The sequence below is a fragment of the Rhinichthys klamathensis genome, unplaced genomic scaffold, assembly GCF_029890125.1.
Source record: "Rhinichthys klamathensis goyatoka isolate OS25496 unplaced genomic scaffold, OSU_Roscu_1.1 h1tg000114l_1, whole genome shotgun sequence".
NCBI classification, from domain to species: Eukaryota; Metazoa; Chordata; class Actinopteri; order Cypriniformes; family Leuciscidae; genus Rhinichthys; species Rhinichthys klamathensis.
In genome coordinates this window covers 2,318,435-2,462,613 of record NW_026606651.1, presented here as the reverse complement: position 1 = coordinate 2,462,613, position 144,179 = coordinate 2,318,435, and the positions used below count along the sequence as shown (strand labels likewise).

The 144,179-nt window shown below is 39.3% G+C and overlaps 1 protein-coding gene across 1 annotated transcript; it reads right to left on the bottom strand.

Moving 5' to 3' along the window:
• Nucleotides 1-29,916: 29,916 nt before the first annotated feature.
• rtn4r (reticulon 4 receptor) lies at nucleotides 29,917-134,634 on the bottom strand. The gene is made up of 2 exons (XM_056254773.1): nucleotides 134,152-134,634; nucleotides 29,917-32,028 (listed from the first exon to the last, which is right to left on the bottom strand). The coding sequence occupies exons 1-2, from the start codon at nucleotides 134,171-134,173 to the stop codon at nucleotides 30,614-30,616; spliced, it is 1,437 nt and encodes a 478-aa protein (XP_056110748.1). The 5' UTR covers nucleotides 134,174-134,634; the 3' UTR covers nucleotides 29,917-30,613.
• Between the last annotated feature and the right edge of the window lie 9,545 nt (nucleotides 134,635-144,179).

Here is a 144,179-nt window from a genome sequence, read left to right as displayed (position 1 = left end):
AGCATAATAGATGCCATTTATATAGTATTCAGTTGATGAATGGCTACAGGTGCATGTGCACAATTTGCAGTGGCTTTGAAAGGGGCTTACCTAATAAGATTTAATAGGAACCATTCATTTTATAAATGCATATCATTATCCGGTCCAAGCAGGTTCCACCGGGCAGCACATTGACTGCATGTATGCTGAACATGATGAGACGTTTTAAAGGGAATCCAACTGGCATTTCAGGAGTTTTGTGTACTTCTAAATAACTGATGCCGAGCCACATTCATTGGCATGAGCTGGCGTGTGCTTGATAACCTTCTGGTTTACATGCAGTGTGACAAATATGAACCTAAATATTACATCTGACAGTATTTAAATTAGCATTTTAATGGAACTTTCTCTGTGTACAACAGCCACTGAGGCAGTGTTTCTATTTGGTGTGTACAATTGCACCATGAATAATGTGTTACTCAGTGATGAGATATAAAAAAAGTTGAATATGTAATTGGACACCGTTAATCCAAGTTGTTCTCAGTTTTCTCAGTTTAAAATAGTTCTATTTAATACATAGATCTTTATAGGTTTAGTGATTTTGTGCCTTTTTATTATTTTGTTTCATGTTTCTATTTAGCTTTAATTTATTTTAATTTCATTTTTAGATTTAGTGATTTTAGTCTCCAGCATTTTTTTATTTATTTCAGTTAGTTGTCTAGAAAGCATTTCTAATTCCTGTTTGTTAAGTTTTTAAATAATCTAATTTGTATGTTTTATTTTATTTTATTTCAATTACATTAAATGATTTTAATAGTTTTAGTTTCAGTTCGCAATATCCAAAGGTGTGACTAAGTCATTTACACTCTTACTCTCTATTCATGAATTGAATTCTCATCAGCATTAAACCTTTAACCTTAAACCATTTGCATGCCTCTTGAAGTTGTAAATGCATAAATATGTTTACGTTTGAGCTTATGTCGGTATGTTGATATGGAACTTTTCAGTGTCTAATTGAACAATTCAAAAATGAATACTAATGAGATTAAATTGTTTGGATATATATCGGCTGCATAATCCAGGAACGCTCCATGTCATCCAGGGACACCTTACAATTAGTAAGTGAAGTTTCTACTGTCACATGGCTATGGTTTCATTGCTTTTGTCATCATTTACTTGTAGGTAATGGAGAAACTAATGCTGTAGTTGCCATATGCACGACACTCTCTAATGATTGCTACCAATTACTGGCAGCTGTGTTACTATAATGACAAGGTTTTAAAAGTCAATTGAACTTTCAGATGGCAATACAACTGGAGGATTGAGTCGAGGAATTGTAATACCTGGAGAAAGCCGTCCGTTGGCATTCCCATTCCTTTCCGTGGCAGCCGCTCGACTGGTGAAATGACAAGGCCTGCGTTCTTCCGCCTTTGCTGGAGTTGGTTTTGGAAACTTTGTTGTCAGCCACTCACCAGAGGCCAGTTACACCAACAGTCTTTACGTTACATCTTATCCTAGTACTACTACTGAATATTTTAGAGTTGCACCATTAAAGAAGTTAGGATAAGGCAGTTAAGCTTCTGTCAGGATATTAATGAGCTCATGTTTTCTCTGACAGACTTATGCCTTTAATATAATGACACTGATATTTACAATCCTTTGTGTTTGAGAGAGAGAGAGAGAGAGAGAGAGAGAGAGAGAGAGAGAGAGAGAGAGAGAGAGAGAGAGAGAGAGTGAGTGAATAACGTTTTTTTTTTACCCTGAAACCAAAAAGGTGCACCCACTTTTTTATGCATAACCTGTCACTTATTGCAACAAAAATATAAATGAAAATACATATCAAAGACATTTTATTATTAATGTTTTCTACTTATTAATTATGGAGACAGTTCCAGTCGATGTATTATTTACATATTTGAATATAATTTTTCATATATTTTATGAATATTTATATATTGTATTTCCATAGAAATGTATTTTGCAAGAAATTTCCATAGAAATGTATTTTGTATTTAACAAGGTAAGTGGATATGCATGCACAGCTTTTGATCACTGCAAAAAACATTGAAGGCTGCTTAATGGTAAAATATATTATATTTCTTATATAAATATTGTGATTTAAGCCACTACTAAATTGATGCAAATTGATGAAATAACTTTTCTGTGTAATTTAATACATGCATATTCATATATATATGTGTGTGTGTGTGTGTGTGTGTGTGTGTGTGTGTGTGTGTCTGTCCTGAGTCTGACAATTGATAATTTGTCATATTTTTTATATTGTAATACATAATTTTACATATAAGCTCTAAATTTATGTTGTGTGTGTGTGTGTTCATAATTTCTTTGTATGACAGCCTGGCCAAAAATTATGTCAGCACAATTTGGCATGTTTTCCTTCTGTCTGCTCTTTTCACCCTGTTTTCCTTTGTTTCTCTTCTGTTGTTGTGAGCAGTCAGTCTGAGTGTGGGTCATAACACTTGAAAATGAAACATACCTCTGTTTGTGTTTGAGCCTTTTATGCGTCTTCACTTGTGTGTTTTGTGCTCAGCTCTATTTTTGTAGCAGCATGGTAAGAACATGTCCCGGCGGTCTATGTCCCAAAAATGTTAATCATGCTAAGCCAGCTCATTACTTGTACCCTTTGGTAAAGTACAATCTAGTTAAGAGAAATCCCTCAATCCTGTTGGATATCAGCCCGGCCTAACCTCCAAATCCCAAATCCTGACAACCTTCTTTTTTAAGCTGTAGACATAAGCAGATATGCTTTATATTATTTCCTTACTTGGCCTTTTTTAATTGTTGATTTTATTATTCATCGTTCAAATGCTGCTAGCTTCAGAAAAAAATGTTAAACACACAGAGAGGCTAAATGGACCTGGATGTTGCATTGTATAATCAGGATTATTACATGACTCTCTGGAATACTTGATTCTGATTGGCCGTTCAGAAAATTCTCTGGATAAATATTTTTGTTTAAATTGATCATATTTTGCCCACTCTTTCTTCATTCATAATAAATTAATAAAGACTCAAAACAATATGTCATGTTCATTTATTTATTTAAGTAGCAATGCAGTAAGCGGGATAATGTACGGGTAATGGTAAGCAAAATAAAACCCTACTGACTCGCAGGGATATAGCCTACTGTATGCTGAGAAAGAAGTAGGTTTAGTTAATGCACAAAATATAACCACACTTCATCTTGGATACAAGATAATTCGTCACAATGTCTGCCAGTAATGAAATAATGAGCAATTAATGTACATTAAATTCTGATGTCACTCAGTAACTGGATCTGAAGAGTCGGTCTTAATGCGTCTATATAACTCACTCACTGCGTCTGAAGTGCAGAAACAGAACTGAGATAAATGGAACATTTGTCTGCCTTGACAGAAGACAGCAAATTGGGATTAATAGAAATATATGACAGTGCTAGCAGAGCCAGGTGATCAATTCCAGCCAATTTTCAGTTCTGGCTCACTGTCCTCACCTCTGTCACTGCTGGAAAAACAGTTTTATTTCAAAATACTGTGTCTGTATATTCTACTGTGGTTTGGCCCCCAGTATAGTGTATTTCAGATGACCTAAATATGATATCATAATGCTGTAACCGTGTTAGCATACACAGCTATAATTTATATCAGACATGTTCTGCACTGTAGAGTTATTTGAAATGCAGAAATGAATCATTTATATCATCTGGCTTCTTGTACTCTTACTTTTCTAATTGATCAGTCAGTTTGACTATAAAACAGGTAAGACACGAAACAAAACATTGCATTCTGTATTAGAACCGCCCACTTAAAAATACCATCTGACTAACATATACATGCAACCCGTCACACTTTTAGTTTTTCTGAGCTGTTTTAAGAGGCTGTTATTTATTCGGAATGAGTAATATATAAGTGTTTTCCAGCCCCGACATACAGTAGCAACAAGCTAAACACATTCATAACACCCTACGACTGCATAGAAACCTCTGTCTTGTAGAAAATGTATACATTTTAAGTTAATCTTTTTGATATGTCCAAACGATGAGCGTTGCCTTTTCTTTGGTTCACAGAAAAAAAAAAAAGGCTGTCTAAAAAAATGCTGCTTATTGAGTTGACAGATGGATTCCTTGGTTCTCTCCCCCCACCCCAACCGTACACTCAGTGAAGGTTAATGGCGTTTCATGGCATCATGATCCCTGGGCGTACATTCCTACAGCTCTCTAGGTGTCCGCCGCTGCTCCTCCCTCACGCTCTGTTCCAGTGTTACGAGGTGACATTGATGAACCATCTGTTCAGTGCATGTCACCCCCAGCAGTGTCTGTGATGTGCGGCATAGGACGTGAAGCTTTCTGACACTTGTGAGCTCCTGTACTGCCTGCTCAGCTACTTTAAGCCCCCAAATAATCACCACCGACCAGCAGCAAGTCATCCGTCTGTCCTCAGAAACTCGCAGGAGGATTTGAGTGGAAGCAGAAGACGGGATTCGAATGAGTCTGACTTATGGGAGCAAAGGGTGAATCTCACAAAATCTGCCAAGCACATATTTCCAACCACAATTAATAGGATGATTTAGATTTCTTAGAATTTCATTGCTTCTGCATTATTTTTCCTTATTGATTTTTTAATGGCTCTAAGAGAGGATTATCCTATATATATACACACTCACCTAAAGGATTATTAGGAACACCATACTAATACTGTGTTTGACCCCCTTTCGCCTTCAGAACTGCCTTAATTCTACGTGGCATTGATTCAACAAGATGCTGAAAGCATTCTTTAGAAATGTTGGCCCATATTGATAGGATAGCATCTTGCAGTTGATGGAGATTTGTGGGATGCACATCCAGGACACGAAGCTCCCGTTCCACCACATCCCAAATATGCTCTATTGGGTTGAAATCTGGTGACTGTGGGGGCCATTTTAGTACAGTGAACTCATTGTCATGTTCAAGAAACCAATTTGAAATGATTCGAGCTTTGTGACATGGTGCATTATCCTGCTGGAAGTAGCCATCAGAGGATGGGTACATGGTGGCCATAAAGGGATGGACATGGTCAGAAACAATGCTCAGGTAGACCGTGGCATTTAAACGATGCCCAATTGGCACTAAGGGGCCTAAAGTGTGCCAAGAAAACATCCCCCACACCATTACACCACCACCACCAGCCTGCACATTGGTAACAAGGCATGATGGATCCATGTTCTCATTCTGTTTACGCCAAATTCTGACTCTACCATCTGAATGTCTCAACAGAAATCGAGACTCATCAGACCAGGCAACATTTTTCCAGTCTTCAACTGTCCAATTTTGGTGAGCTCTTGCAAATTGTAGCCTCTTTTTCCTATTTGTAGTGGAGATGAGTGGTACCCGGTGGGGTCTTCTGCTGTTGTAGCCCATCCGCCTCAAGGTTGTGCGTGTTGTGGCTTCACAAATGCTTTGCTGCATACCTCGGTTGTAACGAGTGGTTATTTCAGTCAAAGTTGCTCTTCTATCAGCTTGAATCAGTCGGCCCATTCTCCTCTGACCTCTAGCATCAACAAGGCATTTTCCCCCACAGGACTGCCGCATACTGGATGTTTTTCCCTTTTCACACCATTCTTTGTAAACCCTAGAAATGGTTGTGCGTGAAAATCCCAGTAACTGAGCAGATTGTGAAATACTCAGACCGGCCCGTCTGGCACCAACAACCATGCCACGCTCAAAATTGCTTAAATCACCTTTCTTTCCCATTCTGACATTCAGTTTGGAGTTCACGAGATTGTCTTGACCAGGACCACACCCCTAAATGCATTGAAGCAACTGCCATGTGATTGGTTGATTAGATAATTGCATCAATGAGAAATTGAACAGGTGTTCCTAATAATCCTTTAGGTGAGTGTATATAAAATATTATATATGTGTAACAGAGAGGTCTGAAGAAGATGAAGACGGACGACAGGAAAATAAAATAAACAAGGTTTCTTAAAGTAACAACAGGTAACTTTTCAGCCTTCATAATATATTTCCAAGTCTCTTGTGATGGTACATCGACTTACAATAGGTTGAATGACACGTCTGCCATAGCCTGACGGGGTCTGTAGCGTTTTTAATCGTACTTTTAAACTTCGGGTTTCGGGTAGTAACCGGCGAACAAAGAGAACTACAAAATTCGACTGCTTTACGGCATATACGTCACTTCCACCACCACCCCCACTTCCTTAAAATCGGACTTGCGAGCCAAATGTTATAGTCATGGCCGAAGCAGCACAGAAAAACAAGAAAGCAAAGGTTTTATCGGAGCAAAGCAAAAAGAGAAAAAGAGAAAGTGATCGCGTTAAAGGCAGAACGAGGATCAACATTGCAGAGCTGCCAACTCTCACGCATTGGCCGTGAGACACCCGCATCTAAATTGTCAACCCGGTCGGTCAAATGCCTGAAAGATGAGTTTATCTATAGATCTCTACCTGTTGAGCCACTCGTGATCGACAAGTTATACCGCAAATTAGTTCAAATCTCCCGGAATCTAGAGCAAGCGCGCACGCGAGACAGAGACTGTGCTCCAACGCGCGCGGACGGCAGAGCGAGAAAGCGAGCGAGAGACCTTGCGTGTGCAGGGAGCATCGAACCCCCCCATCGAAAAAAGAATGCCTCTCTCTAACCTCTCTAATTCGCTAGAGTAGTGGCGAATTATCAATCTGGTAGCTAGTAAACGATATTCTAGTTTTTGATGGTTAGCTATCGCTAGTATTCTCGTTCTGATTTGAACTTTGCAATCGATGAAATGCAAATAGCAAATGTTTGACCTAAAAAGTGTAGTCTACTCAACATGTACAAAGAAAGGAGGGAGATTATTAATAAAATCATATTTTAGGATACCTAACATGTCTGTGATATTTGTTTATTTGTCTTGCCTCAAGCTATAATGCAAATCGATTTGTAAAATTTGCAGATTCATTTATGGTAGCTTGATATTATAATATTGACGATATATGGTTATTATCAACCACTCAAACATTGCATTGAAGTATCATATAGATTCAGTAAAACGGTAACCAATAGACTAGGCTACTATAATGACGCTGGCTTGTAAACGCGATCATTTGTCGTTATAAAAAAAAATAAAACACATGAAATTATATTCATATGACATGCTGAAATATATGCCACTGTACCTGGGATGAAGACATTTCACACACGCGGGAACACCTGCATGTGACTCCTACAGTGTTCAGGGCTATCATGGTTGTCAACAAATGCACGTGCACGTAGGATGACAGTTTACGACAGTAGTAGAGGACAATACTGTTTCCCAACTGTAGGGGGAGCCCGAGAGCAAAAAACAACCTGTTGTTACTTTAAACTAGAATGCAGCAGACGTAACAGCATGCACTAACACATATAATAACCGACAACTGAAGAGTGAACAAAGAGGAACTAAGGGGCTGTTTACACGACACCGTTTTTAAATAAAAACGTAAAACTTTTTATGCGTTTTGGCCGTTCGTTTACACGACATTGGCGTTTTGGGTGACTGAAAACGCAAACTTTTGAAAACCGGTTTTAAAATGCAAGTTTTTGAAAACGGTCTCCGTGTAAACGCGAATCTCTGAAAACGATGACGTCATGCACATGCGTATTATGTGTTCAGTGTAAGGAATCTGGGGTTCATAAGCTCTTTAGTCCATTTTGATTTTGGGGATAAATATTCAACAGTTATTAATCTCTGATCAACAAATTATCGAATATAGTTTGAACCGAGTCCTTGCATAGATAAATCACCCAACTAGGGGTTGTACAGCATATACGTCTGTTCAGGGCATGTATACCACAATTAACACAACGAATTATGATTAATTATGAATATACATCCCGCACAGAGGGCTATGACTGATCTTTAAAATTACCACAGCGATTGATATCTCTTTCTAAGCCAGCCCGTCCGCCGCGCTGTTTCGCTAGAGGTTACCAATGGCTGCTGGTCTTATTTTAGCTTAAATTTACTGACAATGTTTTGTGCACTTAACAATTATCAGATTGTAGCTAGGATCTTTATATTAAAGAGGCTTTGTTATGTGATCAACAACAAACACAGAGGCAATAAAGTATAAATGAGGTTTAATGAACTACACTACATGTAAAACAAAGATATGTATATATATGAAACCAAAATGAACTTAAACAATAAGAAAATAAGGTAGAAACACAGGGAAAAACACAATTGCTAGCACAGTTAGGTCCTCAGAGACAGCTTACAGAATACACACTTCAGAGCGTCTAAATTTAGATGGAACAGTTTGCATTCAGACCTGGTTAGAGTGGTGTGGAAGCGAGCTCGTGGCGTCCTGGGAATAGGAGGCGGGCTTCTTTGATTCCTCCAAGCGTGGTTGTCGCGGGAGATTTAAAAGTTCTAACGCAGTTCTGTATGCGTGAAGATAGTCCTTTCGCTGGGATGCTGGAAGACTAACAAAACGCACGTGGGTATCTCGAGGACCGCACTAAGGACAGACTGGCTATGCGCAAAATAAAACGAAGACAAAATAAAACAGGAACAAAATAAAACACGAAGATTACATCGGGATACAGGAACAGGGAACAGAGAACAGAGAACGAATGTCTCTGAGTTTGGGGTTTTAAAGATAAACAGAACACGCCTTGGATAGGTGTGTCGGCCAATGATAATGGCCCATCTTGAAGAGAGCCTACGCCCCCCGAGTGGGTCATTCGGAATCAATTTGCATCTTTATGACTAGCAGGGCCTTAAGCTTACTTTGGAAATGGCATATATAGGTAGATATATATATTTCACGCTATCGATATACAGCTTAATGAATAGATCAGACTTTTAGGGTCACAAACATATCAAACATCACACATCACAGACATCATATTGCAGAGTCACCTCTTAATCCACACTTTCAGGTATTTATAAGTGTCTTACATTCATGAAAACATTCGTAGGACATGTTTGCACATTTATAGTTCTGTTGCAGGTATTTTAATACACCAACTCTGTTTTAATGCCGATTTATAGATAAAAACTTAGGGTTCGTATGTGTGTGTGTGAACATAGGTGTGTGCGTATCTTCATTTGAACATCTGGCACCCCCCTTCTCGCCGGAGAGGGGTGCTAGAGATAACGGTCTTCTTTGATCGTGCCTCGCGAATGAATCGGGCTGGCACGAGGAGGTCTGGGTGTTGTCTCAGGAGGGGGGGATTCGCTGTTTAATGGACATTCAGGACCATTTATCACCATAAATGTTTGAAAGTCCATTTGCTCTCTAGACTTTTAGGCGCCAGTTTGGAAGGTTGGAGACCTTATCACGGGACCACATGGTAATAGGAATGTGGGTTAGTTAGGGTTCTTTGTTAACTTTTCCTGTTGTGAGTTAAGGATTTTACTACAAGAGAATCAATGATTGTCCCTTCAATCCCTACATCAGTCTATAGTGTTTCATCTCCATCTAATGGCCTGGCAGCAGAATACAGCGTTTTTAGTCATTTTCGCGGATCCGTGTGAATGGGGAACTTCTCCGTTTTAAGCATATCGTTGTCGCGTAAACGTACCCTTTAATACACAGTGGTGATGAACTAAATGAGCAGCTGAGAAGAATGACTAGTGTCCTTGGAAACAGATGAGTGGTGGGAAACAAAGACAAAGAACACGTGACTGATGAAAAAAAACTAAATGTTGCAAATTACATGTCATTATTTATTTAACAAAAAAATTTAAACAAAATGGAGAAGCCATGTGTGACATACTAAGTACACCCTATTCAATAGCTTGTAGAACCACCTTTAGCAGGAATAACTTTCTGAATGACTATATCAGTCTCTCACATTGTTCTGGAGGAATTTTTGCCCACTCTTCTTTACAACGTTGCTTCATTACTTTGAGGTTTGCGAGCCTTTGTTTATGCTCAGCTCTCTTAAGGTCCTGCCGCAGAATTTCAGTCGGGTTGAGGTCTGGACTTTGACTGGGCCAGTGCAACTCCTTGATTCTTTTCTTTTTCAGCCATTCTGTTGTAGATTTGCTGGTGTTCTTGGGATCATTGTCCTGTTGCATGACCAATCGGCCAAGCTTTACCTGTCAGACAGATGGCTTCACATTTGACTCTAGAATACTTTGGTATACAGACAGAGGAGTTCATGGTTGACTTAATGACTGCAAGGTGCCCAGGTGGCTGAAAAATAAGCCAAAATCATCACCTCTCCGTCACCGTGATGGACAGTTGGTATGAGGTTGTTGTGCTGATAGGCTGTTTTTAGTTTATGCCAAACTTGGCGCTGTGCATTATGGCCAAACATCTCCAGTTTGCTCTCGTCTGACCAAAGGACATTGTTCCAGAAGTCTTGAGGTTTGTTCAGATGCAACTTTGCAAACCTAAGCCATGCTACCATGTTCTTTATAGAGAGAAGAGGCTTTCTCCTGGCAACCATTCCAAACATGCCATACTTGCCCAGTCTTTTTCTAAATGTAATGTCATGAACTTTAACATTTAACATGCTAACTGAGGCCTGTAGGGTCTAAGGTGTAGTTCTTGGGTCTTTTGCAATTTCTCTGAGCATTGCACGGTCTGACCTTGGGTTGACTTTGCTGGGATGTCCACTCCTGACAAGATTGGCAACTGTCTTGAATGTTTTTACTTGTGAATAACCTTCCTTACTGTAGAATAATGGACTTCAAATTGTTTGGAAATGGTCTTGTAACCCATCCTAGATTGATGGACAGCAACAATTGCTTATCTAAGATGATTGCTGATGTCTTTCCTCCTTGACACACACCTAAATGCTCCAGACCAGCAAAAAGCCAAAACTTCTGCTTTTATAGAGGTGATCACACTTGCTGATGATCAATTAATCAAACACATTTTAATTATCAGCGCCCGACTGCTACTTACGTAATTCCTATGGAAGCAGTAAGAGTGTACTTAGTTTGTCACACATGGCTTCTTTTCATTATTTAAACAAATATGTATAATATTATATTATTGATGTAGATTTTGTGGTAAAATGTGACCCAGACATAATGAGATTCAATAGAGTTTCAGATTCAACAGAGTCAGAGTTATGTGTGTTCAGTTATGCCTTTTAATATTATTTTTATATGCAGGAACAGTTAACAAGCTGTGTGGATGTGAATTTTACATCTAAAAAGAGAAATATGAACCCCTCCAGTTTGAGAGTGGGTGTTCTGGCTTTTTTTTGAAATGCTGAAGTTCAAATGCACAGCTCTTTCAGCTGGCCTACACACTCATGCTGGATGTACGGCTATATCAACTGTTTGGCTGGTATGTAGTTCTGTAGGAGTTGTGCCGTTTTTGATTTTATTTTTGGATCAAATGCAGGAGAGAGGAGGAACAGCTTCAACCTCCACATGCGGGCCTACGGTTTCAGAAGACCATGAACCTTAAGAATTGAGTCATTACTGTTTGCTTTGTACACACACCACTTCCGCATCTCGAGTTTGCACCTTGTTGCGTGTAAGATCACGGAAAATCGAATCAACCTCTTTTAAGAGGTTGCGAATTTAAAGAAGTTCAGTCAAGAAACTTAGGATGAACACTACATGCGTTTTCAACACTACATTTACGATTTCGCTACATGAAATCAAATCAACGGGTGAACTTTAATCTGAATTAAACACAAGCTCCAGGATTAATTCAATCAACAATAAATGTTCTTCCCTATTTACTCACCGTCATATTGTTCCAAAGTTGTATGCTGTTATTTTTTTCTGTAAAACACAGATGTAGATATGAATGAATTGCATAGTGACCAGAGGCTCCACGAAGGTACAAACAGCATCTCTAAAGCTCAATTAAATGGAACTGCATTTTCTGCGGAGGCCATCTTCTGTCTAATTATGTTGGATGAGCTCAATCATGGATGCGGAACTTGTTGACAACACGAACCAGATAACTGATTCAACAGTATAAATAAGGTCAGTTTAAAAATTACTTTTTGGGAGTCTGATAGCATAAGGAGTCTTGATCATACTAGAAATGGAAGGTCAAGTTTAATGCATTGTAGGACATGGTATTTTACACAGTGTGTCAATGTTGTATGCATGTTTTTGCAAATGTAGTTTACATCCGGTTTATGCATACAGAAAACATACTGGTGAAACTCGAAAAATTAGAATATCGTGCCAAAGTTTATTTCAGTAATTCAACTTAAAGGGTGAAACTAATACATTATAGACTCATTACATGCGAAGTGAGATATTTCAAGCCTTTTATTTGTTATAATTTTGATGATTATGGCTTACAGCTATGAAAACCTTTTCACAATATTCTAATTTTGTATTTGGGGTTTTCAAACATTATAAATGTCTTTACTGTCACATTTATTAAATATACTGCATCCTTGATGAATACATTACATAAAAAAAGAAAAACATTTTTAGAACAACACGTTTAAATGGGTGGTATAATGCCCTTTTCACAAGATGTAAAATAAGTATTTGATGTCGCAGGTGTGTGTTTGTGAAGTTTTAGCTCAAAATACCCCACAGATATTTTTGTATAGCATGTTAAAATTGTCACTTTTTGAGGGTGAGCAAAAACGCACCGTTTTTGTGTCTGTCCCTTTAAATGCAAATGAGCTGCTGCCCCCGTCATAGAGGGCGGAGCTACAACACCTTGTGTCCTTTTACCTCACACAGACATGCACTGAAAATGTCTAAAACTTTTAGCCTTTTATGTTCAAACTGGAATCAGACAATGATGGGGAGACTCAAGAAGAAGTGACAACATGTAGAATGCAACTGGACATTTCTGAACGGTTAGTTGAGGAATTTATGTATCTGATGTGGAGTTAACTATCTTCTAGTCATTGATTAGCATATTCTATCATGACAATCTATAAATTGCGTTCCCGGGGGGCGGGGTTTATGTAAATTCTAGGGTTGGTGATGTCACTGACTCGGTGTCATTTGCCAGCCATTTGTTGTAGTCCTTAAAAAACGATTTCTTTAAAAGAAAATATCATCCTTTGCTTTGAACTTTGCATTGTAACTTTGCAGATGTTGTTTATGCTCAAACAGCAACATTACACACTAACTAAAGTTAGAAAAGTGAAATCATAGTCAACCACCCCTTTAAGCAATTATTAGTGAATGAGAGATATTTTCTTTTCTCTCTCTCTATTTTGTTAACAGACATTACATTTTTATTCAATACCCACACGTTCCACTTCTTGGCTCAGCCTCTGTAATCTTTGCAGCTTTGCTGTGCCATTTGGCACAACCATACTGTTGATAAACTAAAGTTCAAATGGCCCTCAATGGTCGTGCTCTCATGGCCGCAGGCTAAAAGCATGTGTAATGTGTGTGCAGTCTTTAGCCAGATGGTTATATTCCTCCCATGCTAAAAGAATTCAGTGCTAATCTGCCGCATGAACATATAAAAACATGAAATTTGTGTTCTTAGTCAAAAGGAATAGATCAATAGTTCAGAAAGGATGCAAAAGCAAAAGGTTCATAAATGTGATCCATAGGCCTATGACCTGTCCAATATTTTTACAAGTCATACAATAGCTTTATTTGAAGAATAAACTGATTCACAGATAATCTTGACATCCAACCCAGCTCTTCTTGCCATGTTCAAGTAGAGATTGTTAGATATGAAAACAAATTGCTATTTTGAATTGGATCTTTTCAGTGAATTGATTGAGCTGGTTCACAAAAATGGGCAGAATGATTTTTTTGGGAGACGAACAAACAAACCAATTTGTCTGTTGGATAAAATGAACTTAAGTAATAATATTTGTCTTAGATATCGATTTTATTTGTTTTCCTTATTTTTTCCTCTCACATTTCGCCATTAAGCCTCTTGTAGCATTTGATTTTGCCTTTAGAAGGTAACATCACTTGATGCCTTCAGAAAAAAAACTGTTATTACTCTAAAAAAAAAACACGTCTTTAAAAGTATTAAACTGCGAGACAGAATGTGCTAAAATCAATTTAAACGAGCATTTTAGAGCCAATGATAGAGTAATTGACATATCAACAACATTTGTATAAATCCCTTGAGTCACATTTTGTGCCTATAATATTGAGATGTTGTGTTGCTGCCAAATAGCCAGTTTGCTGTGGAATGAGTCTGTGGTGCAGATGGGCGGGTGATATAATTAAGCCTAATTTTCTGTTTTCTGTTCTTATGATAACAGGGTATACCGCAGACTCACAACTCAGTCCCAGCATAGCAGAATGTCTTTTCATAGACGTTGAGACTGTTATTTCAGGCAAGTACAAATCGGCAACTCAAATGGTTCCCTTTCGAGGGAACTTAACACTGCGTCGAGAATCGACTCTTTGGGGACGCTCCCTTAGCGTGCGCCTCTGAAGTATGAATGAAACTATTCCAATCCTGATTGGTGTTGCGTCATGACGTAACATGTGACGGCATAACCGGATGCATAAAAGCTACGCCGGAACAAACACAAACTAGCTTTCGCTCTTCAGCAAGCGCTCTGTGTTGAAACTGTGTGTCTTATTTGGTGTTGTTTGTCACATATATTGTATATTATGGCCAGCGAACAATTCAAAGCTTGTGTGCCTCCCTGCCCTCGTTTTATCACGGGTGGGGACACACATGCTTTGTGTGTGAGTTGTTTGGGAGCGCAGCATGCACGGGCAGCTCTCGAGGGAGCTGCTTGTGTAGACTGTGAAGCACTTCCCATTAGAGTGCTGCGCTCCCGGCTGGCGTGCTTTGATGAGCACGGTCAGGCTCGCGTTCCCCATGGTTCTGGTCCCGCGTCCGTTGAGGCGGCGCGGCGATTGAGATCGTGGGGTTCGCAGCGGGATCTTGTGGATGAGATTGAGACTGCTGAGGCACCTTCTCACTCTTCATCCGAGGATCTCGTAGCCTCTGAGAGTGGTGCAGGAGCCCGCATCGCGGCTTCTCCTGCCCATGATCAGGTCCCGATGCTTGAGCTCTCTGCTTCCGAGGAAGTAGATGTGCTCAGCATCGATGCGGATGACCGTGATCTAGGCGCGCCAGTTCACGGCCAAGGTTATGAGGAGCTGGTGGAGGTTGTGACTCGTGCTGTGGCCAGACTTAACATCAGCTGGCCACATGATGAGCAGGGAACGCAAGTGAGAAGCAAGCTTGATGAGCGTTTCCTGCAGCACAGATCGCAACCTCAGCGCCGGGGTTTGCCGTTTTTCCCCGATCTCCACAAAGAGATTTCGAGATCGTGGGATAAACCGCACTCATCCCGTGTCTCCAATCCCAGTATGGTGGATTACAGCAATGTTATGGGGGCACGGGATATGGGTTATGGGAAGATGCCTAAGGTGGAAGAGGCTTTAGCGGGTTATCTTTCTCCTGAGTCGGCATCTTCCCTAAAAACCCCGGCGTTGCCTAGTAAGCCCTGCAGAGATACATCTGCATTAATAGGCAGGGCTTACATGGCGGCAGGTCGGGCTGGTTCATGTCTGCACTCTATGGCACTCTTGCAGGCATACCAGGCCGACCTCCTGAAAGATTTGGATGAGGGGGAGGGGCCAACTCCTGAAGATATTGCGGAGTTAAGGAGAGCCACAGATCTGTCTCTTCGGGCCACAAAAGAGACGGCCCGCGCTATTGGCCGCTCTATGGCAGCTATGGTGGCCACGGAGAGACATCTGTGGCTGAATTTATCTGGCATGAAAGAGAAGGATAGATCCTTTCTGCTGGATGCGCCGCTTTCGCCTTCTGGCCTGTTCGGCGACGCCGTTACATCGGTCGTCGACAGGTTTCAGGAGGCGAAGAAACAATCTGCGGCGTTCCAGCAGTACCTCCCCCGTAAGGCGAAATCCAAATCGAGTAGGGTGGGGCCAAGAGATCAGCCCCAGCCATCAGCCGGCTCCTCACACCGAGCAGAGCAGAGAGAGAGCGTTTCCTCTAGAGCCCCTCCTCCTGGAGCTTGGCAACAGAGGAAACACTCTCAAAAGTCGAAGTCCTCCAGCCAGAAGGGCGACCTGAGGGACGTCATTCAGGCTAGGAGGGCTTCGGGGAAGAGGTCCTAACCGAAGTGGTAGGACCTCTGAGGGCTGTCCCCTCCGCTGTAGGGCAACCGAGGTTGTTCTCACAGCGGAGCCCTCTAGGAAACGATGTATGTTGCCCGCCGTCCACGACGCTTCGGGCCGCATCTCTTTCCAGCGAAAATATTTTAATAAAGAAAAAGCATCAATTATGGTCACAAAAGCCGTATCGACTACACCCTGCCGGTATTCCGCTTCAGGGAGTCGAGAAAGATGCTCGAAAAACACCAGAGGCCAGTCTCGAGAGGCTGGTACCCCTAGTAGATTTTGTAGAGGCATGGTGTCATCTTCCCAACATATCTGCATGGGTCCTGCATATAATAAAATCAGGGTACAGACTGCAGTTCGCGCGCTGCCCCCCCAGGTTTTCAGGGGTAGTGCAGACTACAGTGGTTCCAGAGCAGGCTCAGGTGATGGAACAGGAGGTACAGACTCTGCTGCTAAAGGAAGCCATAGAACGTGTTCTTCCTTTGGACAGGGAGTCCGGGTTTTACAGCCGGTACTTTATAGTTCCAAAGAAGGATGGGGGGTTAAGGCCAATTTTAGATCTCAGGGTTTTGAACCGGTCTCTGAGGAGGTTCAGGTTCAAAATGCTAACCATTCCTGCAATCGTGAGTCAGATCAGGTCCGAGGACTGGTTTGTCACGATAGATCTAAAAGACGCTTATTTTCACATCTCCATCCTTCCATGTCACAGGAGATACCTGAGGTTCGCTTTCGGGGGCGAAGCTTACCAATATCGGGTTCTTCCGTTCGGCCTAGCTCTCTCTCCCCGCACATTTACCAAATGTATGGATGTAGCCCTTGCTCCACTGAGACTTCAAGGCATTCGTATATTGAATTATCTCGACGACTGGCTCATTCTGGCTTAGTCTCGGGAGATGGCAGTTCGGCATCGAGATGTCGTCCTTGGCCACATTCAGAAATTGGGGTTGAGACTCAATACAAAGAAAAGTGTGCTAGAACCATCCCAGTGCACGATGTTTTTGGGAGTCGTGTGGAACTCGATTACGATGCAGGCACGAATGTCTCCCGCACGTATCGAGTCAATTCTGGGGATGGTATCCAGGTTGAAGCTAGGCCAAGCCATCACTGTAAAGCAATTTCAAAGAATGCTGGGCCTCATGGCAGCGGCATCCAACATCATTCCTTTGGGCCTTCTACATATGAGGCCCCTTCAGTGGTGGTTAAAAACCAAGGGGTTTTCTCCCAAGGGAAATCCGTTTCGTATGATCAGAGTAACGCGCAGATGCCTTCGTTCTCTACAAATATGGAAGAAACCTTGGTTTCTGTCCCAAGGGCCAGTGTTGGGAGTGTCTTGTCGCCGGAAAACCGTTTCGACAGACGCCTCCCTCACTGGCTGGGGCGCGGTCATGGACGGCCGCTTTGCCAGGGGTCTGTGGCAGGACCATCATCATTCTTGGCATATAAATTGCCTGGAGATGATGGCTGTGTTCAGGGCTCTGAGGAGCTTCCTCCCAGACATCAAAGGTCACCATGTATTAGTACGATCAGACAATACGTCAGTGGTAGCCTATCTGAACCGACAAGGGGGACTCAGATCGCGCCCTCTGTGCAGACTGGCGCATCAGATTATTCTTTGGTCCCAGGGGAAAATACTGTCTATCAGAGCAATGTATATTCCGGGGGTTCAGAATCAGGGAGCAGACATCCTGTCGAGGCAGGGGCTGAGGCCCGGGGAATGGAGACTTCACCCAGAGGTGGTGAAGTTAATATGGGAGAGGTTTGGACCGATGGAAGTGGACCTGTTTGCGTCTCGAGAGACGTCCCACTGTCCACTTTGGTTCTCCCTCTCACATCCAGCCCCACTGGGGTTGGATGCCATGGTACAGGCCTGGCCGAGGCTTCGCCTGTACGCTTTTCCCCCGATCGCTCTGCTTCCGGGAGTCCTGGAGAGGGTCCGTCAGGAGGGCATCAGTTTACTTCTGGTTGCCCCAAGGTGGCCGACCCGAGTATGGTTTTCAGACATAATATCACTCCTGATAGCTCCGCCATGGCAGATTCCTCTGAGGAGGGATCTGTTGTCTCAAGCGGAGGGCACAGTCTTCCACCCTCACCCAGAGCTGTGGAAGCTGTGGGTCTGGCCTCTGAGGGGGTTCAGTACCTAGATGCTGGTCTATCAGCCGGAGTGGTTGAAACCATACTTAGTTCTAGGGCTCCATCTACTAGGAGATTATATGGCCTCAAGTGGAATGTTTTTTCCGCTTGGTGTAGAGAACAGGAGTTAGATCCAGTTAACTGCCCAGTGGCTTCAGTTCTGGAGTTTCTTCAAAATCGTTTCTCTGCGGGTCTCTCCCCTTCCACACTTAAGGTGTACGTGGCTGCCATTGCGGCTTTCCATGCACCTTTGAGTGAGGGGCCTCTGGGGAGGCACCAGTTGGTCATTCGGTTTCTCCGTGGTACTCGGAGGATGAGACCGACAACCAGGTCCAGGGTTCCTACCTGGGACCTGGCAATAGTTCTTGAAGGGTTATCCCTGGCCCCCTTCGAACCTTTGCAGTCGGCTTCGCCTAAGGACTTGACGCTAAAAGTGGTATTTCTCTTGGCTATTACCTCACTTAAGAGGGTGGGAGATCTCCAAGCCCTGGCAGTGACACCAGCTTGCTTGGAGTTTGCCCCTGGCAGAGTAAAAGCTTTTTTGCACCCGAGTCCGGGCTATGTGCCTAAAGTTCCATCTAGTACGGCTCGGTCTACAGTCCTTCAGGCATTCCATCCTCCACCTCATGTGTCGGCAGAAGAAGAGAAGCTTCATTTGCTCTGCCCCGTCAGAGCTTTGAGCGTGTACCTTGAGAGGTCCTCTTCTTGGAGAAGGTCGGACCAATTATTAGTGTGTTTTGGGTCACCTAAGAAGGGGCTCCCAGCATCCAAGCAGACTATTAGTAATTGGATTGTTCAAGCTATTACTGAGGCTTACAAGGTGCGCAACTTGCCTTCACCTTTAGCCGTGAGGGCTCATTCAACTAGAGGCATGGCTTCCTCTAGGGCCCTTCTTTCGGGAGTACCCCTACAGGAGATCTGTGAGGCAGCCGGTTGGGCTACTCCACATACTTTTATTAGGTTCTACAGTCTCCACCTTCCTAGTACGCCTGGTGCACACGTGCTTAGTCCTCGCTGAGTGCCTAGACAGTTTCACTCCGGGACAGGCCTATTCGGTGCGTGGCCTAGTGGGCACTCGTTCCCCAAAGAGTCGATTCTCGACGCAGTGTTAAGTTCCCTCGAAAGGGAACGTCTCGGGTTATGACTATAACCCTTGTTCCCTGAGAAGGGAACGAGACACTGCGTCGTTCTGCCACGCCCCTTAAGGCCTGAGAGCGGCTTGCTTCATCGCTAGGCTAGTTTGTGTTTGTTCCGGCGTAGCTTTTATGCATCCGGTTATGCCGTCACATGTTACGTCATGACGCAACACCAATCAGGATTGGAATAGTTTCATTCATACTTCAGAGGCGCACGCTAAGGGAGCGTCCCCAAAGAGTCGATTCTCGACGCAGTGTCTCGTTCCCTTCTCAGGGAACAAGGGTTATAGTCATAACCCGAGACGTTGCCTCCAATGCCCAGTGAGTTTATACACTGCAAAACAATTATTTTCTTCCTCAGCATTTTTATTGTTTTTCATTACAGATATCTAAACATTCTTTGAGAAGCAAAATCACCTAAGATATTAAGTCTTGTTTTCTTAAAGGGATAGTTCACTTTGAAATGAATTTTTGATATGTTTTAGCTTACCTCAAGGGCATCCAAGATGTAGGTGTCTTTGTTTCCGCAGTAGTTTCAATTTTGATATTTTTAGGTCAAACCGTTCTTGTCTGTCAGTCATATAATACAGGTCTATGGTCACCACCTCAAAGAGCATGCACAGAGAAGTCAAAATTAAACATGATTTAATGACTCGTAAATGTTAGTACACATTGATGGCCTAAGACACGAAACGAGCAGTTTGTGTGAGAAAACGAACAGTATTTATATCGTTTTTACCTCTTGTAACGCACAGACCGAAGCGCCCGCGCCCTCAGATCACTTGGACGTGGCTGTGGTTACAAGAGGTAAAAACGATATAAATACTGTTTGTTTTCTCACACAAACCGCTCATTTCGTGTCTTAGGCCATCAATGTGTACTTACATTTACGAGTCATTAAATCATGTTTAATTTGGACTTCTCTGTGCATGCTCTTTGAGGTGGTGACCATAGACCTGCATTATATGACTGACAGACAAGAACGGTTTGACCTAAAAATATCAAAATTGAAACTACTGCGGAAACAAAGACACCTACATCCTGGATGCCCTTGAGGTAAGCTAAAACATACCAAAAATTAATTTCAAAGTGAACTATCCCTTTAACTCTAAGTATTTTTGCATACCCCACTGTCAGATTTTCTTTCTTGTTTTAAGCAGAAACTTTCTTCATTTGGATACATTTTTCAGTATACAAGACTTAATACCTTAATTTGTAAGAACGTTTAGATATTTGTACTGGAAAACAAGACAAATGCTGAGGAAGAAAATCACTTTTTGCAGTGTAGAGAAAGGGAAAAATTGAATTTGTTATTTTTTGTTGTCAAACTCTGCAAACCCCAAAACTATGCAGCTACTCCAACTAATGTCTTCTCCATCCCAGTCTCTCACACTCAGAGGATGTTCTCTGGTGTTCCTGAGGGAACTGTTCACTTATTTCCTGTCTCTTGACCTCAGCTGCAGATCACTGTCTTTTAAGCGTTCCTTCAAGCTATTCTGCTTGTGAAGGTTAATCGGAAACAATGGCTAGCTGCTGGGATTTGCAAAGCTGCCGCATTTAATCCCCTCATTCACTGTGAGATAAACTCTGGATTTTCCACAAGATCTTCTCTTAATTTGTGCAGATTATCTACAGTGGATGATTCCCACCAGCAAATATACCGACACAGCTTGTGGTCAATGGCTTAAGCAGGAAGTAGCCGCGTATTTGTGTATATTATAACTGCACAGCGGCATCCAAAAGTCTGAGGTTTTTTCAAACAAGGACAGTGTCGTGCATTTTTTCCTGAATATTAAAGCTACAGTGCCCCTAAAGGGACAAGAAAAAATGCATCCCAGACAGCAACATAGTGTCGGATCACATCCGGCCCACATGTGGGACACGTGGATTCCACACGGCCCAGATGTGGGCCGGATCTGGGCCGACACTATTTTGCTGTCTGGGATTTCAATGCTTTTGTGTTCACTCACCAAATTTCTGCATTCCCCGGAAAATTTTTCATTTGTTCGCAAAAGGTTTGCATTTCCCCCGAGAAACGCTGCGTTTATTTTCGAGAAACGAGATATATTTCAATGCTGCTGCATTCGTTTGCAAACTTAGCATTTTCCTGCCATCTCATATTAAAAAGGTTTGCTAGGTTTGCTGAACATGAAGTTTTTGGGGGAATGCAATTTTTTTGCGATCGAATGCAGAGTTTCCTGAGATGGGAGGAAAAATATATATTTGTGTGTTACCTTGCAAAGCTTTTACGTTCAACGAGAAACATTGCAGTCGCTCGCAAAAGTTTTGCATTCCCTCAAGAACCTTTGCATTCTTTCCAAAAGTACTAGGGTACAACGGGGCTAAAGTCGCACCGGGGTAAAAGGCACATTTGACTTTATTCTCTTTTAAACCACTAGATGGCACAAAAATTCAGCTTAGCACTTTTCTTAAAGGGGTCATATAATGGTACATGCACTTTTTCAAGTTGATTGTACTGAAATGTGTGTTGGCAGTGCCTGTACACAACCATCATATAATGATAGAAATCTATCCAGTGTTTTTGTTTTAATCTCCTAAATATGTTTTTCCCTGTCTCAAATCGAGCCGTTCGACTGTGTGACGTCACACGGTCGGAAGCCCCTCCCACGATTGTTGATTGACAGCAGCGTTTCAACACAGACCCGCCCTGAGCGAGCTGTCATCATACTCCGCTATTGTGGATACGCTGGAGCAGAATGGCGTCTACGCGATTGTGGTGTTCTGTTCGTGGGTGTAATAACGAACACAGCAGTTATTTTGATGTTCCTAAATCCGAACCGCTGAAGACGCAGTGGCTGAGCTTTGTTTTCGAAGGGAATATTCCCCACGAGCAACGTCAATGCTTTCGTGTTTGCGCGATTCGCGAATCTTTTCTCACCAGACTGCTTTATAAACGAGGATCAGTATAAAGCTGTTTTTGCTAAGAAGCTGCTCCTGAAAAAAGAATCGGTACCAACTATTCATGTCCCTGCTGCACCTCCAGAAGAAGTGAGTGTAAAATTGTATTAACCTTTATATTAATCTTTGCAAATCGCTTGCACGCTTCACGATGAATGCGGCTAAGGTTTACACTCAGGGTACATTACAACATGTTTTCTATGTACGACGTTCTCAATATAATTCACAATCCCACGTTTATAATGAACAACGCGTTATGGTTATTGTGTTATTACAAACTGAGTACGTACACATCAGTAAACACATAGCGTTCGAACATCTCACTAAGTTACTCTAACGTTACCCTGCCAGTACATACAAAGTGACATTATGTTACCCAACCATTCAGAAACGTCCTGTTCGAGCCTTAATTGTCGAACTTCTTTGCGGCCGTCATCTTCTTCCGGGTCCGACTCCGGTTCAAACTGATACGATTGCACAGATGTGTCTTCAGAGACTCCCGCTGCCATTCTTATGCCAAAATATACCCTCAACTGTTGTCAAGGCAACACTCCACGTGTGTTGTGTCAAAACGGCCGCAGAACAGAGGGGCGGAGTCAGCAAAGCTCATTATCATTTAAAGGCATATGCACTGAAACGGCGTGCTGAAAACAGAGCTGTTTTTGACCAGGTCAAATGAGTGTTTTCTTACAATACTAATGATAATTTTTTATTAAAGTATATTACAAACTTTTCATTTAGACCCTAAAGAATCAAAATAACTTGTATGAAAATGGCATTATATGACCCCTTTAACAACCGCTTTTGATGATGCTCGTGGGAATTTGGCTAATCCTTGATGCGATCGCGGACGGCAACCCAAACTTGATTCTGCGCTAATTTGATCTAATGTTTTTAAATGTAGTAGAAGATAAGAATCGATAAAATTAATGTCCATATTTCGAGACAAAGGTCTTGTTAATGATTTTCAGTTTTGTTCAAGGTAATTCGGTGCACGTGACATAATTTTAATAATAATAATTTTTTCCAGCTCCGTATGCAAACCATTTTTTGAGACCACACGGATGGTGCGGATGATGCCTTCAAGGCACAATAATTAACATGATATTAAATAGCTGGCTGGTTGACATGACATGGTTAGATTCAGATGGGAAATATCATTTATCAAGTTGTTTACTTTAGAGATAATCACCATATTCAAAATGAAACAATCATATTTAAACGTATTAATCATATAATAAAATATATGTATTTGTTACTACTGTAAAGCTTTATTCAATTATTATAGGATCTCATGCAATGCTTTCAGAATCTTTACTTTTTAAAATAACTTTGTTTCTGTATTTGTAAATATATTTTTTATATATTTTAATGACAGTAGGCTATATTTATTGAACAAAAATGTATTCTTTTATTTATCAAAATGAACCGAAAATTGTGCAAACTCTGCCAGAATGATCGTTTTGAACAAGTATTAACTTAGACATTATTAAAAACATATTATTTTAGCTAAAGGATTTGTATCAATACTTTGTGCCTTTTACCCCATGCTGGTTTTAACCTGTATGTGGGGTAAAAGTCCCCCTCGCCACCTCATACATTTATAAGATTTTTAAACAAAAATAAACCCCTTATATTCATTATTTTCACACAAAATCTGTTGCTCCAACAATGTTCAATGCAAACATATATATTTTTCCTGCCATAATACACTATGGGAGAAGTGATAAGCACATTTTTCTTAGGGTGTGTCTTTAGCCTTGTTGTACCCTGCTCTCCCCAATGAACCATTCGCTCGCAAAAAGCCTTGAAATATAAAATTTCCTCCCACCTCATATTAAAAGTTTTGCTAGCAAACAAAATTTTACGAGTGAACTCAAAAACACTAAATTTGGTCTCATTTTTTTTTTATCACCATGTCTCTTAGGCACTCCTTATAATGCAAATAAATTACAAAAAAAAAAGTTTTTCTTTATGTCTTTAATGCATACGAGTTTTTGGTTACACTTTATTTTAAGGTATTATTCATTGTTACAGTGTAATTATATATTTGACATATTACTGTGTACTATGTAGCCTACTTAGTAATATTAATTGACAACATGTACTTAAAGGATTAGTTCACTTTTAAAAAAACTTTTGCTGATAATTTACTCACCCCCATGTCATCCAAGATGTCCATGTCTTTCTTTCTTCAGTCGAAAAGAAATTAATGTTTTTGATGAAAACATTCCAGGATTTTTCTCCATATAATGGACTTCAATTGTAGCCAAATGGTTCAAGGTCTAAATGACCGTTTCAGTTCAGCTTCAAAGGGCTTTAAACGATACCAGACGATGAATAAGGGTCTTATCTAGAGAAACGATCTGTCATTTCAAAAATAAATAAAAAAGTTAAAGTTTTATAGGCACAAATGCTCGCCTTGCGAACTCTCCTGTTCGAACTCGTTCATCAAAATGAACGAGTCTTTTTTCGAGTCAATGACTCGAAAAAAGACTTGTTCATTTTGATGAACGAGTCAATGACTCGAAAAAAGATTCGTTCATTTTGATGAACGAGTCAATGACTCGAAAAAAGATCCGTTCATTTTGATGAACGAGTTCGAACAGGAGAGTTTGCAAGGCGAGCATTTGTGCCTATAAAACTTTTACTTTTTTATTTATTTTTGAAATGACAGATCGTTTCTCTAGATAAGACCCTTATTCATCGTCTGGTATCGTTTAAAGCCCTTTGAAGCTGAACTGAAACGGTCATTTAGACCTTGAACCGTTTGGCTACAATTGAAGTCCATTATATGGAGAAAAATTCTGGAATGTTTTCATCAAAAACATTAATTTCTTTTCGACTGAAGAAAGAAAGACATGGACATCTTGGATGACATGGGGGTGAGTAAATTATCAGCAAAAGTTTTTTAAAAAGTGAACTACTCCTTTAAGGGTAGGATTAGGATTTGGTTGAGGTTTAGTTGCATGTAATTATGCATATTTACTGTTATTCCCATTGTAAGTAGTACATGTAACATATGTAACAAGCACACTGTAAAATAAAGAATAACTTAGTCTTTTTTATTTTCCCCAGAAAAGACCATAATGATCCCTGTAGTTTAAAGGCTTCATGCACTACAGTGCATGTTGTGTTGAAAGGCGGCTGCAGGTTAACAACAGAAGTTGATTAAAAGACCTTCATTTACATCACAATCCAATCAAAACACATAAAGCACGTCTGATTGTTGGACACTCATCGGCCCACCGCGTGTGTGATTTTCCTGTGGAGATTCGGGATGAGTGATATTGTGCGGCACTAAGAGTGGGTGGCGTAAATAAACTCAATTTCATCCTCTCGCAAGGCTGCGGCAGATGCCCGGGGCAGATGATGTAAATACAGCGGCTCCTCGGCTCGGCGCCCGGAGAGAGTAACACTGATAATTACCACCGCACATTATGACAGAGACACTTTCCCCTCCCCAGTGCCATCACTTCCCACTTTCCTCCTTATTACGACGTGTAGACGGCCCTCATAAAACTCATACACAGTATTCCAGCGGAACGTTTTTCCTGTGCCGATAAAGGTTAAATGTGGGCTTTAATGTCATTTCCGTGGACCCAGAAACCTTGCAGAAGATGTGAATTCTCTGTAGTGACAGTGCAGCCCTTTTTTTTTCCTTTTTCTTTTTTGATAAATGATGGATGGTTTTTACTCTGGGGTTTCATTTAAAGCCACAAGCTATGAAAAACTTTGAATGTCAGTCACCCCGAACAGGTCATTGCAAAACCAGTGACCTTTACTTCGAAAAAGAATAGAGGAAGCACATCAAACAACCGTTCCCCAGACAGCCCTCGCTCAACTCAAGTCAATATGTTTAAAAAAAAAAAAAAAAAAATCTCAAGACTGTATTTTCTGCTTTAACCTGTGGAGTTCATCCCACGAGGTCCTGATGTTGTTCAAAGATCATCCCTTGAATATCTTCGTTTTAGGATTGAATTTTAGATAATGCTGTCTGAGTGGATGCCCCTTGTAGAGTATATCGTGTGGTTCACTTTAAAGAGCCACTATTGCCACACGAACATGACTTGTAGAGAAGATGCTGTTTTCTGTGTTGTGAGAGCAGATCCACTTTGCGTGCACTTTCAAAGGCACTGGAATTAAAGCTATTGTTACTGTTTGTATCGCTGTATCAAGTGCTGAGAATGCCTTCAAAAATTGCAATAGGGTGTGTTCACACTTCGCATGTTTGGTTCGATTAAAATTAACCCAGTAATTGAATAAGTGTGAACGCTGCAATCCGAACCCTGGTGAGCACCAAACAAGCTTCCAAACGAACTCTGGTGCGGTTTGAATGAAATGTGAATGCAACACGGACCAAAGACATGTTAACGGACCAAAAACGAAGATTCAACCCGAAAAAGGACAGAATGCTCAAGCATACCTGTTTTTTGTCGTCTTAGTCATGATGTTGTCCATCACAGTTCGGTACAGGCATCAGAACCGCGTCTCCTCGCAACAGATCTTCATTTGTGTGTGTGTGTGTGTGTGTGTGACGGAGGGATTCCTGCCGCTGTTTTGACTCCTTTACACATTTATAAGCTCTTCACGAGTTCTCAGCTGGTCAAAATACCATCATATGTAGCTACACACATACAACGAGCACATTTATCCCAGCACACAGCATAGTTTTGGAAGTTTGGTAAATTCTGTCGCAATATATGTAATAAAAGCCGACCAATCAGGTTGTGAACGTATCCCTGTGCCTTTAGGTTCAGTGTTAAAATGCCAATGTGAACGCTAAACAGACAAGGAATACATTTTTTTTTTTTTTGGTTTGGTTTGGACCAAACGAACCGAACTGCGAGTGTGAACACACCCTTAGTTTCCGACACCTTCTATAAGCAGTTGACCAATCACAACACATTGGGCCATCTGACCAATCAGAGCAGAGTAGGTTCTCAGAAAGGAGGGGTTTCGATAGACCGGATCCTTTATCAAACTGTTTCAGACTTGTGTGAAAAGATGTGATGCTGCTGCAATGTATATTATGAGGAAATTAAAGTGTTTTTTTTTTCCTTTGATATGTAAACCTATTGTACGAGACCTTCAAAACAAAATTAGGAACCTTTTAAAATAGCATAGTAGGGGCACTTTGATATTTTTTTTTTTTTTTACATTTTATCATTAAATTATTATCTAGCATTCTGCCTTTATTGAGTAGAGCTAAATGTACAGTATTATCATAATAATTAATTTTCCTTTGTACATCCAGGTTCAGTTTATTCCATTTACTTTGAATATGAATGGAATTTTGCTTAGAAATAAATCGTCAGGAGAAGTTAATTATTTTTTGCTATAACCTGGAGAATACATTTCGATTAAACCATCAGAAGTTTGCCTTTACATCTGCACATTAGTGTATTGTTGAACTTCCAGATGAACAAAAATCAAGGAAGGAACTTTATATTCTTTTATCAACGTAAAATCAAAATGGATTTGTTTACATTTTTGAGTCTTATTGTGAACATCGTTGTTATTGTCAACTATAACTATAAAAAATCATTTTAATTAATTGAAATAAAATATAAATATTAGATGGAAATAAAATAAAAAAACTTAAATGATTATTAGAAATGAAATAACTGAAACAAAATAAGTTGAAACTGAAGTACTAAAATACTAAAATACTAAAACTGAAATAAAAATAAATTAAAGCTCAATACAATTAAATTAAATATAATAAAACCAAAAGGCAGAGAATCAATCTTTTAACAAAAAATTAAATGAAAACTGAAAATATAAAAAGCTGGTCAATAATATTATGCATTGTATATAATAGTATAAACAATGCTAAAATTACACTGATTGTGATTGACGTTATTCTATATACAACAACATTCCAATCAACCAATCAGATTTTAGGGACAAGTTTACAGTTTATGTCAAGTTTAGGCTTACAAGGGTTAGGTGCTTCTACATCAGTGTTATTGTCTTATCATTTCCCTCTGATTTTCGGTATAAGTTATGGGTAGGTTTAGGGGTATTTTTCTTCTGCTGATGCTATGCTACTTAAGTTTAAACCAATGAGTTCTAGCTGTGTTTTGGTGGGGCGTCGTCTGTTTCTGTCCTAATATGAAATGCCTATTTGTCTTGAACCAATCAATTCCCAGTGCACACAATGCTGCACAACATTGTTGTCTCAGTAAGTAAAATTGTTTATGAATACTATACTGTTGACCTTTTAAACCTCAAGTGTTTGTCCTCATAATTGCACACCAGTGTGCAACAGCAGCAAGACAATAACACTCCCATTATAACCAACAAAGTATTTTCGTCATTGCACGCCTACTGTATGTTGTAGATTGCTTCATTGATTATAACCTGAGTGTTCTAGGTTTGTCGTGTCACAAACAGTGTAGACGGGGCTTAAGTGAGCTGACAGGAGTGTGTTTAGTATAACATACTACTGTTGGCTAAACCTCTCTTCACTGAAGTGTGCCTCGCTCTCTTATGCCAGACTCCTGCAGAGCACGAGTAGTTGAAGGCATCGGACGTGGACTTGAGCGCCGGCCAGAATTGACAAAGCAATGGGTCATCATCCGCAAACAATCCCAGCACGCTCCGCCATCTGTTTATGGGAGAGGACAGAACATGGATTCCTACAGTGTGATAGTCTATGACCCATACTTGAGCGCTTTTCAGTGCACAACTGATTAGAGGTTGTTCATTCTTCACGTGATATTTCCAGTCCAAATTTGGTATGGTGCAAGGTTTCTCTTTAAATTAATTCATATGTAAGAGTGTTTGGATCCCTGTTGAAGAGGCTACTTCACTAGATGACAAAAAAAGTCTAAACTGCTAGGTGATGTCTTCCTAGTATATCTGTTAGTTATGTTAGAGTAATATGGAATATGAGAAAATGGAGTTCTTGTGTTTTTCAAGTTGAGAGAAACACTAGCATCACTTGATAATAAATGAGTGGATGCACTGTGTATATTAATAATGTGGCATATGGTTCACACATTAACATATTGAACGATTTTGACATCCAATTATTTTTTAAAAAGCATTTAATCTTCATTTAGTGTACTAAATGTATTATCACAATAATTTGTTGTCCTTTGTCCGTCCATTGTCAGTATTTTCTTTAAATACAAATTAAAATGAGTTTTTTTCATTTACTTGATTAATGTGAACGATTGCATATAGTAACTATAAAGGTTTGGGAGAAACCTTTACTCTTTATTCATATTCTAAGTAGTGATCATCAACTTGATGCCAGACGTAGCCAAAGGATGTGATTTTTTTTACTGCTACTGACGTGCAATTTACCATAAATATGTAATCACTATTTCATCACACCATAAGCAAATGCTTCTTAAATGTCATAATATTATTGAAAGTCCTTAATAGTGAATGCCAAGTCGAAGAAACGTGTACTGTGAGGAATCTTCTCAAATTCAGTCAGTGTCACATCCATTAATTTGGTTATGAAAGATGCCTGGTTGTTTTGGCACTCTTCATGTTGTGAATTTCTGAGCTTCACACATGGATGAATCATTAATCATTGTGTTAAAGTTCATTAATGAGCAGCAATATGCGCCTTTGAGGTTTCAATCCTAATGGAATATACACGAAATAGACATTCAGCTCCCCTGGGTTTCATTTAGCATTTGTATTGAAGTGAATTGAATTAAAAACCTTCATGATCTAATGGATCTTTTAATATTCAATTTATTTTATGCTGTTGTTCTTCAGTCACATGAGAAGCCATCTGTAAAAAATGAGATATTTTATTTGTCATATATTTATGCTTGTACACCAGCAAAATAAAATGCATATCTATAATTCCATCGCAATGTCAGTGAACAAATAGACAGCATTCCTTCCCAAGATGCCACCTGCAGTGTGTCATGACGCAAACAGAACATAGCACGTATTTGGGGAGAATTAAACATTTGTCTTTACTGAAATACTTAGAAACATAAAAAACAGCATCAAACAAATGTATCACTTTTAAAAGAAAAAAAATATTGGGAACAAAAAAATAAATGTCAATCCCCTTCGGTTTCATATCAGCAACATTCCTGGGTGCTTTCGGCGATCTGGTTTAGTCATGGTCTAAGGATTTTTCTTCTTTTTTTTAAAAGTGGTTCATCTACAATAGTCACTTTCTGGTCAGCTTTTTTGGAGGTGATGTGGGAATAGGGAGCTCTTCGCAGTGTTGCTTAAACACAGCACATTAAAAGTACATAGAACAAACATTTGGGCACCCAGTTTTATATACATTAGATTTCATGTATTCTGTAAAGGCATCCATTTCTTTTAATGCGTCGTTAGCATTGCAACTTTATTCTCAACCATGCGGAGCAACGTCGTAACCCCCCTTTCAACGTCTTTTGTCTGTCCACTCAGGCTACTGCAGGTATTTTCTGTCATTGTCAAGAGCAAACTGATGGATGAGAGTATGAACTAGGACAAAGCCAGACACAACCAGAACAAGGGGAGAAAGAGAACAGCCAATACTTGAATAGTGGACCCATGACCCTTTAGGCAATACTGGTCTGATTTGGGCTTTTTGGAGCACTTTTTTTTCTTCCTAGATGGCGCTGTAGAAGGTTCCAGGTTGTCCAGCAGCTCTGGGTCGATTTTGTCCAAGGTCTGGTCAAGGTGGTTGGACATGGTTCCCAAAGGACCATCATTGAGACTCTGCTTATTACGGGTGTCGTTTTTCGTTTGATCAACCTCCCGAAACTTGGTCTTGGAGATGTTCTCCTTTTCTTTCAGGGGATTGTTGGTAATCTGCCGGCTGTTGTAGGATGAAGGATCCGGGAGGGACTTACTGGAGATAATGGAGGATTTGTCATTATCCGAAAGACAGCACCTGGGAATGCTTTCGACAAGAGGATCTTCAAGGGAGAGGAACTTTCCAGAGCGTGCCTTGGTGTTGAAGATACTGGTTTGAACCTGCGCCGGAGAGTCCACGCACCCCTCCAAATCGTCGCTTTTCAGTCGTTTCAGGTCCTTCCCAGTCAGAGAGGTGGGAAGGTGGCACTCCAACTCGGAGCTAGACCCTTTGAAGCGTTTGAACCAGTCCCACAACGGTCTGGCTCGACAGTCACAAATCCATTGGTTCCCATTGAGCCTTAGGTACTGGAGGGACACCAGAGGGTTCATGGCCTCCCCTGTCAACATGGTGAGGTTGTTGTAAAAGAGAAACAAGGTTGTCAGCTTGCCCAGATCATTGAAAGCCCGCTGCTGCACGTGTATAATGCGGTTCTGGTGCAGGAGCAAGCGGTCAAGGTTGGTGAGACCACGCAGCATGTGATCGGTCACCACCTTGATCTTGTTGTTGTGTAAGAATAGGTAGGTGAGGTTCGCCAGGTCCAGGAAAGTGTCCTCGTGCAGGGCCAGAAGGTTATTATCCTGCAGGTACAGATACTGGAGTGAGAAGAGTCCTCGGAAAACTCCCACCGGGAGCTCAGACAGCCCGCATCTGTGCAGGTGAAGGGTGTGCAGCTTGGTCAGACCGCGGAACCCGGTGGGACTTATGATGCGAAGGTTGCTGTTGTCGCCGATGTCTAATTCTTCCAGTCTCTCCAGCCCGTAAAAGGCCCCCGCCTCAATATGGCTGATATTATTCGAGTACATCCACAAGACCGTGAGGTTATGCACAGAACTAAAGCTGGTCGATCGGATCACTGTCAGTTTGTTGCTCTGGAGAAATATTCGCTGGCTTCGGACAGGGATCTCAGTGGGAATGGAGAACAGACCCTGCTGCTGACAGGCCACGGTTGGCCTCGGCTCGCTGTAGCACACACACTTCGCAGGGCAGCCGTTCATCACTGGCAGGTTGAGCCATAACACCAGGCAGAGGAGGCGACCACCTGTTGAGAAAGGCAAAAGGTCAGTTCAAAGGTCAAGACAGCAGCTACTTCATTTGGCAGGTGACATCATTTCATCTTTGAACAATTTTACACAAGCTTGAAATAAGAATGTTAAACTGTGATCATGCAACAAATACACTGCCGTTCAAAAGTTTGGAGTCACTAAAACGTTTATTCAGCAAGGATGCGTTCAGTTGATCAAAAGTGACAAAATATTTCTATTTCAAATAAATTATGTTATTTTGGACTTTCTATTCGACCTTCTGACCTTCTATTTGGACTTAAAATATTGATAATAATAAGAAATGTTTCTTAAGCAGCAAATCAGCATACTATCATGATTTCTGAAGGATCATGTGACACTGAATGATGCTGAAAATTCAGCTTTGGTCACAGGAATAAATTACATTTAAAATAGAAACAAATTTGTAATAATATTTCACAATATTACTGTTTTTACTGTATTTCTGATCAAATAAAGACAGCCTTGGTGAGCAAAAGAGATTTCTTTCAAAAACATTTAAAAATCTTACAGCCCCCAAACTTTTGAAAGGTAGTGAAACTTTTGAACTTGCTTTGGAATTATATCTCTTATGGAAAGAAAATGTTAAAATGTATTTATAAATAAATCTAAATGAAACTATAAAAGGTCATAATGGTACATCAAACATTAATATTGGTAGAAAAACAGTAACTTAATACAAAGCAAATATTCAATATATCTGTTCACATTCACACATCACATACATTGTAATCTCTCTCCAAGAAATTACTTAACCTACAAAAAGTAAATATTTAAATATAGCACAAGCCATTTCAAATGAGTTGAGTGAAAACAGCATGCATTTAATTCAGACACAGCTCTTCTATAGATTAAACAGCTCTAAAATGGCTGCCTGCCTGTGAGTGCAGGACCTGTCTGTACTTGCGCCTGCATGTGTGAATGCTACCGGCAAAAATTTGTGCCGCGGGATCCATTCCCATCCATCAGCCAACGCAAGCGAGAAAAGCCGGCCAAATGGGAGAACCGATAAATGAAACATAGGAGGGAGGCTTGAACAAAATTAGCTCCATCATTGCTATTAGCACTAGCTAATCACATTCCAGCATGGTGTAAGGGTTGACATTTAGTCTGTCCAGGGAAGATAAGTGTGCTGTGGGTGTTCGATACGTGGTTGGGTGAGATGGGGCCATGGGGAAGGACTTAGGATGTTGGATCAGTGTCTCATGGGAGTGTAGCGAGTGTGAACATGCTTGAAATGATTCTGGAGTGTTACAGATAAGATGGCCTCTCTCATCTCTGATCTGAAGCCCAGTGGTCTCTGTGTGTGGATGTGGCACAGATGCATCTGAGGGTGGGTTTATCTACGGGAGGCACACAGATAAGAAATGTTGTTTTTATTCAGCCATTCTTCAAGTCAGCCATTATTTAGGAGAGCAGATGAAAAAAAAAAGTGTCTGTCTATGAGATCTCTATCATACACCACTGTGAGATTGATGCAGGGAAACATTCATCTCTGGACAATTAATGCTTCACATGTGAACAATCCACAACATCTGTACAAGCCTCTATCTTGTAGGTGGTGGATATCGGTCTATCTGAATAGATAGATCAACAGACAGTTGGATGGATGGATAGATAGATCAACAAAATGCAAATGGTTGGATGGATGGATGATAGATAGATAGATAGATGGAAAGACCAACATAATGCAGGTGGATAGATAGATAGACTGACTTAATTGCTCTTTCTTCATGACTATCATTGTATTATAGGCTAGCATTAACATCTATCACAATGCCACACTATCATGTGACCGTTCACCAACTCCTCCTTCAACCATGTTTACATAATCAAACCCATGTGAGATATTTTCACGTGCACACGCAGAAGGCAGAGGAGCCTGTAGATCCTCTAGCCCGGCTCCCTGAATTCTTCTCCGTCCCTCAATCTTGCAGCTTGTTAAATGGAGCTTGCTTGAGGCTTGACAGCATCCCTGTGTTACACTTTCCCTCAAATATCCTCCCTCTCCCTCTCCCGCTCCTGTCATCTTCCACCAGTGAGCTGTCAGCCTTCCTCTCTGTCTTTCTGCTTCACAGCGCTTCTCTTTCACCCTCTCTGCCGATAAAAATATTCCATTGCCGCTCTTTGAAACGTTAGGCTTCATGAATCTACCAGACCTTCTGTTTTATCTTCTAGTCATTAGTGGACTATCCCCACCCACACAATGCACGTCGGAGATCCGTTTTCAAAGCTCCTTTTTTTTTTTTTTCACCCATAGCCGACCGTGCTAACCTTGCGCTTCCTCTGTGTCTTTCATCTGTTTAGTGCTGAGTAAAGCTACTCAAAATGTCATACGCCATCCTCCCAATTATTTCGGTGCATTGTCTCGTCCTCTGGACAGTCACATACCCGTGTCCTTTATTGCTGGGCGCCCTTCACTGTAAAGGCCATTTGTCAGACATGGATTACATACTAGCACTCAATATTTTTCTACCTCGTCTCCATCAGTATGCCGGTCATGCCTCTCCTTTCTCTAATCCCAGTAAGGAGCCCCGCTTTGCCTTTTTCATATTACTGTTTTTCTCCTTTTCACTCAAGGGGAAGCCCGTATCCTTTCGTCGTGCCATCGAAAGAACAAGCCTGTTTCATAAAATGTTATTGCATTGCAGACCACAATCTATATAACTGTTTACCGACCTATTAGTTTTGCATTACCTCCGGTATTTTTCTAAACTCAAGAGAATCCCTCATAATAGCAGCACTCCAGTCGACCGCTTACTCATTTCGCAAAGAAGCCAAGCTGCATTCTCCAGATGACGAGCTTATTAGCAGCGGGCCGTTCGACGTGCTGAGGACCACCCTCTTGCAAAACTGACAAGCCGAATGGTGTTTTTGCATAAAATGCACTGATTGCTGCTTGTCTCTCCACTTGTGTGAAAAGCTCTCATCCTGATATAAAAGGCGCCACAGGAGAGCGAATAAACCATTGATAAACAGGGAGGCGAAATCAAGGATACTTCTCTACTGTCTAATTGAATTATTTGTATGGAAAACAAAAGGAGACAGAATACTGAACATGGACTTGAGATAATTGTGCAAAGAGAGAGAGAGAGAGGCAGCAGGGACGAGTGGCAATCTCTGACTTAGCACATTTGCATACAGTATGTCTCCAGCATACGGAAAGCATGTAATGAGATTTACAACATTTTATCTCAACCGTACAAGTGGATATGGAAAGTAATGGCAGCCCTTGTTTTGAGACCAACAGGGGTGTTTTGGACATGCTGTGGATGGATTTGAACAAACTCTCAATTGTAGACATTGGAACATACTGTAGCACATCCTGCATTATTTGCACTGCAGACATGAATGATGCCTCAAATTGTGTGACTTAAAAGTGATCAAAATTTTCCCCTTGCAGACACTGAAAATGGGTGGAAACATCCCACAGACCCATATACTTTTTGGCTTGGTTTCCATTAAAGTCCCTCTGTAGTCAAAAATTGTATCCCTTAAAACTCATCTTTGATCACCAAAACGACACATTTAAACGTTTTTTCATTGAAAAAACTGTCTTCATGCCTTAAAATAGCCTCATTTAGTATACGCGGTTCTATGAATATGCAAATGAGCCCCGCCTCCACTCACTCACACCCGCTCAGAGATCCACTCGTTGATGATCACACGTTGACATGATTGGTTACAAGGTAGTTTGAGATGTCAGAAACAGACGATTTCAAACCATTTTTTTGTCTTTGGTTCACTGCCGTTTTAAGGAGAAAATACTCAGTAATGCTGTCGACTTCTGAATTTGCACATGGTTTGTCTTAAAGCATATTAAAAACACCACATAGACATACTGTATAAACAACATTAAAAGCTTTACTTTCACCACAGGGGAACTTTAAACCCATAATTAAAACAAGATACTTTTGCTTTTTAAGTACATACTGTAGTGTAAGATAATTGAAAATTTTTAATAGTATTGAAAAATATTTTTCTTACCACATTATCAAATTGTTTTGTTTTGATTTAAGCTTAAAACTCACTAAATTTTGTATGGAGCCCTTAAAGGGACATAGTGAAGAAAAAAAAAGGGATGTGTGGAATTTTTTTTTGCGTAGATACATTTCTGTTCGTTTCCCTGAAAAACCTTTGCATTCCCTTGCAAAACGTCTGGGCTCCCCCGAGAAACATCGCATACACTTGCAAAGAACACAAAGGTTTTGCAAGCGAATGTAAAGTTTTTGGAGGGAATGCAAAACATTTGCGAAATGTCATTTTTCCTTCAACCTCATATTTTGTCCATCACCGTGTGATACCACGCTCCAAAATTTCAAAACATATTCTCTGAAAACAAGTCTTAATATTTTATGCAATTTTGCATCATTATGGATGTTTATATATTTTTAATTGAAATCAAGACAAAAATATTACTTATGATTTGCACTGCAAAATAACGACGATTGCACTGATGATGTATTGATGAGTTTTGCACAGGCAAACACACTGACATTCTGTTCAGAATTGATTTGAATATTATGTGAGAATTTTTAAATATTTTGCACATTTGCCCACGAGTAAAGAATGAAAAAATGAATGAAATCATAATCTAGTGGCTTCATACTTCCTGTGATTTTTGAGGGCATCTGAGTTGCCCGCCATTCCCCGTCAGCGCCATTTTCTTCATTACATGAATATAGAGGATTACTCATTTCCGGAGTTGACATTAATTACACTCATTACCACTGAATAAACAAATGAGTGACAGTGCCAACATCTTAATCATGCGGCAGAATATAGAAATAATTCACCACATTTCAAGCCTCTTTAGCACCCACTGGTTCCGCTTCGTTATGAGCTTTCTGAAGGCCAATTAACCACAGAATTAAAGCACCAATTAAAATCCAGTGCCAAGTTTAGATGTAGTTAGAGAAAATAGTGATCGAGACTTCATCTATTTTTGTTTATTAAATTACTAATTTCAGAGACTGGCGTTAACACATGGATTTTTGATTTTACTCCTTAAAAATAGCAATACAGATCAAATATTTCGGACATTGAAAAGATAAAATAATATGACTTATGTCTAAAAAGTCTGAAAAAAAGTCTATGTATTAATCAGGAATATCTTGGAGATTAACCTAAAGGTTATAAAAAGGTTAATGAGGAGACCAGCACACCAGCAACTTATGCTGTAGAAACCAATGTATGAAACATCAGCTTTCTCCTGACTGTGACTGTATGGACCTACTGTAGTTTCTGATCACCCAGCAGGCATTATTGACCTGTACACATGGACCTCCACTCGGTCATGAGTTTGAATGTATCAGGCTCTAGTTCCTGTACATCTGATCATAAGCAGCAGTGGTGTTAGCACGTATGGAGGTAGCGGTTAAAGCCAGTGAGGAACAGTGTGGATGTGGAGGTTAAAGCCAGTGAGGAACAGTGTGGATGTGGAGGTTAAAGCCAGTGAGGAACAGTGTGGATGTGGAGGTTAAAGCCAGTGAGGAACAGTGTGGATGTGGAGGGAGAGGTTAAAGCCAGTGAGGAACAGTGTGGATGTGTGGAGGTAGCGGTTAAAGCCAGTGAGGAACAGTGTGGATGTGGAGGTTAAAGCCAGTGAGGAACAGTGTGGATGTGGAGGTTAAAGCCAGTGAGGAACAGTGTGGATGTGGAGGTTAAAGCCAGTGAGGAACAGTGTGGATGTGGAGGGAGAGGTTAAAGCCAGTGAGGAACAGTGTGGATGTGTGGAGGTAGCGGTTAAAGCCAGTGAGGAACAGTGTGGATGTGGAGGTTAAAGCCAGTGAGGAACAGTGTGGATGTGGAGGTTAAAGCCAGTGAGGAACAGTGTGGATGTGGAGGTTAAAGCCAGTGAGGAACAGTGTGGATGTGGAAGTAGAGGTTAAAGCCAGTGAGGAACAGTGTGGAGGTAGAGGTTAAAGCCAGTGAGGAACAGTGTGGATGTGTGGATGCAGAGGTTAAAGCCAGTGAGGAACAGTGTGGATGTGGAAGTAGAGGTTAAAGCCAGTGAGGAACAGTGTGGATGTGGAGGTTAAAGCCAGTGAGGAACAGTGTGGATGTGGAGGTTAAAGCCAGTGAGGAACAGTGTGGATGTGGAGGTTAAAGCCAGTGAGGAACAGTGTGGAGGTAGAGGTTAAAGCCAGTGAGGAACAGTGTGGATGTGGAGGTAGAGGTTAAAGCCAGTGAGGAACAGTGTGGATGTGGAGGTTAAAGCCAGTGAGGAACAGTGTGGATGTGGAGGTTAAAGCCAGTGAGGAACAGTGTGGAGGTAGAGGTTAAAGCCAGTGAGGAACAGTGTGGATGTGGAGGTTAAAGCCAGTGAGGAACAGTGTGGAGGTAGAGGTTAAAGCCAGTGAGGAACAGTGTGAAAACAGCGCGAATTATGACAGTGCAAACGAATCCGAACTAGCAAGGTTTAGGTTTGGTAAAGTTTCACAAAACTTCAAATCAAGAATGCTGTCGTGTGCAATTTTCACGGGAGCACAACATGCATGTTGGAGTGCAAGAGGAAACATCCCGGCAAAAGAGGAGCCGGTGAGAAGTGAGTGTTCTCCAGCTGGAGCTTACTAACCAGCGGCAAATCTCTCTTTATTAGAGAATGCAATACTACTAATAATAGTAATAATATTATCAATAGTAATATAATTACAGTAATGTGATGACTTATTTTGCATAGAATAAAGCTTGATCGAGCTTAGGAGTCAGGGCTGTTTTTATTATTGTAACACTATTAGTATATTAGGTATTATTATTGTCTTATCACTTGCCTGTATTTTGTTCAATAATCATGAAGACTTACAAAACGAGATGTTATATCCTTCCTATGATATAGGAAGAATATCATGGCAGTTACTTTATCATACTATAAATTAAAAGGTGAATGAGAACGTCTCTGTCAGCTCAATTGTCATGTAAAAAAAGATTGTAATTTTATAATTATAATAATTGTTTGCAGATTAATATTTTACCATTCTTTGTGTCCTGAAGTAAATGTCCCTTTTTCTGTTTCAGTTCTAAGAAAAGCAGTGGGCCTATTAAACAATGCTTAGAGAGCATTTGAGTGTGATTTGAGTTGGACCGAAATCCTTTTAAATACTTTTAAATCCTTTTAAATCCTTTTAAAAAGTATTTAAAAGAAAGCCACGGAGTCTAAGAATGATAATTTTTCCAAGGGGTTTCAATAAATGTTTTTTTTTTTTTTAATGTTTGAACAAGATTAAAAAAAAAAAAAGAAAAACTAAACTAATAGACAGAAAGCGTGCTCATATGACTCCTTTCTCTGCTGAAATAAAATAAGTTTGCTTTCTTTAATAAATCAATTAATAATCAATTAATCTAAAATAAATCACATCTAAACTTGATAAACTGGTTAAAGAAAACAAATTTATTTTATTTCAGCTAGTTGCCAAGGCAACATACCTTATTTTCATTTAGTTGAACTAGATGTACTAACTATTTTCTTCTTATAAAATTTAATGTTATCGTTATCAGCCTGATACGAAAATTTGGCCGATATATTAAAGCCGATGAATAATGGATTATTTCCATACGAGACAGATGCGCACTGTTCTCCATGATGGTTTTGGATCACTTGAAATATGACTGGAATCACTTAAAATAGGAAAATACAGTGCAACATGTGCAGCACTGGTCTGTCATATAGGCTACAATTATAATGAGAACATAAAAAGCCGCGTTTCCACTGTCGGGCCAGTGCGAGCCAGGGCTTTAAACGGGCCGTGCCGGGCTAAAAGCCCCGGGCCTGTAGCACCGAGCCCAAAACACAATGTGTTTCCACTGTCAGGCCAGAAGCTCCACAGAGCTTCACTAAAACACCTCTCTGGAACAACGTCACACAAACCCATCATTTCACCATCAAATGGAAGTTTTATCAGAAGACTAATCAGAAAGAAATCACTGGAAACAGCGTGATGGCAATAAAAACATGAAAAAAGTGACTGTTTGCTGGCATTTTTAGTTGTTTATTGAATATTTAAAAACCAAGAATCGATGTTTACCTCAGGTTTACTATAAAAAGTGCTACATTGATCATAACGAATTAATTTGTGTCAAAATTGCACATTAGTCACACAGAAATAAAGTGGTTTATGCCGTTAGGTCTGTTTCAAAAAAGAAAGAGGACAGACTTACTTAATCAGTCGCGTCTGTTTCTGTTTATTTGGTAGTTACAGGACATATTTACATCACATTTTGAAAGAATAATAATTGCTACAAATATGACACCAAAAATACGACCTGATGAGCTTCATCACTCTCTCCCAGTAGGCTAGTTAAATTTTCAGTCAGAGAAACAGTCAAGCTCCCGAAAAAAACAACTTTATTTTATGATAAAGAGACGAGGCGTAGGCTACTGACAGATACAATAAAACATGATTGTGGTAGCCTTTATGATTTGTCTGATTTCTTCAAGCGTTCATATTTACCATGTTTAGTAATGGTTAGCATGCATAGTCTTTTGCATCGCGTATAAATATTTCTTCCTTATACGGTGATCAGAATTCACATCGGACCACAAAAAAGAAGGCATTCAAACATGAGAGTGAGTTTTGAGGTAAATTATTTTAAGTCTTTAATGCTGCTGATGTTAGCAGAATCATCCGGCGCTGCCGTCTCCAGACTCAGATAAACTCTGCCTCTGTTCTCTTAAAAATGATATACAAATTTGGACATAGATTTATCGGCCAATATATTGGTTATCGGCTTTCAAATATAAAAAATTATCGGTTATCGGCCAATTTTTGTTTTATATCGGTGCATCCTTAATAAATACGCTACCATTTCATCCTTTGTGCCCATCTTCATCATTATCAGACTAGAACGTATACTTACACTCAACAAGGCTGCATTTATTTGATGAAAAATATAATAAATTTTTTTATTTTATTATCCCTGTGAATCAAAGCGGAATTTTCAGCATCATTACTCCAGTCTTCAGTGTCACATGATCCTACAGAAATCATTATAATATGATGATTTGCTGCTTAAAAAACATTTCTTACTATTATCAGTGCTGAAAACAGTTATGGAAACCATCATAAAAAAATCAGGATTCTTTGAAGAATACAAAGTTAAAAAGAACAGCATTTATTTCCAATGCAACAATGTAAAAGTCTTTATTGTCACTTTTAATCAATTTAATGCATCTCCGCTTTAAAAAGTATTTAAAAATGTGTAAATTGTACAAGTTATTCACTTAAGAACTACTAAGCAACTAAAAGTGTTTTCTTTCCCTATAGCCATATCTTATTACACCAGGACAGAATGAAAAAATCCCCTGACCCCTTTTACATGTAAACATACAGTATATTTACCACACGTCCTGTGGACATAAAGGACAAAGACACCAGGAAAAGGTAAAGGGCAGAAGAGAGGGACATTTAGAAGAGATATTGGCTGAGAGTAAAGAGGCAACAGGAAAGGTGACACAGATGAAAGGTGTTGTTGGGACAGAAAGGTAAAGATGGATGCTCAAGGAGAACAGATGCCTGAGGTTTCTGCAGTAACATTGAGTATGAGCTGTGGAATGCAGATGATTTTATTGATGCTGGAGCAAAGCGAAGCAGATCAGGACTTATTTGTGTCTGCCTTCTGTACCACATGCTCAAAGTTTGCCAGATGGTTCATGAATAACAGAGAATCGAGCAGGTTGCGGGAAAAATAAATAAAGGAACGCACACAGACACTTTGGTTTACCACTGAGGCCAGAAACATACTTTATGCAAGTTCACAAATGCAAATAAATGCTGGGCCAAAACATTCCCATAATACAAAAGTAAAAATACTTCTTCTTAAAGCAGCTTAATGTGGATAGAGAACTGTAAGCCAGCCATTTTAGGTTGAATTCTCATTATTTCATATCCAGCTATTTCTACAGCTATTTTTATTTTGTGTCTGTAGGGGGCAGAAATTATTACACACTTCACTTTCTTTATGCAATACCATTATGATAATAAACCTTAAGGAAGGGGGCACTAGTGTTACCATTTGCTATTAAATCAGAAGTGTTGTTTAGGTACCATCTATAAACTCTTAAAGGGGCAATATGTAAGATTTTATTTCTTAATCGCTTTTTTTTTATTGCCAACGTGTGAACAGCTTGTTACAAAACCTAAAAATCGCAACCTTCCATGACTTCCTGTCTCTGTCATTTTTGTTGTGTTTATTTCGTTATTGAGAAGAAAGCATGCATGACAAATCTACATATTCATCTAAATGTCGCTCTCAGCAGCGTGATTGATGTCTGGAAAAATAACTTCGCAGTGAGTATATCGAGGCACTAAATCACGTTCAGTCTCTTGAACATCACGTGAGCACGAGTGCGAGCACGAGCAGTAAGTTGCTGGCTGCAGTTCACTTAACGGCCACCGGTGTCGCCAATAACAAGGGTTTCTGAATTCTAAAGCTCCTTTATAAATTATAGTATTGGCATGGGTCCATGCAGAACCTTAAACATCCATGGAACCTTTTTATCCCACAAAAGGTTCTTGAGAGTGGAAAAACGTTCTTTAGGTTTTTAAAATGTTCACTAAGAAAGAAAAAAAGAGGTTATTTTAGGAACTGTCCACTGAAAGGTTCTTTGGGGAAGCAAAAGTGGTTCTTATATGGCATCACTGTTATTTTTAAGAGTGTATGAATGTTTAAAAGATCTAACTTACTCAACAATATTTTGTTCAATGCTCTACCATCACTGTAGTTATGTATTTTTAATATCTGAAAGAGAAAACTGAATGTACCGTTCAAAATTTTGGGGTCTTAATATCATATAGTAACTTATTTTACTTATCAATATTGACAACAGTTGCGCTGTTTAATATTTTTGTGGAAACATTTAAAAAAAAAAAAAGATCAGGATTCTTTGACTAGAAAATTAAAAAGTACATTATTTTTAAAAAATATTAATCTTTTGAAACATTTTGAATGTCTTCACTGGCACTTTTGCTCAATTTAATGCATCCTTGAGGAATAAAAGTATCATATTCTACAGCATTCTAACACATTTAGGAACCAATAGACATGAAATTGAGCTTAGAGGCTAAAAGCATCTGTTCATGTAAGATTGTACATTGTGTTTCAGGGCTGAGACTGCTGCGTTTAAATTGATGGATTTTCAATAAAGACACCGTAAATACTAAACTTGAAAGTGAGTGGTTAATAAAATAAGAGTTTGGAAGGCACGGTTTCAGGTTCTATACCACTTGACCCAATCTGATTAGTAGCCTACTGTACGTATTTAAAAAAATATATAAATAATTTGGGTACTTCTAATAACACTTTCCAATTCTCTCAAAACTATTTCCATTGCTTAACTCTGAATTTCCCTCCTCCGCCCACCCATGCAATGCACTTCTCTTGCTAACAATTATGATTTCCCAGCCCATTTCTCACAAGCCCACATGCTCCACCTGGATTATGAGCCAAAATAAACACAAACACAAGTATAATCATATTATATTCATAACTATTCCCAAAGCTCCTTCTTAAGTCAGCATAGTCATAAATAATAGTTTTAGTACTCAGAGGCTATGACAGAGCCTATAGCCTATGCAATATGCATCTCACGATTATCTCATGTAATACATCATTCACGAAGTATTACAAATCCCCTGCCGCCTAAAGACCCCTTAACATGTCTTGTTTAATTTTTTTTTTTTTTTTTCAAATACGTGATTCTAAGCATTTGGATAAGATGAGCCATAGAAATTTGGTTAATTTGTTTTTTATTTCAGCCTTATTTCAATGAACTGAAACACACTGTATATGGCTATATATATATATATATATATATATATATATATATATATAGCCATATGAACTGAAATGGTTTCAGTTCATATTCATATATATATATATATATATGTATATGTTTTAGTTAAAGGGATACTCCACTTTTTTGGGAAATAGGCTCATTTTACAACTCCCCCAAAGTTAAACTGTTGAGTTTTACCGTTTTTGATGGATTCAAAAACGGTAAAACTCAACAGTTTAACTCTGGGGGAGTTGTAAAATGAGCCTATTTCCAAAAAAAGTGGAGTATCCCTTTAAGTGTTAATAACAACACTGCACTAGAATATCAATGCTAACATAATGTGCAGTTCTGTTCAACATGTTTAAATCCATTATGCAAAAATCCACAATTTCCTCCTAAAATCAGCACTGAAAATGCTAGACGCGTTTCTGTCTGGACCCGCTCATATGTTTCCATGCTACAGATGATTTTAGGATTCAGTATCTCAAACATCACGCTACATCAGTACATAAACCACACCATACTTTCCAGGTACCTCGGATCCAGCATATTAACTCACTACACAGACACATTTAGTTTCAGATAGCTAACCCTGTGGACAGATCTGTCAAAATAAAAAATAAAGGCTCCTCTACACCTCCGTTCCAATGAAAAAATAAATAAATCCAGCGACGCGCCAAACGCGCTGCTTTCATCACAATGTAAACAATTTATTTTCTGTGAGTCGAGACGTGAGCTGGAAATCCCCCAACTTCACCGAGACTGACAGTGGCATCTTTTAGGTGCCTAACTTAATGAGATCCTGGACTGGCGGATAAACATTCTAATTCAGTTTTGGGAGGCAAAGTGATTCGAAATGCAGTCTAGAGTAGAAACATCTGCGAGTTTAAATAGCTGCACGTTGGAAGCAAATTGAAAATTGGCTTGGCGTATAAAGCGCTGTCATTCATTCAGGCTTTTCTCACCCAATATATAAACACGAACATGTTTGTTGCTGGAACTGTATTTCCACACCTTTCATTACAATTGAAAAATCCTTCAGTGCAACAGAAGTCAACAGTGCTAGAAAGCAGTGTGTTTTCTCTGCGCATTTAATCTTGATTACAGATAACTGTCATCTAAAGAGGGTCATCAACTGGCCATTATCTTGAGTACACAAATAACACTTTTATCCAAATAAACGGCTGAAAGTGGCTCTAGCTGCAACCGGAGGGCAGGACAGAAAAATTAGAATGAATCGCTTGCTTGCTAGTCTCATTTTAATAAATTATCATGTACATTTTATTCTATAGTCAGCATTAATTCCTTTCCTCATCTCTCACGTTGATGTAATCGCTGAGTATTCCTTGTTAGTACATTTATTATGCAATACCGTAACCCATAGTTCATAGTAACAGGCCTTGTGGTGTAGCTTCCACCTAGAGAGCAGTCAAACCTATTTTAAAGGCCCCCTTTAAAACATTTTTATATCTTTAATTCAATTTTTAATGATAGTCAATGTTTCTTTCACCAAACACAGTCAAATCAAGTTTTGCATGATAATTTTTGCCCTTGAAATTAAATATGCCTGTTGCACCTTCAAAGACTCATTATGTAAATGAGCTCTGTTGTGATTGGTGAAACCTTTTGCATGTGAAATGAGCAACAATGTTAACCCCTCCCCTCCAACCACCTGCCATATAGACATGTTACACTCCAATCAATTCCTGATGATAAAAACATGGCCCCATACACTTTTAATTCCTCGTTGAATATCCAATTTCTATTGAAGCTTATATCCACCACAGAATAAAAAATAATAATTGTAACTCGCAATTGCGAGGTATCCAGACTTTTTTTCTCAGAACTTTGAGTTTTTAAAAAGTCGCGATTACCTTTTTTGTATTTTTATTCCACTTTGTGGAAATAAGCTTTGGTATATACTGTTATCACATTGTGAATATAAAATGGGTTGCAAATGTTTACTTTAACGTTGCACCAATATCATGCTTATTTACGAACTATTATTATTATTTTTTTTGCAGCTGTTGGAGGTTCAAATCTCACTTATTAGCCCCTATTAAAACTTTCCATGCTCTTTCATTGGATGCAGCAAAGCTACTCTGCTTGCCCACACATATATAAATTATATTTCACAGCATTACCTTTTTAAACTTCTTTTCAAGCTGTACTGGACCATTAATAACCGCAGTGATAAGATTTCACTCGTTGTATCCACCTGTAGCAGTCAGACTAACACAAGACTCGACAAACTCTCAAATTTCGATGAACTCTGGATAAAAATAGCTGAATGGCACCGTGGAGCTGTCAACTGTCAATATTGAGCTTCTGTGATTAAGTGTTTGAACGGCAGCGTCTCGCTGTCTCGCTCTGTGGTCAGCTGTAGGTCAGATGATATGGCTCAGATTCTTCACAGACACAACACGGTATAGATGTGCAACACAAGCTTTCTTTTGTACGTTTCAGTGAAAATCATCTGTTCTGGAGATACAAGGGTCTCTTCATAACACACTCCTGTGTTTTGGCACTGTAATAAATACTGTTTGTGTGTGCGTCTACCGTCTAGTTATGGCGCTTTAAACCCTGACAGTTTATTTTCTGTCCTTGGGATAAAACAATGGATTTGTCCCTTGTTCTACAATGCTGGAAATCAACCACGCCATGTAAACGTGTGACCAAAGCAGTCCTACATTTCTCTGGGATTTTAAAAATAGCCTGCATCACAGACACGCTAAAATACACAAACAACAAAGGCTTTTCTTAAAGGCATGCTGGCATTTTATCATTCTGTCAGTTTTTAGCTTGGTGCATACATTATGTAACTCATGCGACTAGATAATCCATATTCTGCCAGCGGAGACCCAGTTTCTCTGGTCGCTGTAGGAGGAGGTGGAGTGCATGACTTTTGCATGACTTTGCTCAGAATGACACATCTTGCTGGCATATGTCAAGTGTCACAGCTCAGCCTGTATTTCACAAGAGCAGCTAAATAAATAAAATACAAACACTGGGAATCCAGATTGACATCTACTAGATGATAGTGGTGGTTTGCACTGATAGAAGATGATAGAGCGAGAGAAAATGCAGTGGTATCGAAAAGTAGTCGAAAAATATTTATACGTGCAAATGCGTTAAACCATCCATCCATCCATCCATCCTTCCTTCCTTCCTTACTTCCTTCCTTCCTTCCTTCCTTCCTTCCTTCCTTCCTTCCTTCCTTCCTTCCTTCCTTCCTTCCTTCCTTCCTTTCTTCCTTCCTTCCATCCATCCATCCATCCATCCATCCTTCCTTCCTTCCTTCCTTCCTTCCTTCCTTCCTTCCTACCTTCCTTCCTTCCATCCATCCATCCTTCCTTCCTTCCTTCCTTCCTTCCTTTCTTCCCTCCTTCCTTCCATCCATCCATCCATCCATCCATCCATCCTTCCTTCCTTCCTTCCTTCCTTCCTTTCTTCCCTCCTTCCTTCCATCCATCCATCCATCCTTCCTTCCTTCCTTCCTTCCTTCCTTCCATCCATCCATCCTTCCTTCCTTCCTTCCATCCATCCATCCATCCTTCCTTCCATCCATCCATCCATCCATCCTTCCTTCCTTCCTTCCTTCCTTCCTTTCATCCATCCATCCATCCATCCTTCCTTCCATCCATCCATCCCTCCTTCCTTCCATCCATCCATCCATCCATCCATCCATCCATCCTTCCTTCCATCCTTCCATACTTCCATCCATCCATCCTTCCTTCCTTCCTTCCTTCCATCCATCCATCCATCCATCCATCCATCCATCCATCCATCCATCCATCCATCCATCCATCCATCCATCCATCCATCCATCCATCCTTCCTTCCTTCCTTCCTTCCTTCCTTCCTTCCTTCCTTCCTTCCTTCCTTCCTTCCTTCCTTCCTTCCTTCCTTCCTTCCTTCCTTCCTTCCTTCCTTCCTTCCTTCCTTCAACCCTGCTTTATGAGGACAAAATGTCCCCACAAAGATGGCAATATCTGAAATCCTTGTCGTTGTGGAGAAATGTTTTGGCCCCCACGAGGAAAGCAGCTTATAAATCAGACTAAATGATTTTTTTGAAGATGTAAAAATGCATAAAGTTTTTGTGATGGGTAGGTTTAGGGTTAGGGGATAGATTATACAATTTGTACAGTATAAAAATCACTATATCTATGGAAAGTCCCTGTAAAACATGAAAACACAATGTGTGTGTGTGTGCGTGCGTGCGTGTGTGTAAGATAACACTATAAAACATGCCAAATCATGCAGACATAATTTTTGAACAGGCTGTCATACACAGAAATTAAACAAGAGAGAACCAACAAATTATTAATAACTGATTTTTGCTGCAAGCTTTTTGTTGTTCTCAGCATTTTTATACATAGAGAGAGAGAAAAAAAACATGTAGATGTAGTGTCTTATTTGCCAAAAAAAAAAATTGTCAGATAAATACCTTAACCAACTTTAGTGTTTTGTTTTTCCTACCTATTTTATGTATTTCTGTTCATCAAGCATTAGGCTATGACACAAAATATCTGGAAAAGTCAGAAGAGCATGCAGTAAGTAGAGCCCATTCAATGCATATGCAGCGACTTGAGAGTGAATAAAAGTGCATTCATCGTTATTAACCAGAACTAGAAGAGTTTATTCATCGTGTGTCTCTCAAAATGAGAGTTTGGAAGGCTTAAGACCTGCGGTTGCACACAACTACTAAATATTTCATAGTCAGACATTGACTTGTCAAGAACTGTCTCATCAGTTTAACATTTCGATCCCTTGTGTTGACTCGCTCTGAGGATTTGTAGCTGGCTCTAACTCTGTATTTGCCAGCATTAAGAGTTTTTCATTCAAGATTAAAAGTACTTTGATCATTTAATTAGTTTGTTTGGAGGGTTTCGAATGCAATGATGAATTTACAAGGATCTTTTACAAGAAACTTTTTATCGCATACTACCATACTGTTCTTTCTATTTCTTCAGTGTACTGTACATATACTGTGCACTGTATGCACAGAATGCCATACATTTGCTATAACGTGCATTATACAACAGAACACACTGTAACCTACAATGCAATGCACATGTCTTGACCTTCCACTTCCACTGTAACGAATAAACCATAAGTAACTCTAAACACTTAAGATATACAAAGACAGCACACTCATAATACATGGAAACCTGCAGAAAATTCAACGCGCAATATGCTGGAATAAGTCCCGCCTTCTAAATAAAAGAGCCAATCACTGATTGGTAGTCATCGCGTCACTGCAGCTGCCGTTAGAAGCTCCAGTTGCTATTGGTGGATCTAGCCTGAAAAACTTTTATTCAGAAAATATGCATTAAACTGATCAAAAGTGACAGTACAGACATTTACAGTATAATGTTATAACTTTGTATTCATCAGAAAATGTATCACAGTTTCCACAAAAATATTAAGCATCACAACTGCTTTTAGCATTGATAATGAGGGATATATCTTGAGCAGCAAATCCGCATAAGAATGATTTCTGAAGGATCATGTGACTCTGAAGACTGGAGTAATGGTGCTGAAATTAAATTATACATTTATTTTAAATTAATGTTTAAAATTATTTTCAAATATATTAAAATAATAAAACAGTTATTTTAAATGGTAATAATATTCAATATTACTGTTTCTACTGCATTTTTTGGATCAAATAAATCCAGCCTTGTTGAGCATAAGAGACTTCTTTCATGAACATTTACACATTTTAAGTATTAAACAGTAGTGTATTCAACATTCAAAATCATTTCAAATCCGCATGGTGCTTGGTAAGAATAAACAAAGCCACACAAAAATACGTAAATATGTCAAATATATAAAATATTTAACAATTCTAAGGTGTATAAGCAATGGAAGATTTAAAGATAAAAGTTACCTCAGGGTCATAAAGTCTCATTTGTATGTTTGGGGAAAACCCTACGAATAGCGTCCCCTTTCCACAGTGTCCTTCAAAGACGCAAAAAAAAAGCCACCTGTCTTCCCCCAAAGCCCTTCCTTTGTGTATTCAATCTGATTGAAGGCTCTCTGTGAGATTCTCCCTTAATTATACGGCAAATGAGCCATCACAACGCCATTAAAATGATGCTCTTTTTCCCCTTGCATTGACTAACTGTCTTCCCCCTTTTTCCCAGAGCTTTTATTAGCAATAAAATTCAATTTTGCGTTTCCAGGTTGCCAGCCTAAGGGAGTAAAAATGCATTACCCCAGACTGAGAGAAAGTGGGAGCTAATGATTCAGCTGCATACAATCCAAGAGGCTCTCCATCATCACTGCTGAATTATTAGCCTGATGCTATACAGTTTCGTCCTGTCGGTGGAAGTGCGAGAATGCGCATATATCTGCGAAATGAGAGTGCAAATGACTGAGCAGAACAAGTTAAAGTATGTGTGTCTGTGCTATTTTCAGGACGATTAATTGGTTACCAACAGCAGTAGATCACAAGGGACCGAGTCAAACGTGTGTTTTGTTCTTCTGTTTTGACATTTACAACGAACAGCAAGTTTTGAGCGTGTCTCCTAATCTGAAATGTTACCAGAACACACTTTTGGGTTGTTTTAACGTGCATTTGGGAACGTAACATGCACCAAACATCCTCACATACTTGTAAAGAGAAGCGTTTATCAACAAAATGCAAGCTTTAAAGGTGGAGTTAGTGGTTTCTGAGAAATGCTGTTGAAAGTGGATCAGACCGAGCACCAAAACACTTGTAGCCAATCAGCAGTAAGGGGCGTGTCCACTCATGAGGGGGAGGTGCCTGTACTGCATGTTTGTGAATGTGGGGGCGGGGCTATCAAGATAGGGGGTGTGGTCATTTTGGGTAGGGGTGTGTTTGTTTTGGTGATTTCAAATATAAACAGCTTTTCTCAGAAATCGCTTACTGCACCTTTAAGACCTCCCTGCAGTTTTCTGTCAAAATAAAAGTTCCATGCTTTAAGTTTAGAAAATGAATAAAACAGCCATAATATTAGTATTGTAATTTGACAGTGGTAATGTCAAATATAGAATGTAATATAAAAAGGGCCAAGCCAAAAATAGCAAAATATGAAGTGCTCTTTTTATGGTCTTAACCATTTTAATCACAAATCACTGTTTAGGAAATTAGCAAGAATTGCACAGATACTGTTGTTTTCTTTAAAAGTTCAAGCCGTGTGGGTAAACTTGTTTTTTACAGGAAGAAGAGTCAGCGTTGTTCCACTCAATGTTAATGACTTCAAACAGTTCATGAGTCGTTGAGAAAATGTCTCCCAGTTCGTTTGAGTTTAACATGAGACCAAATATACACTATATGGTTCAAATCTGGACTCTGACCAGGCCAAAACATGAGCCTATTTAGCACTTGTCTTTATCCTTCTTTAGGAAGTTTCTGAATCGATGCAGCCAGTAAACAAAGCCGTTATGGTAATGGTTTGAGCGTGTATAAAGTTAGGACACAAAGTTGTGAAGGAGCTGACACAGTTACTTAAAGGCCTATGCGAAACTGGTATTGAAAATCTATTGCCTTGATTTTAGTTAGCAAACATAAACCACATTGCAGACATTGTGGATTCAGCACAAACATGCCTCCTCATTTTTTGAGCTAGTAGTGCAAGGCTCCCACACTTTTGACCACTGCATTCCATGACCTTTTCAGTCGCAAATTATTAGTGGAAAGGGGCCTTTTGCAAATCATTTTACAGAGCTTGCAGGACAGATTTCCATTATATGCCAGTACCAATCTTTTGAGTTACTAGATTTAGATGATTACACTGATTCATAACTGTCGACCCTCCCGTTTTTCCCGGGATTCTCCCGTGTTTTACCTAGCTATCCCGCTATCATCCCGTTTAAATATTTTCCCGTATCTCTCCCGTATTTTTAATATTTCTATTAAAAATGTAAAAATTCCACTGGGCGCAAACCAGTTAAGCGGAAATCCCGCCCTATAGCTAATTTCATTGGTTAAGGTCACGCTGTGATTCACATGACCAATAAAATCTTTATAATCGGCTGCAGGGCTGAAGTAGTTTGGGGGGGAAATTGCGCAAAGAAGAAGAGTAGCATCCCAAGGAATGGACGAATATGAGAGAGATGGCATTGGAGACTATGTATGTAATGTAGGCAATTAATGTTTATTTAGCCTGCCTACTCCCGTATTTAGGAATCCAAATGTTGACGGTTATGCACTGATTACACTTGTTAGTGTACAAACGTCTGCATCAATGGCCCCGTGACTGACAGACTAAACGCTCTTTTCATGCTGGAGCAAGTGCTCACAAAGACCAATGTCTAGCCGATTCAATATTTTGAAAGCTGAAAAACTGAAAAATTTACATAAAAAATATGGGGGTTGATAATTTTTTTAAATGTTTTTGGAAAAAGAGCTCACCAAGGCTGTATATATTTGATCAAAAATACGGTAAAAACAGTAATATTGTGAAATATTACAATTTAAAAGAACTGTCTTCAATGTCACTTTTGAGCAATTTAAAGCTTTCTTGCTGAATAACAGTACTAATTTAAAACTTTTGAATTCATGCACTACTCACATTTCCTTCAGAAAATGTAACAAATCTAGATTATAGTAGCGTATACTGTACACTGTAAAAAAAAAAAGTTTTTTCACAGAAATATACTGTATTATTTTACAGATATTTTCTGTTTTTTTAACATTACGTGTAAATGTCATTAAAAAACAGAAAAAAACTTTTATTAAAAACATTAACCATAAAATAAAAGTAATAATCTGTAAATTCATATAAGGAGAAATTATAGTTTTTTTACAGGATTATTCTTTTGTTTAATTGGCTTGAATGTTAAATTACATTAAATTATATGTAAAAAGACAAAAAAAATCGCTTATTTAAAATTAAGACAACTATGTGTTTTTTTACTGTGAAACCGTAAATTTAAGGTAAATACATGTAAAAAAAACAATCGTAAAAAAACGGTAAAAAGTCTGGCAGCAAAGTTGCCAAACACTTACCGTCAAATTACAGTAAAAAAACCTTAAGTTATTCTACGGAATAATTCTGTTTTTTAAAATACAGATATTTACTGTAAACATTTTCTGTATTTTTACAGTTCCACTGCTGTAGAATGAAAAGAAAATCTCATTAAAAAAATGTCTATAGAACATTAAACAAATGAATAAATCTGCATATAAACTGGAAATTATTGCAGGAATACCTTACAATTATACAATTAAAGAAGTCTTCTGTTTTTACACAGTATTCTTTGGTAAATTCATAACATTATCAATTACATCCACAAGAACTCCCATCAAAGTACAGATTTTTAGATGTAAAACACGTACTTTTCACATTAATGTATAGGTTTACTTTGAATAAACTTACTTTTATAGTAATTACTATCCAATATATCTACATACTTTTAATTCAAGGAGTTCACTTTATATAAACATTGTTTTATAGTAAATAAAAGCAACTATCCGATATATCTACATTACTTTACCATTAATGTATAGGGTTAGGGTTAGGTTAGCACCTCACACCTATCAAATACAGGGTAAATGTAAAACTTCCAAGTCCCCTGCCACCAATGCAGATATTTTTCAGAAGCAAAGATAAACTTTGCTGGCCACATCAGCTTAAGATTCAACAAGTGCAGATACAAGAGTGATAAATAAAAAATATATACATACAATTAAAATAAAAAAACAGCTATGTAGGCTATACCTTTCATGCAGATATGCTGTAAATAAAAATTGAACATAATAATTACTGTGTGTTATACTACAGAAACAGATCTAAAAATATTGCCTTGAAAGATGGATGAATACAGTAGGAGATATTGTTGCACAGTGTAACTAAATATACAGTTATTGTACATGAAATAATTGCACAGCTTAAGTTTAATATAAAATTAAATCAAGAATAGTCAGTGATTGTTTATGCATCCTATATCCAGTGTTTCTACTGTCAGGTACCACTGACTCAGTGTTTACAATTCTGAAGTGTTCTGTAACAATTTCATAAGTGGCAGAGAAAAAATTGAGTGGCAACATTTTCAGACCCCACCTCGTGCACTGTAGCTGCTGCTGTCTGGTGCTGCAGCCTCAAGTCTCGGATCATCATGCTTTGGGACAGTTTTTCCGCAAGACAACCAGGCTCAAAAATGCTGGACACTAACCTCCTAATGCCTGTTGGTGTGAAAGGACTCTTGAATCTTGTGTGCTGATATGTCCTCTTTTGGCTTGGCTTTTAAGGGTGACATTGTCATTTTTGTCTGTTTGAAATGCTGCCCTGACAGTGATTTTCTGACCATATACTATATTGACACGTATCTCATATGCTTATTTGAGAAGAAAATATGTGATTCAATTTAAAAGTAAAGGCTGTAAATCCACTTTAAAAACGTTGAAGCATTAAGACACAAAGTCAATCTATATTCAACAAAATTCAAGGCCCTCACTGCAGTGAAATCATTAGGCCACTCCACAATTTTCTCGGTTGATGGGAACAAACCGCCACACTATGAATAAAGCTTTACAATGGGGTGCTATATATTTTTAATTTACAATAGGTGAGCAATGTGTGAAAGACAAGGAATTTATTCTGGGGCTCGAGTTCAACCAAGGCTCTTGTAGCATAAACTTGAGCTTTGGTAAACTGGGGGTGAAGGAATTGAAGACATTAAAATGGTTGAAACATTACACAACGTGTAAACAAACATCCTAATTGTTTTTCTAGTCTCTGTGCTTTAGATATCAAGAAAGTGCGCGCAGATTCAAATAATTGAATGTTGTACAATCATTGGACGAATCATACGCCAGTGGCAATCTCGACCAATGATATTGTTTGACTTTGGGGGGGACGTCATAACTTCGCGCGAAGCAGTAGAGAGCCTGGATAAAGTATGGAACATTTCCACGATATCGGCATTCAGCTTTCACTAAAGGTAGATTAATATACCCAGCCGGCACATGACCGACCTTCAACGTTGAAATATGATTGAAATAATGCCAGTCGTTGAAACAACGTTTAATGCTAAATGGTTGAAAAAGGTTAACAAAAACACTTTCTAAATCAACGTAATTTTTTACAAGATCTGTACGTTGAAACAATGTAATGCTTTCTATTGTTAATTTGGTTGTTTCTCCGTTTTACTTTGAGCATGATTGGTTAATCTGTCTGTCTTCCAGGAAACTGTCCAATGAGAATGTGCGCGGCTCTGCGCGCCTATTTTAATTTTGAAAATACGTCCGTTACTCTCGGTTGGTGTGAGCAGCTGCTGTTTGCGTTGTTGGTTACTCGGTCAGACCTGGATTATTTTATATCTGCCTGTTGAATTCTTAAATTCTGAGTGAATTTTAGTTGCTATGTCAATGAAGAACAAAAGCTGGAATATGAACAGAGGAAGGGGTCGTAGCCTACGTGGTCTGTTGGCGATATCAGGTAAGAAAACATTTTTCAGTCCTTAACAGTCTAACGTTTAGGGACACGGGTAATTTAACTGTCATAGGCTTACTGCAACCTCATAAGATGAATAAGTTATCTCTGTGTGTGTTTTTGTACTGCTTCACTATTTACGTAGCGATATTAGCACGTATTTCAATGTGTTAGTACCATCTAACATTGCTGTGTTTTGTTGGTAAGTTAACATGAGAGGTAAAAAAGCGTGTGAATGAGTAAAGTGATAAAACCGTCATTTATTCGTTAGAAGTATGTTTACATAACCTCTTCAAACACTGATAACATATTGAAAAGATATTTGTTTACTTTATTTTTTAGATCAAGCATTGGAATAAGATGTTTATCGGGGGAGAACACCCAACAGAAAGACCCATTCACCAACTAACGTTACAGTAAGTCAATTTTACCCACGTACTGTTCGAAAACCTACACTGGGATAGTATTAAGTGTGATTTTTATACTGTTACTGATGGAAAGTCTGAGTAACTTTCTGTCCTTTTGTCTTTCTTCTGCTGAAGTGGCGCACTGAAAGGGGAGATTCGTGTCACCTTCATCAGTCCTTTCTTTAATCACTGGAAACATTAAGGGAAAGACCCTCAGATGCAGGTAAAATTATTTGATGGGGTTAGGGTTATTTGATTTTGGTGTACCAACTGGCATTTTTTGTGTGTGTGCTTCCCTTTCTATGATACACATTTCTGACGGGATTGCCATGCTTTATGTGTATGTTTACATTTTTAATCATGTAACAACTAACAGTCTCAAAGATGACATTACTCAAAGATAACATTTTTACAAATGAAATAAATTTCATATACATAATATATATATATATATATTTATGTTTCCTCACAAATGTGCTTGTTAAGTGCGGCAGCTTTTATACATTTTACAATTTTAATATGCAAGTTAACATTATGTCGAGTCAGCAGGGCTAACGTTAAAACTCGCCGTTTGTTACATTATGTATTAACCTTATAAAAGTCTGTCTAGCTTTAGCAAATGTAACATTATGCTGGTCCTAATAAAGTTAAACCGTTATTAACGTTAGCCCTGAATGTGAAACATGCATCAGCCATCATAACATTAACGTTAAATACCTTTGGTTGACTAACATTAATTTAATAACGTTAGCTGTTAACTTAACGTTACATCTTACAAGTTACTGTTGCCTCTTGCAAACACGTAACAGTAGGGGTGTGAAGGTTATTATATAACCGTGAGACCGACGGTTATAGTTGAACACCGTCATTAGAACTCTATAACCGCCAAAACCGTTATTCAAATATTTTTTACAAACATTTTTTATCATAGAGAATGTTTAAATACTATTATCAGCTTACGAGGGAATCAGAGGTGTAGAGTTAGTGGTGCTTCGGAGGCTGAGTGCTGGAGATGATTCGGGAGAGGTCTGTGCACCTTTACCGATCAGAGCGCGCGCTGACACGGAGTAAAGCCTAGTTTATACTCAACGCGTCCGTTTCTTTTACTGTCTATGGTCCGCGCGCACCTTGCAAAAATGACGCGTTGGGTGCGCAAGACCCCATTTCGCTTGGCTGTGTGCACAGGGTTTTTTGTAACAGTGCGCACGGCGCCGCATCCGAGGATGAACGACTTCATTGCAAAGTTTTTTTTTGTTAAAGGAGAACTCTGACGCAAAATGAACCTTTGGTCTAATAAAACATTGGTACCTAGTCAACCGTTCTCTGAGATTTGTTTTCATGGTAATCGAATGTAAAGAGTTTTATCTCTAAAAACTGTTTAGCGTATAACGCTAGTAATGGGGGCATTTAATGAGTAAAAAGAAATCGCTAGTTAATACCTCTAACAAGGCTCAAAATAGCCCCACACTAACACAGTAACATAATGAGGGTCCCTACATGCAAAACGAAGCATTGAGAACTTTGTAAGTGTACAGACCGTTTAATAAGAAGATATTTTATGAAGACAGTCCACTTCGTGTATACAGACAGGAGCCATCTTTGGAAAACAGTCTCGACTAGTCAAACCACGAACGACGTGCTAAGTGAGCTGAACTGTATGAATGGCGTTCGTGGTTTGACTAGTTGAGACTGTTTTCCAAAGATGGCTCCTGTCTGTATACACGAAGTGGACTGTCTTTATCTTTATCTTCTTATTAAACGGTCTGTACACTTACAAAGTTCTCAATGCTTCGTTTTGCATGTAGGGACCCTCATTATGTTACTGTGTTAGTGTGGGGCTATTTTGAGCCTTGTTAGTGGTATTAACTGGCAATTTCTTTTTACTTATTAAATGCCCCCATTACTAGCGTTATACGCTAAACAGTTTTTAGAGATAAAACTCTTTACATCGATTATCATGAAAACAAATCTCAGAGAACGGTTGACTAGGTACCAATGTGTTATTAGACCAAAGGTTCATTTTGTGCCGGAGTTCTCCTTTAAGGGTTTGTTTACTGTGTGTGATTTATTTAAAACAAAACGCATTCATTGCAAAGTTTTTTTTTTTCTTAAGGATTTGTTTACTGTGTGTGATTCATTTAATGGAAAGCACATTCGCTTCTAGTCGTCTTGCTGTTAATTTTAAATAAACGTAGAGCAAGTAGCTAATCAGTGTCTGCTCGTTTATTCAAACTAAGTTGTCCTATAACAGACGAACGTCGCAACGCATACAGTTCAATTTTCATTCAAGCTCCAAACTGCAATTATTGTTAAAGGCACACTGTGGAATTTTTGGCCACTAGGGTGCGCTCGCCCTGTAATTTTCACGTCTAGTGCCCCTAGTGGCCACAAGCGCCGCAGCATTGTCGCAAAAGTCAACAGTCAACCGGTCAACCTCCCGTGTCTTCATGTGTGTGCAGACGGCATTTGATTTGTATGTTGGAGAAAGTTAATCGATTCACTATACTGACCAAAATAATAATATAAATATAAGATTAATAATATAAATCCTATAAAGAAAACAAATTGAATAAAAGTAGCATACGCAGAAAACAATGTCTGATCAGGTAAGTCGCATTGACAAGGGTTGCCCAATCCTGCTCCTGCCGATCGTCTGTCCTGCACAGTTCATCTCCAACCCTAATCAAACACACCTGAAGCAAACAATTAACGTCTTCAGGATCTCTTTGCAATGGGTTGGAGATGAAATCGAGTAGTCGGGAAATCGTGTAACAAAACTGATATAACTCACTACATATTTCCGTTATTTGTAGTCTTCAGTATGTTTTTCCTTTTACACAAATACAAACATATATGAGCTGAAAGGAAAAAAAAAACATTTACATTGTATGCGGCAGTATGTTGTGACTTATATCAGTTTTGTTACACAAATTCGCAGTAAATATTACATACACTTTTATGCCGATGTTTATTTTAAACTCTCCCTTTTTCTTTTTTTGGTCTCCTCTGACAAAATCTTAGCTTTCTTCGCTTTCTTCCGAGTAGCTGTTGATTCAGCCATGACGACAACATACAGACGCCGGCAATCAAACGCGAGTTGAGCTCTCACGTTAGAATTTGAGGAAGTTGGGGTGGTGGGGGAAGTGACGTATGCCGTAAAGCGGTCGAATTTTGTAGTTCTTTTTGTGCTCGGGTTCCTACCCGAAACCCGAAGTTACATAGTGCTAGTAAAAGCGATACAGACACCTTCAGGCTTCGGCAGACGTGTCATTCAACCTATTGTAAGTCGAGGTACCATCTCAATGGGTTTTGGTAATATATTATAAAGGTTGAAAAGTTCCACAGTGTGCCTTTAAGGGGCAACCTAATGGCTCTGCTCTGGCGATTTTTACAAGCATGATACATCTTATCTATTTTTCAGGACAATGCCTGGTGAGAGCCACTACAGAGGATCATAGCCATCGTTGGAATTTTTAAAGGACGTGGGTGAATATCAATCTGCCAAATGAACTTTTTTTAGCACATTCACATCTGTATATTAATGCTGATTATATATTAACTTTGTTTGTTACTGGAAAGAACTTAGCTTCTGAACTAAGAACAAAGAACTTTTTGACTGAAGGACTTGACCGTATTTTATGTGCATTTTAGCCTATGTGCATTTTAAAGTAAACCCCATGCCGTAATGGAAAAAGTATGTACATATATTGGACAGTTGCTTGTAATTGCTATCAACTATTGTTTACATAAAATAAACATACGTATTTTTACATATATTGGAGAAATGCTTGTAATTACTGTCTATTAATGTGTATATAAAGTTAACCCATACATTGAGTAAATGTCATGTTGATATATTGGAAAGTTGATTTTAATTAGTATAAAGCAATGTTTATATAAAGTATACCTCATATATTGATGTTAAAAGTATATAGAAGGTAAAGCCCCATACATTAAAGGTACAAATATGTAGAAATATTGGAGAGTTGCCTGTAATTATTGTCAAATAATGTTTATATAAAGTAAACCCCCTTATTTAAATGGTAAATATGTAGAAATATTGGAGAGTTGCTTGTTATTACTGTCAAATAATGTTTATATAAAGTAAACCTGCATACATTAATGGTAAAAGCTTGTAAATTTATTGGAGATGTGTCTGTAATTACTGTCAAATAATGTTTTAATAAAGCAATAACTGTTAAAAATATGTTTCTGAAACTTAATATCACAAGATCTTGTTTTTTTGTACAGGATAAAACCAATATTTAACAGGAATTTACTGTAAATAGTTTGAATAATGACATAAAATAAAAGTTTAAATCGATCAATATACTGGTATTAGGCTTTAAATTAGGGTATCTGAAGGTAATTATACAACATTTTCTGTGTGTTTTACATAGAAAAGTCTTTACTTTGACAAGGAGTTCTTGTAGATGGATTGGATTATCCTAAAAATATACCAAATAATTCTGTATTAAAACAGAAGTCTTTGTTTTAATTATGTAATTTTAAGGTATTTCTGCAATATTTGTAAGTTTTTATACAGATTTATACATTCGTTTAACATTCAACAGACATTTTTTTTATGAGATTTTATTTTTTTTCTACAGCAGTTTGACTGTAAAAATACAGAAAATATTTACGGTAAATATCCGTTTTCAAAAAACCAAAATTTTCTGTAAAATAATTTACGTTTTTTTACTGTAATTTGACGGTAAGTGGTTGGCAACTTTGCTGCCAGACTTTTTACCGTTATTTTACGGAAAATTTTTTTACAGTGTATTGGAGAAAGCAGAAGTTCTCTATAATGCAGTGTGCTGCTGATGAAGCAGACCTGCATCAAATGTGTGTCATCTACAAACAGCTGAGTAATGCTGGCCTCTGCCCTAAAACACTCTAATGAGACGCGGTGAGTGAGAGTGTGCTGCTGTAATGAAGTGTGATCTCAGTAATGAGACAAAGGGAGTGTGTGTAGAGAGATGGAGGGAGAGAGAGAGAGAGAGAGAGAGAGAGAGAGAGAGAGAGAGAGAGAGAGAGAGAGAGAGAGAGAGAGAGAGAGAGAGAGAGAGAGAGAGAGAGAGAGAGAGAGAGAGAGAGAGAGAGAGAGAGAGAGAGAGAGAGAGAGAGGGAGAGAGATAGTGAGTGACAGACACACACACACACAGAGTTTTCTGTGATGGGTAGGTTTAGGGGTAGGGTTAAGGAATAGAATATACACTTTGTACAATATAAAAATCATTATGTCTGAAAGTCCCCATAAAACATGGAAACCTGTGTGTGTGTGTATGTGTGTGTTTGTTTGTGTCCAGGGAATATTAAGGTCAGCCTGCAGAGTCAAGTTCATTTTGGCAGTATGTTTAATCAAATCTTGTTTTCAAGCTTGTACCCTGCCCATATACACAATATTGAAATATTGCTCATAATATTTAATCAAAATCTAATGAAACAACATTAAGACAACATTAAAAAATAAATGGTGTATAATTTACTTTCAGACATTACTTGCGGAGTTAAAATTGTTTCAAAGTAAATTTCACAAATAATTACAAAAAAACCCAGCAAGTAACTCATTGAATATATATATATATATATATATATATATGTACAGAGCCGATCCTCCCTATACGCACACTACGCAAGTTGCGTAGGGCCCTGCAAATAACTCAAGGCCCCGCCTCTCCCTCGTGTCAAAGCGCGTCAATCAAAGTTTACAACATCGATGAGATAATTAAGCGGAACTATCCTTCTGGTCACGAAAAGAGAGACTGAGAAAAACACCATGTGAGTGAATTGAAAGCGCGTATCTATACCACGAATTTAATTTCTCGTGCCATTTATACGCCAAAAATATTTTTTGCGTGCATATGATAGGCCTACGCAGTTTTCGCGTGCATATGATACGCACTTTTTGGCGTGTAATATGCACGCACTCCACACCCCTAATTAGAGTTCTCAACGGGCCTGAAAATTACAACCCGACCCGACCCGGCCCGTGGCTTTTAAAGCCCAGACCCGATGTAACCCGACACATCAACATGAATTATCTGCCCGAACCCGGCCCGCGGCCCGACGCCACCGCGTTCTTTTTTTTTCCCCTCATACACGTTATCATGACCAGCAGACGGCAATTCAAATCAGTTTTGAAACAAAATAGGCCTACAAACATAATCGTATGCTTATAAAGCATCGTGGAGGAACAGTAGTGCGTGCACGGTGGATGGACTGAGGTATGCTCTCCTCTCTTCAATGGTACGGCCAGCCACCCGCGATGCACGTTGCACGCAGCAGCCAGACTTTCTTTACGGTGAACAGCAGCGATTTTTTTTTTTTCACTGAGCGGAAAAGATTAAGCCCGAGGTCCGACCCGACCCGAGTCATTTGCTTATATTTTGAACCGAACCCGCGGGTCCTGTCGGGTTTGTCGGGCCGACCCGACCCGTTGAGAACTCTACCCCTAATCCTACCCAAGAGATTTACAGTGCGTAGCATATGCACGCAAAAAACGTTTTTGGCGTATAAATAGCACGAGAAATTAAATTTGTGGTATAGATATGCACTTTCATGAGATTACGTTTGATAATACAAAGGCCAACGGTGTTTGTTTATAAACCGCAGCTCGGAAAAGATAACCGCGTCGCGCGTTAACATGAATTCATATGCGCGTGCACGAAATGAAACGCGCAGTTTCCAGTAAAACATCTATAGGGACCAGTTACCAGTACAATATGGGCGTGATGGCACTCCTCATTAGGCGCTCATACTTTTATGATTATCTAGTCTCCAAGTCAGTTTAGTTACAACTCTGCAATAAAGCAAGATGGAAAGCAATGTATTAACTATATTGCATTTAAAATGTTGATTGGCTGGACATACTGGTCAATATGGATGCACATCCCTCAGTAAATAATAACCATCTCAATTATTGCTTTTATCATTTAAAACACAGTGGCATGCAATGGCAAGCCATTTAAGCTTTTATTAATTCACAGGATGCATTTTTGATATCAATAATTAAATTTGTACTATTTAAAATGTGAATTATTGATATTAATATAAAATATGTCTATTTCTGATATCAGGAATTACATTTTCATTAGTACTAACTAAACGAGGAAGGATTGTAGTGGGAGAACTGGAGTGTCAGGTGTGACTGTGTGGCTTTGGCAAATGGTTTACATGGCTCATGGGTCAGGAGGGCCCCTTAACAGATTGTTGCTTAGGGCCCCAGGGAGGACAGGATCGGCTCTGTATATAGCCATATTCATAGGGGATGAAAATAATAATCAATAGCGAAAATAATAATCAATAATTTCCCCCTTTTTTTATTGGCCTTAAAAATAGCAAAACCTAATATGTCCACTCAATCTACAGTCCAATTCAATCCTAATGGATAAAATGAAGCTCCACCCTAAATTATTTCCTTCTAAATATTCAAAATATGGCACATTACAGATTAAATGCATTGCCAATGCTTTTTCCTCCTGCCTTTCAAATGTCCTCAACTACAGGAGAATCCAAATTGTGGGTGGTTGATTCATCCCCACAAGCATCCATTAATAACTCTGTTGCAGAAGTAAACATGCCCACACTCAAAAACAACCTTCTGTCCATATGCTTCTCTTGCAGTCATCTCTCCAGAAATTGTTCTGTTCAGTCTAATTTATAACCAATCCTCCTTTGAGGTTTTACACATCAATATGTTTGTTTGGACTGTAGAATAAAGGCCCAGAAGAAAAGGTCTCAAATCTCACTTATATTTGTATACTAGAAAGTGGACTTTCTGCGGAGTGACTTTGGACATTTAACCCAAACACAAATATCTGTTCATGTCTTTGAATATGAACAAATTCAGATGAAAACACACTAAATCTCATTGCTCATGTTGAAATATGATCTAGAGCAGAACTAGACACACACGCCACACAGCTGACTCAGACGCCTTGAGCGGAGCATGTGTTAGAAGTCGTGTTCTCCATCAACACATCTGGTATGAAAAACTCCTTTTTGACTAAAATCTAGATTAAGCTTCCTCCTTCCAATTTGTACACATAATTATGATGAGAAAAAAACATGAGCTACGGCAGAACAGCATGACACACGGCCTTTAGCAACACCTAGACATGCTATCAACTTTCTCATAAATCAAGCCGGAGACTCCTAATTATCATACAGGGAATTCGATTCTGGTTATGGTTTCATTTCACGGTTACTGTATGTTTTAAGTTTCGACATTATCTTTGGAGCAATACAAAATGCAAATAGCACTATGAATTTAACGCATGTGCATAATTGAAATATTGCACCAAAACTTCCATCCGATTTGTTCAAGAAAACAAAATCTTCATAGTTTGTTCAAATAATCTATAATAAAAATGGAAGTTGCTGCAGTCGAGAAAGCCACTGGTGCTCTTTTTTATTGCATTATAAATTACTTGAGCCTTTCATTACAGAATGATCAAACCAACATTTGAGATGCTGTGGTGGTATGAAATTGCATTGCATTATGCACATCTTCTTATTGGAATAAAAAGTTATCCAGCTCAATTGAGTGCATAATGCTTTTTATGCATATTTTTTATGTGATATCCCAAAATTTTGCGTAAAAATAGGTGGATGGAAACATATCTACTGTCATTAGGGATGTGCCCGAAGCCAAATACTCTGTTCATAAAAGGAAATTACACATTTTACGGAGCCCCTAAATAGACATGGTGTTGGAAAAAAATACGAGATGGGAGAAAATATCATTTATATATTGTATATAATTTGTGGGAATCAAGGAGCCACTAAACATTTACAGGACATTGAAATCGCTTTTGAATGCGCGCTCGATGAGAGATGAGATTCTTGAACATCTCTTGTGATTTTTTTTATGTGGCAAAAAAAATAGATTTTCCCATTCTTCAGTTCCTTACCCAGCTGTTTCAACAAAGCAGCCATTTTGACTTGTCAAAACGGCTCAATGGCAGGCTAACTATTCCATCATATCTCACACTCTCATGCTCAAGTTATCCAGGTGACCAAGCAAGCCACGTTTAAAAATAAAGGCACACTGCTCTACAACTACAAAATATAGTTTTAAATCGATCAGATTTCTCAGACTACATCTTATGACAGGAGAGTTTGGCTCAAATATGCTCGGATTCAGAGGAAATTGATATCAATCGAAATTCAACAAAAATAGTTTGATGCGTATTTTCTCCTGGTAGACTGGGTTTTACTCAGCTATTCAGAGGTTTGTTCAAATCTATTCAAATATTCAGATAAAATTAGGGCTGTCAAACGATTAATCGCGATTAATCGCATCCAAAATAAAAGTTTGTCTTTACATAATACAGGTCCTTCTCAAAATATTTGCATATTGTGATAAAGTTCATTATTTTCCATAATGTAATGATAAAAATTTAACTTTCATATATTTTAGATTCATTGCATACCAACTGAAATATTTCAGGTCTTTTATTGTTTTAATACTGATGATTTTGGCATACAGCTCATGAAAACCAAATATTCCTGTCTCAAAAAATTAGCATATCATGAAAAGGGTCTCTAAACAAGCTATTAACCTAATCATCTGAATCAACTAATTAACTCTAAACACCTGCAAAAGATTCCTGAGGCTTTTAAAAACTCCCAGCCTGTTTCATTACTCAAAACCGCAATCATGGGTAAGACTGCCGACCTGACTGCTGTCCAGAAGGCCATCATTGACACCCTCAAGCAAGAGGGTAAGACAGAAAGAAATTTCTGAACAAATAGGCTGTTCCCAGAGTGCTGTATCAAGGCACCTCAGTGGGAAGTCTGTGGGAAGGAAAAAGTGTGGCAAAAAACGCTGCACAACGGGGAGAGGTGACCGGACCCTGAGGAAGATTGTGGAGAAGGACCGATTCCAGACCCTGGGGGACCTGCGGAAGCAGTGGACTGAGTCTGGAGTAGAAACATCCAGAGCCACCGTGCACAGGCGTGTGCAGGAAATGGGCTACAGGTGCCGCATTCCCCAGGTCAAGCCACTTTTGAACCGGAAACAGCGGCAGAAGCGCCTGACCTGGGCTACAGAGAAGCAGCACTGGACTGTTGCTCAGTTTTACATGTCATTCGGAAATCAAGGTGCCAGAGTCTGGAGGAAGACTGGGGAGAAGGAAATGCCAAAATGCCTGAAGTCCAGTGTCAAGTACCCACAGTCAGTGATGGTCTGGGGTGCCATGTCAGCTGCTGGTGTTGGTGCACTGTGATTTATCAAGGGCAGGGTCAATGCAGCTAGCTATCAGGAGATTTTGGAGCACTTCATGCTTCCATCTGCTGAAAAGCTTTATGGAGATGAAGATTTCATTTTTCAGCACGACCTGGCACCTGCTCACAGTGCCAAAACCACTGGTAAATGGTTTACTGACCATGGTATTACTGTGCTCAATTGGCCTGCCAACTCTCCTGACCTGAACCCCATAGAGAATCTGTGGGATATTGTGAAGAGAAAGTTGAGAGACGCAAGACCCAACACTCTGGATGAGCTTAAGGCCGCTATCGAAGCATCCTGGGCCTCCATAACACCTCAGCAGTGCCACAGGCTGATTGCCTCCATGCCACGCCGCATTGAAGCAGTCATTTCTGCAAAAGGATTCCCGACCAAGTATTGACTATTGAGTGCATAACTGAACATAATTATTTCAAGGTTGACTTTTTTTTTTGTATTAAAAACACTTATTTTATTGGTCGGATGAAATATGCACATTTTTTTAGACAGGAATTTTGGGTTTTCATGAGCTGTATGCCAAAATCATCAGTATTAAAACAATAAAAGACCTGAAATATTTCAGTTGGTGTGCAATGAATCTAAAATATATGAAAGTTTAATTTTTATCATTACATTATGGAAAATAATTAACTTTATCACAATATGCTAATTTTTTGAGAAGGACCTGTATATGTGTGTGTACTGTGTATAATTATTTTTAATACATAAATACCCACACATGCATGTGTATTTAAGAAATATTTGCATGTATATAGACTGAATGTAGCCTATATATAATGTATATTTTATATAAACATAAACATTTTATATATAAATAACATATTTTTCTTAAATATATATGTGTGTGCATTTATATACAAAATAATTATACACAGTACACACACATATATTATGTAAACACAAACTTTTATTTTGTATGCGATTAATCGTGATTAATCGTTTGACAGCCCTAGATAAAATGCAACAAAATAAATATAAATGAGGGAGATTCACCATTCTAACAATGTTTTCTAACCTTGCAAAGTGTTTGAGTAGTTTTTCTGCCCTCAGTAAAACAACAACATCAAAGCCAGTCGGAGCAAATGTGATGCTTAAATCAAAACTGAAGTACAGCGTGATTTTGAACCAGTGACATTTGGGGCGGAGCTCCACAGCACAGTGCAACAGAAATAGAAACCGAGTGACCTATAAAACGTGTCTGATTAGAGCAAAAAACTATATCGGCATGCAAGAGATTTATTGCTTGTCACTTTACAGCTTCATGCCTGGCTAGGACAAGGTGTAAGAAAGCTCAACAAGAGACTTGAGAAAAGAATGCGCACAACTCAGAGGCAACAGTTGTGAATCATAGCTAGTAATAATAGTGATATGTGTTAGTATTCAAGAGATCCCCTGGTTGTGCGGTTGAGGATGTTGGATTGCTGACACCGATGCACGGATAAGCCAAACACTGTTATCATCCGTAGATTCTAGCCCAGCCCTCACTGATCTATTTCACTTTACCAGGCGTAAACACCCTGGAGGCAAAATGACCTGAAAAAAGCAAACTCCTTTCATCTCTTCTCAGTTTTCTGCACAGGCTGCAGGGTGCATTAAGTCTAGGCCGTGCTTTTACGCACTGTTTTGCCGCAGTTTCGGTGCCCAAAGTTTGAATCGTTACAATCGGAGCCTTAATGTGTGTGATATTTCAAATCTGTTTGTCTGCGCACTGGATATGGTGTTCACTAAGGCAAAACATTCAAGTTTAAGTATCAAGTCAGGTCAAGTCACCTTTATTTATATCGTGCTTTATTCTAAGCAGATTGTTTCAAAGCAGCTATACAGTGATAACAGGGAAATTATGAATTTTTTTGTTCAGGTGAAGTCAGTTCGGTGTTGATTCAGTTCCGTTGTGAAGATCATCAATTATTACATTCGTTCATTTCATCTCCCGAACCCAAACTCCATCAGGTGACCGAATGGAGAGAAAAAAACCTTGGGAGAAACCCGGCTCAAACTTATGGCAAACCATTTGTGCAACATATGCGATGACGCCTCAAATCACGCAGCTTGTTGAGATGACATCTGATGTTGATTTTTGAAGCAATCAGATTTACGATTTGTGCCTGACAGATGATACAACTGGGACCAGAATTTCATAGAAACATGGCTTTACTTAGGCCAGCAACTAAAAACAGCAACCACCCAGAACATTCTAGCAACATGCTGGCAACCAACAACAATGCAACACCCTAACAACCACAAAGCAATGCCATGGTAACTACTTAGAACAGCATAGAATTGTGATATTCGACAGGCTCAGCTATATTTTTCTTCTTCTTGGTAACACTTTATTTCCTACTTTTCTACTAACTTTAAGTAACTATGCAACTACATACGTACATAAACATAGTTTAACTTCCAGTCATTAGAGTATTAGTAGACTGTCTGCTTAATATCTGCTAACACTTTATTTTGATGCTCCCCCAACAGACATTCGACTAACTTTAAGTAAATTTGCAAGTACATGTCAACTTATTCTACTAATCCTAACCTAACAGTCTAATACTCTAGATAAGAGTAAGTTGACATGTAGTTGAAAAGTTACTTATAGTTGGTTGAATGTAAGTGGACCACACACACACACACAATTATATTACTATAAATGTTTAACAGAGGAAGCTCAGTTCTGCAGGGACACCAAATGTGAGGAAGCAGGGTGGCATCGTTTGTTGGATGACTGTCACTATGATCAATGAAAGGGAAAAAAAGTGGTTGTAAGGGAATGGAGAGAGGGCAGAAAGGGTGGGAACGAGGGTATGACAACGATAAAGAGCTCAAACACCATACAGTGAGAAGGTGAAGGAGAAGGAAGGGAAAACGAGGAAACAACATCGATAAAGAGCTCAAAAGCCATACATTGAGAAGGTGAGGGAGAAGGAGGGAGAAACAAATGGCCGTGTGAAAATACCCTCCTTCCTATGCTGGAATATGTCATGGAGGCAGCAGGCAGGCTTAGAGTCCCAACACTTGAATTCAATCAGCCTGCGTGCTGAATCCCTTCCAGAGAGGGATGTGAGAGGCACAACCATCTGTCTCTGCTCTGATGTTTCTGCCGTCCACGCTGTAAGCCAGCAATTACAAGGCAAAGTGGCAAGCTGGCCTGGACCGACATAGGAGCATGGACGAGCCACCCCCACCCTTCTTCTCTTATCCCTTTAACAGGCCTCTCAACCATTCAGTAGAACACACTTAGAGTTAAGAAATCCTGTCAAGAAAACTTCTGTATTTAACTCAACCTTTTTTGAGGCATCTCTACTATTAAATGTGATCGTTCCAACATTTGGGCTCGGTAAGATTTTTTGTTATTTTTAAAAGTCTCTTATCAAGCTTTAATTTGAACAAAAATACAGTAAAGTAACTGTTTTCCATATGAAATTAAAAAAAAATAAATCAGACTCCAGTCTTCAGTGTCACATGACCCTTCAGAAATCATTCTAATATGCTGATTTGCTGCTCAAGAAACATTTCTTATTATTATCATTGCTGATAACAGTTAATATATGCTTAATATTTTCATGGAAATCATTTATTTCAGGTTCATTTGATGAATAGAAGGTTCAAAAGAACACCTGTACTGCCACTTTTGCTGAATTTAATGCACCCTGGTCCCTTGTTGATTAAAAGTAAGATTTTTTTTTTTTAAATCTTTCAAAAAATCTTAAAACTAAAGAAAACCATTACTGATCAGAAACCTTTAAATGGCAGTGCAGAAGAATACATTTGTCATTTTAGGATGCAATCAGCCATAAACAGGTGGGTTTGTATTTCATGATTTTTTTCAAAGGCAAGCATCAAGCATTATTGTTTGTTTAAGGCATAAATCAAAGAAAAAGTTTTGTGCTTGAAAAAATTAAAAAAATTCAAAGGGATACAAGAAATAATAGGCTTCTAGCTTATAATTCAAGATGTGTTCTTTACAAAAATGGCATTATTTTGGTTATGTAAGCGTATATTGTATAAGGATGTTCGGACTGAAAAAAACAAGACAAAATACTGATTAAGAAAATGCTGAACTTAGGAGTGGATTGCAGTATGAAAGCAATCTAGCAAAGTTAACCGATACTCGCATCTTTGCATGCCTCCAGTCACACATATTATAGGATAATGTATTTCTTATTGCTGTTCGTCTCCAAACAAAATACCTTCTGAGAGCAGCTCACATTCACAACATCTCATGCAACGCATGCTGCAAATGTTGTTCAGTGCAAAGTTCTGGTTGCAAATCCAAAGGGAAAATACTTGAATAACAGTGAAAATGGCGTCTTCTCCTCCTGAGTCGTGACCTAGCTACAGTGGTAAACAGCTGTCGCTAGTTCACATTGGTTCTCACGTTGATGATGCAAAGTACCATGTTTGGACACAAAAGTACAATGTGAAAAAAGTCCTGTGGGGGTAAAGGGAGGAACAGAACTCTCGGGTTCAGACCAAAACAAGTGTGAAAAACAGCAACTTGAGTAGCTGTGTTCCTTTCCTTTCTCCTCGTCAGAGCACAGTCCCATCTCTTGGGATAGTTTTTGTCTTTGAGATAGGCTGTGTTTCTGACTAAACCCTAAGAAAACAAGGACAGAAATTTGCACTTTTTGTAATAAGGGCACTTCAGAGAGTAGAGGCTGAGAGTGTGAACACCTCTGCTAAAAAAGGAAAGAAAAGCATATGCATTATTTACTACCTGCCTGTGTTCCTCTGCTCTTGCTTAGAAAATGCTCAAGGAGCACAACAGAGAATTGAATGTGTTGAGAAAGAGATGAGGCTTGAGCAATGCCCATTCTGACCCCCTTTTCATTCCAACGTCATCTTTAATGCAAATCAGTCAACTTGGCCGCCATCTTGCATGCTATTTTAAAGGGGCTATATGTAGAATTCAGAAACCATTGTTATTAGCGACACCGGTGGCCGTTAAGTGAACTGCAGCCAGCAACTTATTGCATGTCCTCGCACTCGTGCTCACGTAACCAGCGCTTGACATTAACTTTTTTGCTCACTAGCCAATGTGGCTAGTGGTTTTCCAAAATGACTAGCCACGCAGCATTTTTACTAGCCACAGTTTTGTTGTTGTACGTTTTATATGATTAAAATTGACAATGGGGCTGAAAACGTGCTAAAATGAACTAATATTATCATTAGCTCTGATAAGGTTGTTAAGCTCCTTTTTTGATAACATGTTGTCTAAGATACACACATAAAATAGCTTCTTATTGTATATAATAAAAGTGCTGCATTGTTTGTTTGTTTTTTTGTTTTACAGCAGTAAATACTGCAATACAGAGTAGAACAATTATCTGCATTAGAAACAACGAGCAAAGAATAAATAATAATTTTAAAGAAAAAATCCACAATTAAGGCACCAGGATTACAACTTTATATAGGCTATATAGGACTATATAGGACTTTGGATTGTTTTGCATCAGCTTTTCCTCAGAGCTCTGACTTAATAATTATCATCATGAAGCTCTGAGTAACTGGAGATATGTCCACCTGAAACAAGTATAGGCCTACAGGTCTTTATTTTCCAGATTATTCCCACAAGCGCATCTCCTGCTTTCTTTCATGGCATGATTAATTTTATTAAAACATAGAATTAACTCTGGAAAGATAGTTGTGATATGACGTGACATAAGGGCAGCCCTGCTAGTAGTTAGGCCTACACCGTGGCCCTTAATCATGAAGATGATTTTTGCTTTAATACCGGCCATGCACACTCACGAACTGACTGAACGCTGTGTTGATGTGTGTGTGTATGTGACCAGTCGCGTGTGATGATCGTTCGTTTGGCGCGCGCACCCTCGCGCAGCGGCACTGCAGGAGAGCGTGAGACACGCCGGTGGTCTGGATTCTCCTGCTATTAAAAAAAGATCGCTATATCATCACATTAAGTTGATAATTAAGGGCAGACTAAAACAGCCCAGTTCGTCGCACAGTCCGCGAGTTTAATCTCCGCGTGTCTTCTTGTTTGCAGTGTTGTCGTTCAAGAGGATTCACGAATGGACCAATGAGCAAACACTAAACTATGTGCAGGTGGTACTCATGGGAGTGGTAGTGGCATAGTGTCAAATTGCAATTCGTTTGTTATGTCAGATGTCCTTTGACAAGACTACAAATCTTCAACACGCCAAAGTGGCTAGTGAGAGTGACTGTGTTACCCGCCACGGGTGAAATGCACCCGCATTTGGCGGGTTGGCGGGTGTTAATGTCAAGCCCTGCACGTAACGTATAAGAGACCGAACGTGATTGATTCAATGCCCCAATCTACTCACAGTGCAGTTCTTTGCCGTTTTGCTTAGAAGTAAAAATAGCTGGAAAACACCTTTGCAGCCATTTACTGTTAACGAACATCCCAATGTCATCCACACACTGTAAACCCGAATAAGTTGGCAAAACTGAAAACATTTGAGGTAATCAGTTAGAGAAATTTAGTTTGTCATATACATGTCAATTGCTCTTAACTTGAAGTATTTGAGTAAGCTAACTCATACATTTAACTTAAATTATCATGTAATCTCAACTTAAATATTGTAAGTAGTGGAAACATAACTAGCTATAACTAGCTAATTCAGTTAATGCTATCTTGCTAATTGGTAATACAAAGCTTTGATTAGCATAGCAATTGCTCAATGAGTACGAGCACATTTTACATACTATATCTGTTCTTAAACTAACCTCATGCTCCACTCGCCCCCCCCCCCCCCCCCAAAAAAAACAACAGAAAGTCTTCTAAATTTGCAAAGCATTAAACACTACTAAATATCCCACGTAATATTAATCTTTGACAAAAAAAACATTGTCAAACACTTAATTTTAGTATTTACTCCCCTTTCGATTGGCATGGCAAAGCATGCTGGGAAATAGACATCCCAGCCCAGTTTCAGTTAAATTTAAGTTAAAAACAAATTCATTAAACTCAAAACAGTGAAATGATTCTGATTAATTAAAATGTGTCAGTTTCGTAAACTACATTGCCCTACAGTGCACATTTAGATGAATATGTAAATATGTGCTTCAAGCTTTCCTCTCAATAACAAAACAAAAATGACAGTGTTGAGATTTGTCATCGACTTGTCTCAAGTCCTTCTCATAAAAATAAGTCTACAGGTTGTCATAGACATCCTAAGAAGTCAGGGAAGGTCTCGGTTTTTTTTAAAGGTTTAAAAAAAAAAGTTTCGTTACAAGCTGTTCATACATTGGCAATTAAAAAAGTGATTAATACACAAAACCTCTTACATATAGCGCCTTTAAGTCATGCCGGTACAGGTCTTGTGATTAAAAGAACAAAATCGCCCAAAAATTCCTTGAAATTTACACATCAATTGTCATACTTTAGTTTAGGGTCCAATTCTGACTATTAACTAACTATTAACTATGACTTTTGCCTCAATAAACTCTTAATTACTGCTTATTGATAGTTGGTAAGGCAGTTGTTCAGTTTATGTATTATATGATTGAGGGATGTAGAATATGGTCATGCAGAATAACCCATTAAAATGTGCTTTAGAAGTACGAATAAACAGCCAATATCCTAGTAATATGCAGTGTAATAAGCAAATACTACATAGTGAGAATTGGACCATAAACTAAAGTGTTACTGTATCAATATAGATATGTCAGGTCAAATCACCAATAAAAAATTAAAAAATTGACAGCACTTGGAATTCCCACAAGTGACTTCTCAGTACAGAGACTAGCGACATGCAGCGACAAAGTCGTTGGTGGTGTAAACGGGGAGTGAGAACCTTTTTAGATGCAGTTTGCATGACCAACCGTGCCTTTAACAAGAAAGCTCCTTTCACACTGATAGCGAAACAGCAACTTGAAGTCATTCATTTTCAATGAGTTAGACAGGGGGTGTTGGCAACTTGACAAAGTTCCAAGTGTAACTTTATGCAAATAAGAGTGACTTGTCTCACATAATTCGTCTACTGTGAGTCGGAGTGCAGACAAGATGTTAATGTTACTGTAATCAACTTTACTGTTCTATATGATTTGTCTCTGCCCAGTGTAGATACATAATTAAAAAATCATTGTCATTGTGGAGTGACTTAGATTCATGGACTGATAATCATTTGTCTTAATCATGATGTGATACATTATGCACTGCTGCAACTTAACTACAAGCACTTTCCCTTGTAGAATGTTAAAGGGATATTTCAATTCAAGTTAAGCTTAATCGACAGCATCTGTGGCATAATGTTGATTAACACACACACACACACACACACACACATAAATTGGGCTCACTCCGCAAAAATCGAGACTGCAGTGAGAAACTTACAATGGAAGTGAATAGGGAGGATTTTTTTTTTTTTACAAATTTCAGAAATGGTTGCTTTGGATAAAAGCGTATTACCAAATGAATAAAATGTAAGTAATACAATTTAAAGCTTATGATTTTATAATAAGCACTTCAATTCTTCAGTTAAATCTTTTGTATTGTTTGAGCTTTAAAGTAGTTCTTGTCATTCTTTCACATTTTTAACATTTATGATGTTACGCTGTCATGGCAAAAAAAAAAAAAGTGTAAAATTGGTTATAACTTGCACAAAAAACTAAGTGACCCCCCCACTCCCCATACATTAAATATATTATGAGACTATTAGCCTACATTGTAATGTATAGTTTTCATCTTGTGGCTATACTAGCAAAACAGTATTTTAACGTTTACGAATTGGCCCCATTCACTTCCATTACAGTGTGCCTCACTGTAACCCAGAAGTTTTGCTTTATATTTTATAGAAATAAAACAGGAGACAAGTAGAAATAATGTCTTGTGGTAATTGAGCCGAGTGTGCTGTAAATTAAGCTTAACTTGTATTGGACCAGGACTATTCCTTTTACTTTAAACATCAAGAAAACAGATTCCTTGCCAAATTACACGGACACATAATTTGACGATACATCTCATCATGCCAATTGCTTTGCAATTCCTCCCATTAATTCCTCTACGAGTGGCCCATCTCCTCCTCAAAGTGCTGCTGATCTCTCTCCACTCTCCTTCACATCTGTCTCTCGAATCTCCAGCTGAACAATCTCAACTTGTTTCTGAATCTAGTGCCCTTTTCCCAAGCATATTTCCTCCTCCTCCTCTCTCTTTGTCTCTCTTTTTTGCTGATGAAGTGGTCGTCCTCTATCAGTCCTCTCAATGGATCACTCACCCTTTTCTCTTAAAGGTCAAATCTGCAGCGCGGAAAGCTGATAAGCTGTGTGTTTGTGACAGTGAAACAGAGGTGGAGGCAGATGTGCTCTCTGATAGGTCCATGCTGTGAGGGATGAGCACGGTCGAGAGGGACTGCGTTACAGGGGTGGCCATCAGATAAGCGGCACGATACGCTGGCGAGACAGATCGGTAAGGGATATAAACACTTGGGGATGATACCGGCTTGCTTGACTATCTGCACTCTGTCTGTGGCATTTCCGAAAAAAAGAAGTCATCCGGTTATGTGGTACAAATGTTAGCGCATGTGCTGCAGACTTATTTATTATCTGAAGGAAGATTCAGCAATGGTGCATTCAATTGATCAAAAGTGACAGTATAGACATTCATAATGTTACAAAAGCTATTTATATCAAATAAATGCTGTTTTTTTTTTATCGAAGAATCCTGAAAACATGTATCATGGTTTCCACAAAAATATTAAGCAGCACAATTGTTTGCAACACTGTTAGTAACAGGGCTTGACTACCTTTTTTGAAAAATACCATGAGGAAAAACTGACATATAGATATTTTTTATATTAATTTGGTAGCAGGTATATTAGGCTGCTGTCACATTAAGACCTGACGCATGGATCCATTATACGCCTGGTTTTCTTTCTCAACTGTTCACCTAAAGCATAACTGAATGTGTTTACGTGAATACTCACCGAGACCGCCATTTTGACATGATTTTGTGTGTATTTGACTGTTTAAGCGCAATAAGCAGCGAAAAAGAACTCAATTTGGTACTGAGAGTTGGCTTTATGTGCTGCACACTTTGGGTGTGAGCACAGAATCTGCGGGGATGAGTAAAATTATGTGTAATCCTACGCCGAAATTCAAAACCGTAACACCAACAATATTCATCCGGAGCAAATGAAATGAGTGAGTGAAGGGAGGCGGGTTTGTGTGTCACTCACTCGCTATCGGAGAGATGAGAGATGAGAGATGAGAGAGAGAGAGAGAGAGAGAGAGAGAGAGAGTGTGTGTGAGAGAGAGAGAGAGAGAGAGAGGTGTGTGAGAGAGAGAGAGAGAGAGAGAGAGAGAGAGAGAGAGAGAGAGAGAGAGAGAGAGAGAGAGAGAGAGAGAGAGAGAGAGAGAGAGAGAGAGAGAGAGAGAGAGAGAGAGAGAGAGAGAGAAGCTTGTATCATGTATCTGTTCTGTGAAAAATTAGTGTGGGAAGCGTTTCAGATATTTCAGTATCGACGTGTAGAAAAAGCTATATTTTTGACAACACTACATTGCACTTAACTTATTATGTCAGATGCCTTTTTTAAAAGACTACATTTGAAAAATGTATATAGGTACAGATCAAATTTGACACGCCAAAGTGGCAAGTAGGAGTGACTACTCATCAGAATATTCTTATCAGCATTTCTGAAGGATGACAAGACATATGACATATATCCTGCTGCATGTTTTGGTTTCTTAAAGAGATCACCAAAATGTCACCCCCCAAAAAAACAAAAACAAAGTGAAAATCTTTAATAGGAAATAATAAAGATTTTAGAGTTGTACTGTATCATCCTGAAGAGCTTTGTTTAGTGATATTGACCAGGTGACTGCACATTATTCCAATTATTACACCACTATATATGCCAAGAAAATAAATAAATAAATAAATAACATGGACAGGAAAAATTGATTTGAGGTAAAATTATCTTATAATGTGAGAATAACAAGACCAGGAATTGCTATGAGAGTCATACACTCACCTAAAGGATTATTAGGAACACCATACTAATACTGTGTTTGACCCCCTTTCGCCTTCAGAACTGCCTTAATTCTACGTGGCATTGATTCAACAAGGTGCTGAAAGCATTCTTTAGAAAAGTTGGCCCATATTGATAGGATAGCATCTTGCAGTTGATGGAGATTTGTGGGATGCACATCCAGGGCACGAAGCTCCCATTCCACCACATCCCAAAGATGCTCTATTGGGTTGAGATCTGGTGACTGTGGGGGCCATTTTAGTACAGTGAACTCATTGTCATGTTCAAGAAACCAATTTGAAATGATTCGAGCTTTGTGACATGGTGCATTATCCTGCTGGAAGTAGCCATCAGAGGATGGGTACATGGTGGCCATAAAGGGATGGACATGGTCAGAAACAATGCTCAGGTAGGCCATGGCATTTAAACGATGCCCAATTGGCACTAAGGGGCCTAAAATGTGCCAAGAAAACATCCCCCACACCATTACACCACCACCACCAGCCTGCACAGTGGTAACAAGGCATGATGGATCCATGTTCTCATTTTCTTTACGCCAAATTCTGACTCTACCATCTGAATGTCTCAACGGAAATCGAGACTCATCAGACCAGGCAACATTTTTCCAGTCTTCAACTGTCCAATTTTGGTGAGCTCTTGCAAATTGTAGCCTCTTTTTCCTATTTGTAGTGGAGATGAGTGGTACCCGGTGGGGTCTTCTGCTGTTGTAGCCCATCCGCCTCAAGGTTGTGCGTGTTGTGGCTTCACAAATGCTTTGCTGCATACCTCGGTTGTAATGAGTGGTTATTTCAGTCAAAGTTCCTCTTCTATCAGCTTGAATCAGTCGGCCCATTCTCCTCTGACCTCTAGCATCAACAAGGCATTTTCCCCCACAGGACTGCCGCATACTGGATGTTTTTCCCTCTTCACGCCATTCTTTGTAAACCCTAGAAATGGTTGTGCGTGAAAATCCCAGTAACTGAGCAGATTGTGAAATACTCAGACCGGCCCGTCTGGCACCAACAACCATGCCACGCTCAAAATTGCTTAAATCACCTTTCTTTCCCATTCTGACATTCAGTTTGGAGTTCACGAGATTGTCTTGACCAGGACCACACCCCTAAATGCATTGAAGCAACTGCCATGTGATTGGTTGATTAGATAATTGCATTAATGAGAAATTGAACAGGTGTTCCTAATAATCCTTTAGGTGAGTGTATATCTCATAGGTTTAAATTGACTAATGAAACAGAATTTTGTGTGACACTTTATTTTGATGATCCACTTTAGACATTCTAGTAACTTTGCAACTACATGTCAACTAACTCTCATTAGAGTATTATTAGACAGTCTGTTTAATATCTCCTAACACTTTATTTTGATGCTCCCCAACAGACATTCTACTGACACAAATTAAAGTTGCAATTTGTAGTTGCAAAGTTACTTAGTATAATGTCTAAAGTGCAATCCCATCCGTCCAATAAAGAAAAAGAAAAAAAAAAAAGAAAAAAAGGTGAGCAATGCCAAGGTGGATCAACAGTCTGGCTGTCCAGTCATGATTTCAGCTCACCTTACACTGTTTGGCTACACTAGCATGAACTTCAGCTCCCTGCGGCTCAGCATGTACAATCACTCTGCCCTCAGCTGTACTCACAAGTTAAATGTATTTTTATATCCAAAAACAGCTCGTTGTCAGACAGCAGCACCAATTTCAGTTCATCTGAGAGCAGTGAAAAGAAAGCTGAGCATGTCAATGTCTTATTAATATTCATTGCTAATTGAGTATTTACTCAACAAAGCGAGAAAACTATCCTGCTAGCATCCCCATTGCATTTTCACTTCTACATTTTGAATCATTTGCAGAGCAAAGTATTTGCTAGCTAAACAATATTATACAAGGTAAAACAGCCCTATAAAAATGAACCACGGTGATTTTCTCCCAAAACAAATTTTTTTACATCAGTTATGTTTACTACTAAGCCAAAACGCATTTAATACGAGAGGGGGAGTCTCACAAAAACATGCTTGGGGATACATTTTACAGCCAAAAATCTGAATAAAATGAGTGATTTTTTATTTTTGACAAATATAATGAATCCTATTTTTATTGAACATTACGATTTCACTCTGTACATACTTTCACTCTGTCAGTGTGTTCCTTTTCTCACCTTGTCATCCTTCCATGTGTTTCTGCAGTACCTGGTTTGGTAATGACCCACATGACTGAGGGTTTCTGCACTAATGTCTCACTAATGAGTAGCTCAGCCCATGAGAACAACAATCTGCCATGTTTTACCCAGCATCTCCATGTAGTTTCTTCTCTTGGGAAAGGTGTGTGCTCTAAGGTGCAGTGAAACTTATTTTCACAAGCTTATTCTAATAAGCCTGCCGCATCATGGAATTTAACAGACATGCAAATCAGCACTAAAAAGGCAGACTCGCATTAGCATGTGCTGCTCCACTGAGTGCTGTTAGGTGTAGTGTAACTTCTAATAGCAATGAGCATCAGTGGAAAGTGCAGGCTAGGTTTGATTTATGCTAACTAATATGGACGCTTGTTCGACCCAGAATTTGATAGTGGAAACTGCACAGTGCTGACTTGTATAACAGATATGTACAGTATTACAGCCTGATGACAAAGAATAATCTGTGTACTGGTGCTTTTAAAAAATCCACAGAGCAATATTATGATATGAAGCAGTGTTATTGTAGTATCAATGAGATATTGTTATAGTTTTTAATAATGTTTTGAATTAGTTTTTATTTGTATATATATATTATTTTGTTCATTTTCACTGTAGTTCAAGGTTTAGTAATTGTGTTGTGTTATTGTCATTTTTATCAGTTATTTTAGCACATCAAATTAAACTAAATGAAAATGAGAAATTTTACCTTGGCAACTAGCTGAAATAAAATACGTTTTTTTTTCTGAGTAATGATTTTTTTATGGCTCTTGTTTTAGTGAACTAAATAACCCTGAAATAACCCTGAAATGAAGGACCTATGTTACACCAGCATGTTACAAAGAATATTAAGCTACAGTAGATTTACTAGGCAGAGTGAAAAAAGACCTTTGTTAAAGATCTTTGGTCTTTTGCTGAACCTTAAGATTTGATAACCTTTTTTTGAGAGTGTGAATAGAACAAGCCTGTTGTTGAACATACGGTTGGCAAACATTCTCGACCGTGTCTTTAATCGCACCACGCAAGAGCACACACGGTTTTGTTTATTTAGGTTCATTTTCCCCCCTATATACTATTGATTTCTTCAGCCACCCTGTATGTTTTCTCTCTTACACTGTTGATATTGAATATCAGTGTATAATACTCCTAAAGGGATAGTTCACCTATACACTGAAAAAAAAAACAAGTAAAATTTAGGCATATTTTTAAGTAAATTTCACATATGGAATTAAGTAAAATCTACTTAACTTAAGTTAATTATTATCAAAGAAAATAAGTAACTGTAACTTAGCCAGTTAAAGTTTGAGTAATTTTAGATTTACATTGTTAGATAGGTTTCAAGTACATTTTACTCAAACAATTTAACGCTGACTTAAGCCATGCTTGTAAAGTGTATGCTTTATTTAGAACATCTAAGTAAATAATACAGTAGATATAGTGTAGACAACATATCTAGGCTACATGATAGAAGTAATGTGGTAACCGTCCGGACACAGAGACCTCAATACTTGTTACAAAATACACAATAACGGTAAAATCCGTTGGAAAATGTTGGAGTAGAAAATGAACTCCAGATGTCACAAAACAAGAAGTTACTAAACCTAACAACAAAATCAATGATAAAACAGTGTATATATAGCTGGAAAACTGTGAAAAATGCAACCTTATTAATTATCCATGCCCCAGTGCATGATGGGAACACCAGTATCAGAAAGTTGAGTAAGGTATACTTAATTTTATAATGTTAATACTTGCGCCCTAATTTAAAGCTTAAATTGAGAACTAATATACAACTTTGTTTGTTAAATTCTTGCCTGAATTAACTTATTCAGGCAGAAATTACATTTATTTTTTCTGTAGTATCTACTTCACCACATAATCATTTTTATCAGAAAATTTTTCAATCGTTTACTCATCCTCGTGACGTTCCAAACCTTCTTTCGTCCGTGAAACACAAAATGTGAATTTGTGTAATCTTTTCAATATAATGAAAGTGAATGAGACGGTCAAGCTCCAACATGACAAAAAGTGCTGTGAAAACGACATTACCACTCTAAATGTATTTCGTTTCTTCCTGTCATTTAGACCAGCTGGAGTGAAGAGAACCAAGCCACAGCTAAAGACAGCGACAACCAAAGTTTAGATGAAATATTCCATACTGTTATTCATAGGTAAATTAATTCAGAGATTAGTGGAAAAGGTTAGGTAATCGTTTTGTTATTTTGCATTGGGAGCAGTTCCCCGGATCTCTGGAGCCATTAAAATGTAGTCAAGCTTCCCCTGTGCCTCTAATATGGGCGACTCCTGTGACTCTGTTTAATGAACCTGCGTTCAATGCTGTGGAACACTCGGGGTGATTTAATTAGGTGTATTTGCTTTAAAGTTTGCATTTCTCTGCAATTAAATGTGCAATCATACCCAGCCAGGCCAGACTAACCATCTTAGCCAAAATATCACAGTCACAGCACGTTTCATTATCCTGTTAGCAATTTACCTAAACTAAACAACCCACTCTGTAGAGTGAAACAGGATATATATGAGTTAAGGCTGCAATTATTTGATAAAAAAAAACAGAAACATTCGCTCTGGAGATTTATGTCATTTATGAAAATTTTGTTCTCTTGATCACACGGGATGGAAACGCTGCTTTATTTGCTAATGTTCTATGCAATATTCCAATTTTGCACATAAGTTAAATTAGCAACTTTGGGCCCCTTTAGGTTGCTATTTTGAGGCAACTGAAATAGACTGCGCCATTGACCAACAAAACCTGGTCTAAAGGTATTTTTTATTTTGTTATTTAAAGGGCGCATTAGTAATGTGCGCCTATAGGCTTATTACACAAACAGGGAACTTTTAAAGGTAATGGGAGATGAGACTCTGATTGGTTTATTGCACGTTACACCCAAAACACACCCATTACTCATTAAGAGAATAGGGACAACCCTTTAGACCATGAGCCGCGCGCGCCGACCATTTTTCCCATTGTTAAACTAGCAAAGGTGGATTCGGACATGCCTTAAGTGCACTTGCTTTAGACCATGCGCTTAGATCATTAAAATAGGGCCCTTTGTGTGCAAATATAGCTATTGGCTCGACCAATTAGTTTGGGACAGAATCTTTTAGTCTGACCTACAGCAAAAGTGCTTGGGAAACCTGTATGAAAAAAATAATTATTTTTGCAATTCCGACACCAGTGGCATAGAAATGACACACTTAACCTTTAAACAGAGAGTGCAGTAGACAAAGACGGTTGAGGATTTGATCAGAGCCCTGAGCTGACATTGCACATCCAAGATGAATGCAAATGAAATCAGGCAGTGCCAACGCAAACGCAGACCTCTCAGTCAGGCTTCAACCGTCATGCATCTGTAATGCAGCAGGAGGGAGATCCAAGTGGCTTCTCCTGGAGTGCTTCAGCTACACACACAAAGCCAACTGCTGAGAAAGACTACTACTGAGAATACGAGGAAGACCTAAAGAAGCAGAACGCAGAGAGAGGTTATGAATGTGAATCTATTCCAGGTAGAGCCACAAATTAAACAAAGCGAGAGGATGTGAGAGATGTTCTGTAAGTGGCTTTTCCATTTCTTTCTAATTGTGTGCATGAAGCTCAAGTTTGCCCCCTAGTGTTCACGGTATTCCCCAGAGGACTTCAGTTCAAATATAAATGACCCCCCTCCCCCACACTGCAATCTCCTGTAGATCACTCTCCCTCCGCTCAATATGCCTGATCATATGATTTTGTGCCTATGAATTATGTAATACCTTTGAGTTGGTGAGTTAGTGGTTTAATATGCAGTCACTCTATCCATTTACAGAATCTAAGCCACTTAACGCAAAACGTTGCTCGAGGAAAACTTGCTTTTATATGTCTCGCGACACATGGACCAGAGTTATGCAAAGAATGACAAACTCAAACCCGTTCAGCTCATATCTGATTTGTACAATTTGTTTGATTTAATATCTCTTCCTGCTTTTAACACTTATCACACCTTAACCACAGTGGGCCTCATAATACTACAACAAAGAAGTTAAAGCGTTAGGCCTTATGAACTAACAATGAACATTTTTTGACAGAATTTATTAAAAATGCTTCACTGTTAATTCATGTTTGTTCACAATACACAACTTACACACTTAAATGTATTAGTATATATAGAAATGCTGTATATTGTCCACTGTTAGTTCATGTTATAGGCATTGCATTAACTATTTTTCACATTTAGAATCTTATTTTAAACCATTAGCAAATATATATTTATATATATTATGGCACAAATCAAATCGAAACTTGTTGTTGCACACATACACGCTAAAGGTGCAGTATGGGTAATTTGTCACTGAGTTGTAGCAGTACCACTGTGTTGAGCAGCAGGAGCTGGAAGTGGTTAGAAACTCCCATGGATCTGAAGCAAGATGGACTAGATCTCATTAGCAGACCCACATGGAATCTACGGCCACAGAACTCTGAAGATTTCCATCCATTATATATATATATACAGTATATGTATATATAAATAATATTAACATTGTCTATCTGTCTGTCTATCTATCTATCTATTGCATTTGTATTCCCCGACAGAAGACAACCAACAGCACATCCCTCTGCAGATGTAACATTCACATATTCAAGATGTGCTCTGTTCACATCTTGATGCAATTAGATGCAGTGTGAAAATCACACCCATCACAGTTCTGACACATTCTGCAGTGGGAGCTAAAGCTTATGGATCGTATCTGCACTACCTCTGTTTTTCTATTGGCAAGATGGTGTCAAGCGAAGCAAAATGGCCTGCAGGGGATGACGGACCCATTTTTGACTCGCCCATTCCTGCTTATTAGTGACTTCTTCAGCCTGTTGCAAACATTAAAGTTTCTTTTCATAGATATTCTCAATGCTTGTGACAGCCAGTCTAACTAGGGGTATTCTATGCCCTCAGTCCATTCACTGACCGTCTGATGTATTCTGCACACAAAAATGGCACGAACTGGGAGAAAAAGAATCGATAGTTCTTATCTGACTGGTTGGTGGTACACAATTTCTGGGAGTGTGGGTGAACCAATCCACTTAAAAATGAAGTAATTCTTACAAGTTACTGAGTTTGACGAAGAACTATTCACTGGATTTTGCCAAAGTTGACCAGGTTAGTGTTTGAAAATAGTTTTTTTGAGGCACTTAGGCTTCTTTTAGACTGCAAAAATCTGATTTTTTTTGCATATCTAGATTTTATCCATGGGTTTTTGATAGTCTGCACAGCAAAACAACTACAACAAAAACAAATCTGATTCAAAACACAGTTGGAGGTGGTTTGAAATCGGACTCAAATCAGATTTTTGCAGATATAGTCTGGACGCTCTGGCTGCTCAAATTGGATTTGCATCTTTCTTAACGTGGCACACACCGATAACGTCAAAACTGGTGACAGAAATGCAAGAAGTATTCATACAGTGTTCAAATGGTATGTCAAAAGATTCCAGCATATTTCTTTGTCACAGAGGAGTTCTGCACTACGATTTGACAGGGCACTTATTTGGAGAGTGAGATGATGCACCTTCATTTTTCCTGCATCTGTTTTGAAAGCCTCGTCCCATAAGTGTGTACACCTTTGTCATTACCAAAGCAACACATGCAGATAGGTTGGTCATGTCTGGACACACACATCCAATTTGAACACTTGCGATTAAAAGTGCGGAGAGCCTGCCTGAACAGATCATTTGAGACAAAATCCGGTCTGAACATATCCAGCAAGTAACTATATCCATGTGCAGACATAAGTTATGTCTGTGCAACAATTTGTACTACCGTTCAAAAAATTGGGATTGGTAAGAATTTGTAATGTTTTTGCTAGTATCTTATGCTCACACAGACTGCATTTATTTAATACAGTAAAAATGGTAATATTGTAAAATTATTACGATTGAAAAGTATTAATTTCTTTAAAAAAAATAAAAAAAATAATGGTTGAATGGTAGTGTATATAATATCTTCAGACAGACAAAGATTGTGATCAACATTTCCACAAATTAAATTAAAGGGATACTCCACTTTTTTTTTGGAAATAGGCTCATTTTACAACTCCCCCAGAGTTAAACTGTTCAGTTTTACCGTTTTTGAATCCATTCGGCCGATCTCCGGTTCTGGCGTTACCACTTTTAGCATAGCTTAGTATACATCATTGAAGTGGACAAGACCATTAGCATTTAAAAAAAAAGAAAAAAAAAGACCAATGACCAGAAGAGTCAAGTTTTAAATAGGAAAAATATCAAAACTCTTTGGTCATTTTTTTTTTTAGAAATGCTAATGGTCTTGTCCACTTCAATGATGTATGCTAAGCTATGCTAAAAGTGGTAACGCCAGAACCGGACTACCGGAGAGCGTCTGAATGGATTCAAAAACGGTAAAACAGTTAAACTCTGGGGGAGTTGTAAAATGAGCCTATTTCCAAAAAAAGTGGAGTATCCCTTTAAGGTTTCTGTATCTATTCGATTGCAAACCGACGTTGCAGTTTAATTATTTGAATGAGATCATGACCAATTACTGTGCACTCTCAGAAAAAAAGGTTAAAAAACATCTATCACTGGGACGGTATCCTTTCAAAAGGTTCTAATATGTACCATTTAGGTCCTAATATGTACACTATTGGTACCAATATGTACCTTTGAGCAGTGGCGTAGGTTTGATTTTGAAATTGGTGGGGACGGGGACATCAATATTTAATATATTTAAAGTTTTGATCGAAAATATTGCTAGGGATATATCAGTGTCACTGGATATTGGTAGGGACACGTCCCTAGCGTCCCTACTAAATTCTACGCCCCTGCCTTTGAGATACTAATATGCACACTTGAGGTACAAAGATGTCCCATTTGAAAGGGTACCACCCCAGTGACAGCGTTTGTACCTTTTTTTCTGATAGTGTGGCATCAACGTCTAACTAGAAAACGAATTATAATTGGTTGCTTTAAATGTCAGTCAGGTGGTCTTTTCCTGTCTAAGTGATACGCGATGTTGTTAGTCAAAAATGTGGCTATGTGAGACTAAACTAGCAGTCAACTACTCATCAAAAGAGTGATCCAGCAATCCTTGTGCGTAGCGTGAAAACTGCAGCGCCGTTCCTGCTAAGCTAATTATAATGATGAATCCGTATCTATCACAGAGGCTTAACTGAGTCATGCCCTGAGTTACGGTTAAAAAACAAAAGCTTCAAAGCACACTACTCACTGTTTCGCATGCTTTAGGACCAGTCTCCGAGCTGTAGCCATCTAACTAATGAATGGTGTCGTTTTTACCAAGGAGGGCCACGGCAAGCACATCCACTGACTTCCCTCGCCCATTCTTCATTATACCCTGCCACTGGCTTTGATCTAGAGGTAATAAACACCTTCTTTATGGTTTATTCATTGTAGCGAGGCCTCAAGTCCAGGGCAATTTGTGGGTCAGTGGTTGGGCCAGTCAGAAATAGGTGTGCGCAATAGAGAGAAAGTGTCCAGTGTTGCATGTCAGTTGTTTTGTCTGTGCTTAAAGACCCTTAACAACCTAAATCTCACATGCCAATAGGCAAACATGTAAACCCGTCTTGTCTACATAAAAAAAGGCTTTTCTTGACCTTACAAAGTGGTGTCAAGAGATGCTTAACACAATCAATATGCTGAAAAAAAAAAAAAAAATACGATGTGATCAATAATCGCATTTCTCAGAACAATCTGCATGGCCACAAGCGACACAATGTCTTCTCTTTTTTTGCAAATGCACATATAGATTTAGCATTAATTCTGCATAACTAATAAGAAGTTTCACGAAAACCCCACTTTTAGCTTGCTGGACTGAATTTTACCAGGGAATTTCGCTGTGGCTGACTCTTCAAGCTGTCAAAAGTCTTCGTAATAAGGAGATGTATGCAGCTAGCTGTTAATTTACTTTGTGGATCCGTGTATCCTAATATAATAAAGGCATCAAAAGAAAATGCCTCAAATGCAAAGAAAATGAGTTCTATTATACATTTCTGAAGAGATTTATTGGGGGATGAGCACTTGTTTTCAATAATGTGGTTTTGAGCCTCTGCGCTTCAGTGGAGTCGTATATCACCAAGAAAATGTTCTCAGTCAATAATTCATAATTTCTTTGTGAATCAGTCTTGAAAAGCTCAATCCGTTCTATGAATATGAATGTCCCAAATTCTGTCTGTAATTATGCTTTGAATGGTGGGAATGCGGTTGCTTTTTCGCTGGCAGCTTCATCTGTTCCACTATTGTTTTTCCTAAGTGGAGAAACAGATCCACCCAGGGGCGGATCTAGGAAAATATTTATGGGGTGGCAAGAGGGGGGCAGGAATTTTTGAGGGGTGGCAACATGGCAGACGTATATATACTGAATTTAATCACAGTTAACACAGTTTGATGAGAAATCGTATGTGTAACACACTACAAAAGGGCATTATTTGTATCTGTTTTGTGTGTGTGTGGGGGGGGGGGGGTTGGGGGTTGAACTATACTAAAAGTTGAACTATACTCAGTTGAACTATACTCCACAGTGATGAATCCTAAAACAAGCTATAAGCTGCATACCGGTTTTTCCCATGGAAATCTGTGGTGAGTGCAGAGTGCACCTCTGTCCCTCTAGGGGGGTTCGGGGGCATGCTCCCCCGTAAGAAAATTTTGTGCTTTTTAATGTTAAATTCATCAATCTGGTGCACTTTGAGAGTTCAAAATAAAGAGCTCCAACCCATATTCAGTGTGCAAATTGAACAAAAAAAAAACTCAAAACTCTTTTTAGTTGTGATATAGTGTCTGTCTACATTACACTACTATATAATAATAGTTATAATATTAAATAAAATACCCTGTGAACATTCACACGTTTGCTTTATCATAGGCTACAATTTATCTCCATAAATATTAAATAATATTTTCTTAATTCTGCGCATGTATTTTTACTTACTTACATCAATTGCTCGATCAATATTATTATCACATATTTTACATTTATATTTTTAACTGTACACAAACAACTTAATATAGCTAAGTTTGTGTATATTTTACACGTAGTAAAATACTGTAGGCTACTGCTTATAAACACCAGACAGATAATGATATATGAAACAGATGTTCTTTACTCATCTCACTTGCACAAAATAAATGCAGTAATATAAAGCATAGAAACGCACAGGTGAAATACACTGAAAATGATATATGCATTTAAAAATTTGGTCGGGTTGAAAACTTATCTCTCTGGTAATGGAACTCGGTTGCTGTTGTCTCTTGCTCTCGCTGTCTCCCGCTCTCGCGGTCAGATCACCGGAAGTATTTGCCCACACAATAAAGTACGAACGTCAACGGTCGTCATATTATGCACGGAGCGAATTCACTGCAGTGGGACATTGGAGATTCGCGTTCGTAAATTGTCAAATTGGCCATAACTTTTAATTCGTTGCCGCCAACTGGGGTGGCAGCAGGGGTGGCAAGGCTTTCTTTTAGGGTGGCATTTGCCACCCTATGCCACCCCGGTAGATCCGCCCCTGGATCCACCGTCCCTACAGAAAGACACTCAGAACCCCACAAACAGGGCAGGAAAAACTCATAACACGTAATCATCTCCAAAAGTCATTTATGAAGACTTAAAAACATATCACATATTACATTGTCAACCACTTAAAGTCGGTCAGGGCCCTCTAGGCCCACAGAGAATGTCGAAATCTATAAGTCATCCTTCTATCCATCTATCTATCATCCATCCATCCATCCATCTAATGATTATTTGACCCTCAGAAGCACTCAAATGCGCCTGGTTCCCTGCAAACATGATTTATTTGTGCACTTTCTGGAACTATTAAATTCTCCAAGCTGGTCTTTTCCGAACCACTTATTTACCATCGGAGATTCCAGTCCTCATTCTCCCTGATCGTGATGCAAAAAGTGAAAATTCATAACTTTTTTTCCGTGTCTCGAGATGCTCTCTCGGATACTATCAGGGTTAGGTCTATAATTAGATATCAAGGGAAATGCTTGCCAAACTTGGCTGTTTTTGATTCTCCTCCACCAGGAAGTGAGTGATTTTTGATCAGCGGTTATTAATGGGCGCTCAGCCATCGTTCCCCATCTCTAGCCCTCATCTTCTTCTTCTCATTATGATTCAATAAAGCATAGCAAACAAAGGCTGAGATTCTCTTCGTGATACCTAAACCTATTATCTCAGCATCTCTGCCGTGACAAATTGGCTCAGCTGAAAAAGGAGGGGGAAAATATTCCAGAAGTGTAGGAATGACTATCAGATGAAGTGCATCTGGTCAATAAAGCTTTAGCAAACTTCGGTTGAAAATGATTGTGTTATTCAGCGGTTCTTCAATCCGCAGAGATCATGCAAATCACCATTAGTCCCATTTGATAAACTTGAATAGCAAAATCAGAGACTATTGAAAGGCACACTAGTCTTTTCTTTTCCTTTTATGCTAAATGGACGGCGCGCTTCTGCAGAACACTGGCGCTGATCTGAAAAAGCCCTAATACAGTCCATCCCGAAAGAAGCACTTTAATTAATCTCATACATGAAGGCCCAAGCCGCTTTCACACAAGACTTGCCGTCTGTTTGAACGGGAACTAAATCCAGGTCACAAAATGAATGTGATTACCTGCCCTTTCACAGATTTCAGAAGGCCAATTAGGCTATTAGGTCAAGTTACGGTTCACGCCTGAGAGCAACTAGTCCGCTCTAGTGCACACATGCACATCAGGAAAGAGAGGAGCGAACCTGATAATCCAGGAAACAATTGCATGATTTATGTAAGTGCAGCAGGAAGATAAACAGACCTATTTGTTTGCTCCACTGCAGGTGCATGAGTGTGTGCGACAAGGGATTTGCATCATTGTAGTCAATGTTTCTTGCAAAGACACCAGGATCAGAGAGAGATGGATAGAAACAAAATATAGAGAGAAATGTTTCGGGTTGGTAAAAAGTCTCAAATTATGGAGCAAACTAATATATATATATATATATATATATATATATATATATATATATATATATATATATATATATATATATACATACTGATAAAAAATACATGTAATATAATATTATATAATATAATATTTCAGTGAGTAAACATATTTGTATTTATATTAGGGCTGTCAAACGATTAATCGCATCCAAAATAAAAGTTTGGGTTTACATAATATATGTGTGTGTACTGTGTATAATTATTTTTAATACATAAATACCCACACATGCATGTGTATTTAAGAAATATTTGCATGTATATACTGTATATAGACTGAATGTAGCCTATATATAATGTATATTTTATATAAATATAAACATTTTATATATAAATAACATAATTTTCTTAAATATATACATGTGTGCATTTATATACAAAATAATTATACACAGTACACACATATATTATGTAAACACAAACTTTTATTTTGGATGTGATTAATCTTGATTAATCGTTTGACAGCCCTAATTTATATATGCTATACAAAAAAAAATACAATACAATATAATTAATATAATACAATAAAATAAATATAATATAATATTTCAGTGTGTATGAATACAATATTTTTAATTATATACACTAATACAAAAATATATAATATAAAATGATATAATATATAATATAATATTTCAGTGTGTATGAATACAAATATTTGTATTTATATACAATGATACAAAAAATATAATATCATTTTTTCTTTTCTGTGTATAAATAAAAATAATTTTATTTCATATATCTACTGATCAATAATGGATGAAATAGTAGATCCTCTAATTGAAAAAAAAAAATCTTTTTTTAAGTCATTACAGCGCACACATTTAAATATTAAGATACTTATTGAACATTCGGCTAAAAGGGCTAAAATACTGAGATATAATAGTTTTAGCTGTATTGCCCATGCAGCCCTAGTTATTCATCTCTTTCCCTCTGTGTTGTAAACAAGTTGAGGTCCTGTTTGTGTGAGATTTTTAGTAGTCTGTAACATCAGAGCTTTGGGGCAGAACAAACCCTCTTTAATGGTTGAGATGCTATCAGAGGCTAAAACCTCCTTATCATCCCCACCTTAAGAGCAGAAATCAGCCCTCTGAAGACTGAGGGAAGGATGTGTGTTCAGCCCCGTTCTCTGGCGATGCGAAAACGATGAGATGAATTTAACTTTCTGCGAATAATCTCACCTGATCCACCACCAGTCAACTAGCCATATATAAAAGCAGAAATACTTACTACTATATACAGTGGTGTGAATAAGTTATTACCCCCATGCTTAAGGCCCCATCCACACTACTGCGTTTTAGTTTAGAAACGGAGAATTAAAACGAATACGATCTCCGTCCACACCAGCGTTTTAGCTGCGTATTAGAATTGATCTCCGTCCACATTAAAACGACTGAAAACGCGGATCACGTGACCATTCACCAACACTGGGCATGCGCGTGCCGGTGTAAACACAACTTCATTGATAAAATTATCCCACCATGCTCTGGGTTAACCCCAAACCGACGCTCCATGTACGGTCAACGCCGCCGCTGCACACGGGAATTGTCACAGATCGCTCGAATAATAGCTTGACTCCGGCGCATGTAGGCTGTTATAGCGTTGTGAAATGCATAATTTACTTGTACAACAGCTGCTAGCAAAGATATACGCCATGACTGATGACACCCAATCATAGAGCCGAGCGTGAGCCTCTACTACGTCATCGTTTCTAAAGTCCTCCGTCTTGACCCGTCTACACTAAAACGCCTTCCGGAGTTTCAAAACGAAAAACGGATCGGCAGCGTTTCTAAACTTCTCCGTTTTGGGTCTCCGTTTTTGCCGTTTTAGTGTGGACGGGAGGTGCAAACGTAGCAAAAGGTCTCCGTTTTTAAACGAAAACGCAGTAGTGTGGACGGGGCCTAAGTTGCCTAAAAAGAGGAATAAAAAATCACCTTTTGGAAATTGATCTTAATGCCTTAATTAGAAAAATGAGTAAAAATCCAACCTTTAAGGACACCAATTTTCTTTGTGTGTGAATAATGTATCATAAATAAATAAATGTTCTTCCTTAAAATACAGGGTGCATAAGTCAGGCCCCCCCTATGTAAAATTCCCATAGAGTCAGGCAGATTTTTATTTTTAAAGGCCAGTTATTTCATGGATCCAGGATAATAATGCATCCTGATAAAGTTCCCTTGGCCTTTGGAATTAAAATAGACCCACATCATCACATTCCCTTCACCATACCTAGAGATTAAAAATAAGATTAATAATAATAATAAAACAAGAGTGCATAAGGAAGATAATAAGACTTCTAGACATCTAGAATAAAGGAGAAAACAATTCACGTCATTTGTTTTATTAGTTTACTGTCCAGTTGGTGCAAATTTACTAAACAATAGATGACAACATAAAATAATTTCATGTTAATTATTCAGCATATTGGTGTGTCAATGCAATTTAGGGTAATAATGAATGTCTGATTGTGAAAGACATTTTTTTTTTTTTTACAAGTATAGTTCCCCTTCAGTCACTCACGTTCGTAGGGGATCACTTCAGGGAGCCCTATCAACTTCGAGTATCTAAGAACAAGCCAATGAACGTTGGCGTGCGTGAACACGTCACGCGCCCCCGCCCCGCAGCGCGGGTATAAAACAGGAAGCGGGCGCGAGCACCCACCGTCTTTCATTTCGGAGCGCGAGTTTCCTGTGACTGATGTCTAAAGATTCAACGCCTTTGAAGACTTCAAGGAAGATCTCTGTTCCAGTGTTGGTGTGACGGCGCGATCAGCGGTGGCCGCGAGCAGTGCAGCTCTCAACTGCTGTTCTCACAGCACTATTGTTTGTGTGTGTGTGTGTGTGTGTCCACACAGTGGCTACCCCTGGGCGCCTCAGCACTGTGAGAGTAATTCCTTTTTTGTTTTTACTAAAAGAGCAACACAAGCGGACCCTGCGTCTTTTTCAAGATGTCATTCCGCTTGTGCGTTTCTGGATGCAGTCGTTCCCTGGCGCCAGCAGATGGCCACAATAGCTGCATCTCGTGTTTGGGCATTCGGCACGCTGAAGCAGCTTTTGTGGATAGTTCATGTTCCCATTGCGGGAATATGACTATCACAGCACTTAGATCGAGACTCGCTTACCTCAAGGGAGGTGCAGTCCCCTCGCCTATGCCCCGATCTAGTGCTTATTCTGCCCCGCAGAATAGGCCTACTTCGGCGCATGACCAGGGTGATCTGAGGATTACCGTGAGGGCTTCCCCGCCGAGGCAATCTCCGCGGGCCCCTCACGCCTCTCATGTGCTGTTGCCATCGGCGCCCCTTTGCGAACGGCTCGGTCCTTCTCCGGAACGACCAGTCGTTTCCTTTGGGGCACCAGCTGACGATCAGATGTCGATCGCAGCATCGGAGGGGGAGCGGTCATCTGGAGATGACGACTCGGCTGCGTTGCCCCCTTCGGGGTGTGTAGCGTTGTCCGAGCCGGATCCAGAATGGGCCGCTCTGTTATCCCGGGCCGCCGAGAAGGTCGGGCTTGCGTGGAATCCTCCACCACGACCCGAACCTTCTCGGCTGGACGATTGGTTTCTCGGGGCGGGCGTGCTGGTTCTCAGTGCGCCGCCCCGGTACCTTTCTTTCCGGAGATGCATGAGGAGCTTTCTAAGACGTGGAAGGCACCGTATAGTGCCCGAAGCCGTCCTAGTGGCTCCTCTCCCCTCGCCACCCTCGACGGCGGGGCAGCTAAGGGGTATGTGGGGATCCCCCCAGTGGAGCGGGCTGTCGCGATGCAGTTGTGTCCGGCATCCGCCTCCTCCTGGCGGGGTGACCCACGCCTCCCGTCCAAGGCCTGTAAGTTCTCGTCCGGTCTAACGGCGAGGGCTTACAAGGCCTGTGGACAGGCTGCTTCCGCTCTTCATGCCATGGCGCTCTTGCAGGTCCACCAGGCCCAGGCGCTCATGGACATGAACGAGGGTGGTTCTGACAAAGAGCTCCTTCGGGAGCTCCGTGTGGCAACCGACCTCGCCCTCCGGGCGACGAAGGAAACCGCACGTTCAGTCGGTCAGGCGATGTCCACCTTGGTGGTCCAGGAGCGCCACCTTTGGCTCAACCTGGCGGACATGAGGGACACCGATAAGTACCGGTTCCTGGATGCCCCTCTCTCCCAGGTTGGGTTGTTCGGCGACGCGGTCGAGAGCTTTGCCCAGCAGTTCTCGGCCGCACAGAAGCAGACGGAGGCCATCCGACACATCCTGCCCCGGCGGACCGCTGCTGCTCCCACCCGCCCGCCGGCCGCAGCTCCTCCGTCTATTCGTCGCCGAGGTCGGCCTCCTGCGGCGTCCTCCGCTCCCGCTAGGCCCCAGCAGCAGCCATCATCCAGACCTCAGCGTGGAGCAAGCCGCAGGAAGTCGACCCCGCCCGTCCAGGCCGCTGCCAAGCCAGGAGGCAAGCGCCGGTGCAAACATCCCTGAGACGGGCGGCCCAGAGGTGGATCAAGTTGCTCTTCAGCAGATGGCGGACGTGCCACTCCTTCCCCCGGTGGAGGGCCGGGTGGAGAATCCTTTGTTTCCTTTTCTCTTTGTTCCGCCACTGACCCACGGGTCAGTGGTACCCACCTTTTCAAAGAAAGAGCAATTTCTGAAACCTCTGGGCCCCAAGAGGGCGCGCTTGGCAGTCGACGACGCTATGCCTTGTCACTCCCGAGCCCCTCTTCCATCGCCAGCCGGCAGCAGTGGCTGTGTCCTGGACCCACTGTCGCCTCCGCACACTCACTCTGCCCTCCGGCGGAAGCAGGTACGTCTCGCACCACACGTTCAGACCCCACTCCGGGCCGCTATGCCGCCCAAGTCGGGTCCCTGCATTCCGTCACGCTGCCCCACTCCGGGTACGTCTGTGGTGCCGTTGGTCCCGCTTGCTCGGTCTCTGGGAGCTTGGCTAACGCTTCCCAGTCCGTCTCGCTGGCTCATCCGTACTGTCAGACTCGGCTATGCGATTCAGTTCGCCCGGCGCCCCCCTGTTTTCAGGGGCATCCTGTTCACCCGTGTTCTGGCGGACAGTGCCCCTGTTCTCAGAGCGGAGATTGCAGTCCTACTGGCGAAGAACGCAATCGAGCCGGTCCCTCCAGCCGATATGAAGACCGGCTTCTACAGCCCGTACTTCATTGTACCCAAGAAAGGAGGTGGGTTACGGCCAATCTTGGACCTGCGCGTCCTGAATCGGTCCTTTCACAGGCTACCATTCAAGATGCTTACGCAGAAACGCATTTTCAAGTGCATCCGTCCCCAAGATTGGTTTGCAGCGATCGACCTGAAGGACGCGTACTTTCATGTCTCGATTCTCCCTCGACACAGACCGTTTCTTCGCTTTGCGTTCGAGGGACGGGCATATCAGTACAAAGTCTTACCCTTCGGGCTGGCCCTGTCGCCCCGCGTCTTCACGAAAGTTGCGGAGGCGGCCATTGCTCCCATGTGCGAGCGTGGTGTTCGCATTCTCAACTATCTCGACGACTGGCTTATTCTCGCCCAGTCGAGAGAGCAGTTGTGCGAACACAGGGATTTGGTGCTCAGTCACCTCAGCCACCTAGGGCTTCGGGTCAACTGGGAGAAGAGCAAACTCACCCCCGGGCAGAGGATCTCTTTTCTCGGTATGGAGTTGGACTCGATCAACATGACAGCGCGTCTCACCGAGGCCCGTGTCCAGTCAGTGTTGAACTGCGTGAGTACGCTCAGACGCAGAACAGCGGCACCACTGAAACTGTTTCAGAGGCTCCTGGGGCATATGGCATCTGCAGCCGCGGTAACGCCGCTCGGATTGCTTCATATGAGACCGCTCCAACACTGGCTTCACGATCGAGTCCCGAGATGGGCGTGGCAGAGCGGCTCGTGCCGGGTTCCAGTAACCCCGCACTGTCGCCAAACTCTCAGCTTGTGGTCGGACCCTTCGTTCCTGCGGGCAGGTGTTCCCCTAGAACAAGTGTCCAGGCACTCTGTGGTCTCCACGGATGCCTCTATCACCGGCTGGGGGGCCACGTACAACGGGCATGCAGCTTCAGGTCTGTGGACGGGGCCTCAACTGCATTGGCACATCAACTGCCTCGAGTTGTTAGCAGTACATCTTGCGCTGGGCCGCTTCAAAACGTCGCTACAAGGCAAGCATGTACTGGTCCGTACGGACAACACTGCGACTGTTGCGTACATCAACCGTCAGGGTGGTCTACGCTCCCGCTGCATGTCACAACTCGCCCGCCATCTCCTCCTTTGGAGTCAGAAGCATCTGAGGTCGCTTCGTGCCGTTTACATTCCGGGTCTGCTCAACCGTGCAGCCGACGAGCTCTCACTGCAGCAGGTGCTACCGGGAGAATGGCGACTCCATCCCCAGGTGGTCCAGCTGATCTTCAGGCGCTTCGGGACCGCACAGATAGATCTGTTTGCCGCCCCGGACACGTCTCACTGCCAGTTGTTCTATTCCCTGACCGAGGGGACCCTCGGCACGGATGCTCTGGCACACAGCTGGCCCCGGGGTCTTCGCAAGTATGCGTTTCCCCCAGTGAGCCTTCTGGCACAGACCTTGTGCAAAGTCAGGGAGGACGAGGAGCAGGTCTTGTTAGTTGCGCCGTATTGGCCCAACCGGACCTGGTTCCCGGAACTAGTGCTCCTCGCGACAGCCCCTCCCTGGCCCATCCCTCTGAGAGAGGACCTGCTCTCTCAGAGACGGGGCACCCTGTGGCACCCGCGTCCAGACCTCTGGAAGCTTCATGTCTGGTCCCTGGACGGGACGCGGAGGTTCTAGGTGACCTACCCCCAGCGGTAGTTGACACCATCACTTCCGCTAGAGCCCCCTCTACGAGGCGCCTCTATGCATTGAAGTGGAACCTATTCGTTGAATGGTGTTCTTCTCACGAGGAGAACTCCCGATCATGCTCGATCAGAGCCGTGCTTTCCTTCCTGCAAGATGGGTTGGAGCGAAGGCTGTCTCCCTCCACCCTTAAAGTGTACGTGGCCGCTATTGCCGCACATCACGATGCTGTTGATGGTAAGTCCTTGGGGAAGCACGACCTGATCGTTAGGTTCCTGAGGGGAGCGAGGAGACTGAATCCTCCTCGCCCACTCTCTATACCCTCTTGGGATTTGTCTCTGGTCCTTTCGGCTCTTCAGAGACCACCCTTTGAGCCTCTGCAATCAGCTGAGTTAAAAATCTTGTCCTGTAAGACAGTTCTCCTGGTTGCATTGGCCTCTATCAAGAGGGTAGGGGACCTACATGCATTTTCGGTCGACGAATCGTGCCTGGAATTCGGCCCGGATAACTCTCACGTGATCCTGAGACCCCGGCCCGGATACGTGCCCAAGGTTCCTACCACTCCCTTCCGGGACCAGGTGGTGAACCTGCAAGCGCTGCCTTTGGAGGAGGCAGACCCAGCCCTGGCTTTTCTCTGTCCCGTCCGCGCTCTGCGTTTGTACGTGGACAGAAAGCAAAGCCTCAGGACCTCAGATCAGCTCTTCGTCTGTTACGGAGGCCAGCAGAAGGGAAAGGCTCTCTCCAAGCAGAGGATGGCCCACTGGATAGTGGATGCCATCGCCTTGGGCTTCGTGCCTTGTCCGCCCGGGTTGAGAGCCCACTCCACTAGGAGTGTCGCTTCTTCTTGGGCGCTAGCACACGGCGCCTCGCTGACAGATATCTGTAGAGCTGCGGGTTGGGCGACACCTAACACGTTCGCTAGGTTCTATAGCCTACGTGTTGAGCCGGTTTCTTCCTGTGTGCTCGCTTCAACCAGCCGGTAACACCGAAGTTCCCCCTCTAGTGTCGGCTTGCTGCGCCACTCCCCTCTACGGAGCGGATACGTGCGCTCTTTGCTCCAGTCGAGTTCCCCACCCAGGTGAACCCTGTGAGTTCCTCCACACCCCTTCGGCAGTTGGACGTTGCGGAGCGTCCGACGCCAGGCCTACTGCTCGTATGCTTGTGTAACTTGTGCTAGGCCGGGTTCCGTATGTGTGGTCCCTGCGGCGATCCCATATGAGAATTTTCCACGATCAGCTCCCTGCGGTGAGCCCGTGTCTTTCCCTTGGCAGAGCTCGCTCTGCTGTCACTGTCTGGTGTAGCCTCCCCCCTTAGGTGGAGCCACCCCAGTGACATTCCATATGTTGCACTGCCCCAACCGGCCAGTCCATATGTGTATTCTCCACATGGTACCTCCCTTCGGGCAGGATGTGGCTCCGCAGCGTCCCTCTCCCCTGGAGAGGCACGCTTCCCAGTGTTATTCAAGAGTTCACTGCGTGGGTATGTGGAACAGCAGGTTCTCCCTCTACGCAGGTCTTCCGCCCCAGCTTTGGGGGTCTGAGAGTCTTGCGTAGGGCACTGGATGTGGCAGCAACCGATGGCGTTTTCCATGGGGTCCCCTAACGTCGTCACGTCGACGTCACGTCGAACGTGAGCGACTGAAGGGGAACGTCTCGGTTACTGATGTAACCCTCGTTCCCCGAAGGAGGGAACGGGAGACGTGACGTCCCGCCGCCACAGTTGCTGACCATCGCTGTACGGCCGTCATTAAACTTGGCTCCTCAGTGAAAAACGGTGGGTGCTCGCGCCCGCTTCCTATTTTATACCCGCGCTGCGGGGCGGGGGCGCGTGACGCGTTCATGCACGCCAACGTTCATTGGCTTGTTCTTAGATACTCGAAGTTGATAGGGCTCCCTGAAGTGATCCCCTAACGTCGTCACGTCGAAGTCACGTCTCCCGTTCCCTCCTTCGGGGAACGAGGGTTACATCAGTAACCGAGACGTTTTTGCTACTAACCTGAGATTCAAGGAGACATAAGCAACAATAACAGCTGGCGAAGCGACAAAGATGAGATGAATTTAACTTTCTGCAAATAATCTCACCTGATCCACCACCAGTCAACTAGCCATTTAAAATTAGAAATACTTACTACTATAGCAACTAGTAATCAAATCACCGTAAGAGTGAATATTCATAAGGAAATTACTCATTTCTCCATATCTCAATAAATAGGTCAAGTCGGTTCTAATAGGACAGGGGTAACAGTAAAATTGTACACTACCATTTAAGGAAATTAATAATTGTATTCAGCAAGGATAAAAAAATATTTAGATATATGATTTCATGTGAAGTATTCTTCACATATTAGTCAGTTAATGTTGTGTCAATTAAATTTAGGGTATACTGAATATCTGATTGTGAAATACATTTTTCTTCTACCCTGAAGCAAAATTATTTGAGTAAAAAAATCATCTCTGTGGCTTAAAAGCAATTAAATATCCACATCCACTTGCTGCTCTTCAGTTTTCTATGGAGGAAATGTGTGAGCAGACTCCACTGCCTGGGAAGACTCGGGTCATTTAATGTGTGCAGCAGCCTGTTAGAGATGTTATATCGGTTTGAGAGAGCCAGAGTACTTTATATAGTGCAGAGGGAGCAACACTAGCTCAGTTTGAGAATCTGTACAAAGTGATGAAGAAGGCCGGCTGTGTTATCAGACCTCACCTGGGCTCTCCCGAAGCACTGGCACAGAAGATGATGCCGGGGAAATTGGAGTCCATCCTGGAAAATTCTCCACGTCCTATACCCACAACACTCCGTCCTGGAGGACCTTTAGCCACCGGCTTGTTTGACAACAGTGTTATAAAAAAAAAAAAAAAGCACTACTGGGGAACTTTTCTGCCCCTTGCCATCAGACGGTACAACACTTCCTTCTCTCCCAGTTGTGCCCGCCCTCACATTACTTTGAGCTGTCAACCGGGCCTGGAGTAACACTGCACGTGTCTCTTTTATCTCACTCTGTGATGTCTCGCACGAGGAAGACCGAGCTGTGTGTTTTGCATTTGATGTTTCCGCTATTTTGCTCTGAATCTCCCATCAGCAGGGGTGGTAAAAGTACTCAAAAGTTATACTCGAGTAAAAGTATATATACCTAAATAAAAAATTACTCCAGTAAAAGTAGAAAGTCCTCCATTCAAAAATCACTTGAGTAAAAGTACAAAAGTATCTGATTTAAAACATACTCAAGTACCGAAAGTAAAAAGTAAATATTCAAATTAACTGTAAATATCAATAATTATGCAGATCAATTGTTTTGGAAGTGATATGCAATGTTTTATTTGAACAAATGATAAGATTAGATACTGCAATTAAGAATTTGTTAGCTAGCTGTTTACAACGCATGTTTCAATATGAAATCCCCTGGCTAACAATAGTAACATTAAAGCAACACTAAAGAACTTTTCCTCTGCGGTCCCCCTACAGGTTAGAAGCGGCATTGTCCGTTACCGCTGTCGTAAATAATTTAGCCTACCACAGCCTACTGTCGCACGCATGCTCGCTGTTTATCCACTGTTTATCCAGCACCGGCTTTAGAGTGAATAATGTCCAATTGTAACGCTTGCCGTAAAGCAAGTCAAATTTGTAGTTTTCTTACGTCTCATTCAAACTACAGAAACGCGACCCGATCTGGCAAACTTATATAGTGTGGTTCTAGCAGATATAGGACCACAAAGCTAAGGCAGAAGTGCCTTTCACCCTGTTACGACTTGATGAACCACTGAAACGATTTTGGAAACATTATTTTAAGGTAAAAAAACTTCTTTAGTGTTGCTTTAACGTCAACTCACCTCAATATGTTTTCTCAGATTTGAGGGTGAAGTTTTGAATGCTGAAATTTAATTCACCCGTGGCAGGCAAAGAAGACATTTCAGCCGATATTAATCTCCCTTGACTTCAGTGAATTCGAACATATCATTGATATATGGCCATGGGTGATCCCTGTCGGAAATCTTGAGATCATTGCTGGCAGCGAGAGCTGCACCTTCACCGGTTTCTGCGGTCAATGGTGAACTGACTGACTGCTATGTGAGCGTATACTGGCAAAGAGCTTGCGCGCTCTTTTTTTAAAAAGAAAAACAAGTTTTTCATTGGTTTGGAAAGCCAGTGTAATAAATACTTGGAGCGGGCATGGGGAAATGTATTGGAGTAAAAAGTAAACTTTGTCCTTACAATTGTAGTGGAGTAAAAGTGAAAGTAGATGCAAATAAAACATACTCAAGTGAAGTACAGATCCCCGAAAAAAATACTTAAGTAAAGTAACGAAGTATTTTTACTTCATTACTTACCACCCCTGCCCATCAGGGATCAATAATGCACATCCATTTCTTGCAAACTCTTCACACTTTCACAAAAACAAAACAAAAAAAAAAACAGGTTTTCGCAAAGGGAGGGCGGGATAAGACCATCCTAAGACACAGCAAAGTCAGGATGAGTGCAGTACGTGCCCGGAAGCTTTATGGGAACGAATAGAGAGCGACACAAGGAAAAGTCAGTGAGTAATTAAGGTTCTCTAATTGAAGAATTGAAGAAACCACAGAGCAGTGGTTCTCCATAGGCCGACTCTGTCACATTGATCTTGGCCAAAACGAGATTTTTTTTTTTTTTGTCCTAAAGGGAATTAATTTTGGTACTGGAAGAATAGTTTAACTACATTTCGCCTGTTAGAGTGTCCTGCAATACTTTACAGCTTCTCATGAGGGAAAGCTCTTGCATCAACTGATAAAGGATGATGTTAACAAGACTAAAGACTATCATAATATATAATACATGGGTTAACATACTGAATATACATTATTCCTGTGATCAAAGCTGAATTTTCAGCATCATTACTCATTACAGTTTTCAGTGTCACATGATCCTGCAGAAATCATTCCAATATGCTGATTTGCCACTCAATTATTATTTTGGATCAATTGACCGTTCGCAAAGACCCGCCCCCCTTACTGTCGCTATGTCCGACAAGCTACGCTGCTCGCCTCTCACACACACACACACACACACACCATGTTCTCACGCAGTGAAAAATTCATCGCGGACTGACAACACGCTGACAGACAGGACAGACCAGGTTACTTTTCGGTTACTTTTTATATTAAACATATTAAACAAAGTCTCACCTTTCAAATTTGGTCATTTTTTAAAAAGAAATTTAAACAATAAATACCGTTTTGTGGCTCTTTAATGTGTCGTGACAGATCGCTGTAGAGCCTCAGTTAAAGCTGCTCGTGATCCGATCATCTCTTCCTTCTAGTTCATTTATAGCATCAAATAAACATGAATGAACATAAGAAGGAATGTAGTTTTAACCGCAGAAAGGCATCAGTACATTCCGTTTTTCAAGTTCAAATCCTCCCATGTTAATCTACTAACTCTCCTGACTGCTTTGTCGGACAAAATGGCGGATGGCGAAGTATGATTGGTCAGATCACCTGTCAATCAAGCTCTCTGCGAAGGGTCATATTATAATCAATGTTAAAAACATTTTTTGCTGTTTAACATTTTAGTTAGTTAATAGTGAGAATTGGACCCTAAACTAAAGTGTGACTGAGATTTCTTACAAAAAAAAAAAAACATTTTAAAATCTTAATTATTTCAAACTTTTGACCAGTGTATGTTCATTCAAATTCAGCTAATTCATATTCTGAATGCACTGTGTGTTGCAATGGATAAAAGCATAAGCAAAGTGAATAAATCAAACTTACAGATTTACTTCCGACTTCAAAAAATCGTATTACTTTTGATTCTAATAAGAAAAGTTGGAAAGTATATGTTTATTAAACACCTGTATGAAATAAAACTAAAGGTTTACACTATTGCCATGTCCAAGAACATTTCTCTATTTAAACAAACGAGTAGAGAAACTGTATGAGCATGAAGTGTATGAACTATACTTATGATATTCTATACAATATTCAATATTCTATTCTAGCTAAAATAGTCACATATCTGACCGAAAATATAATATGGTATGTTTTTGCATTTAATTTAATTACAGGTGTTTCATTTTATCGGCATGTGCGTTCCCTCCGAATCAAACTCTCCCAGCTCTGGCATTGCTAGCAGCATCAGTTACTGAGATCCTTCATGTCTACCTTGAAATACACACTGTGATCTCCAGCCAGCCAATCTGTTCTTAATCATCAAGCTCTATCCACCACCAGATCATTACCTTCACATTAAACCACCACACGGAAGAAAGACCAGTCCACAACATCACGGCCCTCACAACTCAATTAAAAACACTCACAATTCAATCCGCTGGATTTGATCTCGCAATGGAAGAGATTCAGCCATTATAATGGCGTCAGTGAAGTGCATCAGCCCAAACAGCGAGGAGATAATGGTGAATATCCTGAACTCCTGACGTCTAATGTACTGGGGTGTTTTATTGTAGTAAGCTAAAACGTCAACTCTGCACGCTTTAGTAAGTGAAACTGCTGCCTCTGAACACTTTCGCCTTCTACGAGGATGTTTCCCCCCTTTAATAATTCTGCTGCTTGATGGGTAAACAATGGGTTCTGTGCTCATGCGTTCACAACATTTATTATGCAAGGACACTCTCAAGGAATTTCAAATTAATACGGAGCTGTTTTACAGCTTTAACTGGGATTTTTGCACCGAGGAACAACAAATGAACTCTTAGGAGCCCTAATAAAAGACTTGACTGTGTGTGAACGTGTGTGTGTGCCTGTGATAAATGAATGCTGCATTCTCAGTCGCATGTTCTGTGCATTTAACGGTCCCCTTCAGTGTTACAGGCTAATAGATCAGTAATTAGCCGGAGAGAGGCTTTCTCTACATGTTCGCCGCAGTGGTGCACTGTGAATGTGAACTGTAATGGTGTTTTTTCGACTGCATGGTATCAATAGGTGGATATACGACTTTTAAAGGTGGTGTACAGAAAGAGAGGGAGAGATAAAAGGCAAGTGTTGCATAAAGGAGTGGAACATCAATATTCAGTGGGCTCTGGAGAATCCTCTTTTAAGAATTTCTCCTCTGGACCTGAGCACACACGTAACATAAACACACACACACACACCTGCTCGTCCTCTCTCTCTCTCTCTCTCTCTCTCTCTCTCTCTCTCTCTCTCTCTCTCTCTCTCTCTCTCTCTCTCTCTCTCTCTCTCTCTCTCTCTCTCTCTCTCTCTCTCGTTTCATTACTGTTTACATAATCGTTGTATCTCTCAACCACAAAAAGTAGGTTGCACTTTATTTTACAGTGTGCGCACTTATGTGTACTTACAGTGCACTTACCTAAGTACTGGTTAATATAAGGTAACATGGGTTAAGGTTAGATTTAGGGGAAGGTTCAGGGTTAGTACCTAGTTATTACCCAGTCATTGTAATAACTAAGTACATAGTACATGGGGAACAAGACTGTAAAAAAAGTGCTACCAAAAAGTATTTCTATGGTTTTCTGTGCATTTACCATGATAATATCATGGTATTATATGAAGTGTCTGGGAATAAGAAAGTTATTTTGAAAGTTGCCATAGTAAAATCATAATTTTATTTAAAGTATTAAAACAATGTTATTTTGAAGAGTTACTATAGTATTACCACAGTATTATTTGATGTATTGAAGAATCATGTTTTTTTTTTGGACATTTACCACAATAAATATAAAGTTCCTGTGAATAAGAAGGCTATTTTGACAGTTACCATGGTAAAATCATGATGACTTTACCTTAAAAAATTATTTTGAACATGTACTACAGTAAAACCACAATATTATTTGAAATACCTTAAATTATCATGTCTTTTAATTATTATTTGCACATCTACCAATAATACTTTGGTTTTATTTGAAGTTCATGTGAATAAGAAGGCTAGCTTGACAGTTGCCACAATAAAAAAGCATGATATTTGAAGTAGCCTACCTTAAAAACAATGTTATTGTATTATAGTAAAAGCACAGTATTACCTCGAATAACCCTGTTTTTGGACATTTACCATAATAACACCATGGTGTAATTTGAAGTATCTTGAATAAGAAGATAGCTTGACAGTTACCATGGTAAAATCACGATATTATTGAAAGTACCTTAAAAACAATATTATTTTGAACACTTACTATATTAATACCACAGTATTAATTGAACTACGTTGAAGAATTTTAATATCAGGGTATTATTTGAAGTATGTTGAAGGAGGCTATTTTGACAATTAACGTGATAAAATCATGATATTATTTGAAGTACCTAAAAATGATGACTATGTTTTAAAGTTTAAAGTACTCTGGGGAACAATGTTTTTTGGACATTTACTACTTAATACCATGGTCTTCTTCAAATAATACCATGTTTTTGTATGACATTTACCATGATAATACTATGGTATTTATAGACTTCTATACTATTAATTGTCAGTGTGAACGCTATATCAAAGAACAATTGTATAGCTATCTGATACATCACTTTACCATGGTACTGCCACTATTTTTAAGGTATTTTGAGTATTAATAATTAAGGCACTGCTCTACTCTATTGTCAATCAAGGACATGTGTTTAATTATTTAATTAGACGTGTACATGTATGTAAATCAATGTATGTATGTGTATGTGTACATGTTTGTGCACATGTATGTAAATCAATGTAAAATTCATTTACATACATAATATTTGTAACATTTGAATATATGTCTTCATGTGAAGGCCAATGTCTTTAAAATATAAATGCCAAAAGATGACTAGTATGCAGAGCAAAGTTATACAATAGAAATCCATAGATGTTTACAAGTGCACTATGTATGCACTATGCATATATGCACATGCATGGAATCTCAAAGAAAGAACAATTCAAAGGTCAAAAAAAGTCTAATACAACAGTCTAACTTAAAAGAAAAGCTGCTATAAAATATGAATGCGTGTTTGAAAATGCAAGCCGTCTCTGAGTGCAGCTGGTATTTGGGTTATGTTGTGGCTGTTACACAACCGTGTGCGCACACATAGACTTCACTAAAATAGAATATTATTCTCTCTAAAACACAGTCTACACTGAAAGTTACCAACACGGAAAAACTAGACAGCTCTCATTATAATCAATGTCTACTTAGAATCAATTAGTATCAATCAAGTAAAAGATATCCACTAGTAAAAAGTTAAATAATCTACCAAGAAATTCTGGTTATACACACTTTCTCCAAACAGTTCTGGTCGCGCACATCTATTTAACAAGCTCCAAGTAGAACCTCAAGCAAAACTCTTTCTTTCAAAATGTTTGATATCACAAAACTTTGCCAAATCTAGTAAGGCAGGTTTCAGATGTACTCAAAAATGGAAAATTTCAGCTTGTGCTTGCCAATTGTTTTGGGCAATAGAGCGCAACAGTGATGGCCCACTTTTCCAGCGTCCTTGATATCTCCTCAAAGTATTTCCCCATTTTTCACAAAATATATTGAAGCCAAACCAACCAGTTCTGAGATGAATCACAACATTTCCAAACTGATTTGAAGCAAAAAAGGTATACGAAAAATGAAAAATGTCCAAGGCTGTACTCAACGTCTTTCAGAGGAAATGAAATCATGCCATTCACAATGATTCATGAAAACAGCCCATAAAGCATTGTGAATGGAATATTAAAGTTCCCCTGTGATAAAAAAACTAAAACAAGCTTTTAATGTTGTTTATATGTGGTGTTTTTAATATGCTTTAAAGGGATACTCCACCCAAAAATGAAAATGCTGTCATCATTTACTCACCCTCAAGTTGTTGCAAACCTGTATGAGTTTCTTTCTTCTGCCGAACACAAAGGAAGATATTTTGAAGAACGATTGGAACTGTGGCACCATTGACTTCCATAGTATTTTTTTTCTACTAAGGAAGTCAATGGTGCCAAACAACTGTTTGGTTCCAATCGCTCTTCAAAATATCTTCCTTTGTGTTCAGCAGAAGAAAGAAACTCATACAGGTTTGCAACAACTTGAGGGTGAGCAAATGATGACAGAATTTTCATTTTTGGGTGAAGTATCCCCTTTAAGACAAACCACGTGCAAATTCATAAGTCAACACCATTGCTGAGTATTTTCTCCTTTTGAAATCGTCTGTGTTTCTTACGTCACAAACTGCCTTGTAACCAATCACGTCAACCTGTGATCGTCAACGAGTGGATCTCTGAGCTGGTGTGAGTGAGTGGAGGCGGGGATCATTTGCATATTCATAGCACCACGTATACTAAATGAGGCAAGGGTGTAGAGTTACATTCAAGCTATTTTAAGGCATGAAGACATTTTTTTCAAGGAAACAACTTTTTAAATATGTAATTTTGGTGATCAAAGATGAATATTATCTTTGATCAGCTTTGATCACAGGAATAAATTATATTGGAAAATATATTAAAATAGAAAATAAGATATTTAAAAAAAAATTAGGTAATCAAACAGTTGACTGCAGACATTTACGTATAGTAAAAAAATACAATGGCTACTGTCACCTGTCTGGTAACCAAAAAAAATAATAATTGTGTTCAAAAGTGTCCCTGAAGGAGGGAGCGGAGGACGTAGTCGACGTCAACTAAATGGCTCCCTGGGTGATCCCATTAGGTCGACATTCTCGACTGAAAGGGAACTCATCATACATGTTTGTAACAACATGAGGGTGAGTAAATGATGACAGCATTTTCATTATCAGGTGAACTATCCCTTTAAGGCGTTTTACTTTTCTCTTTCCTGCAGAGTTAAGAACTGAGTCACTCTTGCAATCTGAACTCTTGATGATCATAATCTCCACCCGATCCCGCTAATGCCGAATCCCACATCCCACCTGCTGCTTCCTCTGACTGTGGCTCGGGTCGTAATAAAGCAGACCTCATTACGAGCACGCTTGCTTCCTGTGCACCATGGGCCGCCTGCCCTCGCCCTGTTTTCCCCCTCTCTCTCTTTGTATATTTTTAGTCTTGTTTCAATCTCGCAGTGTTTTAATTTCAGCTGGCATCCTTGAAATTAGAGGAGAGATAAAAGAGACCCGGCGCTATGTTAATATCTCTTTGAAGATGAGTCGAGTTGGCCGTAGAATCCCTGGCTTTTCTCCTCCAGAGCGGAATACCGAATGAGTCGATCCTGCTTCGTCAGCTCCGTCAAGACGCGAACATGAAAACAGTCCCTCTCTCCCTCCATCCATCCATCCATCCATCATGTGGCTATTCTCCTCCTTTATTTATTTACCCTTGTGCTGAATTACCTCGACTTTTTCTACAAAGGCGCCTCTCTTTCTGCCTGCCTGCTTCGATTCGTCGATCTTCCCTGTCCTTGCGTGTCACTCGGGTCGGTGTGCGACGTGATGGTTTACCGTCTTAAGCCCCATTACTTCTTAATGGCCATGAGATATTTGAAAATGAACCCTGGAGGCAGATCTCTGCACTTCTCTGGTAAATAGGCCAACACATACTGGACTTTAACAAGACATGCATGAATATTCACACTGCTACGGTCTTTGATCAGATTCCTGACATCCCGTTCTCCTCCACCCTTTCTTTTTATCAATTTCCTTCTCCGTCTCAAACACACAATCGCTCATTTCTTCTCTCTTTCTCTCCTTCTGACACTCTTGATGTATTCCAAAATTTGCGAGCCGCGTCACTGTCTGCATCCTAACTGAAACGGAACCTCATAAGTGACTGATTTGGAACGCTCTCGACAGCGACTCAGCATGGCACATATAAACTCCTCACGCGATGCCCACAGGAGACTCCGCTCAAAATAGATGTTGGCATGTTACTAAACTAGCAATGTGATTGTCTACTAAGCATAATAATGTAACATTTAAAATACATCCGGGATTCCCAAACTTGTTTGTCAGCCAATCCACTTTATGATTCTAATTTAAAGGGATAGTTCACCTAAAAATGAAAATTCGGTCATCATTTGCTCACCCTCATGTTGTTTCAAACCTGTATGAGTTTATTTCTTCTGCTGAACACAAAAGAAGATATTTTGAAGAATGTTGGTAACCAAACTTTTAACAGTAGCCATTGACTTCCATTGTATTTTTTTTTCCTGCTATGCAAATCAATGGATACTGTCAAAGGTTTGGTTACCAACATTCTTCAAAATATCTTCTTTTGTGTTCAGCAGAAGAAAGAAACGTATACAGGTTTGGAACAACTTGAGGGTGAGTAAATGATGACAACATTTTCATTTTTGGGTGAACTATCCCTTTAATATGTTATCAATTTAACAACACATTCACGTGTTCATAGTTTAAGTCATATCGGTATTTGACATACAGGTGAACAAATGAAATATATAAATTTTTATGTTAACAAATAAAATCTTTATTAAATATTCATTTATATATACAACTTTAAAGTGTTATTATTTTTAAATGAATTATTATTTTTCATCAGCTTGCCGAAATCCTGTTCATAAAGTATACATGCAATAATGTCATAGGGGGTGTTTACACTTCAACATTTTCAACTAAAGTAAAAACGGACAACTTTTTATGCGTTTGGGTCGTTGATTTACACGAGACCAGCACTTACTTTTGAAAAAGGGTTTCAAAGTGCAGGTTTTTGAAAGCAATAACGATAACTACAAAAACGCAAATTTGTGAAAAGGGTGACACATGCACATGCATATTACATGTTCAGTCTATAGGCACATATGACGTCGCCAACTACTGGCCTGGCACGCATAATACAGCGTTATTAGTCGCTTTCGTGAAATCGGGGGACTTTTCGACAACAATGCTGTCGTCAGTACGCAAATGAAAAACGTTTACGTTTTTAGTGCATCGTTGTCGTGTAAATGTACCCCTTAGAATTTGTTGCGTGCCAATTTCAATTCGATTCCCGATTCTGATTTCAATGTGAATATGTGAACTGAAGTATCAAACAGGATGCTCAACTAGAAAAGCAAATTTGCTCAAGATAGATAGATGTTTGAAATTACACCTACAGAACGTATTTATATCTTTGTTTTTCTCATCATATTATATACATTACATCTGCGAAACGGGGTGGAAGAACACTTCATTTCCCAGAATGCATTGCCTGTGTTACATTTATTTGAATTGCAATTCATCTAGCCATTCCAATTCAAATTCGAATTCAACTTTCTGTGGGTGTAACCAATTCACACTCATTTAATGAACAGTCAGATGTCAATTCCTCAATGCAGAATTTTGCCTGTATCTACAGTACCATTCGAAACAGCCTTCATGTCAGAAGTATGCCTAAAAATGCTGTCTAGATAGGCAGTTCTCAACAGTTCCGAAAAGAGCTTCAGTCTGCGTTTACTAATCTTGTCTTGTTTATCGCTGTGCCTCTGTATCGCTCCGTCCTGATGAACAGCCTGACACGAGGAGATCAGCGTGAGACGAGAAACCCCAGAAGAAAACCTCAACGTGTCGGAGCACGGCGTACAGCTCTTTACATTTAACATGACAAAAGCAAGGGCTGCATCAATAATTGACAGACTATTTCAGAGACAAGATATGAATTCAGCCGTCCCTGTGGTTCACACATTCAATTTGACTTATCTAGAGAGTGTCTATAATAAGCCTAAGCATTTTAGACTGGGTGGTATGACCTCAATCACACTATGAGTGACTTTATATTATAGCATATCATGATGATATATTTATTTGTATATATCATGGCATATATCATGATGATATATGTATTTGTGCTGGTAATTTAATAAAGAAAAAGTATTTTTTACTGTATATTAAATAGACCTTTAGCAACGTATATGTTTTTTTTAGATAACTTAGAAATACTCAGAAAGAAATTAAAGATACTCTGTCTTATTTTATATTTTTTTACTTTTAATTTAGAATTGGATGGACATAAGTATGTCTAGTATCGTATGGTCTTTACAGATAGGGACAAGTTAACTTGACTTCATATAAATCAGGATAAAAAGCAAAACCATTCGAACTTTTACTGGTGTAACTCAAATTCAATTTTATGACTTTTGAGAGATATTTTTGAAAAGGCCCCATGAACTGAATGCTACTGTGGCTAGCACCCATTTTACCCGCCTTTTATTACATAATACATATTCGTGAGCCAGATTTTATAATTTTTTATAAATTTTATTTATTTTTACATCCTTGCATGAAGTTGACTTTTTGTTGGTTAAAAACAAGCAATATACAGACGTCTGTAGCCAAGTTTAAATAATGTCTTTTGATTGTTCAGTCTCAAATGAGTTTTGCCAATTAAATGTAATATTTAATTATAGCAGTGTGATGTTTAATTGACAGGTTTTGTGTTTTTTTTGGCTTGCTGTGTCTGATATCTCCCAGCAAAAAGGTTTAAGCAGATTGAATTTGTGCAGCACAGCATAGCGGCATCCCGCTGCATTTTTATAATACTGAGAGACACAAACACATGAGGCCAGTGAACACCTGGCTCACCTCATACAGGTGAACATACACCCGCAGTCTCACACACACACACACACACCTCCCTCTCCCTGGAGACCGAGAAAGAGGGAGAGAGAGAGATACATGTGACTGTGAGTAGAAAATTAGGTGGAAAATATTGTATATGCAAACAAGAACACCTACGACTGTGAAACTCGGATGTTCTTAGCAATCACACATTTCCTTTTTTACAGGCTCCCTTATTCGCTGCAGTTTATTTTTTCGGCTGTTCATCCTCATATGAGCTGTGTAAAAAAAAATCAATAACACCTTTTTTTCTTTATGGTGACCATTTTCTCTAGCATAGATAGATAGATGGATGGATGGATGGATGGATGGAAACACCAAAATTTTTACCAAATTCGTCAGGAAATCATTATTATCAAACCATTTGCATTCTATTTAAGTCGTTATCAATTAGCAGCAGATCAGGCCTTCCTTCATGACTAATTAAAGCAATTAGAGAAATCTTGAACTAATGCGTTTTATACAGATAGCAGCACCAAAGCGACTCGTTTCGCTCACAGGTCAAGAGCAGAGTAATTAACTGACGATTACACCCTCAGCCTAGTGTGCTTCAGAAGAAATGAGGGGGGAGAGAGAGTGTACGTGTGTGTGTGTTCATGCCAACATGCATGCCGCTGGCGTGCGGTGTTTGTGTTTTCATGCATACTCGTGCATTCAGTGTGTGTGTGTGATTCTATCTTGACCTCTGAAGCGAGACATTGTGCTTTTGTAACTTTCCTTGATATTGTGGAAACATAATTTATGGCAAAACATTTCTTACTTTCTGTAAAAACAAAATCTGTTGTTTTTTTTACGAAATAAAACTGGCAGCTGTGGTTGCCAGATTAATTCTGTAAAAAAATATACAGTAAAAATGTAAACATATTTACAGAACAACCTGAAGATTTTACAATTTAAAACTGTAATTTACAAAACAAAAATATTTTAAACCGGTAAATCCAACCGCCCTTTCTTGCTGAATTAGCAAGGCCATGTTGCTACCTAAATCTGTCTTGAACATATCCTGATATCCACCATAAAAATCGCTAGTGGTAAAGAGATGATGAATCAAAGTTCATCTTTTCCACAAGCTGGGGTAAATACTACAACAGAATGTGAGGAAGAGATTATGCAATTTATAAAATCTGGATCATGAATATTGATTATGTAACATTTACCAAGAAAAGGGTAAACATTTTAAAAAATAGGTATTTCACTCTTAGAAGAAAAGGGTAAAATTTTTAAAAAATAGGTATTTCACTCTTAGAAGAAAAGGTTCTATATAGATCCTTAAATGGTTCTGTCAGGCGAACCTTTTAGGACTTCCCATCATGGGTTCATTTCATGGATTTAGTTTTAATTAATTCATTTTGTTTCGATTCATTTTTATTGCATCTCATAAACATACTTTATCACAAGAAAAACTGAAATAACATGTTTAACATGAAAGTATTATGCAATAATTTAAGACATTTATCTGTATATAGAACCTTTTTTGGCATAAAGGGTTCTTTAAAATTTAGTTAAGAACCCATAGGGTTCTATTTAGAACCTTATTTAACCTTTTTTTTCTAAGAGCGTAGACTTCAAAAACAATTATCCAGTTCTGAACATATCAAGCGGAAATGCCGTTCAAGACGCATTCAAATCGCATGGCAATCTGGCCAGTGTTGTCAAGAATAAATGAAATATGCATATCTAATCAGATAGAAATGTAATTGATCAAGATGCATGAAGTGACTAAAGAGTAAACATCCCAGAAATGACAAGAGCTGGTTTCTAAAACTTAAATATCTTGCCTGAGCACCACAGTTCAATGTCACATCAAATGCTCTAGACTACTTATACTATACCAAGCGTGCCGCACAAGCCCTGAAAAGTGAAGCCAAAACGTCTCGATCGCCCCCCGGTGGCTGGTCCTAGTATAGGTCATAAACCCCGCCTCCCCGTGTTATTCAACGGCACGTGAGACCAACTAAACAATTAAATTACACTTCAAATATCATTTTTCCAAAGATGGTTTTGGATGTACATTCACACAATCTGAGACTTAAAATCATTATTATATGCATGGTAAAGGTTTAGACTTCTAAGATAAAGCAGGTATCAGGTACAGCAACACAACAACAACAACAACAACAACAACAACAAGGTGGTACTTTATCTGCTGGGCCAGGCTGAAGTCCCCCTGGACTTTAACAGCTTTAGTCAATAATTGTATCCCTTACAACTCATCCCATACAACTGATCACCAAAATTACACATTTAAAAGTTTTTTCCTTGAAAAAAAAAAAAAAAGTCTTTTTCATGCCTTAAAATAGCTTGAATGTAACCCTACACCCTTGCCTCATTTAGTATACACGGTTCTATGAATATGCAAATGAGCCCCGCCTCCACTCACTCACACCAGCTCAGAGACGCACTCGTTGACAATCACAGGTTGTCGTGATTGGTTACAAGGCAGTTTGTGAGAACTGAAAAATAAATAAATAAATATATAAATTCCATCCATAAAGCTGTTTAGACATGATAAGAATGAAATGAATTCTTTCTATAATAATTCTACTTTGAATAACAATGGAAGATTGTTCACATGCAGAAAATGAGCTGCTGAAAGTGGACATGTCTCTCGTTCTCTGATGTTGATTATTTAAATAATTGTGTTTCTTGGAGACTTGAACAGACAATTAAACAGAAAGTGAAACGCCAACAGCATACCTTTCTTTTGTCAGTACATTTAGAAGAATGGATGACCTTCGAGCTTAAAAACACACACTGAGTTAACAAACAAACAAACAAAAACATATTCTAAAGCTCACATGATTGGACCGGCTTCCTTTTGTGACGTGTGGACAAACAATGTCATTCGCTGTTGGAAAATACATAAAACTGTACCAATGCCAAGTTTTCAGAGACAGATCTATAACCTGTCCTGCCACCACGTCCTCGCCTGCCCTCGTGAGACGCAAGCGATTGGCGATAACATTATCATGGACATTCCACCAGGGAGAGTATGGTCACATTTCATTTGTCATGTTATGGTATACAATAATAGTCTGAACAAACCACACCAAGACCTGTCAATTACTGTCTGGGATAAGGTCACACACACACACACACACACACACACACACAGACACACACACACACACACACACACACACACACACACACTCAAGTCAGCATTAAAAATTTGCAACCCATACTTCCATTATATGATGACTGAAACCGAGTATACAAGAAGAAAAATATGTAGGACAGGAATTGTTTTTTTAGAAAAAGAATGGCATACTGAAAAACATAAAAACATTATATACTAATAAATAAAATATTATTATTATGATTAAAAATGTAATATAAAATGGTAAGATATACAATATTAATATATAAATATTATAATATATTATATTATATATAAATTAATGGTCAGATGAATCCAAAAAAAATTGCCATTTTTGGCAGCAAACACTTAAGATGGTATTGGTGCACACAGGGATAAAAAAGTACCCAATGTGTAAAATGAAATACTCTGCTGTATCTTTAATGCTGTGGTAATTCTCTGCCAGAGGTCCTGGACATCTTGTTCAGATACATGACATCATGGATTCTAGCAAATACCAACAGATAAAAAAATCTAAACCTGACAGCCCGTGCTAGAAATCTTATAACGGGCCATGTTGGATCTTCCTACAGGAGAGTGATCCAAAAACAAACATCAAAATCAAAACAAAAATGGGTCACTGAGCACAAAACCAAGCTTCTGCAATGGCCAGTCCCTGACCTGAACCCTATAGATAATGAGGCTGAACTGAAGAGAAGAAAGCGTCAACATGGATATGGGAATCTGAAGGATCTGGAGAGATTCTGTATGGAGGAATGGTCTCTGATCTCCAAACTCATCCGGCATTATAGGAGAAGACTCAGAGCTGTTATCTTGGAAAAAGGAGGTTGCAAAAAGTATTTATTAAAAGGGGGCAAATAATTGTTCCCAACATGTTCCCAATGTGATTCACTGCTCTTTTTGCAAGTGAACCAAAATTTGAAAACAAAACCACACGTGTGCTAAGGTCGTCCATTCATTGGACAAGGATTCTCAAGTAGGGAAATCAGGAAGTGCAAAAAAGGCTCAGCATGGAGATATTTCGTACTGCAATATTTGTTCTTTTACTAATTTGTGTTATTCTGTGCTACACTCAAAAAAATGATATGTTGGCTTTACTTAACTTTTTTATGTAAACAGGTTCCACCGGTTCCACATAACTATGTTTCGTTAAACAAACATAATATGTTCATGTAACTTCAACATCATGGAATTTGGTCATTTTAAGCGACCCAATTAAACTCTGAGCTAAAGAGTTAATTAAGTGAATAACTGAGTGATGATTGAGCATTATTGAAGACACCTGATGTTAACAAGCAGAATCTCTGAAGGAGAAAACCGGAATGTTTAAGTCACCATTATGGAGATAAGTGTGTGTTTTAGTTGGGCTCTTGACCATTAACTTATTAACTTTAGATTTTGTTTGGTTGCTGTACATGAGTTATAACAGCCGGATGAACAATAAACAAAGGTCATCTGATGGTGATGGTTGTGTTTTAACATAATCATTATTTCACAATCATTTGACCTGAGTCACTGAACTGAATTTCCGAATTTCCACTGAACTGATTAAACCGAATTTCTGAGTTAAGTTCACCTTACGAATAATAGCAGCATTGCCATTGTAGAGCATACTATTTTTAGACTTTTCAATGAAATTTAAATGATCAAATCAATAAATAAAAAAGAAACTTCCTAAAAAAAAATATTCTGAGTAGGCACACACAGACATCAAGAATCAGCCTGTGAATCTCAACAATGGTGACAATTATAAAGCATGTTGCAGTGCATTCTGGGTGCCACCAATCAAAACTCATTCATGGCTCCCATCATGCATTGCTGCATGAATAAATAATGAGCTTATGATCTGTTTGTCACCATTGCTGAGATTCATATGCTGATTCTTGATGTCTGTGTGTGCCTACTCAGGATATTTTTTAAGAAGTTTATTTTTTATTTCTTGATTTGATCATTTGAATTTCATTGAAAAGGCTAAAAAATAGTATGCTCTACAATGACAGTAAGGTAAACTTAACTCAGAAATTGGGTTCAATATAAGTTCAGTGATTGAGGTCAAATGATTGTGAAATAATGATTAAGTTAAATCGCAACCAACACCACCAGATCTCCTTAGTTTATTGTTCATCCGGCTGTTATAACTCATGTACAGCAACCAAACAAAATCTAAAGTTAATAAGTTAATGGTCAAGAGCCTAACTAAAACACACACTTATCTCCATAATGGTGACTTAAACATTCCGGTTTTCTCCTTCAGAGATTCTGCTTGTTAACATCAGGTGTCTTCAATAATGCTCAATCATCACTCAGTTATTCACTTAATTAACTCATTAGCTCAGAGTTTAATTGGGTCGCTTAAAATGACCAAATTCCATGATGTTGAAGTTACATGAACATATTATGTTTGTTTAACGAAACATAGTTATGTGGAACCGGTGGAACCTGTTTACATAAAAAAGTTAAGTAAAGCCAACATGTAATTTTTTTGAGTGTACATGGGCAGCTGTGCTACAAGGGCATCTGCCCAAATGTTAATAAGGCAGCTCGTCTCTTCGAAGCTCCAGGTCAAACCACGACTCATTTTATCAAATGTAGTAGGCTACAACAGATCACTTTCCCATAACGCAACTCCGACTACGGAAGCCTGTTAACTCAAAGGCGCAGTGCTTTCTTGCAATTGGATCGGTTCCTGTTCACACCGTAAACGAACCGTACCAGAATTCGTTTGGAACCGTACCGAGACCACCTCTTCAGCTGGGTCTCGGTTCGGTTGTTTGGTCCGCACCCGAGTTCGATTGCTGTATTCAGACCTGCCCAAAAGGTCCGCACCAAGGGGGGAAACGAACTAGACTTCGATTCAATCGAACCAAACAAGGCAGGTGTGAATACACCCTAAAATATCAAAAGGATTAACAATGCAGATTTATTTTTTTACAGCCATCTTTGGTCATATTACCAAGGGGGCAAATAATTCTGACCAGCTCTGTATATTAGCGCTGTCAATCAATAAAAACACAGAATTAACCGCATATTTTTAATTAATGGAGATAACATTCATTGAAATGATGAAAGATTCAACATAACATCAGGAATATGTAATAAGAAAGTCAATGTGGTCAATTTTGATTTCTTGTTGACTTTAACATCCGTACCCTTATCGACTACTTGAGCTGCCCCTACATCTCTCCCTTTCCCCCCGCGTGCAGTGGATCTGAAAGCCAAGCACTGGATTTATCGAGCTGTTTTTGACCCCATTAGGGCTTTGAAAAGAGCTGAGTGATTTCACCTCCCCTCTCCGGCTATGTGGATATAATCTGCTAATTACTGGAAGTCTACGTGATGTTTTTCAACCCTGCAGTGATCTGGCTCTTTTTGTATTTATCTGCATGTGTGTGTTTCATTAAAAAAGACTTTTGAAGTAGCATCTGATGATGTGTTCAGAGAGTTAATTAATGGAATAAAACATGCCAGTGGTTCATTTATTAGATGTTTGTCATGGTTTTCTTCGGCTTAATGTTACTTTTGTAAATGAGCTGTCATTTACTGTCTTTGTACTTAAATGTAATTCTGTCTTGCCCATTTACTGTTGCAGATGAGCAATATGATCTCAAAATTATCTGGGCTACACAATGATCCGTTTTTAGGATTGACACCGCATTTACTTACAGGTTTGAGTCTTGAAATGTCCCGTTCACACAGCAATTCAGTTTCGTCTCAAATACTGTCTGTATGAATGTGCAACGGGAGCCAGGCTCGTATTCTCTGACCAGTAACCCTATAGCGACAGTGGCAAAAGTAATATCAAAGATGGTGACATCCATTAAACTGAAACTTTAAACTCTGAAACTTTGTCTTATCACTTCTGACACAACATAAGTCCAATCGAGCTGCGAGTTCATCCGTCAAAGCTTCATTAACCGACAGCAGCTTTTATATTTGGATGGAGAGCGGAGAGCGGAGCATTTGAGTCTGACGGGAGCAGTGACTGGATTTTAAACCTTCAGATGACACACAGCTCATATATCCATCCATCCATCACTTACCGAAGTTACCGAAAGCACACATGAAAACACGCAACACACAGTAAACACTCTCTCAAACATGACGTGACAAATAGTCATCCAGTTCAGTTCCATTCACACAGCGCGGGTTTTCTGAGAATGCGGTTGTGAGTCCTGAAAATGTAGGGGTGTAATTTGGTTATAGAATGCGGTTGTCACTCCTGTAAATAACTAAAATGTGTGTGAATGTAACCATATTAAGGACTCAAATACAGGACTGACATGCGTATTTTGCTGCTGTGTGAACGTTACTCTTTACTCTTACTGCATGCCAATTGGCTCATTTGCATCTAGGCCTATTTTAAGGCATTTTAGCAGACAAAGTTGATGCTTAAATAAACTAAATAAAGTCTTATGAACTTATGAATATTATGATACAATATGGATATTTATTTACGATTAATGGGGACGGAAATGCTTTCCACATATTTGTTAGACCTAGAGAATGAATGTAAACTTGTTTGTTCATAATTCAACTCCACAGAGTAGCTACCTTTTAATTCACGGCCCAATGAAATCCATTTTATTTTTCCCTAAATTCTGTTTGCCATTTTATTTTTTTATTTTATGATTTAATACAATTTATAAAAGCTTTAACAATTTAATCAAGCTTTTAAAATGTAATCAACTGAAAATATAACAATACATTTGCATCGGTTAAATAAGATGCTGCACAACAGAGCTGTATAAATTTAAAACATGGATGAAAAATATAATGGTTGTATGATATTCCTTAGAAATAATAATATTATTTTTACTCTGAGGAGGACATTTTAGTATACAGTAGTGATATATTTCTGTCCTAATTTCTTGAAGTGAAACCGAACTTTAATTTTGATGGGTTGTCATGGAGATCTGTCAATCTTAGGCCCTGTTTACACCTGGTATTAAGACGTGTTTTGGTTGATCGGATCACAAGTGGACGACACTAAACACAGGTGTAAACAGGGTCTAAAACGTTTTGCGTTTGTCCACTTTCCACCACTTCCAGATGTAATCGAAAAAGTATTCGTAGTGTAGATGCTCGTGTGGTCGAATGTGTTCAAACAGCAACAAAAGACCGTCTACTCTCCTAGCATGGATAAGAGCAGGGAGAGCAACTACAACATAATTCGAGAATTTATTCTGATTCAAGGGGAATCAGAATGCCAAATCCTGACTGACGAGAGGAGCTGGGGATGGAGGAGGGTAATAAGCTCCTGAGAAACGCGATAGCTGCTGATAATACTGAAGGAGCTTATATATGTGTTGTGATAGGCGTCGTATTCCTATAGGTAGACGTGGATCAACTGAGAGTCTTAAAGCTTATTTTGTCCATTAGATCGAAAGATCTGAAAAAGCCAATACATGAAGAGTTTGGTTCCAAAACGCGATAAACGCCATTTTGAAAAAAAATTAGTTACTGCAAAAATCAGTATTGTATCTGGTTGGTATTGAAAAGTCAATGTTTAATTTTAAGTAAAATGCGATATCCGCCGTGTTATTCTGTCATGTTTTCTCCCTTTCTTTCCAAACCGCGACAAACGCCAGTCTCCCTTCTCTGCAGAATGCGATATATCCGCTCTCAACCAATCACAACGCACCATTCCACGCAATGTAAACAGTAACGGAAGCGCTTTAAATACACCCGGCTTCCTAGTTTTCTTATCGATTTTGTACTTTTCGATCAACAAACAAACAAAAAAATGAATAATTTTGAGGCATTGATGAACCTGTGGTTGTTTCTGCGGTGGGTAAGAAACGCAAGGCATCGAAATCGAATCATTTACGTGAGGAGATTAAGAAGATGAGGCACTCGGGAGGAGGAAAAATGTTTTCAATCTTCTTTACAGTTCTTAATAAAAAATATTATACTAATAAACTTACGTTGTTGTGTATTTTCAACAGTTTCAATATGAAAAAAAAAACTTTTATATTGATTCAATGGATTAATTGCATTTTGATTTTTTTTTTAAATGGATTTATTGCATTTTGGGGAAAAAAATAATCCGTTTTTATAATAAATCTTTGAAAATCAAAACCTGGATTTTAATTTTTTTTGTTATTATGACCTACAAATGCTATGTGAAAGTTTGAAACAGAAAATAGTGGTTTTCATCTTTCCACTTTCTTGGTAAAGAAAACACATTTTTACTCAAATTAATCTAAATGGATTTATTGCGTTTTGGAACCAAACTCTTCACATTTAGCCGCCCATAGACCCTACCCTCGAAAAAATCAGGATAGAAGTGCTTGAAAGTGGACAAAAGAGACGAATTAAGAAATGTAGATTGGTCTCACTCGTCTACTTGGGATCCGATCGACTAAAACGCATCTTAATACCAGGTGTAAACAGAGCCTTAGTTTAGTTGATGCCTTAAATTTTTAAGTACAATCGACTTGGATGTTTAAGTAATTTCAACTTAAATTACATTAAACTGACTTAAAGAATGAGTTGAATCTTGTATCACGACAATTATATCTGCTGTGTGATAGGCTGTTAGATTGATCCATATCGAGTAAAAATGTCCAAGCTTATCATTGTTATCGGCATAGACTTTATTGTGATCTCGAAATATTGTTTATCACCCAGCCCTACTTCAAAGCCACAAGTTTCCTCATATTACACACACACACACACACAAACACACACTTAATCTATGTACATAAAGTATAGTGTGCCTGTTAATTTTCTAGTTTATTTTGCAAACCAGGTCAGAATCAAAGTGTATTTTATCTAATACGCAGGTCACTTTCAGCTTGACATTTGTGTCCAACTGGTTCTCAGTAAGCAAAACTTCACAATCGAACCTCACATTCAAGCAGCAGACATAGTTTCTGAGATTCTTTACAAACTGGGAAACAATGTGTTTTTAATTTGTGTGGGAATAAGGGCATATAAGGTCAAAAAGTCTAGTTCTGTTTCTAGTTCATGTTGTGTGCAGTAAAGAGCACAGCCTGTCTGTCCCTGTCTGTCTCTGCGCTCGGGCCGTGTTCGTGGAGTCTGTGCATTGTCAAGGCTTTTCTTGGTTCAAGGCTGGTGACAGTAGACAGCTTTTCCACTGTGCAGTCTCTATTTAATGAAAGATAGAATTCTAGTTGACTGTTTTGTGCAGAATTTCCAATGGATGGTTGGTTCTATTGGCTAATAAGTAACCAATCAGCCCAAACAACCACTCAACAGCACAGCAGCAACAACCACCAATAATACACTAACCACTACCTAGCAACCATCCGGAACATCATAGCAACACTAAGGCCGTGTGTCCACGTTGTACAAGCAGAATGTGACGGTTGGTCAGTGTTGTATTTGTCCCGCCCCTCCTCCACAGTGATTGGACGGCTGGCTAAACAGTGACAGTAATAAGTACTGCATTTTACCCAAAGTTACCCAACTCCCGGCGACTGGTAAAAAAAAACGCTGAGCACTCAGCGTGAAATAGACGCTCAGCGCCTCGTCATGCTGCTGGAAACATTTTGAAAACATGGTGCTCCTATTGAAAACAACTGGAAAAATACTCCAGCCTCAGGAAAAAAAAACACTTCAGTGGACACACGGCACCCAAAAACAACCACCCAGAACATCCTAGAAACAGCATAGCAGCTCTATCAACCACACAAAACTTACTAACCACATAAAACACACTAGCAACAGCATAGCAGCCCTAACAACCACCCATTATACCCTAACAACTACCTAGCAACCACCCATAACATCATAGAAAAAGCATAGCATCTCTATCAACCACACAAAACCCCCCAAAACCACTTAGTAATCGCATAAAACACCTTAACAACAGCATAGCAACCATAACAACCAGCAAGAAAACCCTAACAACTACCTAGCAACCACCCAGAACATCCTAGAAACAGCATTGCAGCTCCATCAACCACACAAAACAACCACTTAGCAACCAACTAAAACAGCAACAGCATAGCAGCCCTAACAGCCACGCAGAATACCCTAACAACCACTTAGCAACCACCGGAACACCCTAGCAACAGCAGGGCAGCAACAACAACCTCCAAAAATACCCTAGGATTGTGTTTGTGGGTTTTACAGAGGCCTAGAAAAGAAAACTTTAGTTTTCTTCAGAAGCTTGGAATTTGTTTTGACTTTTAGAGTTAGATTTTTCACTTGTTTTCATTCAATCTTTTGTCAGTACAGATACATTTGAAATTGCCCAGAAAACTCTATTACCATGCACCAGAATATTTGCACTGAGTTCATCTCATCCACTTCCCACAAGCAACCTTCACTATGTGAACAGTGTCTGAAAAATCACCCATAACAATGACGCCATTAGTTCTATCAAGGTGGTTATCTCCGTAATCGTGTGTAAGTCATTTGCTCGGATCCAGTGAAACATCCGTGTTGTTTCTCACTGTCAGACGTTGCCTTCTCATCTGCCAGGCTTCGGTCCTCTCCAACCAGACAAATGACGGTCTGAATATCTTTTCCCATGCAGGCCTGACTCCTAATGTAGATACATTGCTTGTTCCAAACTATACTTATGATGAAATACAAGATCTGTTGTCTTCTATTCTGTTTCACAGTTTTTTGTTGTTTCATTTTATTACTGTTTTTTCCTCCGATGGGTATATCAGCCATTCACTTTGTGCCTTTGTTTCTCTGTCTAGCCACCCGTCTGTCTCTCTCTCTCTGTCGATCTGTCTGTGATTCTTTTTCTATCTTACTCATTGATTTTTCTTTCCTCAAAGGAAAAAAAAATGTCTAAGATGAGCAATACTTGCACTTCTGAATTTTATTAAGAAGCAGTGTAAAAGGAATCAGTATTGTTGTTGTTCTAGAAAAGAAATTCTGTTTATAAGGGGCTTCTTCTCCAAAGAAGCTTTGGAGAATGTTTTTCCCCCATCAAAAGAGATATACTTATTTAAAGCCGGAAGAAAGAAGCAAAAAAAGATAAACACAGTCTTTCTTTGTCCATATTTGATTAAATTCCCAGTGTTATTGAGCAGTATCAGATGACACAGAAAGAATCAATATCAGTGTGATACGCTAAGGTTTTATGTGATATCTCAAAGTGAGTTTGTTTAGCTATAAATTTGAAACACATGCTAGTCTCAGAACCAAACAAGAGCCAATTATTTCGCAACAATGGTCTAATGTAAAATGATACTGTGGTTGACTGTACCTTATCTCCACTGCATCCTTGAGGTCCAGATTAATATTTTTCTGTCATGACAACTCTTGGGAGTGTTTGGCCTGGTAATGGATGTGACAGTGTTGAAATGTTTGGTCTTGGCGGAAAAGATCTGCTATATACTATTCAACAATATTACTCATCTGCTTGCGTTGGCATCATTGTATGAGAATTGAACCGAGCTGGACGATGACATTACTGTTTTCTCCAGAGCAGCTGTATAGATCAACTTTTTATGAATTAATAACTTTTTTTACAATAGAAATGAATCAACACTGAACTTACTTAAGCTGGACAATGACACTATTTTCTTCTAGAGCTGCTGTACAGCCAAAACAAACTTTATACCGTAAAGCTTCTTTGAAACAATCTGTTACGGGACTTGCTATTGCCAATACATGACATGCTACTGTGAGCAAGTAAGACATGCTGCTGCTGTACAATATAGCATAAATGAATTACCCATAGCAGATCTATACAGGTGGAGCTGGGGAAGGTGGAGGGTTTCTGAAAGAGCGCAGGAACTGCTACAGCAAATGCTGACCAGTATTTGAAGGTTGAGCAGCGAGCTCATTGGCTACTGATACAGCAGGAACCAATCAGCTGTGCCCTATAGAGAATGATGTGATTGCAAGCAGATTGGGGTTAGAGTTTCATGGCAGAACTTCACATATGTGTAAATCTCATTGAATAAAAACGTCACCAAAACAAAAAGACGACAAATAAGTAATTATATTTTGCATTGGTCCATTATGATTATTTGGATAATATATATATTTTTTTTATGAGAATAAAACATGGAAGATAATTTCCCCCAAATTCAGATTATCGTAATACACAGATAAAGATTTTAAATAAATAAACAAATGGTTATTCCCATTAGATTCACAGTACTGTAATATAATTATCTGATCATTTTAATATGTATAATATTTTTTTATCAATAAAGTTTATTATTATTTTATTATAGTTTTTTTTGTATTACATAAATGCATATATATATATATATATTTGTCTTAAAAACAGACTTGATTTTCTTTATGACATTTTTTATTTATTTATTTTTTATTGTGATTGTGGTGTGATACTGTATGATCCAGATATGTTATTGAGAAGTTTGTAAAAAAAAATATTTAAACACTTGTAAAACTCTGTTTCCACTTTACCCATTATCCAGTGGGTTATTTCCCAAAAGTCAGTTTTGTTTTGACTAGACAAATATAAATGTACACACACACTGTGGCTCTCTTATTCTATTAGATTTAATGAAAATCATCAAAACCAGACGAATGAATCTATATCATAACGACCTTCTGTCAAAGTCTGAATCCAAAGCCTTGTGGCTCTCACACTCTAATAGTGCTGATTTCTAAAAGATTGTCACTAATGGATCTGTGGTGTTAAAGGTCTGAAAAAAATCACGGTTGCCGGAGCGATAAAGAGAAAAAGGTGACAGCGAGCAGAGAGAAACAGAGTGTAAAGGTGGCTGGATAGGACCAAACAAAGACATGCAAAAAGAAAAAAGATGAGACAGATGGACGAAAGAAGGAGGGACAACACTGACTTATTATCCAGACAAAGGCTCCAGTCATGCACCTAATTTAAGGTCGTCCTGTGCTCTGTCTAATTAACTATTTACCAGCTCATCCATCACGAGCTCTATTCTGCTTCTTACAGAGACCTCCTCTCCAGATTAAAGGATAAATGTTTCATTACCATGGGCGTGTTCAGCTAAAAATGGTTGCTAGCTGTAGCGTTCATATTCGAGTTTTGTAATGAGAAAATAAAAGAGGTTGAACTTGAATCACCATGAATTTGCTTCCTAAGAAAAGAGAATGGCCACCGCAGCTTGAAAGAGGAGCACAGGCTCAGTTGTTAGCTTAAAGCTTTATACGTGTTTGCTTTGAAAGGGAGAAAGTGGTGTTTGTCTGGAGATAGAGTCCGAGTTAATCCTCAGAGGGACGCTTTACTGCATGTCCACCTCTTGTCAATTACGCTGTAAGTTCCAAGGCACCGTGTTCACCGCAATTAGATCCTCCTCACAGGCAATATCTGAAATACATTTACATATGATCGTTTATGCAGACTTTAATGCAGACAAAAGTTGTTGATCAAACAGTACTGTACCTGCCCAGGAGGAGCACTAATTAACAGAGCTGGACGGTACGAAGTGTTCAGGGTATATAGCATGTAATGGAGAAAATGTGCCAATTTTGCTTTACCATTTATAATGTGGTAGATGTATTTATGAGGTTATCAGTATGCAGGCGTATGCTTTATTTTACAAATGACAGCGAGGTACATGCAGTAATGCACAAAAACAAGGACACAGGATGAGGAGGATGATGTTTACAATAGTTTTTCACTTAAACAAGAAGTTACATTGAGAACCAACAAATTAGTTATGTCTACATTATTAGAATTATATGGAAGCTTATAAAAAATAAAAAAGGTAATAGCGACTTTTTATCTAAACATTCTGACTTTTTTTCTTGCAATTGCGAGTTTACATCTCGCAATTCAAAGGTTTTTTTCTCAGAATTGCGTGATATAAAGTCGCAATTATGTGTTATAAAATCAGAATTGCAACAATCGCAATTGCGAGTTTATGTATCACAATTCTGACTTTTTTCTCGCAATTCTGACTTTTTCTTCAAGTTTAAATCTCGTATTTCCAGTTCTAGTCTTTTTCTACATGATTTTTTTTTTTTTTCTCAGAATTGCGTGTTTATATCTCACAAATCTGTTATAATTCTCACAATTGCGTGTTATGAAGCCAGAATTGCGATATATAAACTTGCAATTCTGAGAAAAAAGTCTGGGTTGTGAGATTAAAAGTTGCAATTACCTTTTTATTTTTTTATTCTGTGGCAGAAACAAGCTTCCATTGAATTACCACATGATCCTTCAGAAATCGTTTTCAATATTTATAATAATAATAAATGTTTCTTGAGCAGCAAATCAGCATATTAGAATGATTTCTGAAGGATCATGTGATGCTGAAAACTGGAGTAATGATGCTGATTGCATCACAGGAATAAATTACATTTTAAAATAGATTACAATAGCAAACAGTCATTTTAAATTGTATTAAAAATGAAGTATTACTGTATGTCTGATCAAAAAAATGCAGCCTTGGTGAGCATTAGAGACTAAAATATATAAAAAATATATATTAAAATAAAAATATATATTAAAATAAATATATTTATTAACTACTAAGAACCCTTCTAAACTTCTCACAGTAGTGTGTGTACATATATATACACTCACCGGCCACTTTATTAGGTACACCTGTCCAACTGCTCGTTAACACTTAATTTCTAAGCAGCCAATCACATGGCGGCAACTACGTGCATTTAGGCATGTAGACATGGTCAAGACAATCTCCTGCAGTTCAAACCGAGCATCAGTATGGGGAAGAAAGTTGATTTGAGTGACTTTGAACGTGGCATGATTGTTGGTGCCAGAAGGGCTGGTCTAAGTATTTCAGAAACTGTTAATCTACTGGGATTTCCACGCACAACCATCTCTAGGGTTTACAGAGAATGGTCCGAAAAAGAAAAAACATCCAGTGAGCGGCAGTTCTGTGGGCGGAAATGCCTTGTTGATGCCAGAGGTCAGAGGAGAATGGCCAGACTGGTTCGAGCTGATAGAAGGGCAACAGTGACTGAAATAACCACTCGTTACAACCGAGGTATGCAGCAAAGCATTTGTGAAACCACAACACGCACAACCTTGAGGCGGATGGGCTACAACAGCAGAAGACTCCACCGGGTACCACTCATCTCCACTACAAATAGGAAAAAGAGGCTACAATTTGCAAGAGCTCACCAAAATTGAACAGTTGAAGACTGGAAAAATGTTGCCTGGTCTGATGAGTCTCGATTTCTGTTGAGACATTCAGATGTTAGAGTCAGAATTTGGCGTAAACAGAATGAGAACATGGAACCATCATGCCTTGTAACCACTGTGCAGGCTGGTGGTGGTGGTGTAATGGTGTGGGGGATGTTTTCCTGGCACACTTTAGGCCCCTTAGTGCCAATTGGGCATCGTTTAAATGCCACGGCCTACCTGAGCATTGTTTCTGACCATGTCCATCCCTTTATGGCCACCATGTATCCATCCTCTGATGGCTACTTCCACCATGTCACAAAGCTCTAATCATTTCAAATTGGTTTCTTGAACATGACAATGAGTTCACTGTACTAAAATGGCCTCCACAGTCACCAGATCTCAACCCAATAGAGCATCTTTGGGATGTGGTGGAACGGGAGATTCGCATCATGGATGTGCAGCCGACAAATCTGCGGCAACTGTGTGATGCCATCATGTCAATATGGACCAAACTCCCTGAGGAATGCTTACAGCACCTTGTTGAATCTATGCCACGAAGAATTGAGGCAGTTCTGAAGGCAAAAGGGGGTCCAACCCGTTACTAGCATGGGGTACCTAATAAAGTGGCCTGTGAGTGTATATATACATACATACACTGAACAAAATTATAAACTCAACACTTTTTTTGCCCCCATTTTTCATGAGCTGAACTCAAAGATCTAAGACTTTATCCATGTACACAAAAGGCCTATTTCTCTCAAATATTGTGCACACATCTGTCTAAATCTGTGTTAGTGAGCACTTCTCCTTTGCCGAGATAATCCATCCACCTCACAGGTGTGGCATATCAAGATGCTGATTAGACAGCAGGATTATTGCACAGGTGTGCCTTAGGCTGGCCACAATAAAAGGCCACTCTAAAATATGCAGTTTTATCACACAGCACAATGCCACAGAAGTTTTGAGGGAGCGTGCAATTGGCATGCTGACTGCAGGAATGTCCACCAGAGCTGTTGCCCATGAATTGAATGTTCATTTCTCTACCATAAGCTGTCTCCAAAGGCGTTTCAGAGAATTTGGCAGTACATCCAACCGGCCTCACAAACGCAGACCACGTGTAACCACACCAGCCCAGGACCTCCACATCCAGCATCTTCACCTCCAAGATCGTCTGAGACCAGCCACCGGTTCGCATAACCAAAGAATTTCTGCACAAACTGTCAGTAACCGTCTCAGGGAAGCTCATCTGCATGCTCTTCATCCTCATCGAGGTCTCGACCTGACTGCAGTTCGTCGCCGTAACCAACTTGAGCGGGCAAATGCTCACATTCAATGGCGTCTGGCACTTTGGAAAGGTGTTCTCTTCACGGATGAATCCCGGTTTTCACTGTACAGGGCAAATGGCAGACAGCGTGTATGGTGTCATGTGGATGAGCGGTTTGCTGATGTCAACGTTGTGGATCGAGTGGCCCATGGTGGCAGTGGGGTTATGGTATGGGCAGGCGTATCGGAGCAACGTAACAGTTATGGACAATGAAAACAGGTGCATTTTATTGAGGCCCATTGTTGTGCCCATTCATCCACGACCATCACCTCATGTTGCAGTATGTGAAGGAGATGTGTTGCACTGCATGAGGCAAATGGTGGTCCCCCCAATACAGTAAAACTACACATTTTAGAGTGGCCTTTTATTGTGGCCAGCCTAAGGCACACCTGTGCAATAATCCTGCTGTCTAATCAGCATCTTGATATGCCACACCTGTGAGGTGGATGGATTATCTCGGCAAAAAATAAGTGCTCACTAACACAGATTTAGACAGATTTGTGAACAATATTTGAGAGAAATAGGCCTTTTTGTGTACATAGAAAAAGTCTTAGATCTTTGAGTTCAGTGTATATATATATATATATACACATACAAACACGCACATATTCACAGTACACACATATGATGTAAAATGATATAAAATTACACATACTGTGAGTATTCTCCTCAATTTCAATTTGAAATCACGCAAAAGTTGTTCCAGTTTCATTCCACGCTATAGCTCAAAGCATTTTAATAGTCAAAAGCTGCATAAAATGAGAAGTTACAGCAGCTGGTAACGTAATTTCATACCTTCAAGTGTGACTTTTAAGCTTATTTTGCTAAGAATAACTTCAAATTTAACAATATCGTCATTTTGTCATTCACGAGACATCCTGTGTCGATGAAAGTCTGCAAAGCATTATTAAACTGCATCTCTGAAAGGTCACTCGATTGATGCGGTTCGGTCATTCGGTTGAACACAGAGCTTGTCTGATGCAATAGTATGTGAGATTACCTGAATAAATGAACCTATTGCAGTGGACTCAGTTCATTTAGAGGGATTTGATGAGCGTCTATTGAGTCTCTCACCACTCCTGCAATACTTTTCCCACTATATTGATGGAATTATTTATTAATTTTTGAGAAAAATTGAATCCACAAATGTTGCATAACGCATTATCAGCCACATACAGCTTTGACAGTTTCAAGCCCACAAGATACAGGAAGCTGGTATTTTCAGTATTCTTATTATATTATTCAATGTGTTTCCATCATACTGGAATCCATACAATTACATAATGTGTCATGGACAAACCCACACGAAATTTGCTCTAAGGTAAACCTATTTTGAGAATTCCATTAAGTATCAACGACGTCCCTCCTAAAATCCTAAAAGAAATGCAAAATAGGCACACATGAGTCAATTGTTAACACACAGTATGAGTATAGAGCAATAAAACCAAAGCCGCACACTCACAAGTTGAGTTCATGTTGAAATCTCATTAAAATCAGATCTCATTTTGAGATATTTTTGAGATCGCTTCAGAAACTCACAAATGTGAGATTTTAGTTTTCTCTCAAAATCTGAGACACAGGAGAAAAACTTTCTTCTGAGAGAAGATGTTTTATTTCCTTCACCAAAGTGAAATGCATATATACATATTGGTTTTATGTTTGGTAACATGTTGTTTATTCTTATAGCTGTTGTTGTTCTATGAATATATATATTAAATTATTATATTGTTATTAATATTATGTATTAAATGTGTTTACCTTTCCTATATTTTTAATTATGAATATACTAATTTCCTTGTGTTAAATACAAAAATATATATTTTTATCTACATTTAATTAAGAATAAATACAATTAAAAATGAATTAAAAATCTATTTAATTTAACAAATAACACTGATTCTAACTACACAGTATAAATGACAGCTGAAAATCCAGGCCGACTTGATTGGTTGACTGTGATGCTTTCGAAATTAAGCAGACGCAGACATCATTACACACAATTGAACCAAGCCCTATCGTGATGTTTGAAATCCCAGCACTATCCAGACCATAGCTAGCATGATTCATCCTGTCAACCCATGCGTCTTCATAACAGCTGATCCTCTTTTTTTTACACCTGCGAGTAGCAGATGAAGCTCTGTATCAGAGAGACCTCTCAGCAGAATGAGCCTCCTTCCAACAGAGCGCTCTCTGAGAGTCTGCCATGTATTCTGATCATCCTCATCATTCGGTTGGATAATAGGAGACTGGAGTGGAAACGACTTGTTTGCCGTCTGTGTAAATATGTGGTTCTGAAGAGGGTCTGGTTGAGAGTGACAGTCTGAAGGAAAGTTATTAGACAAAGCCTTCTTCTGAAAGCTCACCACAATGAATTAGCTCTCCCACGTTTCTCCTGGAGAGCTGCAGGCTGGAATATATTCCGCAGTTTATACGTTTTTCGATGGACTTGAGGATGTTTAGACTACTTTTCTGAAACAAAAACCTCTTGGACAAAAAGGCTATTCTGACATTGGCTCAAAACACAACTGCAGAGCCACTGGCTACAAGCTTAAAACACACACATGTCTGTTAACCATGTCTACTGAGGAAGTGCTTCTAAACTCACTGCCCCTTCTATAGAGAACCATCTTCACCAGGTTTCTGCTTTTGTCTTTGGTGTTGATTTGTATAATTTGCCACCTACTTTACCGAAAGATTACAACACAAATATATGCACATTCTTTAAACTTGCTTAAAATGTCAAATTCTGTCATTATACTCACCCGTATGTCCCGTAAATCATTCTAATTCTCCTTCAGGCAAGAATCAATGGCATTGGTGTTAATGATATCAAACCCCCTGGGTTGTCTCAGAATATGCCATATTTTAATTTGAAAGCAAGTACAAATTAAATTTGTGAGTTTTAGCAGATGGGAAGATTTTCAGTGGATCATTTAAGGTTTTTTTTTGGTTATGACTTTATGGTGTTTTTTGTCTTTATTTTGGAGCTTGACAGTCATGTCATCAGGAACTCGGGCATTTACTAATGGCTATTTTTATAATTGATTAATTGATCAATTATGTATTTGACTAATCAGATAATATTCAGATAAAATCAGATATTCTCCCAATGTACAACACTGTGCAAGTCTATAAATATAAAAAGATAGATGCGCATTGCGCACATAAGATCTAGCTACAATGCATATTACAATATCAAAACATACAAATTGTGTCAATGCTTTTAAAGCCAGAAGTATCACTAAATTATGAGTCAGAAAACATTCACAAAGCATTTTTTTTTTGGTTCTACTGAAAAGATAACAGTTTGCCATGGGTGAGTAGCCTAAATAATAAAGTATAATAAATAATAACAAAGGGTTTTCTATATAGTATTGTTCACTCATTAATTTAATTAATCATATTACTGTATGTGACTGCAGCTTAGGAGAGGCAAAAATCAGACAAACAAAGAGAATGAGAGAAAAAGCTTTCTGTGTGGGCTGTCAACACAACACCGTTTTGCTCTTGCTTTAATTACAGGACTCACAGCAAAAAAACAAAAACATACGTCATTTATCATCCAAATACCAATACATTCACACAAAACTGAATGGAAATGAAGACATCTTATTCATTTCCCTCTCTCTACCCCAGCAAAAACCATCTGCGCGACTAGACTACACCTCTTTCTCATCCTTAACGCTTTCCGTCTCTGTGTGATGGAATATTTAATGTGTTTTCAGTTCAATCAGGTTAGCCCAGCGAGACGGGAGGGGCCACGGAAACCCAATGGGTCTAAACAGTGAGAAGTACGTGTCCATCTGGCATCCTAAACAACATCACAACTCCTGTGAGAAAGCACACAGTGAGGAAACACACAAGATGGGTCACGCATGAAACACTGCACTGCAACCTCTTTATTTTTTACTTTCATTAATGCAATACCTTTTGCATTGTGGCAAAGAATGACACTAGAGTGCATTGCGCTTGCCGGACGAGAGTTGTGCAGTGAGCTGCTTCCATCCTTTGAGCTTTACGGATTTAGTCGCTGCTGTATATGGGTGGAGCACTGCTGTTTTTCAACACCTCCCAGAGCTTCTTGTGATGTGATCTTTAGTTAGATCTGCTCACGAACTCACAGGTGCGAGCACAACAACAAGCACCATCATCAAGTTCTTTGTTAAAACCTAATTAGACCATGGATAATGCATGACAAATGTGTTGTAACCATTTTCTACAGTGCCCTAATAAGGCTCTGCTGTCCTCTTTGGGTTGAAAACAGCAAAACAGGAAGCTGAACTGAACTGAAGTCTTTACGTTCTTGATTTCAGGACCACGGACAGCGTCTTTCTGAAGTCTGGTGTAGAATGTAAACCAAATGTGAGACTTAACACCGATACAACTTGATAGAATTAAGTAAGTAAGTAAATGTTTATGCGTGATCCCCTTGACATATTTGTCGCTAAATACAAGACTACACTAAAAAAAGGCCTTTTAAAGTGAATTAAATTGATTTATCTATAATGAAATTGATTTATCTGTAACAGATCTTGAGCTAAACACACTCATTTTTAGATATATAAGCTCAAATCTAATGACTAAAGTCAGCATATCCATCCACATCATGCCTACTTGTATGCCACTTTTTTTATGTAGTATGTACGCAGTTGCATAAGATGCTGATAAGGTAAAATACCCATTGTACGTTTGATAACTATAATAATATTGCAGATCAAATTAAATACCAACATAGAACGCAAAACAGCATCAACAGAACTGTACGCGCCACTATCAATTACCAACAACAACTATTTGCAATCCTCATTCGCACCATTTATTGTCCAGCCCTACGTGATTAAATATTCGGGTGTAAAAGCCAATGGCCACTCCCCCCAAACCCCATATGCAAATAAGTACAGGACCGCAGCTGAAACAACTCAAATTGACACAGTGCATATTTGAAATCCCTTTATTATTACTCACCGAAAAGTAAAACGTTTTCAAATAAATACAATGCCGGGGGTTATTTAGGCTACTTCAAATGTATCACTGCATCAACAACGAGAAGAGTCTCACTACTAACCAACCTCAACCATGAGAAAACCCTGCATTAACCTATTCAGGTGCACCTAAGCTCGCGCATCCTTTCATGAACGCGCATTAGCGAGTTGAGAAACATGCATAACTGCACGAGCCACAGCAATTGTGGTTCTTACTGACAGACTGTTTTCAGTGGGACAGACTGACGTGTCAACTAGGATGCTTTATAAACTAAGTGTACGGAAGCAGAAAATTATCGTTTTCTATGGAGAGTTCTGAATATATGACCAAACCGATTCAATATTTACAATATGTTCCGGGATACAAGCAGCCTTTTCGTCCATGACAGACATTTGGGGATGCGCGCGGCGTAGCGTATAAATGCGGCAGTTACAATATATGAAATAAACAATAACGAATTCAACAAATATAACTTTAAAAAAAATAATTTCCGTGACTTACCCTCAACAATTAAAGTCTTCATGTTGTATGAATATATCCAGTAAATGAGTAATCCCAGAAAGAGGTCCCCGTTGGACTGGAGAAGACGGTTTTTTCCTCGCTGTGGTAAATTTGAATAATTTGCAAACCTCACGGAAGATGAACCACCATCATCCCTGTCGTTGAAACTTTAGCCGACGGTCGCCGGACAGGCGCGGGACGGAGAGCAGCGTCTCCCGGTGGTTCCTCTCTCAGTCATTTGGGCAGAGACACAATCACAGTAATATCCAAACTCAAATATCTGCTTCTGCCGAAGAGGACCAGCCCGGAGGATTGCCGAAACCTGGCGAAAGTCACACTGGAAGAGGATAAACTACTGTCGGGATGAATCCATATAGGCTGTATGGCACATTTCCGGTGAAAGCAGAAGTATTCCAACGACCCGAGTGTCCGTGCAGCCGCGCGGGAGGAACGGGAAGAGGCTGTGGCGCCGTGCGTGTATGTGTGTGTGTGTGTGAGAGAGAGAGAGAGAGAGAGAGAGAGAGAGAGAGAGAGAGAGAGAGAGAGAGAGAGAGAGAGAGGGGGGGGGGGGTCATTTTTCCAGACATTTTTCTAAACACATCAACAAAAATGTATTGTACAATTTTGATGCAAACAAACTATATGGATACATATTTTGTTGTGCCTCCAGTTTATGTCAAACTTTGTTCCCCTATATTCCCTTTCTACAGTAATAAGCTATTTAATCAATCAATCAATCAATCAATCAATCAATCAATAAATAAATATAAATAATGACATAAGGATCCAATAGTAAGTACTCTTTTTAATGTGTCCCAACATTAAAATGTCCTTATTTAACTTTATATTTAGCCTGAGATTGCACAATTAACACATATTATAGTCATGTCGAATGCTTAAAATTTACTTTAAAAATCAATGAAAATCACTAAAATGAAACTAGAGATGCACCCGTTTTACAGAATGATCCATACATTGAATCATGTTTATTGTTCACCCAAAAAGGAAAATGCTGTCATCTTTTACTCACCCTCAGGCTGTTCCAAACTCGTATGAGTTTCTTTCTTCTGCTGAACACAAAAGAAGATATTTTGAAACCAAACAGTTGGTGATCCCCATTGACATCTATAGTATGAAAAAAATAATAATACTATGGATGTCAACAGGGTCCATAAACTGTTTGGTTACCCATATTTTTCTAAATTTATTTTGTGTTCAGCAGAAAATAAAAAACATACAGGTGAAATATCCCTTTAAAGGCACACCGCGGAACTTTTGGCCACTAGTGGCGCTCGACCTGTAACTTTCACGTCTAGCGTCCCTAGAGGCCACAAGCTCCGCAGCACTGTCGCAAAAGTCAACCGGTCAGCCCATAGACAGTGGGTCAGCCTCCCGTGTCTTTAGATTGTGTGTGCTTGCAGTGTTTGAGGTGGGCAGCCTTGCCGCGCTCGATTCCCTTATAGCAGTCTGCTGAGAGAGAGCGAGCGGGGCGAGCCCCGTGGGGCTTATGGTGTGTTCACACCGAACGCGAATTTAATTATTTGTGCGAGTAGATTACATACAAAGTCAATGCAAAGACGCGAATAGACGCGTCATTCGCGCCGGGCGTTGCGACAGACGCGAATTGGGCGACGCGTTTGCCGCGAATGTCTTCCGCGCAAGTTGAAAAATTTGAACTCGAGCGAATGTTCAAGCGTCTAACTAGAAGCGATAGACGCGTATTTGACGCTCTATTCGCGTTCGGTGTGAACACACCATTAGTGCTGACATGTCTGTGAGTGAATGTGGGCGCGGGACGGCGGGCACATTTACTGCACTAAAAACACCGTCGGCCTGAGCTGACTGTAACTTATGTGTGTTGGGTTCGTTTTACAGAAACCGTGGGACATGTTGTGTGTAGTGTTTGTGGGCACTGAGTCGTGGGCACGTTCACTAACGTTACATTTAATGTACATTTGACATGAGTCGACTTTATTTGTGCGAGCCCTGCACTGTGGCGGGCTGTGTTTGTGTGTAGAAATGAACAATGGGCTGTGGGCATTTTATTACACTCATAACACCATCGGCTGTGGCCGGAATACCAGAAAATACTACACTACTTATATGATTTATCTGGGTCACCTTGGAAACGGCATTTGCGTGCAGGCAAGCGTCAGCATCGGTCGGGCACCCCTCCTCCTCCTGTAGCTCACGCCAGCGAGCGAACGCTGGACCAATGGTGATCCTCGTCCTGGCTTTTCATTTGTCACTATGCCTTTTTCTTTTAGTGTCCTCTGACAAAACCATTGCCTTCTTCCTTGTAGCTGTTGGTTCGGCCATGACGAAAACATAAAATATACAGACGGCAACGGCAATCAAACGCGAGTTGAGCACTCACGTCAGAATCTGAGGAAGTTGTGGGTGGTGGGGGAAGTGACGTATGCCGTAAAGCGGTCGAATTTTGTAGTTCTTTTTGTGCTCGGGTTCCTACCCGAAACCCGAAGTTACATAGTGCTAGGAAAAGCGATACGGACACCTTCAGGCTACGGCAGACGTGTCATTCAACCTATTGTAAGTCGATGTACCATCTCAATGGGTTTTGGTAATATATTATAAAGGTTGAAAAGTTCCACAGTGTGCCTTTAAGAACTTAATATTCTAGTGTTTTCTTTTCTATATATATATACACTCACCGGCCACTTTATTAGGTACACCTGTCCAACTGCTCGTTAACACTTAATTTCTAAGCAGCCAATCACATGGCGGCAACTCAGTGCATTTAGGCATGTAGACATGGTCAAGACAATCTCCTGCAGTTCAAACCGAGCATCAGTATGGGGAAGAAAGGTGATTTGAGTGACTTTGAACGTGGCATGATTGTTGGTGCCAGAAGGGCTGGTCTGAGTATTTCAGAAACTGCTAATCTACTGGGATTTTCACGCACAACCATCTCTAGGGTTTACAGAGAATGGTCCGAAAAAGAAAAAACATCCAGTGAGCGGCAGTTCTGTGGGCGGAAATGCCTTGTTGATGCCAGAGGTCAGAGGAGAATGGCCAGACTGGTTCGAGCTGATAGAAGGGCAACAGTGACTGAAATAACCACTCGTTACAACCGAGGTATGCAGCAAAGCATTTGTGAAGCCACAACACGCACAACCTTGAGGCGGATGGGCTACAACAGCAGAAGACTCCACCGGGTACCACTCATCTCCACTACAAATAGGAAAAAGAGGCTACAATTTGCAAGAGCTCACCAAAATTGAACAGTTGAAGACTGGAAAAATGTTGCCTGGTCTGATGAGTCTCGATTTCTGTTGAGACATTCAGATGTTAGAGTCAGAATTTGGCGTAAACAGAATGAGAACATGGAACCATCATGCCTTGTTACCACTGTGCAGGCTGGTGGTGGTGGTGTAATGGTGTGGGGGATGTTTTCCTGGCACACTTTAGGCCCCTTAGTGCCAATTGGGCATCGTTTAAATGCCACGGCCTACCTGAGCATTGTTTCTGACCATGTCCATCCCTTTATGGCCACCATGTACCCATCCTCTGATGGCTACTTCCACCATGTCACAAAGCTCTAATCATTTCAAATTGGTTTCTTGAACATGACAATGAGTTCACTGTACTAAAATGGCCTCCACAGTCACCAGATCTCAACCCAATAGAGCATCTTTGGGATGTGGTGGAACGGGAGATTCGCATCATGGATGTGCAGCCGACAAATCTGCGGCAACTGTGTGATGCCATCATGTCAATATGGACCAAACTCCCTGAGGAATGCTTCCAGCACCTTGTTGAATCTATGCCACGAAGAATTGAGGCAGTTCTGAAGGCAAAAGGGGGTCCAACCCGTTACTAGCATGGGGTACCTAATAAAGTGGCCGGTGAGTGTATATATATATATATATATATATATATATATAGGCTATATCAATTATTCATCTAGTATTGTTAAAATATTACTTGATGTAATTTCACAATATTGTACCCAAATAGTAGTGCAAATAAAGCTCAACTGAATTAAATTTAAAAAAAATTATAAAGGGAGAGGATATTGTGTGTTTTTTTTTAGTCAAAGATGGGGGGGGGGGGAGAGAGAGAGAGAGAGAGAGAGAGAGAGAGAGAGAGAGAGAGAGAGAGAGAGAGAGAGAGAGAGAGAGAGAGAGAGAGAGAGAGAGAGAGAGAGAGAGAGAGAGAGAGAGAGAGAGAGAGAGAGAGAGAGAGAGAGAGAGAGAGGGAGAGAGATTAATGTTTTATAGCACAGGAGCAGGAATAGAGCACTAATGAATCTTTTATAGATTTCAGATGCTTTGACGTGCAGAGAATCCATTTGTATGAAACAAAAGCATTCCTGCACATATATACACAGAATTATAAACACAGACGCCTGAGGACATGTAAACTTTTAGAAAATTATGTTTTATTAACAAAGTTCGGGAGGAGTGCACGTTCAGATATAATCTAACCAATCAGCGCGAGAGGAGGCTTATATAGAGAGCCGGCTTACCTCGGTTCCACAAGTTTTCCAGCATCCCAACTCCTCACTCTCCATGATTCCTATCCCAGCAAGGGATGGGGGGAGTACTTTGGGTCCGGGCCAAATTCTGAGCTCGGATCCCTCTCCCCGGACACCATGCCAAATATGCATATTCCATGTACTTATATTTGTAAGTGTGAACTAGTGAATTGCTCCTGCATTTATTTGACCTAAACATATTTGTCTGGCTGGTTTTAATAATACTCACTCTACTAATATTATAAGTAACTTTGCAACTTGTCAACTAACTCTCATTAAAGTTAGTAGAAAATGGTAGACTTTTAAAATAAAGTGTCCGCCACATATCATCAAATTCCTTTGCCTTCATTTAACACACTGCTCCATAAATCAACTGTCTCTGTTGAAAAAAAAAAACGTGTGAAAAGGTGTGAAATATGAGATGTTCGAACCAGAAAGATGACATTCGAGTTTAATGACTTTGAAGGCCTCTTATGTTACAGTCACATGAAAAGATTTCTGGCTATTTTTGGGCACCACACAGACTTCTGTGAACTATCCACTGGTTAGTCTCCAATGAGCACAGCCAATGAGAACAGAGAATGAGAACAGCTTTCACTTTCACTTATTTGCATTTCTGTTGGAATAAAGCCTTGCCAAAGCACTGTAAACATAAAGCTTATATGTACATTTATAAATGGATTTGTTTCAAAATGTACACCAACAAAAATACTATACACTACGAAATAAAGAAATCTTAATCATGCAAAGAGGAGCTCAGACTTTCTGCAAATGTCTCCTTTAGCGTTCCCCACCAGAAAAACATGACAATGAATATATACGTATTTTGATTTCAGGTGAACATTTTCTTTAACAGTGCACAAAACAGTTGCATTAAATTTCCAGTTGTTTAACATAGGCATTTCATTTATATATGGCTCCCAACATGCAATAATGCAGCATCCAACTCATTTTGTCCATGCATGCACATTACCTTGAGGATTCTCCGAAGGTGTTGATTGTGCCGTATTTGAGATTGCCTTTAATACTGAGCAATAATTGAGCCTGTGGCTACCAAACACATTTTGCACTAACAAATTAGCGCTGGAGTGTAATGAGCAGTGCCAGATTGTGGATGCAATACAGTGTGTAAACTTGAACAGTGGATGAGATTAGCATGTTAATAATTCACAAAAAAATATTAACCTGATTAAAAAATCAGGGATATTGTTTTAGGCAGAAGACGCCCCCCGGTGACCAAAAAGGATGGAGAAGTCTTGGATGCTGATTCTCTCTCACTTATTGTGTGATGATGTGTCTTGTTGTGGGGCATGTTGTCACACTATAACGACACAATGGAAACCTGTTGTTAAATGACACAGATTTGAAAGGGATGCCTTTGAAATATGAAATAAAATGGCATCTTTCAACAGATCTGTATTTAAAATTCTGGGTGATTAAATGGCTTTTTAGCAGAAAAAAAAAACCAATGAACACATTGAAAAAGTTATATACAAAAATCTTAATCTGTACTGTCATAAAATTGCAACATATAGAGTGCAATTGCATATTAATTATTTATATACCTTGTCCTAATTACAAAGAACATAGTTCAAACTCTGTTACAGTCTACCTCTATTATTTATTTGACTCTTGTCCTTGTGGCTTTGTTATGTTCACTTTTCACAATACTATTTTTAGTCACTAGAAAATTACCATGATATTGATATATTTTATTTTGAAAAAAAGTGTTGAATATAACTCTTGTGACAACTTCCTATTGTGACAAGCCAGGTCTCCCCTTGAGAGAAATCCTTGAAAGGATTTAGAAAGAAACATCAAATATGCATCCCATGGCATGCTAAATGACTTCTTAAAGATTGTTTTAAACGCAAACATACATTATTTACGATGGCCACAATTTCAAACTAATCCCTTCTCAAGTCTTGAAGAGTTGAAGTGATGAAGGGGCTTTAAGATGACAGAGAGAGAGCTTTCATGCTGGGAGCTGTTTTTAACCATTTCCATCAGCCACGTCCAAACTTCCTGCTGGCTGTTTTCTTTATGTCAAATCACAAATCAAATTGTATTAGTTAGGGATCTGCCTGCATGCTGACATGTGAAGAAATCAGGGTTGGTGAAAATAAGCTCGGTGAATCATGCGTTTATAGTACTTCTTAAGCTCCCGTCCAACTGCAAATTCCTTAAGGGATCTCCATTTATCCAATCACGCAACTTTTTTTATTTTATTTTTTTTATTTTGATTATGTCACATGACACATCAGTCGAAGTATTATAAAATCTAACAAAATACACAAGCCTAAAATGCAGGTAGTAAACTGATTGTTATGCACGACGGACAGACAGACAAGCAGACAGAACGATAGGTAGAACGGTGGATAGAATGATAGAATGGTAAATAGAATGACAAAAAAAATTAACAAAAGACAAATAGACAGACCGAACAGACAGACAGATAGAGAACACAGACAGACAGACAGACAGACAGACAGACAGACAGACAGACAGCTAGATAGACAGATAGATAGATAGATAGATAGATAGATAGATAGATAGATAGATAGATAGATAGATAGATAGATAGATAGATAGATAGATAGATAGATAGATAGATAGATAGATAGATAGATAGATAGATAGATAGATAGATAGATAGATAACGATACAGATAGATAGACAGATAGACAGAGAACGATAGAGAAGACAGACAGACAGACAGACAGACAGACAGATAGATAGATAGATAGATAGATAGATAGATAGATAGATAGATAGATAGATAGATAGATAGATAGATAGATAGATAGATAGATAGATAGATAGAAAGATAGATAGATAGATAACGATACAGATAGATAGACAGATAGACAGAGAACGATAGAGAAGACAGACAGACAGACAGATAGATAGATAGACAGACAGACAGACAGACAGACAGACAGACAGACAGATAGATAGAGAACGATACAGATAGATAGACAGATAGACAGATAGATGATAGACAGACAGATAGATAGATAGATAGATAGATAGATAGATAGATAGATAGATAGATAGATAGATAGATAGATAGAGAACGATACAGATAGATAGACAGATAGATGATAGATGATAGATGATAGATAGATAGATAGATAGATAGATAGATAGATAGATAGATAGATAGATAGATAGATAGATAGATAGATAGATAGATAGATAGATAGATAGATAGATAGATAGAGAACGATACAGATAGATAGACAGATAGACAGATAGATGATAGACAGATAGATAGATAGATAGATAGATAGATAGATAGATAGATAGATAGATAGATAGATAGATAGATAGATAGATAGATAGATAGATAGATAGATAGATAGATAGATAGATAGATAGATAGATAGATAGATAGATAGATAGATAGAGAACGATACAGATAGATAGAGAACGATACAGATAGATAGACAGATAGATGATAGATGATAGATAGATGATAGATAGATAGATAGATAGATAGATAGATAGATAGATAGATAGATAGATAGATAGATAGATAGATAGATAGATAACGATACAGATAGATAGACAGATAGACAGAGAACGATAGAGAAGACAGACAGACAGACAGACAGACAGACAGACAGACAGACAGATAGATAGATAGATAGATAGATAGATAGATAGATAGATAGATAGATAGATAGATAGATAGATAGATAGATAGATAGATAGATAGATAGATAGATAGATAGATAGATAGATAACGATACAGATAGATAGACAGATAGACAGAGAACGATAGAGAAGACAGACAGACAGACAGACAGACAGACAGACAGACAGATAGATAGACAGACAGACAGACAGACAGACAGACAGACAGATAGATAGATAGATAGAGAACGATACAGATAGATAGACAGATAGACAGATAGATGATAGACAGATAGATAGATAGATAGATAGATAGATAGATAGATAGATAGATAGATAGATAGATAGATAGATAGATAGATAGATAGATAGAGAACGATACAGATAGATAGACAGATAGATGATAGATGATAGATAGATGATAGATAGATGATAGATAGATAGATAGATAGATAGATAGATAGATAGATAGATAGATAGATAGATAGATAGATAGATAGATAGATAGATAGATAGATAGATAGATAACGATACAGATAAGCCCCTTTCACACAGCGCTTTGAACCCGGCAAATTGCCGGCAAATTGCCAGAGTGCCTTCTGTGTGAACACAAACACGACCCGGGACTGATGCCGGGATCGATGCCGGGTTGGGGACCTAGTAACATTGCCGTGTTCAGACCCGGAACGCGCGCTGTGTGAACAAAAGCCGTAACCAATGCCGTGTCGTAATGATGACGCTGAAGTGAAGTGAAAGCAGGCTAGTGAAACGGTACGTAATGCGCTAGTTTATGATCGAATCAGAGAAAAAAATGCACAAGCGTGGTTTCTCCAGAGAGAAATCGCAGCTCATAAGCAAACTATACACGTTGCTGAGACATTACATGTCACATCGATGTCACGTGTCTTTCCGGAACATACACGGGTTGTGTGTGAACGCGCTCTCTGATTCCGGCAAATCACTGGCAGTGTGAATGAAGCTAAATCAAACGAACCCGGGTCAAATCCCGGGTCGCTTTATCCGTGTATTTTCCGGAATCTCTGTGTGAAAGGGGCTATAGATAGATAGATAGATAGATAGATAGATAGATAGATAGATAGATAGATAGATAGATAGATAGATAGATAGATAGATAGATAGATAGATAGATAGATAGATAGATAGATAGATATTCTGACTCAAATATTTCCACTGTCCTTTAAAAAGCTTTTCCAATAACACTCATACAACATAAATCTCATAGGACAGGAAATGCAGGATCAATGGTGAGCGTTTCTGCACTAATTACAGGCTCTGTTCCTCCACTGCAATCCTCTTCGTTTAACAAGCGTTCATACACAATCAGACGAGACAATCCCATCCCCCATCATTTGTCGACATGACACAGATCCGCCACGCAAAGCTCCACTGTCATGGCTTACTGTGCGCGGTGATCTCTGCACTAAGTCCATGCCCAGATATACATCCTCCTGCTCAGTGACACTGTTACCGTTAAAAGCCTGTGACAGCTCATTCTCCTCAGCGGCCTAGAAAGACAATATCCATGATGGAACTGCTGCCCCGCGTTGCTGTCCGAAACTCATTAACACATTGGAATAAAGACAATGTCGACTTGTTCACATTAAGTTGAAATTACACCGCCCCTGTCTTCGACTCTCTCTCCCTTTCTCTCCTTTTAATTTTGTCTTTTTAATTAGATTTTCAATTGCTGCTGTATAAATTAGCTTACCTTGAGAAAAATGGCCTGCCTTCGTTCACTGCATGCTTCAAAAGTTCTTCTATAATGAACTTAGTATCAGACAGATTGGACACTTTGTATTCTACATATACACACTATACTTTAGAGGACGGTTGCACCAGCTGTGGCTAAGTTACAACTTAGCTGTGAATA

What these genes read in the sequence shown, in the direction of transcription:
- rtn4r (XM_056254773.1), bottom strand. Translation starts at nt 134,173, where the DNA reads ATGAAGACTTTAATTGTTGAGG. An exon ending in GAAGACTTTAATTGTTGAGG is followed by an intron (nt 32,029 to 134,151) that starts GTAAGTCACGGA and finishes CTTTCTCAACAG; the next exon opens with GTGGTCGCCTCCTCTGCCTG.